We start from the raw sequence: 144,179 nt of genomic DNA, 5'->3' as shown, positions 1-144,179 counted from the left end.
TTAACTTATGCATCCACGCCTAACTAAAATTTCGATGCCATTGATTTGCAAACTGTTTTTTTTTTTTAGTTTTTTCACAATAAAATCTTTACTTTTAATATATTAAATTAAAAATTTTAATTTGAAAATAATGTAACTATGAATTTAAAAATAGATCCCAGCTGATCTTTTGGAGAAATTAAATTTTCTTTTGACTTCTGTCCTTTGATTTGCAAGAGTGTCATTCCACCAGGGTACTTTACTGTTGAAATTCCTCACTATCTCCGGAAATGAAATTGTGCATGTCTAGGCCCTGATCTGTTTCATATATGCTTCCTGGTTTGTTTTACAAGGATTACGATGTTTCGTTGATAGGCTCATTGCTGTTATTTCAAACCAGATATGTCGATGATCTGAACAAGACACCTCATCTCAGACATGCCATTTTTTAACAATTCTAGCCACGTGAGTTGTGGCCATTGCCTCCTTTTGTTGTAAAGTTACAAAAGTTGGTTTGTTTCTCACGTTTAGTATGTCTAAATCATGTAGTACTGACTCACCAGTTTCATTGATGTTTGTACTGCGCCAGGTCAGATGGTAGGCATTCGCATTACAGGCAATGATTAATTTCAGTCCATGTTTTCTGCAATCAGTAGTCGTTCCAACTCCCTTGATGGTAGTTGTTCAGGATCATCATATGGCAAGTATGCTGATCCGAGAATTATTTCCGTCATACTTCTTTACGTCAATGATTTTCATCTTTAGCGTCGTTAAATCTCTGAAACAGAAATTCACCAACAAAAGTATTTTAATATATCGTTTAACTATCGTGCAGGTCCTTGGGACTTCGGCAGATCGGCACTATATAAGCTCTCCACCAATATCCGATACCATAGCTCTTGTATCAAGGCTACATTGAACCTTCTCATGGCAACAGTAAGAGTTCTGCCAAAGCTGCCTTACTATACTGGAAATTCGTTTGTAGAATGTCTCAAAAGATATCTTTCCAAGTGTTGTAATATGTCTTAAAATGAGCAGCTCTCAATGCTTTATACGAGAATTCGTCAATCGTATACACTAAAGTTTGTGGGTCCTCCCCGATCTTTCGATTTTTCAACAACCAGTCTTCTGCCTTGATTTTGCCTCATTTAGACAGGTCCTGATGGTTTATTCATTAGCCTCTTTCTCGGGGACACGGGGAGGACCATGGGGCGCTTGGTCATATTATTGGAATCAACTATATTTAAGTTTACTCCCTCCCACAGTCCTCACCACTTCAGTAGTCCGTTTTTTTGTATCCTCGTTAGCACAGTTCGCCCACAGGGTCACTTCGCTAAACGATGTTTTATGGAACCGTAAAAGTTCATTTTGACCTCCGATAGGAGCTTCATCAACTGCTTGTTCTAGTTTGTTAATGATCAGATCTGCTTGAGCCCGATCTAGTTGAGTATCTGGATGGTGTTTGTACTACCGCCATTCTGAATACTTTTGTCACGTTGCTTTATGACCTAGTCTGCTCGTTAGAGCCCCTTGATTTTTTAGCAACTTTGTTGCGAGGGAGTGATGGTATTCTCCCAAAGTCCCTTTTTATCCTCGGGTGTTGCCGATTTGGTTTTCTTGGGATTTGCTACGGTCCATGTCCCAGAAGCCATTTTTGCCTTTTTCTTATCTTCCTTTGTTGAGCTCCAGAGATGCGTTTAAAAATCCGAAATTATACTTTATAACTTCGAATTTTAAAATTGCAACAAAGAATTCTTTGGTGTATGTGCTAAAAAGCAATTCTAGCGTACTAACGAGATCAGGAATTGTTTTTTGATCGAAACACCTTATAATTTTTTTGGATTTTCTCTCCCAGTGATTGACTTTTAATTAATTTTATTTATATTTAATAAGAAAAGAGTTTTAATTATATTTGTAGATTTGTACACATTTAAATTCAAAATTTGAATCACGATATTTTTTCTAAAAAGATTCAATAAAATTAAAAGTAAATATTTTATTTTCTAAAAAAAATGTGGTGCGTGAGTAGAATTTGATCTCTAATTTTATAAAACGCAAAAATTTAATGCTAAGCATTTTATGCACACGACCAAGGGACATCTGCATAAGAAAATATCTAAAGTTGCATTTGTTGCCCAACTCTTTTATATTTTAGAAGCAGTGCGCATCTGTGACGACTTTATTAGGGGATAGTTTATTTGATTACATAAAATTAACTTTAACTTGAGAATACCTGTCAGAAAAAAATATACCATGTAATTGGTTTTAAAAAATAACCACATTCTATTGCCAGAGTAAAATTCTATTATTAAATTATAAAATGTATATAATTAAAAAAAAAATTTTGCTGACAGCTTATAATGGGATTACTAACGAGAGGATTTTACTATTATTGGGGGTAGTTGTCCTTTTAAAGACAAATTAAATGCCATCATTTTTTCTGACAGGTATTCTCAAGTTAAAGTTAATTTCATGTAATCAAATGAACTATCCTCCAATAAAGTCGTCCCACGAACGCACCTCAAAAATATTGAAAATATCATTTTAAAGTCCCCTACTAAAATGTTTAATATTTGTGTGAATTATCATTATGAATGAGCCAGACAAAATTAAATTATTAAAGATTTTTTTTGTATTACCAAGTCATCATCATAATTAGCTCGACAATCCTGTGTGGATCTTGTAAAATCGCAGAGGAGTCGCCACTCCCGTCGATTCCTAGCCCCTTACATTCTGACCCTTATAATCTTAAGGCCTTCTTCCTCATCATCAATCCATTTTTTATACGGCCGTCTTCGACGCCATAGACCATTTTCATTAACGGCCCCAAAAATCTTTCGAAATATTTTTATCTCAAAGATACCAAGTAGTCTCTCGTTGTTTTGGGATAAAGTCGATGTTTCAGCCCATATATCAAAACCGCTGTTATCAAGGTATTTTAAATGTTAAGCTTTACTGCACGTTTTAGGTTTTTTACTTCTCAGATGTTTTTGAAGACCATGGAGTTTTGACCTGTTTGCTACTGCTGTACGTCTTTTTACTTCGCCGCTTGTCGTGCTTGTTTTATTTACTAGCGATCTAAGATACGTGAATTGTTTGACTTGCTCAAAGGTATTATTGTTAATTTGTGTTCTCTGTTGAATATTTTGAGGGAGGATATCATCAGCGAATGAGAGAATTTGTGTGGATCTATTAAAGATGGTTCCGTCCAATATAATTCTTATATATCTGACTGTCTTTTCCAAATCAATATTAAAGAGGAGGCACGCTAGCGCATCTCCCTGTCTTAGGCCGTTATTACTATTAAAAAACGTAGAGTTTTCTCCTTGACTTCTAACGCACGATCAATGCACGTTTTGCATTGTTAGTTTTGTTAATTTAACTAACTTAGGTGGGATCCCAAACTCTACCATTGCATTATACAGTGCAGTTCTTTTATTACTATCATAGGCCGCTTTGAGATCGACGAAGATATGGTGTGTATCTATATTATATTCGAGTGACTTTTCTAAAATTTGACTATGTGCTTGTATTTACCTTGTATTGTATGTGCCAATAATATTCTTTGTAAAGAATTTAAGTATTTCCATTGTATTGCCAAGTAAAAAAACAAATGTGTTTAATTTGTATTTTGAAGTGGAAATCGAAATGTCAAAATGAGCGTATTTTCAAATAAAATTGTAGGTAATTCGCATAAAAGAAAGATAGTAAATAACATGCCCGAGTGTAATCAGAATCGTAGTATTTTTCTAATAACCCATAATATAGTGTTTCAGTAGTTTTGATTAAAATTTGTAAAAACATAATATATTAAATGTAGCTGCCTTACGAGTGATAGGTAGGACAAAGTAAAAATATTTAACTATTTATATACTACATGACAATGAAAATGAATCCCAATAAAGCATAAGAAATCCTACTTAAATTTTGGCAAACAATGTGATGTACTGAAAGTAAAATACTGATAAAAATTCGGTTCCCCTTCGATGGCAAAAATTTCACCTGTATAGAATAAAAACAGGAATTATAAAAATTATTTTTTGCTTCAAAAACATTGGTTACCATGGTCTCAGTGATAAAACACTCTAATTTTAAATAAATAAGTAAATTTAGGTAAAATAAGTAAAGTAAATTCTGTGAAGTTGAAAATAATTATTAGAAATTGGCAATATTGTGAGCAGAAATCTATCCACGATAGTTCTGAGTTTGGAATGACTGGACTACACAGTAATAAAGGTACTGGGTCTGACGAACTAAAGTTCGTGGAGAATGCCTCTTACACGTTGACTGCCAACTATGAGATAACTCGTAAATTGTGTTCTTTTCTAGGACTCGGAATCATATACTTTAGCATGCCATTGACTCAAATGGTATTGCAATGGTATCAAGAACAAGTGCAGTATCACAGGTGTTCTTACTCGAAAATGCACATACATCATCTCTGTAAAATGGTGACAGTGAAAAGACCAAATTGCAGAGGAAACGACGGAGCATATTGTCTGCAACTTCAGAACAATTGTCTGCCATAAATACTGGAACAGGTCATTTTTGAAACTGATCAGGTAATAAAAGTAGCTCCGAAATGCGTTATACGCTTTATGACACGTTTAGATCTTTAAATTAGAACCTATATGTAGGGTATACACATATCACATAATATAAGATACATATCAAGATTATTCTGGTCACATTATAAAGGTCTACGAAGCCAAACGGGATCTTTGAAATCTATAATTCCAAATATTAAGAATGTAACAGAATAGTTGACTATAAATCAATCAGAAACTAACATGATTGGATGCAAAATTCATATTGGTCAACTAAGCAACTGTATTTTTAATATATAGGAGTAAAGTGAAACGGTAGAATACTTGTTGATTTTCTAAAATTTCCAACTAAATCGTTAGTTAATCTAATTGGTCTAATAACCGATATCTAGTCATAAATCGTGTTAGTTACACCATTTATAACTCAAAAACGACTGTACCGTTTTTATATAATAAATATTAAAATATCATAAAAGTTCAAGACTAAAAAAACTTGATCCTAGGAGCATTTTTTAGGGTTGGTAACACTGCAGTAACTGTCAAGTGGGTCAACTACGAACCAAAGAATATAGACGCTTAAGCTTAAGCGTCTATATTCTTTGTACGAACTAAAAGATTTTTTTGTTTTTACTAATTTAATAACTGAGTTTCACAACGATATTAAAACCATTTTAATAAATTGAAAATTCAACTATAATAAATTCGAGCTAAGCCCAGCTCGAGTTGACACGTTACTACGGTGTCTTTTTTTAAGTTATCTGAGATTTTTTGTGAAAAAACATTAATTTTTATAGGTCTAAGGAAACATTGTATACAACCTTAGCATAAAGTTCAGTACATATTCAGAAAAGTGTAAACAACAAGTTAGGTTATTTATATATTTTTGGACCAATTTAATACTATTATTAGTATATATAAATTAAACAAATTTAATTAAGTAATAATACAAAATCAATATCCGCCCTTTTAGTCTTGCAAACCAGAAACGTGTTTTCATTCTTGTCACACCACGTATCTCTTAAAAATAGTCGTTTGCTAATATACTTGTCTCTTACTATGAGTTGCTTGGCGCCATATCTCTTTTGAAACACCATTATAAGAAATTTGTTCCCATGGTCATATACGACTAAAATAAAACTACTAAAAAGTATAAAAAATAAAATATAAAAAATATAAGTTACAATTTTGTATTGCACATACCTTCTAGGCAACGAAATAAACGTTAAAAAAGAGCTTGTATTGCTTTGAGATTTATGGAAAAGACTGCAATAAATAAAGTTTGTTTTACGGTGATGGCTAAATTACAACAAAAAACAGGCAAAAGAAGTTATTAGAAGAACTAAATTATATTAAGATTATATTAATTAATACTAAGAATAGGAAAATATTAAAGTTCATCTCAAGTTCCACTACTTCAAATTTTTCCCTATTTTGATATTTTCTTATTGGCGCTGGGGGGGGGGGGGGAAGGGGGGATATAATTTTAAGAAAATCATGGAAAATCGACTACATCATTTTTAGAGCTGGTGTCAATAAAGCCATGATAGCGAATGGGGTAGTAAAAATGGCACAAGATCGATAACGACCATGGAACTAGAAGATATAATTTTGACCACTCTTTGATGTTACCTAGCTAGGTCGTTTGTCGTCTCATTTCTATATTCCCTTCCATTATCAGCTGCAGGAAGTTACATCTGTCATGTGTAAATATATGTCCGAGGTAAAATTTTTGCATTTTTTGATAATTTTATTGAGTTCATGATCTCTATTCCTGCATCTTAAAACTTCTTCATTTCTAAAATGTGTAGCATCGTATTTAACTGACTGTTAACCAAGTTTCCATGGCGTGCTGTAGGTCAACATATACATATCATTTTAACACGCGGCATCGTAGATTCAAGTCAAGATTACGGTTGGTTAGAAGTTGTATCAGTTTTAAGAAGATATTTTTGGCTTAATCTATTCTACATGTTTTCTTGTTCTGGGCTTAACGTCTGGTGTATCCAAGAAATTGTTCAATTAGTTCGTTGTTTTATTGGCATTTACAGTAAGACCATATTGTTTAACTTCTCACACTAATTTATTTAACAGCGTTTTTAGTTATTGTTCACGTCCAGCAATAGTACGACAAGAAATTGGAGAGGATGACGCATACATGTAATTGGAAAATTGTAATAAGAAAGTCAAAATAATATCGCTTCACAAGATTTTAATAGTTATGCGGTCATTTACAGTGAACCAGCTGTAACAACAATGCATTGTAGCAAGAAAATTTGGTCAGCACAAATCAGAATTCTTAATTCTTTAGATTTATTAGTGGCGTTTTATGACGGCAAAGAAGTATTGTCTACATCGAAAATTGAAATTGTTTAAAAAATTTATTTAAAAAAAAATAAAAATAAAAAAGATAGGCGGATAACAAAGATATTTTAAATAATTTAATTAGATAATTAATGTTCAAATAACAAATATACCGATTGTTAGTAAAAACTATCTTTATTCTACGCAAAAATAGAATCCTCTAGTCATCTTTGTATTTTACAAAGTTTAATAAATAGTTGAATAAATAATCCAAAAATGAAATTGTGATTTAAATTATTTTAATCTATTAAATTATTACTTTTCTCTACTTTTAATACACGGGCAACAGCGTTCTCCCACTTCTTCCATCCCATATATCCACTCATTTGAGCCCAATTTACTTCAATCGAATCAACAGTATACTGACGATATCTTCCACTATGCTCCTTGATTATTGTTATTAATTCTGCTTTGGTCATATCCTCTGTAAATGAAATGCATTTCTCTCGTAGTCAGTTCTGCTTGACGAATTTTCGATTAGTCATCGCTGGAATACGTTTAACAAAGCAGCTGTGATAAAATGTATTATCTATCACTACTTTCTTTAATTTTTCTGTCATGTTGTTTTTCTAATCTTTCCATTTCTGCACATTATTCTGATAGTCACAATTCCTTTGCTTCTTTGATTTTTTGTTAGATTGTTTTATTTACGTTTTTTTTTTGTTGTACGTTTTTACACTTGTATTTTTTCCTTTCCAACATCAACGACTTTATTTCTTGTGTTATCCATTGTTTAGTTTTAGCATTTGTTACTGTTTATATTGCCAAACTTTGCCAAGTGTCGTCCAGGTAATAAATCTGTCTTTTTGCCGTGCGACACTCCCGAATTTATTGTAAATAATTACGTTGTCATGATGTTTTTTACTCCTTATCTGTTAAAATGGAATTCTGACAGCGTTTTATATATCGAAAGTTAAGATCATGCAATATTTTTTTTAATGATTCACGGCTCATTTTAGGAAAATTATTGATTTCGCCTATTTTACTTAATACATATTACAGTCTTGGAGTCCCATTTTTAAAGACAAACGAATGTACAGTTCTACGGAGGATATTTTTTGAGTTTCATCTAACATAATAGGTTTTCTGATTTGTATTTAGAAGTTTTTAAACATCAGGTTAGGTTTCTTTTGCGCACAATACGTTAAACTGTAACCACTAACAATCTTGTTACATAAGAAAAGCGACTAACAGCCTCCGTCGAAAATATTTTTTTTAATCTATCATATATTTTGCAGATAATTTGTTTTTTATGTTGTGAGACGGGTCTATGACGTGGATATCGTATACTTGTACCATTTTGTTATATTCATTCTTAATCTGCGAATATTGCAAATCATCTTACTTCAACATAATATTTTGTCTTATCTCGCAATCAAATACAAATTTTGGTTCTCCTTGTGTTTATCTATCGGCTTGTTTCCAGCTTCTATTGATTTTTTGATCGAGTCCCATTCTGATAATATATCTCCTGCTTTATATTTTTGTCTTATTTGCACTGTTATTTCCTTTTCGTGTTTCTTTCTAATATCTGCATTGTGTAATTTTTTGACATTCTACTTTTTATGTTCTGTGACCACATATCGATGTGAGTCTGCAAACGCACCTCTAAATGTTCTCAGATCCTTTATTGATGGCTGTTTTCTTTTGTTAATTAGTAGGTCATCAATTTGGCTGTACGTTTTCTGATTTATTAACCTTCACGTTAGTTTATGTATTTTAGGGTGTTAAAATTTTGTTGAGCTTATTATTATGTTGGTTTTTCTTGCTAGGTTACATAGTCTTAGGCAATTGTCATTCGTGTTTTTGTGTACTCTACCAACACTCAATCGATAGGCATTATCCCTTGTTAAATTGTAGTAAATTATTTTGGACAAACACCAGTTATAATAAGATGTAGCCAGTTGCGCGAGTGACGTATTTTCGCCACAAGTAATCAGATTTCTCCCACCAACGAAACGATTAAAAGCAGTATCTGCGAAGTGATACTGTTATCTGGAATTGAGACAGACCTGCCCCCATCACTATTTGATTACCACGATTTACTAAACTAATGGTGCTAAAATGAGTGCGTATGTCGAATTTCGAAACTCGCCTGCGTGATGTCATTGGATATAAAATATTTTTATAACGAGAATCTAAATGTATAATTTGCAATTTACAGGAGTACATTTTAAGGAGTACACGCCTGCTCAGAAGAAATCTAAATTAATTATGCAAAATAATATGAACAAGAAAATAATTTCTAAAAAAAAATAGTAAAAAGATACAGTCTGTAACCATATATCTCAAAATTAGATTCACGGCTAAAATTTTAAAATGCGCACAATATTGTACTAGTATTTCTATGTATAATATTAAAACTTCCTTAAAGTACCATCAATTTATAAGGACATATATCCTTTTATACGTGAGATTCTCTAATTACCACCCGTGTGGTATACTCTCAATAGTTTACAATTCCATTTATAAAATTTTAAATAAAATACTGATAGAAATAAACTCTAGTTCGTTAACAATTAAAATATTTTATCACACAACAAATATGTTTTTAACACCAACCTGAGCTCATTTGATGCTCGATTCAAAAGACAGATTTATTTTCAGAAAACATCGTCATGTTTATTAATACTATTATAAATATAGTTTATAGTCTAATCAAATAAAATTACTACAGTATACTCCCTCTATAACAAACACGGTTATTACGAGGTTTTGCTTATAACGAGGTACATTAGATGTGTAACCCTCTATAGCGAGGCAAATTTTGTTATAACGAGAAAAAATAAGATCCAGAAACGTGTTTTTTAAATTTTTTGCTCGGCCATTGCTATAAATAAATACCCTTTTTAACTGCCGCCCGCAATAAACTTAACTGTTCCCCGCAATAAACTTCATTACAATAAATACAACTATTTCACATCTTTAGAAAATATGATAGATATAATAATACTGGACAATTTAAAGCAGTCAAAAATGACAGACTTCTTCCAATTGCAGAAGCAATAGTTTATGTTATCCTTGAAAATACGCTTTATACATTATGTAGTTGGAAAAAAATGTAAGTACAGAATTTTTGTTTTAACGTATATCATTGACAATAAAAGTAAACAACTCTTTTTTGTTTTAATGTATTTCATTGACAATAAAAGTAATAACTTTTTTTCAAAAACGCCATTCAAACAATATTTAGCATCTTATATCGCTCTGAATGGCTTCACTATAGGAAGTTAATGTTTTAGAAAACTACATATTCATATGTATGCACAGTACTATTGTAACGAGATCGGCTTATAACGAGGTAATTAGTTTGCCATTTCAGTTCTCGTTATAGAGGGAGTCTACTGTATAGATTATTATTAATTTAAAATTATTATTATATAAAAAAATACACGCAAATCAAAATGGAATTCAGTACAGGTTGGAACAAATTTTATATCAAAGTTTAGGTGAAAACAAAAGATACTTTCAAGAAAGTATATGATTCATATAACAGGATCATTGTTTTAATAATAAAAAATGGGTCATTTTTGCACACAATTAACTTTTTTAACTGCTGCGGTAATTCATGATATGAAGGTTTTTACGACTTTTTTCTGCAAAATTGAAGGAAAATCTTTCATTTAATACAAATTAAATTTGACCCTTAATTTATTTAAAGAATTATAAATAAAGCTTTTGCAGGTACAGTTGCGTTATATTACCAATAAAAGAAAAAAATTGGTTAAAAATATTCAATAGTTAATGAGATATTTAATTTGTTTATTAAATGTTATAATTTTTACAATTGGAAAAACGAGGTAATTGCCGTTAGAATACCCATACAATTTTATAAGATCTGTATCTTTTCGACAAATGCATTCAGAAATCAAAACTTTAATTAAACTCCCCTCCAAAATTCATATATTTTGGTTTAGAAATGATACAGATTTATTAGTTATTATGCATCAATTACAGACCCGTCATTCATCTTACAAAAACTTATTTAAAAAAAAACATCGAAGGGAAAATCCAAATTGTGGGAACAATAATGGTTTAGCTATTTAAAAAAAGAACATCGAAGGGAAAATCCAAGGGGTGGGAAAATAATGGTTTAGCTATAATAGTTTTAATAGGCTTTATATACATTTTTACGGGTTGCGACACAACTTCTCGTTTTTTCGACAAGGGAAAGGTCCAATTATTCTATTTAGACCGACAAAAACTAAAAGACATAGCAAATGCATTTTATAAATCACCTGCTAGAAATGACGACTTATTTGAAAACAGGGAACATCTTATAATTATATAATCTTAAAAGCTGATAGAAATCGATCTTCGAGAAGTTTGAGAAACAATTTACACTGCACGAGTTAAGGTATGAGCACTATGAGTGCTGTACCATTACCAAAACTTTTGCGCCCAAAAGCTTGCCACCCAGATGTCGCAAAACAACATAGGTATTTTGCGTGTATATATTAGTTGCAAATTTGGTTAGGGAATGAAAAGCTAAATCCAATTAATTATGAATGGAATAGAAGTGACAAAAGGGTTGCAACCAGTACACTCTTTAAAACCTGTTACCTTTTACCTTAAGAAATAATTACAAAAACATCGTGATCTTGTACAGGTAACTTCAAAAAAATATGTGGGTCTCACAAGCACGGCTTTAAGATTTAAATTATAATGACAATAATGATGATATAGTATGTACCGATGAAAATAATGACAACAATGACTCAATTGTAATTGAAAATTATAATTCGTGAATTAGTGATATGAGTGGACCGCCAGCAAAAAAATTTAAATTTGTATTAAATATATTTCTTCGTACTTCAAGTTTCTATGTATAAATCTTATAAAATTACATGTAAAATATATTCTATTATTGTACCATAAAAAAGATTTCATGTTGCTTTAACAAATTTTTAATGTCAATTTAGTACTATTTTGTAAATTTTTTTAATATAAAAATGTGTTTCGGATACTCTTTTGCGGTTATCTTTTGTAGTAATTTTTTTATCACATTAGAAAAAATTTTTAAATAAAAATTGTTTATATCAAATTAATGAATATTTATTGCAAAAAGGGTCATGCATATGTTATTACTTTCCTATGGCCCCCCGAATTAAAAAAAAACATTAAAATTGGTCCATTATTAACGGATATACGACGCCGATTTGAAGTCTGCGTTCAATTTTTGAAGGCTTGGATATACTTCGCCACGAAAAGTCGCTACAAAAATCATTATTTTTCAAAATATTCTGCAATTTTTATTATATGTTTAAATGGCATCTTTGCGAAGCTCTCAGAGCAGCTGAAGATAGCTGAATGACCAATGAAGAAAAATTGTTAGGAATATTGGAAGAAGAAATCACGATCCTCAGTAATGAGGAAACAGCAAGAGAGAGAGAGAGAGAGAGAGAGAGAGAGAGAGAGAGAGAGAGAGAGAGAGAGAAATGGCATTGTTAGGTAGTAGGAATATAGATGTACTCACGCAGTTTAAATGTTAATATTAATAAATAAACAAATTTTAAATTGTTAACGCGTGTAAAAAAAATTTCTGGAACACGAATATCGAAAGGGCATTTTAAAATGTTAAATCCCCGCGATGTTATTAAAAAACAAATTTTAAAAAGTTTAGGAAGTTTAACTGTAATTTTAAATGCTCAATGGATTTGTCGAAAATATACATTAAAAAAATGAGACCTTATAAAATTGTATACTCTATCGACAATAACCTCGTTTTTGCAATTGTAAAAATAGTAACATTTAATAAACAAATTAAGGGGGTATGTTCACGCCGCAGTTAAAATGAGTGGCATTCAAATAAACTAACTTTTAATTTTTTGAATAGGTGGCAGCACGTGCATCATATTTTAATATTTTGATTTTCTCGAAATTTAATTCTCTGAACAGCGACATTGCTGATTGCTGCCAACGAGGGAACTGGAACTTAAAATATAATATACGATCGGTAGAATCGGTATAGTTCGCTCTCAGTCTTCACAGTTTCACAAATTCTAATTTTTGGATTGGATCATTCGATATAATTTTAGTATCGTGTTGTGTTGTTGTTCATTTACCTTTGAAGTTAAATTGCTATTTTGATTTTGTTGTGTTGTTTTTTTTAGTTTTATAAACATTTTAAATAGTATCAGTCTTGTTTCTTAATTAAATTAAAAAATTAAATTTCAAGTACAAAAAAATTACTTATAATAAAAATATACACCTGTAAACCTCATAATTTATTAACCTAGCAGCGGACCCTAAGGGCTGATCAGTTCTTTGTAATGTTACATTTTTCTTGGCAACAAGGCTATTGAATTTATATTTTTGTTTCAGCTGGTAAACGAAAACCTTCCGTTGCTAAATAAATTTTTTGTTAATTTTGAACTTCACTCTGTAAAAAGCTCATTAGCCCACTCAATCTTGTTTCTAAAGTTGTAACTTCTGCAGTTTTTCCGATATTTTCGATGGACACGAAAACATAAGATGCCATCGTCGAATCATATCTTCTGGCAAACATGACTCAATAAGAGGATACAATATCGCCGCAAATTTGTCAGCAGTTTTGTCTAAGGTATCAGGTGAACGAATTTGACTCTCAATCATATTATAAAGAGCAGAAATATTTCAAGGACTACTAGAAACTCTTCTTAAAATTAACTTTAAGAGCTCTCTAATGTAAACTGCAATCTGGAGATCCTCCCTGCCAAACCTAGACTGCAATATCTGAATAATTTTTGAACTCGATTGGGGGTAATTTAAATGTGCGCTTATCTTTACACTTGATGACTTTGAACTTACTGAATCTGTTCTGTCATCATATTTCTACTTAAGTTTAAAATACCTTGTACTGTATTTATCCTTTGCCTCCATCTCACTGATTAACTCTTCTACGGAAGCTTCTTCGAATATACTTTTAAGTACCGCTCTCTTTTATTAATCATATTTTAGGCGGCAATTCTGAATTATTTACCTGCCCAAAAATATTTATTCCAAATTGATAAAGAAATTTTCAATTGCTTGAAAAACAGGTAAATCATGAACAAAAAAGGGATTATGGTAATTGGACTATTTATGTATAAAAACAGTATTTATATGAAATCTAAAATATGTTAGTCGGTTGAAAAACAGCGTCACTACAATAACAATTTTTTTTCATATCGAATGTAAATAGGGGAAGTGTTTTCCTCAGAAAATTTCAGATTTTCATCTTTCTAATTATGACTCAAATATCAATAATCTTTTTCACTTATGGAAATAATTAATCGACAAAATTTAATCGATCATTACGTAATATTGTTTTGTCTATAAAAATTAAATTTGTTAAAAATTGAATAAAACTGGAATTGTTTTTATGTTTATGTATAATGTAAAAACCAGTATAATCCCGCAGTAAACTTTACTGACCATAGTTTGACTTTCAACCACGATTATATAACGTCAGGGTACCAAGGAAAAAAATGGTATACTTGTATATTTAAGACATTGTAACGTTATACAATCATGATTGAAAATTGAAAGTCGAACGAAATGAAACGAAGCCAAAATATTAACTGGAAGCGGCGCTTTGCTGAACAAAACCACGTGATTCGTATTACCATGGTTACTACATAAGGCATAGACAATTGGCATAACCACAAAACTAGTTTCCAATGTTTTGCAGATTTTTCTTAAATTCGGCAAACGCGCATCTGTCGCCATTTAATACATCACTGCTGCCTTCTACTAAATGACACGTGAACTTATTTTCTCATCTATTAAGTGATAGCCGAACAAATTTCTCACTATCAAAATGCCAACTTATTACGGTAACATCAACAAAATCCCCAGTTTGCAGCTTTTAATTGTAATGTTATCTTTAGGTACAGTTAATTTAAAAATTACGGCACTATGTATAACGAAAATTTGCTTAAAATAGAAATTTTTAGATAGTTAATATTTAACGCAGTTATTTTGTACCTAAGTTCAAAAATTATTTCACAATACCAATTTTTAGGCAGGATACCACGTAAGTTATGACATGGATTAATTTAAGTACAGTTATGAAAAAATTACTGCTTTCTTTGTAAATTTTAACAAGATATAATTAAAATAGAAAGTTTACAGTTTACGTACATAACCAAAAGTTAAAGATTTGTTTTGAAATAGTGACGATAACTGTACCTAAAAGTATATCAATTTTAAGATTGTGACATACCACCTTAAATATCTCATAAACCATTGAATATTTTTTAACCAATTTTTTTGCTTTATATTAGTAACATAACGCAAATATTCCTGCAAAATAAAATATTTAGAGTGCTTAGTTATAATGCAAAAAATAATTTTTTGCAAATTTGTTTTTCAAGGTTTATTTATAATTATTTAAATAAATTAAGGGTCAAATTTAGTTCTTCTTCCCTTCAAATTTCCAAAAAAAAAAACAAATCGTAAAAACCTTCATAATATTTTCATGTTATTATGCACCGCAGCAGATAAAAAAGTAAATTGTGTGTAAAAATGATTTTTCAATATTTAAACAATGATCCCGTTATATAAACCATATACTTTCTTAAAAATATCTTTTGTTTTCACCTAAACTTTGATATAAAATGTGTTCTAAACTATACGAATTACATTTTGATTTTATTTGATCAGGCTATGATAGGAATATACTTGTTTTGCCTCCTCTAACATTAAAAAGATTTACAATGTTAAACATTGCTTCATACAAAAGGGTATGTAAGCAATTCAACACACTCATAAGCTGATCTTCAACATACTTCAACAAACATTATCTCTTGCTTGTCTTGAAGATTCTCGACCATTAAGATGTCAAGATACATATTTATAATGCCGAACCTGTATGCATCTGCTTTATTGGTGTTTACATATAAATGCCATTTATACATATTCGACAATAGCCGAAACCACCAACGTCATTTGTGCAGTAAATCGAAGAGGGAGAGAGTTCGATGCTGTTCTTGGTCGTTTTGTAATATTGCCAGTTAATCTCTCGTACCTGGCACAAAAGTTATGGCTGGCTTTGACAATGTAATTTTGACATTGTCAAAGCTCAAAAATTCCAGTATAATTCCCTTCATCACATTTACGGCTTAATTTGATGTATTATATTATGGATGGAAAAGTATATTTTATTTGCATGGTTCTGTGAGAGAAAAAGAGACGTAATATAAAAAATAAATCTCGAATAATGTCATCCACGTGAAAAGAACCAGCGGACAAACCTTACGTAAGATTTTCTTTTCATTTGGCTCTAGTTAATGTTACTTTTTTTCCAACATCGATATCTTGCATATAACGTCCTCGACAAGCATTTAGTTTTAATGATCCTCTAAATCACTTCCAGATGTCAAATCACTACATCTAAAAGAGTTAAAATATGAATCTCGTGAGAACCCTTATGCATCAGAAGTGGGAAATTTTCCCACTATTTCCTTCCATAATTTTTATGACCGTCAATTGTGTAGTACGTTATTCCACATTTCTTATAATTAAAGCTGTATTTCAAAATTATAGTACGATGATATTATTAAGTATTGTTTATGGCACTGATGTAAATAATTAGTTTTACATATTAAATCTGTCTTCTGTCACCAAAATAAACTCAGGTTAAAGAGCCTAATAAGTCAGAACGTTCGTATTCGCAGTTGGCACTACCGAATGGGCATTTGAAGGGTGCATTTGCAAATGCGACGTTTGAACAATGTTGCCACTAGACGTCTGTTGCAGCTGTGGCGGTTGACTTACGTGTACTTGGGGAATCTGAATATTTGGTGTGTTGCTAGTCGGTTGAGTATTCTGCGGTGCTGCCGTTCCTAGAAAGTTTATATTTTCATTAACAAATATTCTAGTTAGACAAATGTGTAAGACATGATAGCAATTAAAAATTTCCATCACTTTTATCAAATAATGAACATCACTATCGTGGTTTTCCAGCGGATGCCAACTGGCAAATATAGCGAAAGTTCAATATATTTTGACCAAAATAGTTAGATGTAAGGTATAACAAACACTAAAAATCACCGTAAGGAACACAATTAAGGTATGCATATAAACTACAAACATGTCTTACCTTGTGGCTGTATTTGGCTATTGGGCTGCGTCTGAGCATTATCTGCAGCATGCTTCTTGAGATGCCTTAACAAGTTACCTTTTTCGACAAATGCCTTACCGCAATCTGGACATACATGAGGGCGATCACTCATGTGTGACCTTCGGTGGGATACTAAGTGACCTTTACACATGAAGTCTTTCTCACAAAGATCACACCTTAAAAACAAGAAATAATATTACTATCGACTAGAAACAGAAAAAAAATACAGGCATCGTAAAAATATTATATATTAAAAATATTTATTGTATAAATAAACCAGATAATATATTGTATAATAAAATGTGTCATTAAATTGTAAAAATGTGTATATCGATTTCAAACAAGCGTTCGATGGAGTAGATAGGCAAAAGATGCTAAAGAAATTATCCGTGCTAGGTATACCTAAAAAGTTAGTCAATATTATTCAAAACGGGAATAAACGGAAATCTAACAGAGGCACTTGGACTGAAAATGGAGTTAGGCAGGGTGATGCTTTAACAACAGTACTTTGTTGTATAAATACAAGATCTTTTCAAATATGCCCATTGGCAGATGATATTGCCATAACAAGCCGCAATAAAAGGGAATTGATAAAAAAAACTATAGAGTAGAAACGAGATGTCGCTAAAATTGGTCCAAATATTAATAAAAGTAAAACAAAATACATGGAGGGCATAAAATCGGATGAACGTGAGAACAACCCAATGTAGCAATGGTTCGTGGAGGATTGAAATGAACAACGAACTGGACGAATTACGTCACATAATCGAGTGGTAAAAGTAATACAGAAATGGAAGCTCCAAAGAAATAGAACAAGAGGAAGGCCTCGTAAAAGACGGATGGACAATGAGAGGAGGACTTAAAACTATGAATATCATTCAGTGGATAAGGAAAGTAACTCACAGGGCAGAATGGAAGAACATTGTTAAGCCAAACCTCTCAAAGTGTTAAAGTGATAAAGTATTTTTTTTATATTATTTTAACGTATTTTAAATTAAAATTGTGGCTTATTGCCCTTAAATATAATAGATAGCATTACAAAAGTATTACCTGAACGGCCTCTCCGCATCAGCCCCTTTATTATGCGATCTTTGGTGAAATAGAAGATTTCCTTTGAGCGGGAACGACTTCCCACATTCGTTGCACGCAAAAGGCCGTTCTCCTGTATGAGATCTCATATGATTTACTAAATGCTCCTTTCTGGTAAACGGTTTGGAGCAAACATTACAGCAATGTGGGGTTTCTCCTGTATGTTGGCGAAGGTGATTGGTGAGGTGCTCTTTGCGAGTGAAAGTTTTTTGACAAAACTCGCAACGATGAGGAGATTCACCTAAAAATTAAGCCATATATTAGTGGACCAATATATTAAAACCATTTAAAAAAAATAGGGAGAGTTATGAAGTCGGGCAATATCGCTAAAACCTAGTAACAACACCTTATTTAATCTTCCGAAAAAAGTCTACATTTACAGAGGTTTTTCAATTTTCAAATGATTTTATTTGTCTTTTCAAAGTACAGGATGAGTGACGAAGGAGATTTATAACGAAACTGTAAAATTTTTATATTTTTTGTCACTTTGGTAGCTTGTATAAAAGTACATTTTAAAATTATTTTGAAATATATATGATTTTCTTTTATTTTGAAGCAAAGTTTCTATACTGGCGTTGTGTTATTTTTTTTGTCTACTATAAAATGCTGAGGCGATCGTCAAGGAACTACCGCCAAGAGGAGAAGGCGCACGGGTAGCGTCATAGAATAGCGCTTCTTGACATCGATTCACTCCTCTCGATCAATTCCTTTCTAGTCATCATATATTTACTCGGGTTTAAATAAAAACCTGCATGAAAATTAACTAACAAAATATAGACATTAAATGAGAATAAAAAATTAAAAGAATATTTGTCACTAAAAGATTCGATTCGTAACGATTGCCAAAATTTAATAAAAGCCATAAATGTCATCCGATTAATAACAACATTGAATCATCTGTTTAAATTTTTATAATTCTCGTTTTAAAATAATTTCATATAAATACAATTATTATTTTTAAACATATTATTTAGTTTATATAATAATTGAATTGACTATCAAATGATATTTATTTATATTTTACTATATATTTGGTCTGAATTTGACAGGTTTGTCATAAGTAAACAACGTATGCTTTGTTAATATGTTAATAGGTGGCGTTAGGAGCAAACATTAATATATTGAATTTGTTTAAAATATAAAAAATAACCGTCAACTGTTCCACTTTTTTTAATATAACTTTTTATTTTTAAATATCTTATTTAGTTTATATGATAATTAAATTTATTATCAAATGATATTTATTTATATTTTCATAATTTAATATAAATACAATGTTGGATTTTTGCAATTATCAGTTCGACTATTGTATTAAAGTGCGTAAAAAATGTTATGCATTAGTAAAACATTTTCATATTTATACAGTCACAGCGGAAGAGTCCATTTGTGTACCTAACGAGGGTGTGGCCGTTAGGTATCCAAAATGTCAAAACTCACCAGAATTTGTTATTTTAATTTTTAAAATGTTTCATTTTTTTTTAATTTAAAATCACAAAAACAGTATGAAGCTAATTAAAGTCGAAGCACTATGAGTTAATTGCTTCTCAACAAAGAATTTTTAATATGACTTGATTTAAAGATTTATGCTCAAACCTTTAAATCAGGATAATTGAATTTGGAACACACTATCCGCCAAACAACTTGGATATAATAACAGCTCATTACTTTAAAATAATCTTTTTTGAAAACGATTTCCGGAATGGAAATCGAAACATCAAAAAACGGTATAAAATGTAATTTTCAATAAAAACATATTTATAAATTTGTTGACATTCGCAATGGGAGCTAACAGCATACGAGGTGCGTTCAAAAAATACCCGAATTTTTGGTTTTTTGAAAAAATATTTATTTATTCGTCTACATTAATGTCTTCTTCAAAGTAATCCCCATCAGATATTATGCACTTGTGCCAACGCTTCTGCCAATCCTTGAAACACTTCTCAAACTCGATCTTTGGGAAAGCCTTTAGTTCTATCAGCGAAGCGCTTTTAATATCATCTATGTTTGTGAAACGACGGCTCTTTAAAATTTTTCTCCTGAGCAACTTCCATTCTCCGCTGTTTTTGTTCAAAATTCAACAATTTTTGGAACAAATTTTGCTGACACCTGTTTCATACACAAAACGTTTGAAAAAATGTCATGGCATGAGCCAATTGATATGCCAACTTCATCAGCGACTTCTCTGATTGTGATTCGGCGATCGTTTATAACCATTTCTGTCACTTTTTTTACGTTTTCATCGATTCTTGATGTGCTAGGGCGTACGGGGCGTTCATCATCTTCAACATCTTCACGGCCAATTGGAAACGCTTATACCACTCGTATTTTCATGCTGCCACAGACAAGATAAACAATGAATATAGCTGCAATCTTTTATAGCATGTATACCAACATAACAAAAAAAAAATTTGACGATTAAACTCTTCAAAGCCGCGAAATTTAAAAATTCCGGGCATTTTTTGAACACACCTCGTATATTTACTGTCTAACCTGACAAGAATATCACAGCCAATTCTACAAAAACATTGCATTCGTCAAGTACAAAATAACTCAAAAACTATTTTACAACATTTAGGTATAGAAAAAGCTATATAAAATTGAATATATTTTAAATGTATTTTTTAAAATTGATAAAAAAATATAAGGTAGATCATTCATTTTCTTATCGATAAGCAATTAACTCTTAAGTCATTTTAATTATACAAAGCCTGGAATTATTCAATATCATTTTCATTTAAAAGTGACCATAACTTTGAACGTGCTCCATATCATATAGTAAAACCTTAATAATAATAATTATTAACCCTATTAATATGATGTAAAACAAGAACTCAAATCCAAAATAATATACAGGGTGTTTCAACAAAAAAATCTTAAATTCTTTATAGCTCAATAGAACATCCTGTATATTTCAAAAAATAAATTTCAAAGTTATCAATACACAAAATGTTAAAGTGACAAAAATGTAAAACGTTTACCGTTTCCGTGTAAACCTCTGTTAAGTTGATAATGAATTACTCGGTATAAAAAAATAGCATCGTTTTCTTGAATATTTTTTATGGTAAGGGGTAAATGTAATAGTTATGAATTATTTACATACTTTCAATATACGGCAATATTAAGGTGTATATCAGGATATCTTTGTATGGGTTCGTGATTATAATAAAAGCGTTGTACCAATTTAGATACGAACAACTAATAAATCGTATTAAAAATATAAATAAATTCCAAATACATACAAATAATGACTAATCTATACTGAAACTAACAACTCAACTGGAAGGAGCATTGACTGAAAATGAAACAAAACCAAAGCTTTAAAACAACATTGTAACGCTATCTATAATTAATTCATACTGACAACTGTCTTAATAAAGACAATGCATCTAAATAGTGAAATTGTAAGTATAAAGATGATAATCATCATAAAAAACTCTAAATGACTTGTAGAAATAACTGAATAAGATGGCAGAACATTCGTGACAAAGAACAGTATCAATGTCAGTCTATATATTAACAGTAAATACAGTATACTCCCTCTATAACGTACACGGTTATTACGAGGTTTCGCTTATAACGAGGTACATTAGATGTCCCTTGAAATTTGTATAGAACTGTAACCCTCTATAGCGAGGTAAATTTGCTTATAACGAGAGAAAGAAAATTTTGAAAACGTGTTTTTTACGTTTTGGCCCGGCCGTAGCTATAAAAATAAATACCCTTTTTAACTGCGGGCCGCCCGCAATAAACTTCTTACAATTTATGATTCTTAGTCGGAAATGTAAAATTTATGATTCACAAGTGTCATTGTATTGGGTTGACCATTCACACCTAATAATATGGGTTCTAATAGACAAGATGTGAAAAGTGTTTTAAAGGTTGTCAGAAACTTTATCCAATGACAAAACGCAAATGAAGAAGCATAAAACTGTTTCACATCTTTAGAAAATATGATAGATAGAATACTGGACAATTTAAAGCAGTCAAAAATGACAAAATAACTTTATACGCTTTATACATATTTACAGAATACAGATTTTTTGTTTTAACGTATATCATTGACAGTAAAAGTAAACAACTCTTTTTTGTTTTAATGCATTTCATTGACAATAAAAGTAAACAACTTTGTTTTAAAAACGCCATTCAAACAATATTTATTAGCATCTTATATTGCTCCGAATGGCTTTACTATAGAAAGTTAATGTTTTAGAAAACTACCTATTCATATGTATGCACAGTATTATTGTTGTTGGATATAACGAGATCCGCTTATAACGAGGTAATTAGTCTGCCATTTCAGTTCTCGTTATAGAGGGAGTCTACTGTATATTGAAAGATTTTAACAATATAATTATACTAATACTTTTCTAAATGGGAATTAAGACTAGAAAAAAAAAACAACAAAAAGTGCTTTTATGAAGGTAAAAATAATGTTAAACTAGTGGAAAATGCAGTTAAATACTGAAAGAAGTTCAATGTTACATTTGTTTTATGCTTTGTATACTGACGAGAACCAGAGCGTGAATAGAGACTTCTACACCATAATTTGATTTATGGATAGACCCTAAAACTGTAGTGAATCGATAAAATTCGAATATTCAACAGACATATAGTTCAATAATAGGAAAGTAAAAGGAAATATTAATTGTCACTTACATCAAAAACTTCATTAAAAACATAATATGAAATACTAACTGTAGTAAACCGTACTGTAGTAAACGGAGGCACATAATGGCTAAACAGATAAACGTGTTAGTGTGGAGGTGGTAAATAAAATAGTATATAGTAATATAATTCCAGCCGGGAAATTACAAGAACTTGCATCAAAACGCGACCTCGCCGGAGAAAATGTGCGTGTATCGAGAGACATCGAAGAATTCTCTGGGTGTTTTGTATGTGGCCTATAAAAAGGTCGGTTTTAGTGTAAGAGTTAGTTTGTAACTACATTTAATAGGCTTCCCCAAATTTTAACGTTACTAATAGATTTTAAATAAGAAAAGGAAGGTATTGACATCAGCGACAATGAAAACGACATCTGTACTTACAACAGATAAGAATTTTAGTACATGGAGTTGATAAATGTTAAAATAAAAATAAATTTAAGATGAAACTGAACAAGTATAAAACAACAAGAAGAATAAGTATACCACCAAGAGAATGCAGAAGAATCAGCAGGTTTTCGGATAGGCAGATCAACCGTAGACCACATTTTTTTCTCTCTCTCTCGAGCAATAGAGAAAAATTGCTTATAACAGGATACAACTAGTAAAACTTTGGCAGGAAGTAGAAAATATAAAACATAGTTAAGGGTTAAAAATATAAAACACCAGCAAACAATAAGGATGAAAATTGATAACAATTAACCATAATACCATCGAATGACTATATACCTTATGTTTTGCAGACGACTAAATTATGGTGGTAGGTAAAAGGCTGCTTTCGCAAGTGCAATACTTATAGAACTATTTCCTTATACTCACATGCCAACAAGGTAATGCTAAATACATAAATCATCAATAAGTGGCTGAAAACTTTCCTCCAAAGAAAATGCCAGAAGAGCAGGCTGGGTTTGCCAAAGGTAGAGGCACATTTTAAACATAAAACAAATAAACGAGAAGTTAAGAGAATTTAATATCCCGTTGTACATCTGTTTCATAGATCATCACAAGGCGTTCCACAAATCAAATAGCATTTCCCTTATAACAGATATACAAGCATACCATGGGATCAGTAAAATTGCTTGATATACTTTCAAATTAATTCCATCCAGAACATGGTTTTAGGCAAGGATGTATCTCCACAACTGTTTAATACGTTTGACTAAAAGAGACTAAAAGGTTTGGCCTGGAATTAAATATAGCAAAGACAAAAAGCATGATAGTGAATAGGCAACACAACAACCATCCACATATAACCAAAATTGACCGGTTTGATGGTGTAAACTCATTCTTGTATCTGTAATCATTGATCACAAATACAGGGGAAAGACATTACCAAAATATTTTAAAACTCTAAAAAAGAGATTGGTTAACTTATTGATATTTCCAGTACTGATATATGGAAGCGAATCTTGGACATTAAAGCAATCAGAAAAGAGAAAAATAGACGCCACTGAAACGTTCCGGTAAAATCCAAGTAAAACAATTAAAATATTTTGGAAAGCCATGAGGTCAGACATAGACAATATGAAGGATTCATCACCCAAAGGAAGAAGGCAGAACACCAAGAAGAAGATCTCCAACGATGAAGGTTTGTCGTCCCAGGGAAGCCCATTTACCGATTACAAGACTGGAAGTTTTCACCTCTTCAGTACGAGGGTGTAACGTACTAAAGAAGATAATGATATGACACATCTTTGCTTTTCCTTTGGTACTTCAAATAAATGTGTTAACCAAACCATATCTTCCTCAAGTCTCAAGTCGCCCATTTACTGCTTGCCATACAGTGCTCTTTCTGTATGAGATAATAGTATGATGTAATGTTCTGCTTACTTTATGAATCAATTACATGTTTGTCGTATCTTAGATCAAGTGTATCATTTCTCTCCGTATTCAGATTTAGCCATACGGCTCATTTGAGGTCTGGTGGGACTCTTTCCGTGTTATCGAACCCTAGGTGACTTGGTATGCTGGAGTATCTCCCAAAAATGTTCGTACACATCTGAATGTCGCGAGGAGTACCGCTTTCTGCATGGTCTTATACAGATATTAATTACGACCCAGCCGTTTTTTGTTTTCTATGAGGTTTTTCCGAATAACACCAGTAGTAGATAGAATAATAGGTACTGTCTGGGTACTTTCCATTCTCCATTGTCTCCTTATTTGTACTTCTAGATCTCTATACTTGGCGATCTTTTAGTTGTGTTCTCTCGGAATTATTATTAGAATATTCTTAAAGACCTATCGAATTATCACGATACATCGTTTACCTCCTGTCTAGTGACATAATTATTTCATCTTCCATTAATGCAGTGTTTTTCTAATATTTTGTGTGTGTAAGTCTTTAACCACATATATAGGGTCTCGTCATACGGACTTCCGATGACAGTTGGTAGTGTCAATATTCTTAAATGTAGATCTGTTAAATTGACTGTCGTTTATTCCGCCTGTTTTGCTAAATCACCATGTATGAATACAGTGTACAAGACGCGCAAATGATAAAATTGTTTTGTCAAAATGGGTGTTCCGTACGAGTAACGCGCTTCTTCTATTTTACGGTCACCATAGTCGTCCTATCTAGAAGACTATTCGCAGTGTGGTAGAGTACACAAATTTAAGTCCACTGGTTCAGTAAACAATCAACCAACGCCCGTACGTCGACAACACATCGCCGATGTCCGTGAGAGTGTGCAGGAAAATCCGAGGCAGTCGATTTCACATCGCTCACAGATCACAACTTGGCGTTTTTTGCGTTGTGACTTGGGCTTATACTAGTACAGTCAAATGACCCGGGAACTGAAGGTAAACCACCATAGACAACGACGTGTGTTCACTGAATGGGCTCTGAAGCAGTTGGAAACTGACCCTAATTTCATCGAAAAATCATCGAACGATGAGACCCATTTTTGGATGAATGGGTACGTCAACAAAAAGAATTTTCGAATTTGGGACGATAACAATCCAGATAAGTTGTAAGATGTTGTAAGATCGTTCAATACATCCCGAAAAGTCACTGTTTGATGTGAATTTCGGTCCATATTTGTTTGAGAACGACATTATCGACGTCAATGGCGAGCGCTATAAAAAGTCAGTGATTACCATCTTCTTTTGACCTGAATTGGATCATATAGATACCAACCACATATGTGGTTTCAACAGGACGGCGATACATGCCACATTGGACATTTTTCACGAGCGATTTGAGGGCATGGTCATCTCACGTGAAGGTGATGTGAACTGGCCATCGAGATTAGACTCTTCTTGCTGGGTCTTCTTAAGTCGCAGGCCTATCCCAAACTACAGCGACCTTCAAAATCATTCGCATAACCCACGCCATCGATCAAACTCAGTCTGATTTATATGCCAGAGTCATGAAAAATTGAACAGTGAAGCCGCAGTTGACATTTGAACCATGTAATACTCCATACATGATAGCATCGGGAGACATTTCAAACGAATAAAAAATTTCGATGATATCTCGCACACACTATTATGTATCTTTCTGAAAACATTACTAATTTCTTGTATCAATGTAGTAGATGGCCTTGACGAGTTTCTCCTGTCTATTGGGACAAACCCGTGAAGTTTTGTTGGTATTATTTCTTGGCTTAAAAATTTGATATAACCGTATTCATGATCGTGTTTTATCTACATTAATTCGTCCCTTTCAGTTCTTCATATATATGAAATACTCAAATCGCTGATCATCTCTAGAATTCCATTTCAGTTGATTTTAGTGTATTTTTGGGTTTTTGTATCACTCATATTTGGGTCTCATATGCAAAATGATGTTTAAAATTATGTCATATATTTATGTTTTGCTTTTTATATGTTTCTCATTACATAGATTGATTGTAGTCTCTGTATCATTTGTTATTCTGTGGACAAAACTTGTGACGAATGAATTATAGCAGATTTAATGGTATTTTTACGATTGTATGCAACACTATAATAACTGCAGTCCTCGAAATTAAGATTTCATGCTGGAAAGTGTAAAAAAACGTTAAAAATTCAATGTTCACCTGTATGCTGATGTAGGTGATTGGTCAGGTGTGCTTTGCGGGTGAAAGTTTTTTGGCAGAACTGACATCGGTGCGGTGATTCACCTGCAATCATAACAATAAAAGTCGTTAAACATTTTCCGATTGTATGGGTAAAATCATGAAGTCTGCAGAGAGAAGTTCAAATGTAAATGAAAATATTTAAACAGAAAAAATGTATTAACTTTTTACAAAAATTATATTAATTTCAAAAACTAAGTATTGACTTTTTTATATTATTATAATTATAATGTTAGCCAAAATTCAATTTAAAACGATAGCATCTATAAAAGTACATGAATATGGCTACAACTATTTGCAGAATAGTGGTACTCGATTCATAGTGCATTCTGAAATTTCTCTATTGTAACTCTAAAAATATATTCACTCTCTGTCTTTTTATTCGTATTAGTTACTTGAACAGAATAAATCTGATTTTTGATCCGGTCCACACCGTTTTCATCCGTTTCTTTTATTTGCCATAAGTGTTTCAAACAGAATATATTAACTAGACTTTGCTATTATGTGTATATAGTATTGCATAAAACATATTTGAAAAAAGGTTAAAAACCTTTTTGCTACATTCTCCTTTCTTTTTTGATCCCACCGCACCAGTAGAACTGGACAATAGTTATTCTTAAATACATAATTGTACGCATTCTTCTTTCAATGAATCGAATACACTTTCGCATGCGAGTAAGCCGTAAAAAACATTTTTTCCAGTTATAAGATTGTATGAGCAAAATGTCGTTTTTAACTGTTTCCAGGGCTTCGGTTGATGTCTAAACTATTTGCAACGCAATTGATTTTTAACTTTTGGAAAAGTAAAGATCTCATCAGGACCTAAGACATGATTGTATGGAAGTTGGGACATTAATTCCACGTTTGCTGTATAGTAGTTTGATGTAGAATGATTCGATATTTTTGTTTTTTTCGTGTTTCCGAGAAAACTTCGTGTAAACAAATGTATATCACTCTGCATGTACAGTTGTACGATTTTTTAATGAAATTGTAGGAATATGTTTAGTTTTCTACACAATACAGGCAACCGTTTCATGGAAACATTTCGACATCGCGTGACTTTTGTTGGTTCTACTTCGTCTTAGAATACCCAAACCATTGATTGCTGTTTGGTTTTGTTGTTGCATGCATAATCTCAACTTTCACCGCTAGTAACAATGACGTATCCCAAATTCTGATAAATCGTTTAAAGGTTCTTTGCACTATGTGATACAAGCTTGTTTTTTTTATTTTCAGTTAATATGTGTGGAATTCAACACGAATACAATGTTTTCACACCTAAGTGATCATCTAAAATTGTATGTACTTGTTACATGTCGATATCCAAATATAATTGAATTTCTCTATATGTTACACATCTATCTGCCATTATCATTTATTATATATTGTTATATGTATCAATTTTTGCTGCTATTTTGACGTTATCGGTCGACCTTCATGAAATTCCATGTTCTTGAATACTTCATGAATACCATCGAAACATAGTTGTACTTGACGGTGTATCATCGACGTACTCCTTTTCACTTTTTTCAATCTAAAGTAAAACCAAATAATCATAGCTCGAAGATATTCACCGCTAAAATTCATGGTTTTCAATTATTGGTTACTTTAATTTAAACTATACTTAAACAGCTCGATATTATTTTATTTTTGTCACTTTTCATTAAAAGTACAAACGTGAAACTTTGTGAATGAATGTTTATGTTCAATTCATGTGATAACCACAATTTCGAAATTAAATCAGCAATTGTCGTATATCGACCTCATGCTATCAGTTTTGTGCTTGTACTATTTCTTGTACTTCTTATTTTTACCATTTTAACTTACTTAAGTAATTCTAACATTTCTACTAAAAATAAAACACAACATCGACTACAACAAAGAAATGGGTACTTACCCGATAAATATTACAAATATATCTCAAAATGACAACAATTTTGGGACATTTAGAAGGTAGACTTGTCCCAAAAACAATAAAACAAAGAAATTTACTTTAACTCAGTTGTATATTCCATCAAAATCTTGTTTCTTTACTCTCGAGGTTCCTTCCTTTTGTTTCCGTGGTGCCCTACCAATTTTAAACGTAGACTAATCCTCTGTATATATCTATGTCGTGTATCCTTACTCAGATATACGGGACCTGCAGTTTAACGTCGATTCGGAACGAATCAGGGTAGAGGAGTTGTACTAGGAAAATTAGTCTCAATGGTTTGCCAATTGCCTTCCGAGAGACCATCTAAAAGTACTTCGGAAATCGTTCTCAAAATAGGAATACTTTTTATTTTGTTGTTTGTAGTCGAAATCTAACCCGCATGTCTTGCCATCATACGCAGATATATTCTCATATTAGCTACCTATACCATTTCTTTCCCCTCAGTATATTAATATTGTAAATCGTCATAGCTGTTTTGACTCTCTTAACCACGTTTCTATAAAGCCATGCTGAAGTGTAATAAAAAAATTCCCTCACATGTCCGGCTCAGGTATGTGGCGTTTTATTTTACTTTTATTCTTGTTTTTCAAAATTATCTTACTAATGTATATTTATTTACATTTTTATAATTTTACCTTCTTTATTTGATCTTTATAATATCTAAACTTTCGTAATTCTTTTTTTTACCAAATTTCGTAAATTCTCTTTACCACCAAATCCTAAAAGATTTTATTTCGTATATTGTGGACTGTTGTAGTGTCTAAGTTTGTATGGCACACAGTAGTGTGGCATTCCAATCCATCATCATAATCATAATTGGATCGACAGTTCTCTGTGGATCTTGGCCTGGTCAATTCCTAGCAACTTCCCTCCATCTTCTGACCCTTATAATTTTAAGATCTATCATCAATCCATCTTATACGACGTTGTCCTCCACTTCTTCTACCCTCTGAGCTTGAGAATGTCAATCTCTTCATGTACTCATTATCTGAAATCCTATTAACGTGTTCAGCCCATATTAGCCTCTGCACTTTAATAAATTTCACAATATCTGGATCTGTGAACAGCTGATATAATTCAGTTATACCTTCTATTCCAATCCATATTTCACACAAAATTGTGCAATAACGTTAAAATTGAAGTAACATCAACAATGACACCTGTCACTCAATTTGACAAGGCTTCCTGAATTTTGATGTAGTTCTTCAAATCGTGTCAGTTGTCTTTCTGCCGTGCGATAACTCTTGAGCTAAAGCTTGAAAATTGGTATGTTAATTGGTATAGCTCCTCTTAACCCCAAGAATTCTATTGAATTTGGGCTCAATATCTCAAATGTAACAAAAGATACAGATAACTCCGGATATAGAGCATGTAGTCTTGACCCTTGGTATACAATTTCTTTAAACTATACACCACAGTGTGTCAAATTTGGGGCCTAAATGTGTAATGTTACGAAATATCGAGCACGTCTTGCGTAGTAACATTGAGTTTCAAGTTTGGCGGGATAGCTGTTATGTTGCATACATTAACTTGTAGTTATGTATTTATTATATTCAAGAATTCTGTAGTGACTTTCAATATTCTGTTGTATTGGTTTATTTCAGTGGCTCGTATTATCTAAACGTATTTACATCATCTCTAAAGAGGATCAATTTAAATCTGCAAAATAGATTTTCACCCTATCTTGTATGTAGGTAACTATGGGTGGATTTATCTGAACTCATATCACATCTCTAGTTGATGCTATAAAACATTAAAGTGATATTTGTCTCATTTCAATATTTTATAGTCTGTAATGTAACTCTAATCATGATGTTACACTACAGTTTTTACTGTAGTAACTTTAAGTAAGTATAAGTAATAGATACTTTAAGTAAATATCTATTATTTATGTTAATAGTCTAAAATCAGATATAAGAAAGACCTTCACCGATCTGTTTAATGGATAAAAATTATTTGATATGTAATTTATTTTGTTAAAAATTATAAAAAACAAGAGGTGCCCGATATAAGTTTGTCTAGACTATATGTAATTAATTAATAAATAAATAATGACTTTTGCTTTCGCTAGATTCGCCATCATCTTCCGTCATTTCGAGAATGTCTTGCACATTCAAAGGCGTTTGGTCCCCAATAATCATCTAAATGCCAACCACAGTTTTCAGGCTGGAGTTTTGTATATCCCGACTCAGTTGCATTAAGTCACATGAACAAAAATAGTTCTTAAAATTTTTTGTTGTAAAGATTTTCATCATGGTGGTATAGTGTTGGAGCCAAAAGTTTTAATTTTTTTCAAAAACTGTTGGTTGTCTTCTTTCGCAGCATAGGTTATCATAAAAATACGATTTCTTGCATAATTTACTCTATTACAGTTATTCATGGCATGAGTTTTCGCGGTAAACTCTTGAACAATATTCATTTGTTCATTAATCAATATGTCGGCATCATCAATTAACGTTGCAAAAACGGTTTGATACTTTTCATTCTGAGAAAATATTTTGAACGGTCTAATTTGTTCTTTATTATAAAATGCTGCTGTGAAATAGCAATCTGTATATGCGTGGAAAGCAGGTAAACTTACGACATAATTTTGAACCCAAATTCAGAGCCAAATCGATGCAGTTGATGTAATCAAGGTGTTGGTTATGTAACTTTTTAGTTGCTGAAGAGAATAGGAAAATTGCGGATTGAGAAATTTTGTGCATATTCCCCAGCAAAATCACCAACACATCAGTATGCGAAGTTAGTAATTAAAATCCTTGATCTAGGAATTTTATGAGCTTGGAAAATCATCCGCGTATCTGCTTCTTCGTGGTAACATGTAAAATCAGCTTCTTTAGTTTTTAAATGTAATTATTTTGAGCTTAATACGAGTAGATTTGAATTAAAAATATTTTTTTGTTTTGTATAATTTGTAAGCAAATTTTTACTATTCCAATAATTAGCCAAAAAGCGTACCAGTGCCCATTTAAAACGATAGTTTTTAAGGCTTTGCAAAAAATCTTTAGGCCTAACTTGTTGAGGTCCTGAAACTTTATATGGATTATTGAATTCCTTTCAAGCTTGAAGATCAGAATCTTTGATTGAGGGTGTAAATATTAAATGGATTTCTACAGCATTTGTAGAACAATTTTTTATTAGTATCGATTCTGCAATTTTTTCAAATGTTTGTGCCATAGAGTTACCAATGAGGTGTAAGTAATAAAAGTCATCTATTATTTCTACGTTAATAAAAGTGGGCCCAACCATTTCGATATTTGGTTTCAAAGTTTTCGCAAACGTTGCTTTAGGAGTTTTCAACATTTCACCAGTACATGAAAAAAGTGCAGGCGGCATGGGTGCGTGTGGAAAAGTCAAGTAATGTTCTAGATTAATTTTCTTTTGTATAATAACTGCCAGAACTCGTCCAAAGGTGTCTCGTTCCATTTTCATTAATATCTTATTTTTATCTTTAGTCATGAGAACTTTTGTGATGTTTTGAGAATCAAAATTGATGATTTTGTTACGTTTTATAGGTTTCTCAAATCTTCCAGGAGCTGAAGAGCAATTTGAAATAACCTCTAATTTTTGTTGGCTGTCAGTTTCTTTGACGTTCATCAGGAAATCAGCAACTTCTTTAGATGTAGAAATGTCGAAATATTAAACAACTGTTGGTGATCAATTGCACCATCAAATGGATTCATCGTTTCTTTTATTTCCTTTATGATACTCTGCAAGTTTTTTGTGTCCTTTTAAATTTTGCTTTTTTGCAAAAAGTGTGAAGTATCATCTTTATTAGTTAATCCAATATTTTCTTTCACAGTTGATAATATTTTTGTCCTCATCCTGTGGCTGAGTACTCATGGTTTGTACTTAACGTTAGTGTTATTTTTTTTAACTCACTAGCAGAATTTATAAAAAAATCATTTTTTATAAATTAATTATAGTCTGGACAAAATTACATCGGACATCTCTTGTTTTTTTTATAATTTTCAACATACTAAATTGCGTATCAAATAATTTTTATCCATTAAACAGATTGGTGAAGGTCTTTGTTATATCGGATCCTTTACTATAAGTTTTATATGGTTGTTGTTGTTTTCCATCAGAAATTACTAGCACTTTTAAACATTTGATCATTACCAGATATGCTAAATTTTAGATTTTGTTTTGAAGTATTTTTTTTATTTAAATTTTCATTTATTGCTTTAAGGTATACAATAGCTTTACAGTGAAAATTTCGCTCACCTCAGGATTTTACCTCATAGACAAGATAGTTATTTTTGGATAACTTCAATACCCCGTACCTCAATAATAACCCGTTATAATACATATAATTTAACAATGAAAATGAAAATAATGATAGAGAAATTTCAAACCAAAGAAAAGTTGCCTTCTAAGTTTCATACCATACTAGGACACATACAAATGTCATATAGCTTAGTTTAGAGCTGAATCGTCACTAAAAAGTTAGGGCAATAACTTTTAACTTTATTAATAAGAAAGAACATATAAGAATAAAAAGCAATATAAAACCAAGAACCTGAGATAAATTGTTCAACTGCATAACTCAATTAGTCTTGATTTGATGTTAATTGGTAATATATTCCTGATCCTAACTTTTCCAATTAAAATAATTACTGATATTACGTTAAAAAGATAATAAAGAGGAGAAGGAAAAAGTGTAAAAGAAAACAAAATTGGGACCAACGTTTTGCAAGTTATGAGAGCTTTGTTTAATTTTTACTTATCACATATATTTACTAAATACTTTATTTAATATAATTAATAAGTTAAACATCACATGTAGACATCATTTTAGGCTAATCTCAGAAAATAATCGGGGTTTAAATCTGAGCACATAAATGTGCCTGATTACATACATAAAATATTGACAGTTCGTTACCAGTTCTGGTATTACCGGAAGTCGCCATCAACTTTGTTATTTTTTAATGGATTACGCTTTATATTATTGCGTTTTAGATTCTAATGTCTGTCGTAGTTGCAGACGAATGTATAAACATAGAATACAACATATCATTGTACAAACCATCCATTTATTTTCGCAGTGATTTTAGGACAGGATTCTTCTAAGGAAGAAGTGGTACGGTGTTTGTGTGGTAGAGTGAGAGTTTTCGTTTGACCAATAATGAGTATGATATTTTTCCAAAACTATTAAATTTAACAAAAACTATTTAACCGATCTGACCCATCTTTTGCACACAATTCAAACAACGATATAATCCTTAAGTTAATGGCTAACCATTTTTAAACACACTGTATTAAAAAAGCTGATTTCGATGTAAAACTGTCAAAAAACATTACTTACTCGCTGTTTTTACAAATTTTCAAGAGATCTGTCTTGCGACAGATGTCTAAAATTTCACGCAGAATCTAAAAATGTTTCATTAAAAATAACAAAGTTTGTTGCAACTTCCAGTCCGAATGTAACGGCGAGTTGTCAATATTTTAAAAGGGCAAAATTTCAGATTTTAAAATCTGGTTATAGTCAGGGATAATACGGGCTATGTATCGAACTTATGGGCTGTGATGTCAAAGGTAGGGTCATGGTATGCAGCTTGGAACATGATTAATGTCTGAAATATCTGAAATATTCGATCACGACACAGCAGCTCGGAAGATAGATGTCTAAAATAACTGAAATATTCAACGTACTCAGTAGTGAATAATGTATTGGTGAAGTGAATAATGCACTCTTCACTCTCGATTATGTAATAAATTAATGCTGTTTCTCTTCGATAGTGACAGGCAGTTGGGGAGGAAATGAACAAACTTCAATTACATGTATAGTTTATCCAATCAAAAGGTTTCTTCAGCAGAATGAGAGGAAATACTAATTTAATGACCTTTACTCAAGAATTCGTTGTTTTAATAAGCGGCAGTGAAGTTTTAGTTTAGCAGTGAACTAGGGACATAATGTAAACCATTATCTTCATAGTATTGAGGTGATAATATAAGGACAGAAGAGATGGCACAAAAGGAAAATATACTGACGAAAATATAGAATACTTACGAAAAGAGATAACATATGGAGTGAAGGTAAAGAAATATCGAAAAATAAGAAGATGGAAAAAATTATAAAACAATAACTGAATATTCTCTAACTATTGATTGTACTTCGCGTTCAATTATTTAATATTACGATTATGTATACACACAAAGTTGCCAAAAAGTTTTAACGACCATTACCTTACCCAACATCTCCAACAAAAAATTCAAAGGGAAAACACATTAATACACTCACCTGTGTGGATGCGAACATGGTTGGTTAAATGTTCTTTTCTCGTAAAAGATTTCGAACAGAAATGGCACCTATGCGGCGATTCTCCTGTATGCTGCCTGACATGGTTGTTCAAATGTTCTTTCCTCGTAAAGGACTTCGTACAATAGGTACATTTGTGCGGAGATTCTCCAGTATGTTGACGAACGTGGTTGACGAGATGATCTTTTCGGGTGAACGCTTTCGGACAGAAGTTACATCGGAACGGTGTTTCTCCTAATAAAAGAAAGAAACCACAATCATAAAATCAGAACAGATATTAATCTCTCACCTAATACCGATAGACTAATGATTCAGATAAAAAAAATAAAAAATAGATCATTACCTGTGTGCTGTCTAACGTGATTGATTAAATGCTCTTTCCTAGTAAAGGATTTAGCGCAGAATCCACATCGATGAGGTGATTCTCCTGTATGCTGCCTGACGTGGTTCAATAGATGTTCTTTTCTAGTAAATGTTTTGGAACAGAAGTCGCAACGATGGGGAGTTTCGCCGGTATGCCACATTATGTGATTCGTAAAATGTTCTTTTCTTGTAAAAGATTTGCCGCAAATTTCACACCTGGAAATACACCAGTATTAGTATGAGCGTTCTATCTTTAAAAGCTTGAATTATAGCACATTAAAATACGCTACTGAACACGACCGAGTTGATTGTTCCTAAGCTATTAGCGGGCAAATATATGAGTGTATACATTTTGAGGTGAGGTGGCATACAGCTCAGGTAAGATTTAATAACTTAGGACTAATAAGTGAGGTAGATAGTAGCCTAGAATCATAATACATCGTATACAGCAGCTTCTGTACACCACCTCCTATTGAGCATTTTTGTGTGTAATACTTCTGTTGAAGAAAAAACTTTTCTTTGCAGTCTTGAGAAAAATATAGTTTTTTAGATGGGAAAACAATTTCAACTTAAAATCAGTAAAAAATCGGTTATGCTGCGTCATTATATGCAATATAGTATATGCACTATAAGTTGCATACATTTGGCACAACTCACTGATATTCAATACAAGTCAGCCAAGATATAAATACCTAAATATATATTTTAAATAGTGTCTGTGTGTAAATTTGGTTATGAACAACATATATAAAAAACGTAAAACTAGGTGAGTATTATAATGTGATTCGTATAAATGTAGTAATAAGTAAATTATTCTCTCTCTCTCTCTCTCTCTCTCTCTCTCTCTCTCTCTCTCTCTCTCTTCAATCCTGACCCCTGTGAGGGAGTGTAGTGGTCATCGGGATGTCGTGTATTCTTCGTCTCCAAAGATCTGTCTCTGGCCATTACTTTTAATCCATGCATAGGTCCTTTGCATATGCCTGTAATTTAATCGATCCATCTTGTTGTAGATCTTCCTCGTGATCTTCGGCCTTCTACCTTTCCTTGGATAATAAGTCTTTCCATGTTTTCTGTGAGAAATATTTGTCCTGTGGTCAGTCCACTGAATTCGTAACATTCTTTTCCAACAGAACATTTCAGTGGCGTCTATTTTTCTTCTTTCCGTATCTTGTAGGGTCCCAGATTCACATTCATATGTCAATATTGGGATATTAATCAGTTGCAGCAAATTATTATATAAAAATAAAATATAAATAAATTGAAGTAAATTTTCAGTTTGAAAATGGTGTAAATTAACCTTAATTTTTGTTGTTAACGACTGTTCCCACGCATGCCAATTTAGAATTTTGATCTAAAATGTTTTCTCAATATGATATGATTATATTCAAAACTCCATTGATATTGTCCAAGAAGATTTTTTTGTTATGTTTAAACGTTATGTCTTAAAATTCTTTGCTAGTTTTTTAACTATAAGTGTAACCATAGAAGTTAATGCTTCAAATAATAAAAAAATATTTAATATTTTAAAGTTACAGTTCTGTGAACAAATATATTCTTTGCAGATGGAACGAAAAACGTCATTATAATGTAGAATATCCGAATGACGTTGCTTATCTAATGGATATAGTCCACGATATGGAATATAATTCGGATGCTGAGACACTATTCCATTGGGAACCTGTCAAGCAATAGAGACTCCGATGGATCAGTTTTGGACGAAAGTATTTTGGCAGGAACGACTCCTTTGTAGGATGATACTGTCGAACCAAGAAAACAAATCGATAATAATTCAGAATTATCGGAAAGTGAAGAGGAACCTGCTATAACAGAATTTACTTGAGGACGATTATCCAGACCTCCTTCCTCAGTAATACGAAGATTTTCATTTTGAAAGAACTTTTGGCATAATCATGTTTGCTAAATTTGACATATATAGTAGATCAGTCTAACTTGTAAGCTGGTCATTGTGAACAGACTCTTAATCTTACTGTTGAAGAGTTTAAATCATATATATATATATATATATATATATATATATATATATATATATATATATATATATATATATATATATATATATATATATATATATATATATATATATATTGGATCAACTGCTACCTACTTAGAGCATTTCTTGGAAAAGCAGAAGGTGATGAATGAGAATTTTTTATTATTGTCTGGAACTATCAATAGTCAATTCATATGTATTATATCAGATAACATGTTAAGACAATCCTGTTCAAGAGAAAAACCATTCTTCTTCTTCTTCAGTGCCTTATCCGGTCCGGATGTTGGCGATCATCAAGGCTATCATGGTTTTGTTGACTGCTCTGCGAAACAGCTCCGCTGAGGTCATCCCAAACCATTGTCGGAGATTTTTCAACCACGAGATACGACGGCGTCCCGGTCCTCTTCTGCCAAATACTTTACCCTGCATAACAAGTTGAAGAATTCGATATTTTTCTTCGTTCCGCATCACGTGGCCGAGGTACTCAAGCTTACGTTGTTTAATTAAATTAAGCACTTCTTTTTCTTTTGTCATGCGCTGTAGGACCTCAACGTTGGTGACATGGTCCACATAAGATATTTTTAGTATCCTTCTGTATATCCACATCTCGAAGGCTTCGATTCGTTTTTCAGTGGCTTGCGTCAGTGTCCAGAAAAACCATTGCCACATTTAAAATTTAGGTCTTAATTAGCATCAGAATTAATTGATTTCTGTTCAGGACGCTCTAAACCTGGTTCATTAATTCGACTTGATAATGAATAATTCTTTCTTTCTTTGACAGCCAAAGAAGGAACTAAACAATAGCGAACACAGCTCCAGCGGGTGGATGCGGTGGATTTCGTGGAGGCGGTAGGGGTGGTCCCAGAGGCCGAGGTACCAGTACCCAAGCTAGGACGTTTATTCAAAGATGGAAAGGTCTGTTCTCTTGAAGAAATCTACCTGTTGTATTTGCCAATCAAAGAATTCGAAATCATCGACCACTTCATTGAAATCAGACTTGAACGATGAGGTATTAAAAATCATGCCTGTTCAGAAACAAACTCGTGCTGGTCAACGTACGCGTTTTAAGACATTCGTTGCCATTGTAGACAGCAAAGGACACATTGGATTGGGTGTAAAATGCAACAAGGATTTACAAATAATATAGCGCCATGATATTCACACTGCTGTTTACAATATTTATGCAGCACACAGTCGTTCGTATTCATGTATAATTATTACATTAATAGGAATATTGTATGTAAATTATATTAATAGAATTGTAATTATAAACATGAATAGCTTTATAATGTAAAATTTACTTACCTGAAAGGTGTATCATTCGTATGACTTCTCATATGATTCGCTAAATGTTCTTTCCTAGTATATTTCTTTCCGCAAACTGTACAATGATGAGGAGTTTCACCGGTGTGCCACATTACGTGATTCATAAAGTGTTCTTTTCTCGTAAACGACTTTTTACATAATTCGCACCTATGAGGCGTTTCACCTGTATGTTTCCGAACGTGATTTACCATGTGTTCCTTCCTAGTGAATGTTTTCGTACAATATTGACATCTGAAATTGATCAATTTAAATTTTAGATACATTTACTAACATAATCGAGTATAACATACAATATTTGTATTTAAATGGTCATCTTAGATTAAAGTCGACTTTACACTACATGATTTATCATGTGATTTGTCATATGATTTGGTCACGGAGTGAAATACTCATGTATACACTGTGTGATTTGGCATATGATTTTGTCATAAGCATTGTCACGCGGCTCGTCACAGGAGAAGCATGATAAAACAATGTGATTTTCGGTAATAATACCGGTAACACCAAAATATTTAAATATCGCGCTTTATTCTTATGTCAATTCAGTGAAATTTCCTTCCAGAGAGACAACATCCTTTATTTATTTATTTTTTGTCTGTTGCTTTGATATCAAGCCTATTGTCAAATCTGTGCTAATGTGTCGTATTTTTCATTTATGATTTATTTATTTTATTCTTAGTTTAATGTTTTAGTCTTCTTAGGGCCGATTGTTCGAACGCTAATCAAAACTTGATTGTAATAAAATATTTAATTAAAATCAAATACGTCATATTTTGAGGTTATGTTGACTGATTTCTTTTATTAAATTTTATTATTTTGCGTTTTAAATTAAAATAAACCATAATTAAACTCTTTCTGAAGCAAGTTTTAATTTTCTGCATAATTGAAAATTCTTTTCCACTTACCTATAAGGAGTCTCTCCTGTATGACACCTTGTATGGTTATCCAGATGTTCCTTTCTTGCGAACGTCTTAGAACAGATACCACAAGCATAAGGCTTATCAGTCGAGTGTCTCTTCATATGCCTTTCCAAGGAAGCGTCATTGGCAAAAACGTGAAAACAAACGGCACAAGTAAACATGCTTCCCCCTAAATGGCACTTGCCGTGACGCGTTAGCTCCTGTGCATTTGTAAAGGCCTTACCGCAAACCTGACAGGTAAACGGCTTACGTTCTGTGTGGTAACGCCTGTGCACAATTAACTGATATCGAAACTGAAACATTTTGCCGCATAAGTCGCATGAATGGTTAGCTACTACCGTTGAAAGATTTTCGTTGGTGATGTTACTCGTGGACGGCTCTTGTTCATCTTTAGCAGCGATGATGATATTTGAATTAGCGATGTTCAAGTGGTTAGAGTTTTGAGTAAGATTTTGAGTGTTGTTTGACAAATCTGTACCTGAAAAAAAAATACATGAAAATATTTTATTACACAGACAATGTATATATATATGCTTTCTGTGGTTTTCCGGGTTTGACTCCGCGTTGAATAATTATGGTTTTGAAAAAACCACTGTTTTGACGACGATTCGGCAAGGTCGCACTTGCCATTGTCAGTAAGTAAACTGTTCCAGCACTAGCAGTGCAGTAGAAGTAGATGGCGGAACCTGTCCGAAAGGAGCTCGCAAATATGGCATACGATTTTATTATTATTTTATATCTACTATAAAAATAGGACAACAGATCATAGATCACACAACCGAAATAAAAAAGAACAAGTCTTGCTTGAATGGCGCCAGCAAAATTTATATCCTTAAAATAAAAAAATATCCATAATACTTAAAAACAAAAGTTTTTAACCGATGATTAATTACAAAATCATCGAAGTATCCAAATCTACCACTTTTATGAAGGCAACTGTTGATCGAATAAAGACAGCACAAAGAGGTATAGAAAGGAAAACGCCAAATATAAAACTAGAATATTAAAAGAGAATTGGGTGGATTATGGAGAACACTTAAGAGATATCAGAAGAGCAATAGCAAATCTAAAATGACAATTTTCAAGATCCAACACCAAATATAAAAATGAAAGGTGCAGCAATCTAATCATAGATTGGAGGCTTTGGAAGAACAAGAGCGCAAAAGACCTCCTCAAAAAATTCGCAGTCCCGAGACTGAAATCGAGAAATAGAGAAGAAAAAATTAAAAGAGTCTTATGTCCACAATTGGAATGAATATAGTTCTTATCTGCTTTTTTCAGTTGGGACGTGTTTTGGCATTTCTCGAAAATTATTGCAAGCAATTACAGACAAATCTGACAGTTGCCAGGATTGTATATTGTGTAATTATAATGGTATTTTAATTCAATTTGGATTAAAAGACAAAACTTTTGTTTTGTCTTTTTTGTATAAATTATTTTAAAATGGTTTGTTTGAAAATGCCAAATGCCAAAAGTCATTCAAATTGTTATTACACACACAAAATCAGCACTAATGTTGCAGATACCTCATTGCTTCACATTTTCTATTCCAAGCTTTAGCGTCTGTGTAGCATCTTTACTCTTACTGTACCACCTCTATACATATTTTTCACTGCTGTTATCAACTGTTGGTATATCTAGTGCTTCTACTACTTGGCTCTTGGTACTATGTTATACTACACTATTCGTTATTAACGAGGTGATTCTTACTGTATACACATTTCTACATATAAAATGTTATAAATTTTGTGAAAGCATAATGCAAGTACTTACCTTGAGTGCCTTGTAACTTTCCAAATATCTCGTGATACGCCAACAATTGATTAAGATCATCTACATTCACTTTATACATATTGTTAACGATATCTAGTCCCAACGTCTTTACCAGTTCTTGTTCTTGCATATTAGTCTGTATCTTCACTATACTTCCATCGGCCGTTCTCACATCCATTAAGTTGCTTTTCAGTTCTTGCAAACCGAATTGAGAACTTGATACTAATTTACAATTGGGGAAGGTTTTTTCATCTTTGACTATTTGTATAGTTTCAGTAAGGGAATCTTGGTGATCATTATTTGATTGGTTTTGGTTGTTATCTACAGAATTCTCCAGTCGTACCTAAAACAAATTAATTTTTGTATACTGATATCTTAATTTGATATATTGTAGAAGTCTCTTAATGCACATTGAGAAAAAATTAAAGGAAACGCCTGAGTATATAAGAATTTTTGGATGAATTAGCAGTACTTCTAAGCTTCTGTATGTATCAGCTAAATCAAAATTATAACACAACATTACATACGGAGCGTTACAACCAAGTGCCAAGGTATATATTATGTTATTTTACTGATAATCCATCATTAAATTGATAAGTTTCAAATATTATCTTAATTAATTTCTATTAGAATTTTATATATTATTCTCTAACATTTACATAAATGACAATGACATTTGCAGGTGGGGTCAAATGTTGATAACGAGTCTCGGGGTCTGTCTGTAGAGGTTGTCAAAGTCTTCACAGTACCAAAACTCCGAGATATGCTCACTGGTGTCCCTGAAGACCATCTTTTGCGTCGCATTACGTAATGTAACGTATGTAAATGTATGTAATGGACGTATGTTTTGTAGCAGATAGGAGAGGCATAAAATGAGTTTCTGGTGGGTGGAACAATTTGGTTAGGTAAATAAACCCTGATAGAATCTTTTCGGTCTTCCTGTTTGGTTATATACTCAGTCAGAATCTTGTATAAAAATTGAAAACAGAGACAAATTTACATAACCATTCCATAGCCAGCAAGGTCTCCTGAATTAAGTCCAATTAAAATGATATGGGATCCTTGACAATTGAAGCAGGAAGTGCAGCATCTCAAATAAAACCGTGTTCAATATCGCCCCTTTTTTTAAGACTAACTTGTTACTGAAACCTATACGTGTTTAATTGTGAACATTATTTATCAACATTGATAAATTTTCAAATATATCTTCTTGAACTACTATTTGTATTTTTCTTCTTCTTTAAGTGCCATCTCCGCGACAAAGGTTGGCAATCATCATGGCTATTCTGACCTTCGAGGCAGCTGCTCTGATCAATTGCCTTGAGCTGCAACCAAACCACTCTCTCAGGTTCTTCAACCAGGAAACGCGTCTTCTTCCTACGCTTCTCCTAACCTCTACTTTTCCTTGAATTATGAGTCTCAAGATGTTGTATCTTTCGCCTCTCATCACCTGTCCGAGATATTGCAATTTCCTTTCTTTTATTGTATTTTCCATTTCCCTCTCTCTGCCTATTCTCCGTAACACTTCTGTATTCGTGACTCTATCTACCCATGGAATCCTTAACAATCTTCTAAATGTCCACATTTCAAACGCGATAAGTCGATTTACTGTACTATATTATAATTAGTATATTACTATATTATAATTAAAACGCTTATGGACAAAAATGAAGTGGTAAAACCTTTGGACCAAACACATACTAATCCCACCAAAATACTTCTTAAAATAGAATATAAACGAAATAAAATATTTACCGCATTTTCTAAAACTTGCTGAACCTGTAAATGCTGTAGCTGTTGAACAGTCAAGGGTTGCTGCGCTAAGTGGTTTTCTGATAACTGAAGCTGAGCTGCTTGTAATTGAGCAGATAAGAGGTCTTTCTGATCTTTAGTGTCTTCTATTACCGAAACTAAGTTATCCTGAACCTGTACTTGAACCAAATTTTGAGCATTTTGTTGGTGTTGCTGTTGTTGTTGCTGCTGTTGTTGTTGCTGCTGTTGTTGCTGCTGCTGCTGTTGTTGCTGCTGCTGTTGTTGTTGTTGGTGATGTTGCTGTTGTGATTGTTGGCTTTGATGTTGTGAATGAGAAATCTGAAAATTAAAAGAATACAAATATATTAGAAAAATAAACTAATGGAATATGTTGTTGTACTTTTGAATGTCCATAAGCAATAAAAAACCGATATACAAATTTTATTACTTAAATAAAAATTAAAATTATTGATATTTCATAAAGACACGGGCATATAAATTTTCAAACATCCTGTATAAGACAAAATATGTATTTTAAGTTGTTCGAAGAATTGTTCATTAGGCCTCAGAGACAAGACTTTCAAATATTATCGATAAGAAATTTAAATAAGTCGGTTATTGTGGAATGGATTTACCCGGAATAAAAGTGTATATAGAAAGTGTTTAAACAATAGACCGGGATTTGCGGTGGTTTTTTCTCCCCGAAAGATTATATCGGTAAAAGTTTATTAACAAAAGACATTGAATTGAGAAACAGGTATCGTTTGTAGCTATTAGTAAGAAATATTTGTAAAGCAGATAGATTTAGTTAGAATAATTAAAGAATGTTGTTTTCTGGAATTACCCGAATGACGTTTTATAGAGAGAGTTGGTTGGTAACGATATACGTCACAGAGGTGGATGATTTTTATTGGTCAATTTTTGAATACAAGGAGGTGGTGGTTTTGGCTATGAGATAGGAGAGAGAAAAAAAGTGGGTTAGTCAGTTTTCGTCGTCCAAGAAGGAAGGAGCTTTGTGATTTGTGTTTGTTTGAAGTCCCGAAGACGTAATTTACCGGGTGTGTTTATTTGCTGTGTAAAAGCCATCGAGCAAAAAGACAAAAGAGGGAATGTAAAGGTAGTGGGGGCAAAAATATTGTTAGACAGGAAGTGCTATCTTGAGAGGCCACATTAAACAAAGAAAGAGAGTCTTTCCTTGTTTAAGAAATCAAATTTAGTTGGGTTATGTTATTATTTGTCCCAACTGTCACATGAAATCTTATTTATATTGAAGTTTTTTAACAATTGATTCACATTTTAGACTGTTATCGTTAATATTTAATTAAAATTTTCTCGTCTAAGACACATTTTGAAAACTATTTTATAGCTACTGTTAATAAGTGTCGGAAAATTTAAATTTGGCGCATTCGCATTTCCGGATATGTCCGCCATCAGAGGCCACTTTTTTGGTCGCCTTTTTATAACGATTAGATTCCCTCTTTTGTCTTTTTGCTCGATGGTAAAAGCTGACCAGTGTGAGGAACGGGGTACAGAGAGATAGAAAAACCAAAGGGTATAAGAATATTAATATCAGGAAGCCGGAAACATTTGGAGTTATAAACAGGCGCGGAGATTGGCTCAAAAGGAGGCTGCATAGACTAACACGAGTTGTTGGGTTGCAGATACAAGGACAGATAGGAGAAAGGTGTACGTCATCTGGACCACAATAGGAGCAGAAGCAGAGAAAGGATTTTTTTTGTGGCGTGGCCATAGAATTGCAACGGCAGAGAAAGAAAGGTCAGTCAATTTTCATTAGAGCAGGAGTGTGGTTTTCATTTATTAATTAAATAAATTGAATAAATAATAGAGACAGTTAAATTTGCGATCATTTAAAAAAAAAAAGAATTATAAAAAGAGCTTAGTTATAACACATATTAAAAATCAATGTAAAATAACATTTGGGTCCATGATAGAAAACAACTTCTCATATATTTAAAGTTAGTATATTGCAAATATTACAGGATTGATTGTTATATAAAATTTCATTAAAATAAAGGACATCTCACATATAGTTCAGTTGAAATTCTATGTATTTTATTCAGGTCATATTACCTATCCCAATTAGGATGCCAATTGGAAAATATTTTGAATCCACGATCAAAGGTAAATAGTACAAGTTAAATAGCCTGAGATTGTAATTAATTAATGCTGATTTATTGTGATTAATTGGAGATTAGATCATTTAATAAATATAGACAGGAATTTTTCTAAATAAGCAATATAATACAATTTAAATAGCTTAACAATATATATATATATATATATATATATATATATATATATATATATATATATATATATATATATATATATATATATATATATATATATATATATATATATATATATCAACATTTTGGTACGTTTTTTAGGCGCATAAAAAATAAAAACTTTAGTGTATACCATAAATTAACATATGGATGTTGTCTGTTTCCCATGAGACGCGGCCCCAGCTGGAAAATAAAATACCAACCGCGAACCAAAACAGGCTAAAGTATGACAACCCTAACAGATGAGTTTCTAGCCCTCCAGTATGGGGGAGTTAAGCAAGAGGCTAACACTTTCATTCCGTAAAAAATATTGATACGAAATCCAAAGAAAATATACCGGACGGAACTTACGGAAATGACCCAAGCTACGAAACAAAGAAAATGAGCTAAAAATCTTCACTTGGAATGTACGAACATTGTTTCAAAACAGAGAGTTTGTGAAAAGTTGACCAAATACAGGAAGCGTTCATGAGCAAGGGATGAGGTGTATAAGAAGTAAAAATTAAGTGACCATGATGTAGATCTCAGCCAGGTTAAGATGAACAGGTCATAAAATATGGTAAAAATTCCACAAATGTTGACAATTAAGAAACTACCAAAAAACCACAGGTGGTAGAAGATTTGGTAAAGTCTTCTGCCTTGGGGAAAGAAAAAGATTTGGTAAAGCTGCTCAGTGGCAGATTGTTAGTATTAGTTTGTACTAATAGTAGTATGTATATTCATTTTGTACTATTTGGATTCCAGTGGAGTTATTGTCTATATATATTAAGTGCTAAATAAAATATTCAAATAAAGTATAACATCAGTAATAATTATTATTATTCATATAAATCCTCACCCTTATATCTCTAGATAATTGGTTAGCAGTTTGTGATGACAAGTTTTCACTGGTATGATGACTAGATACATTGTGAGCATTCTCAAGATGAACTGAACTTGCAGATAATCCGAGGTTACCCTGATGTGAGGTGGCAATGCTAACTGGAATCTGAGTATGTTGTTGTATGAGTAACGGGTCTGCTTGAAGAAAACTGTGTTGGCTGAGTACAGCATCCTAAAATAATACAATTGTTGATTATTAAACATGCCTCTATCGTAACTAATGATGGTGTAATCAATTATTGTATATAAATATCTTCTTTTAGTTTACTTCCATGGTTGGAGGTTAGAAATTTTGGAACAATGTTTTTAATCTCAGAAACAATAATCTCGATTGCTCTATTCTGTCTCTAAATTCACTTTTTGATGAAATTTTTGTGAGGATCTTTTCAAACCATATATTATTAAATATAGAGCAGTCGAAAAAATCGTAATTTAAGACGGCCATGTAATCGCTTATTTCTACAAATTGGTAGTAACATAGTTATTATCCTGAATGAGGTGCCATTTATGGCTTTGACATTGTGAATGTAAAGTTTGGTTTGGAATATATTCTGCAACAAACAAAACAATAAATCGTCGTTTTGTTTGTTTGAATTCGTCAAACTATCTGTGAACAGTTGATGATCTACTGCTTTATCACAAAAATCAAGACGAAGTCGATCGACACATTGTTGTTTAGTTAGGCTAATATTAAAATCTTATAAAATGATCGCTCGACAATTTTCTCGAGAGATTTCTATTTTTTTACGAAATTGATTGTTTTGGAAAAATTGTAAATCTGCTCATGTTATTTACCATAAGAAATGTCAAAATTTGCGAAAATCGTTGCCTTAACGATGGTTTACTGGAGTTTCAGTCGACATCAACCAAAGACTACCATGACGAGATGAATGCAGATGTTTTTGAAAAATATTTTACACAAATGATCGGGTGGATTTCAGAAAATGCTGTAATCGTAATGAACATGTCATTTATCATTCGAGATTAACAGAAAAACATTCATCAACCTCTTGAAACAAAGCTGAAATTATAAGCTGCTTAATCGATAAAAATATAGGCACCATTTGAAGATGACATATTGAAAAGGAACTTTTAACGGTAGCTTTAGATGGTAAGTTACATATTAAAAAAAATGGCATCAATGAAATAGCTACAAGTTGTATTCCTTACGTGCAACTACGGCACTCCCTATGTGCAACGCGCCGTTATTTACTATTAACATGTAAATTTTCTTACATGTGATAAATAAACAACTGAAAAACTAACTAAAACTTACATTTACGTACATATTTTGAAACGTCTCCTTAGAAATTAAAAAAAAAATTAAGTTTTAATTATTTACACTCTAATCTCCGCCACTGTCAAAATATTTATCTTTTAGTACCTACATATTTTAAATAGTCTCTAAACTTTACAGCAAAGTACATCAGAAAATACTGTCATCTCTTTGCTTTGTCATTAGGATTTTTAGTAACCATTTGTAAATTTATGAGAATTATTCTGTATTAAATAATTATCTTTTTGAATAAAATAATGAAAGTACTGTGCTATCAACCATTAAGACCTACACTACAACTACTTTACCACTCTAGATAGTAAAAGTTATTTGTTCCGACACTTATATAACAGGTTTGAGTAAAATACAGTGTTTTAATAAAATTTATCTAATACAATGTCAGGATCTCATTATGTTGACATTTTGATGAATTACAGGACAAGTGTGCTTTATTAAATCGTTCTTTTAGGTCCAATTATCAAAAGAAAATAATTAGAGAATGGAGCCAAAAGTTATGATGTTCTAGAAGTATTATAAACAGTGATGAGGACTACTTAGGAATATTTTATATACAAAATTTCTGTTATTTGAAATAAGTATTGCAAATAAAAGAAAAACATATAAACTTTGAATTATAAAAATTAATTTATTTTTTTATTTTATGGCTTGGACCGTTAGTCACACAGTCAGTCACATATCGATATATAAGGGTAGTGTGTAGTGTGCGGTGCTGTATTATATAATGTATCCAATTAAGTCGGCACCATAACTTTTTTTATTTATTTATTTTTACGCACAACAGGCTGTTAAGGTTTAGGGCATTTTTTTAAAACATAATCCTAATATTAACTAATTACAATTATTTTAATTCAAAACTTTAACTTAAATATGTATATACAACATTCTTAACTGCTCTGAAGGACCTGGTGGACAATATTTCTCCATTCGCTTCTATTGTGTGCTTTTCTTTTCCAGTCCCTCACCTTCACATGTTTAAGGTCTTCCTCCACTTTATTAATCCACCTCGTTCTGGGTCTACCTCTTCTTTTGAGGCCGATTAGTTTCCTGGTTATTACTAGTTTAGGCATTCTGTTTGCTGCCATTCTTTCCACATGTCCCAACCATCTGATTCTTTGTGACTTGACGAACTTAGTAATGATAGGTTCTTTGTATACAGCCATTAATTCATTGTTGGTTCTTCTCATCCCATCTTCTGTCTTCCGTCCTCCGAATATGCATCTCAATATTTTCCTTTCCCATCTTTCCAGAGTATCCTTTTCCTTCTTATTTAATGTCCATGTCTCACCGGCATATGTTACTCTAGGTCGAATTACTGTTTTATATATTCTGAGTTTACCTTGTCTAGAAACGTATTTTGAGTTCAGTAGGGCTCTTAAACTACCTAATTTTTTATTCTCTTTTGCTATTCTGGCTTCCAGCTCTCATTTCTCTTTTCCATTTTCATCGAAAACTACACCCAGGTATTCAAATTTGTCCACCCTTTTAAAACTATAGCTTTTACCACGTACAGACCTCACACTAAAGTCTTCTTTTTTCCTTTCTGTCCTTCCCATGATCATATATTCGGTTTTGTCTTCATTTAGTTCCAATCCGAATTTCTGTGCTTCTTCAATGATTTCTGTGCTTCTTCAACTCTTCTTAATTCTTTCTCGGTTTTTGCTAGGATCGTTAGATCATCAGCAAATGCCAAGAACTGGTGCTAATTTTTCATGATCGTTTCTTCCACCTTCATGCTGCATTTTCTAATTACAGTTTCTAACACTAAGTTGAATAATGTAGTGGATAAAGGATCTCCCTGTCTCAAGTCTTTTGCAACCGTAAATTGATCTGATATGTGACCCTGCCAAGCAATTTCACACGTAGAGTTATTTAGTGTCATTTTAACTAGCCGGATCTGTTTCTTTTGTATATGCAAATGTTCCATTGCTCGATACATTTTGACTCTATCGACTCTATCATATGCTTGTCTAAAATCCACAAACAAAACATGCAGGGGAACTTTACCTTCATAAGTCGTTTGTATCTCCTTTAATGAGAAGATTTGGTCTATAGTAGATCTGTCCTTTCCAAAGCCGGCCTGATACTCTTGTAGGATTGTTTTCGTATAGCAATTTAGTTTATTTCTCAATATTCTTGCCAAGATTTTGTATATGGTGTCTAGTAAGGCTAGCACAAGCACGGATTCTTAGCGGTAATAAGTGCTTTTATGCATACAAAGACTTAATGAAAAGTAAGTTACTGAATCGTGAGTCTAAGCTGAGAATCTACAAAACAGTAATTAGACCAGTGGTCACATATGGATGTGAAACGTGGACCCTCTCAACCACTGATGAAAATCAACTGAGAATATTTGAGCGCAAAATACTAAGGAAGATATTTGGACCAACCCAATGCAGCGATGGTTCGTGGAGAATTAAAATGAATCACGAGCTGGATGAACTAATGCAGAGCGCAGATATTGTCAGATTTGTAAAGTCACAAAGACTAAACTGGCTTGGTCACCTAGAAAGTATGTCAGATAATCGAGCTGTAAAAGTAGTCCAGAGATGGAAGCCCCAAGGAAACAGAACAAGAGGAAGGCCCCGTAAAAGATGGATAGACGACGTAGAGAGGGATCTTAAAACCATGAACATCAGGCAGTGGCGAAGGAAAGTATCCGACAGGGCAGAATGGAAGAACATTGTTAAGCAGGCCAAGACTCACAAAGGGTTGTAGCGCCATTAGAAGAAGAAGAAGAAGTCTAGTAAGGCTATACCTCTATAGTTGTCACACTTCAGTTTGTCTCCTTTTTTTTGCAGAGGGATATGCGGGCCTCATACCACTCCGATGGCATTATTTCCTTTGAAGTTGTTCTCCACCAAACTTGATCATTACTATGCATATGTCATTTTTACCAGGACTTCTGTTATTTTTCATTTCTTGTATTGCTGTCACCACCTCCTCCTCTGTAGGCTGCCTTTCAACTATCGCATCTTCTCCAACCGTCCAGTTGTCTACTGCTTTGTGCTCCACCTTACCATTTAATAGTTCTTCAAAATGTTTTTTCCATTCTGTCATTATTTCTGCTGGATCGCTAATTAAATTTCTGTCTTTACCTTTCATATAACTACAGTGGCTTTGATAACCTTTTCCCATCTTTTTAACGTCTTGATAGAATGACCTCATCTCTTTGTTTTTAAACTTTTCTTATATCTCTTTTAATTTCAACTTGTTGTGGTATCTCTTTTTCCTTCTACACAGAGCTTTCAATCTTCCTCGAATTATTCTATATTCTTGTTTTTTACACTCTCTATTATCTGTTAATATTTGTTGTCTGATCTTCTTCTTTTCCTTTGCTATCGCCTGACACTCTTTGTTTGTACTTCTCTTGGAGTCGCACTTAACTATTTTCTCGCTAGCTTCTCCTAAGGCAAATTTAATTTGTTCCCAGGCTTGACGTGTCTGTAAATTTTGGTCACATTGTTGTAGAATTTTATTTATTTCTTCTTCATATTTATGTTTTATTTCTATTCATTAAGTTTTTCAATATTGTACTTTCTCTTTGTTTTATTGTTCGATTTCTCTTTTTCTTCCAGCCTCCTTCCACATGTGACTTTAACGAGGTAATGGTCCGAGTCATTTTCAGCTCCTCTCATACTTCTTACCTTCTGAACGATATTCATATATTTACTTTCAATCATAACATGATCTATTTGATTCACCGTCCTTCCATTTGGGGAGACCCACATACGTACCTTTGTATATCTCTTTTCGTTTTAGTTGTGTGCTTCTCACCACCATGTTTTTCTCCATGGCAAATGCAATAAGTCTTTGACCATTATCGTTTGTTACTTCGTGTTTACTGTAGTTACCAGTTACTGCAGTGTACAGAGGTTCTTTTCCCACTTTAGCATTACAATCACCCATTATTATTTTTACATCACGTTTAGGTAGGTGCTCATATTCGTGATTTAGCTGTTCATAGTAAAGATCTTTTATTTCGTCGTCATCTTAAAGTAATTACTATTATAGTGAGAATAAGCCACAATTGAAGATAAGTTTATTGACGTTTCAATTTCCACTTCAGAAATCGTTCTCAAAATACAAACATTATTAAATTGATAATTAAATAATTTATTAATGTTTGTATTTTGAGAACAATTACTGAAGTGGATATTGAAACGTCAATAAACTTATTTTAAACTTCAATTGTGGCATATTCCCCCTAAAATAGTAATTAAAAAATTATTCTTTATAAAAAGTTCTGCATATTCTAAAATCTAAAATAAAATCGTCAGATAGGTATTACTTAAAATTTTTCAGCTGTATACACAGTTTGTCAAAAAATATGAACTGTGGATATTGATAACTAACTAATTGGTTAACAATATTAACATAAAAATATTAACAATTTAGTTATATAAGTAGACAAAAAATTTCGTTAAACGCCACTCTTTCGTTTTTGAAATCCCTCGAGAACCCATGAGAAATTGTAAGAAAAATAGTATAACAACAATTATTGTTATCGAATACATTATTAGTATTCCCATACAAAAGTGCACATAAATATTAAGCAGGGAAGAATCATTTACCATTTTTTGTAGTGTGATTAGTGAAATAGTTTAGTAGTTAGATGCTCCGTGGGGGATGGGAAAAACATACCTAATTTCATTGTTATTAAATGAAATTGTGTTTTCTAAGCAGTTGTTAGACATTGGAAATAGTAAAGTCAATGGTGATACCTCAACAGGATTCATCACATTACCAGCATATTTCTGTTACTTTACAGGCTCGAAATAGGAGCTTATTCAGTCTGTTTTCAGGACATAGCGCAACAGTTCAATAACCATAACTGATTCCTGATTCAACAGTAATATTGGAGGCAAAAAATATAGATATCGACGATCTTAATGCGACCATTCAGAGTTTTCTTCCCAGAAATTGTTTTTGTTCAAATCAGTTGACATCAGTTGAATCAGTTGTGGAATCAACTTGAAGTTTCCATGTTTCATGCATGGACAATTAAATTTTGCATATTTTAAGATATTGAACTTTGATACATTATTGTCATTGTTCTCTCTGCTCTCTGCTATGTCATTGATCCACTCTTTTATTGGTCTCCCTCTTCTGTGTTTCCCTATTGGTTTAGCTTCCACCACTTCACTTGTCTGTTATTGTTCATTCGTGTTAAATGACAGAACCATATGCTAATTTTTTTTCCTTTATTGTGTCAAGAAACAGTAAGTCTGTTTCTTATTTCTTCATTTTTGAGTCTGTCTGTCCTTCTTGTCCATATAGTTCTTCTGAGGTATTTCATCTCTGCTGCTTGTATCCTACTCTGGTGTTTAAGATGTTATAAATTAAGTTATAACTGATTATTTTTGCTTTGCATAGAATTTAAAGGGCTAACATATATTATATATTGTGGTTGTCATAGAAAGCCTGGCAAATGTGAAAATTAGGTGTTCTAATAACATTATTTTAAAAGAAAGCATTCATACAAAAAATGTATCATATGCCAATATTACATACTTGAGATATCTTTCCTTGACTTTCTCTAGTTGCTCCTGGTAGTCCATAGACAGAGACCTGTGGAATTGGTCCTGGCAGAAGATTAGTCAATACCCAGTACTTGGCTACATTACTTAGAGCAACTGCATTTAGAGCTGTTGTGTTGACTCTTAAGTCTGTAGGTACTGAAGTGGTGGCCGGACTTCTGTGAGAAATTGCCTACAAAAAAAAACAAAACCATAATTCTTGCTTATTGCTTGCAATTTATTTCTACTGCCCAAGTAATTTTGTCATGGTGTGCCCTCACCAATAGTTTTCCTTACATATTCCAAAACATAACTACAGTAAATATATTAACATCTTCATTCACAAAACTGTAATTTTTTATGTTTAGTATTTACATTAATCATATAAATAGAAAATATGTGTTTCTACTAAATATGACCACATAAAGGAGAAAATTGTTAGATTAAAAACCAAGTTAACTGCCTCAATATTCTAGATTTATGAAGGTATTTTAATAATTGATTTAAAAAGACAAATGTAACTTCCAATGGTTTATAACACACAATTTATTATCATACACACAATATTTTTGCAAAATGCCCAAATAAAAAAATGTTCAAAACCTATTTAATCACATTAGGTTTTAATGGGTTTTAAACATATAGCATATAATTCTGATGAGATTTCAAGTAATTATTTTACTGTCAATAATGAGTTTTAAGAGATTTAAGACAAAATTTTGAGGCCAAATCTTGATTGTAATAGTAAATATACAGTTTACTCCAGTAGTCAGAGGCAAAAAAAGATCACTGACCTCTAAAAATCATATTAACAAGCTGAATTTTGCTGAGAATGTCAATCTTGGGATCCCAAAAAATATGCAAAAAAGTTTACCACTCCTACCTCCCAGCTTCCCCCTAAAACCCTAAATGATTCATTTACGAGTAAAATTGCTTCCTACAATTATTGTGTTTTATCAGTGATAATTTTATGCCTTCTACTCTGTCAATGATATCCTATTACATGTGATTTTATCACTTTTTTATGTTTATTTGAGTGTTTAAATGCATTGGATGATGGTAAGTATACCAAGTGTAATTTAATCTATTTCAACAAAAATTTATGAAAGAACAACAAAATGTAATATATTTTTGACATAGTAGGTTCAATGTTTCAATACAGGAAACGACCTAAGAAGGGCTGTCTGCACCCATCCAGCTGGTCACATCTGGGTCCATACTGAAAGGATGAATGCGCAGTAAGAAATCTTTTTGAAGATCCCTTAATGTCCCTTGAACCATAAACTGTTGTATCAACGATCACAAAAAAAATAATCCTTAGTACATTCTAGGAATGTACTGCCCTCCCTGTAGTTCTGGATCAGTGTATGTGTACATTGGAACCATGGACGTTCTTTATTTGTACATCCATGATTGGAACAATAAAACTTTTTGTAAATACTCATATGATTGAAAAAGTATCAAGTTACAAATATGTGGGTACTTCAATAAACGAAACTGGAGACCAAAACAATGAAAAAAAAAAAGATGTATTGAAATTGCCAGGGCCACTTTTATAAAGATGAGGAAATTCTTCTGCAACAGAGATATAAGCATCCTTCTCTGATTAAGAATGCTAAGGGGCTACATATTTAACACACTATTATACGATGTAGAGGCTTGGACTTCAAGCAGAACAATATAAAAAATATTGAAAGTTTCGAGATGTGGTGCTACCGTTGAATGCTGAAGATAAGTTGGGTTGAAAGAGTTACAAACTTTGAAGTAATGCGAAGGATAGGAAAAGACCCAGAAATTGTGTCAACGATCAAACGAAGAAAACTCAAATATTTGGGTCACCTGATGAGAGGACATAAATACGCGTTACTTCAAAATATATTGCAAGGAAAAATAGAAGGAAAACGGAATCCAGGCTGTAGAAGAATGTCATGGTTGGGTAATTTGAGAGAGTGGTTTGACTGTACCACTAATGAACTCTTTAGGTCAGCTGTAAACAAGGTCAGGATAGCCTTGATGATTTCCAATCTCCGATAGGAGTGGCACAAGAAGAAGAAATGATTGAACAGAAGAGAAACTGCCATGTTCAATATTTTGAAAAACCAGCTGTAGCAAGTACAAATCTGATACCTTTCACATAAGACGACCACCAAATTGTATAGACACAAACACAAGTGCTTGTCTGAATTCAAATACACCAGATTAACTTGAATTGTACAGAAGAGGGTGTTAAATCTAAACAGGATATGAAACCTCACTCAAATGCACCAAAAATTTCTAGCTACAAATACAAAAAAACAGCTACAAATAGTGCAGACATAAAGCACCAAGAAAAAAGAATTCCAGATCATGGGTTAAAAACCCATAATCTACTGATGTACTATTACAAACACAAGAGTTGAAGGCCATGATCTACTGATGTACTATTACAAAACACAAGAGTTGAAGGATTACACTTCTTGATAAGACATTTTTAGAGGAAGGAGATTTCAAGACCAATTACTCTTCAATTTCTCAATAATCTCTGCAGATTTTTTCACTTTTTAATTAATTGAAGTGAATTTTTTGTTTTCTCAATACTCGTTTTCTGTTGTTTTTTCTGTTTTGTCTCCGGTGGTATTCCTGTTACATTTTATTAGCATAGTTTCAAACAATTTACCCCTTTCATTGTTTCTAACATACACGTTTTCTTAACTAGTTTTTTTTTTCCTTTTTCTTTTTTCTAAATCGTTTCATCTCCAGCATAAATTTTATAACGGAAATCAAAGCACACATACATAATTTTTTTTTTTACCCACCCGGTATAGTAGGGTCCGTCGGACTTTCATAATTTTTATAGCAAATAAACCAGACTACGAAAAAAATAAGATTTTATTAAACAGCATTTTTTATTTCATCAGAGAACTCGATGAATCACTGTTGATGTTAGTATAGTATCTATCGATTGATTATTAGAACATAAATAAACAAATTCATTCAAACCCCAACTATCTTAATTTTTATTGTTTTATCTAATTAATTAAAAACTTTACCTCAGTGTTTGGAGCACTATGCACAGTTGGTAGAACATTCTGATTATCAGAATTCATAATTATCCAAATTAAATATTCGTTTTATATTTATTTACAATAAAATCAACATTGTTTATTGTCAAATAACTTTTAAAAATCACGTGAACATTTTCACTGTCAATTTATAGTTGTTCGGGGGGACGCGGAGGTAGCCATTGTAGAGGTTTTCATCTGATTTTTTTATAAATTTAACGAATTATTTCGCACGTTAGGCTAAACATATAACACAAAACACTCTTTAATTTATACATATCAATTTTCTAAGGGTTATTATATCTGGAATTGTCGTAAGTTTGAAATATTATCGTTTAAGCTAGAACAACGGGAGCGGGGCGCCGCAAACAATAAACAGTCGAATCAACATGGCGTACTTGAAGCTACGGCGAATGCGTAATAATTGTAACAAAGAAGATATTTTACATTCTAGCAGAATTTAATCTAATTATTATTTATTATAAAGTTTAGAAATTTACGAATAGTTAGGAGTACTTAAATTAATATTTCCTTAACTCTTGATTTGTTAAAAAAATTATTGAAAATTTGAATTTTAACTTCCCTCCATTTTATTGCTCCGCCTGCGTACTTCCGTCAATGAAAAATATGTGCTGTCAAATTGTCATACCGTTCTCTAATTTGTAAACATATTACAGGGCCGGGCTTCATAGAAAGAAATTTAATTATAACACAATCAAATAAAGAAATGATGTTGCACTTTACAGATGTCGGCAAAACTGAAAATTTTATAGACACGCGTGAAAAATATCTTTTATATTGAGAAAAATATTTCATTTCTTTGAATCTTAAAATGTGGTTAAAGGAGCTATATTTATGGAATTTCTCATTTTCATATTTTGTTCAATTTTTTTTATTTATTTTTTTTCCATTTTTTTTAACATAATCGAAAAATTTTAATTTAACTATTTCTTCTGAATTATTAATAGTTTAATTACTCCAAGTTTATGTTCCTAATCCAATATAAGAGAGTATCACAAAGGATCCGGAACTCCAGTCTGACACCTGAAAATACATAAAATTATGAGAAAGGGAAGAAGAGTTATTCAAATTTTAACAGAACTTTTCGGGACTAATAAGAGCCTATGAGGCAAATTTCAAGACTCTATGACTTTCCCCTTCAAGAAAAAGAAAAGAAATAGGGATATAAGAAAAATAAGCAGGCCTATTGCTTCAAATTCAATAAGGTTTATCTTGTTTCTTCGCTTTAAGTAGTCTGTTCTACAAAAGTTGTATTTGCTACAACCAACTGCAATCACTTGGCTTGTAGTATATCTTCCATTACCTATTATACAAGTTCTCGGGATCTGCTAGATACAATCAGCTTTTAAATATAAATGTGTGCTTTTAAAACATAAATTTAAATGTACAGGTACATTTAACACACCGGCAAGTCTAGCATAGTCCATTATCTTTATTTTTAATGGACCATCCTGTATATTTTTATATTTTTAAAAGCTCCCTAACAATTCAACATCAACGAACTATATTATGTATGGTCGGTCTATTGCATGGACGTTCTTTATTTATACGTCCATGGTCTATTGTGAATAATACAGAGTGAAATTTTTGAAATTATACAGTGTGGAAACCACTTATGGAATAACATTTTTGTGTACTTATTTCTTATATATATATATATATATATATATATATATATATATATATATATATATATATATGTATATATATATACATATATATATATACATATATATATATACATATATATATGTTTATATATATATATATATATATATATATATATATATATATATATATATATATATATATATATATATATATATATATATATATATATATATATATATATATATATTAAAGATTAGAATCTTCGAATCTTCATAGCTAAAAACTGAATAAGTAACACACTATACAATTTTGTATAAAATCAGTTGTCCTCTTCATTGGACCCGACCTCGTCATCTAAATTGTTTGCTAGTATCCCTAAGTCGGTCTCAACTCCATCTAACCACCTAATTCGCGGTCGGCCTCTGCTTCTTCTTCCTATAGGTGTTCCTGTCAGCTTTTTAGCAATCATGTTGTCAGGCATTCGTATTATATGTCCGGCCTATCTTAGTCGCTGTGTTTTAATGAACATTACGACATCTGGTTCATTACAAAGAGTTGGTATAATTCGAAATTAAATCTTTTGCGCCACTACCCTTGATCGTTTATAGCTCCACATATTTTACGGAGTATCTTACGCTCGAATATTCCCAGAAGTCTTTCATTCTTCTGCGTTAAAGTCCATGTTTTCGTCCCGTATGTGAGGACCGACCTCAGTAGTGTTTTGTATATAATAATTTTAGTTTTTCTTTGGATATTTCTTGAGTAGAATTGTTTTTGGAATCCATAGTATGTATGCCCTATTTGTAAGGTTTATTCGCCTTTTAATTTCTTCGCTTGCTTTATTGGTAGTAGTACTAGCGAGCAAAGCATTATGAAGCTGTTAACTCGTTCGAAGATATGACTTCCAAATGCTGTTTCCCGCTCCTAATTTGCTATAGGATCCTTATTTACCAACCTGTACTTGGTTTTGTCTTCGTTGATGACTAGACCGACCTGTTTCGCAGCTGTTTCCAATTCTAGGAAAATCAATGACGTATATTATATATTATACGTCATACGTCACTTTATTGTTATTTGTATTCCTAATAATATATAACCTAATATGTTTGTTTCCAAAAAACTGTACGAAAAAAGTGGCTCATACTATTTTGTGATGAAAAGTCCTATTAACAAAGCATATGTTGTTTACTTCTGATAGACCTGTCAAAATCGAACGAAATATTAAATTAATAATAAATACAAATAAATATCATTTTTATGACTTTATTTATTATATAAATTAAATAAGATGTTTAAAATAATAATTATATGTATATCTATGAAATTATTTTAAAACCAGAAGTGTCATAAAAATGTAAACAGGGCCCTGATTCTAATTGAGATTTCGACTCAAAACATGTCGAAATTAATATGGCGACGTCGAAATGCGACTTTGCGAACCTTGTGGATTTCAGCTGAACTAACCAAACGACGTCACTAATTTTCGACTTATCGAAATTAATTTCAACTTCAAGAAAGTGGTTGAAATTTCATTTCGAGTCGAAATTAATCTGACATGACTGACTGGACTGGGAGAAGTGAACTTAGGTTCAGTTTAGGTAGGGGTGTTTTGATCCTTGCAAGGAAAACCGAGGCAAAAAGTATTAATATGGCTGTGTTTTACGGACATTTGTTAGTTTTGGAGGAATTAGAGAGGATAGATATCCGACGCTCATAACGGAGGATAAGAAGAATGTTACGGGATACTCAAAATTCTTTTTCACTAAGTGATGCTCAATTTAGACAGCAATTCCGGCTAAATAAACAAGCTGCAAATTATTTAATAAGGGTATTAGAACCATATTTGGAAGAAAGTGTTTATGCCTCTAGGATACCCAAAATGTTTAGGGTTAGTATTACTAAGCTGCAGTAAATTTAAAAATATATTAGAATATAACCACTAAGTCAAATCTTAGTGGTTATAACTTAAGGATCTCCCACATCGCCTTTTTTTTTCTTGCCATCTTTTCTTTCAATTCAAAATATAATTGAGAATGGCCAATATTTATGATTTAACAACTCAAACAAGAAAAAAAAAACGTTCACGTAACGTAAACAAAACACACATTCAACAAGCGTAGTGCAGCCAATAAACAACAGGGCCAACCCAAATTTTCAGCAGTGTCAAAATGATAAAGTAAATATCCCCAGTTTTAACTACAATCGAAATGAATGAGAATCGCTAGCGATTGCGACTGTCATGGCGTAGTCGCTTTTAAATTTCGACATCGAAATGAAATAGAATCAGGGCCCAGATGATTCTATAGATACTGTTATTAATTGGATGACTTTTAAATTTTGACAATCGTTACGAATCGAATCTTTTATTGACAGATGTTCTTTTAATTTTTTACTTCTCATTTGATGTATGTATTTTGTTAGTTATTTTTCATGAAGTTCTTAATTTAAACCTCCTTAGAATAAATATATGATGACTAGAAACGAATTGATCGAGAGTAGTGAATCCACGTGAAGAAGAGCTATCAGTGACGCCATTTCGTAGAGCTAGGTCCGTGACGGTCTATAGAGAAAAAGTAATAGCCAGTATAGAAGCTTCGCTTTAATAATTGTTCATATAGTGCCTCAAAAGTATAACTGTTTAGAAACCATATTTAGCTTTTCGTAAAGGGCACTCCTACTATTTTCAACCTTATATGAAAATCCAGTGTTTTAAAAGTCGCCACAAACTTTTATTTGAAGTGTTTTACAATCGCATATTTCTCACAACTATATTAAGTAGGTAATAGAATTATCACGTGTTACCCTCTTACTTTCATAGCATATACAACGGTTCTAATTGCTCCTTTAACATCATCACTGACGTCTTGAGTTTTTATTTTTGGTACAATATGTGATAGTCTGGGCGTTGTTATATTATTGGTTAAAGATTGCTCCTTATTTTTAATTTTTATTCGTGCCACACTACGAACACTGATTTTTAAAGTGTTCGCAACTCGCTAATGCACTTGTGATAACGATAGTGTTTTGTATAAAACTTAAGATGTCGCTGGTTAAATGATATTAGATAAATAATAATGAAAAAAAAAAAAATGCAATATTTTGTTTGTAAATAAATTAGCGAAAAATAGTAAATACAACTGTGAATAAATTACGAAATTAACTAGCCATACTCATTATTGTTGTTTGTACAAAGAACATAAACTTACTCTTTGAAATATTGAAGTCGTATTCTTAGCCAGTGCAATCTCGTTGGTACCACGTCGGGACGCCCGCCGAGGCTCGATAGGACGAGAACCGATCACACTAGGTCCGTTTGGTTCGCTGTCTTGGGATGAAGTGATTTGAGACTTAAGACGGTCAGAAAAGAACCTTTTAACCGTTACGTGTGGTCTGTATAACAAGAGGGTACACCAATAAATCACTCTATTGTATTGCGATTTTGAGTGGCGATAATTTAAGTTAATTGTCACGGTAATACGAAACCGTACACTTGTTTCTATATTTGTGACCCAAAATACAAAAGAGAAGCCAAATTCTCCGTACTTAAAACATAATAAATGAGATAGCCAGTAAAACAATTTTACGAAATAACAGGAAGCAATATATTTTAACAAAGTCGTTAGAATACAGCATTGAATTAGATCACATTATAGTACACTAAAAGAAAAATATTAAATGTAAAAATATGAAAAGAAATAGTACATACTTTCCCAAACAGATAGTAAAGGTCCATCCTTTTTCTTCCCCTTCTTAAAATACTCTCCAGAAATACTATTTCCAGGCATTTTTGTTATTGCACTCAAAAGTCAAAAAGTTCCTATAACTGTCACTGTGATTTGTAATCTAAAAAAAATACTTCATAATGTTAATTGACCCCACTCGTACCGATAGACAGATTGAACGATAATATTACACAACTTAAAATACCGCTATTACATTAAACTAATTTCCATTAAAAATGAGCCGTACATGACGGCTACTAAGAATGTGAATTAACTAAAGACTTTCGCAAATCCACACGTCTACGTTTAAAATTCTAACTTGCCTGTATCTGACAGATATGTTACTCTTAATGTGCCTTTACTCATCGGACAAAATCCATGAAATCAACTAAGTATATAACACAAATCCCGAAATTCCCAGTATAAATCACCGTCCTTCGTCATATTGTTCGTATTCTTATATGTATTTTATTAAAAAATTATACTTTATTAAAATCATACATATGAAAATGTCTGAATGTGTAGGACATCAACTTCAAATCGAGATTGATAAGGCAACAAATAGCAATAAAAATACTCGTTTAATTGACTATTCTATTTTGTGATAGAAATGTTAATAGAAGAATTACTCTTCCAAACTAACAGCACTTGTTATCTGAAATAATTTTCTAAATGAAGCAAATATAGAGGAGTATACCAACAGCTTCTACGAAGACCCTACTGGACCTTCCTCATCTGCACATCGTTCTAAAGGGGAGCTGAGAATGGGATATTATATACTGCGGGAGAACCTATGTAACAAGTACAGATACAGGCCTAAAGTATCAAGAATATGCAGTTTCTCCTGCTTGTCGTAGAAGGCGACTAAACGGAGAACCAATCCCGCTCTTGTCTGGTCGCGGCCGCTAATTCTTGTACTTGTAACTACCCTTTTCCATGGCAGTCATTCCCAACTGTCACGTACAAATCTCCCTCCCCCATAAACCTCCATACCTTCTTCATAACTACTGGAGACAACTTGTCGCCAAATAAAAACCGATGGAGAAATGCAGCGGAAAAAACCCGAAATCTAAAGTGGGAGACACCGTGATGAAGGATGCGGGACCACACGATACGTGGTCTCGATTTACAAGACCGTGGTACAAGCATTTGTAAAATAAAGATCTCCACAGTGTGCCTGGATACAGAGGGGCTCTGGGTTTCAATGAAATCCTGACCTGAATATTATACTAACAACGGTGGTAACCATAGTAAATTGTATAAAAAGAGATCCATAAAATAATTTGTTTCTACACATTTTAAAGAAATGTGGCGGTAGATTCAGCGTTACCATTTTATTGCGATAAGAAATGTGCGTTGTTATCACGTGAGGGGATTTTACAAGTTTTTGTAAAATGGAAATGTAGAGATAAAATCGCATCTTTTACAGGTGAGAAAATCGAAATAATATAGAACAAAACTAATTAATAATATAAAAATGCTTATTTTGGTGGCAACTAAATATTGGGACATAGAACGAATATTTATTCTCAAAACGGTGTAGTATCGCCCTTAGACTTTATGACTGCTGGAATTCGGTTGGTCGTTGACTCAACTAAGAATCAGCGCTGTTCAGGAAAAAATTAATTCCACATCTGCTTTATTTTGGCTTTTAGTACTTATAATGTCTGTAAGTAAATTTTTAAATTGTTACCTGTAATTCAACTTTATCGAATTCACATTTATGTATCCACTTGCGACAGCATCCTCTTTACAAATTTAATTCAGTTTCATGATTCCATTCAGCTGTAACTTGCCTTAGAGCGTTTCTTCGGCCTTATTTGAAAACTTTTACTAATATTATAATATTAGTAAAATATTAATAATAATAAAATAAAATATAATAATATTATATTATAATATAGGGTATGTTTTTTTAAATACTATTAAAAAATAACGTAATTAATTTTAGGCACCATTTTTAAATTTTAGGTTTTCCTGTATACTTTTTAAGCGTTTAGTAAAAAGGCAGCTTAAAAAAATACAAAAGAAAATAGGCAGTATTTAAAAAAAGGTTTTCTACCCCATATTAGAGGCAAAGGGTATCCCAATATAGGGTACCATTTGCAATGTAAAATTTTAAAATAAATTCAATTATCTTGATACTCTACTGCACGGGACCGAATCTAAAGATGAAGAACTGCTGGATCCTCTTTTACATTTATTTGGTTTTTCTTTGGCCACTGGCAATTTATTTTTTTGTTAAGCAGGTTTAGTTTTATTTTTGTTTATTATAAGTGGCACCTTTGTCACTTCTTGTACTCTTTTTTAGGATATTTTTAGAAGTTGTTCGAAGAGGCATCAAATCTGCAGGAGTAACCTATTTGGATTTGTTTCTTCTGGTATATTCTTCTAGCATTGAAATTGCAAGACAAGCATTTATAAAAATGAAAACAATGTTTGTCAATCGAGACCTTCCTCTAGATCTGAGGATAAGAGCCTTAAGATGCTACGTGTTCTCGACTTTGTTGTATGGAATGGAAAACTGGACACTAAAAGAGGATAATATAAAGAAGTTGGAATCATTTGAGATGTGGTGCTATAGAAGGATTTTGAAAATACCATGAACCCAACGAGTTACAAACGCAGAAGTGTTAAGAAGGCTACAAAAGGATTGCGAGGTCATAAAGCACATCAAAACAAGAAAGCTGGAATATTTAGGCCACATTACCAGAGGTGCGAAATATGAGATATAAGGGCTCATAATGCAAGGTAAAATCAAGATCCATAGGAAGACGAAGAATATCCTGGCTGAGAAACCTAAGAGACTGGTATAGTTGCAGCTCAGTAGATCTTTTTAGAGCAGCCGCCAATAACGTACGGATAGCTGTGATGATAGCCAACCTCCGATAGGAGAAGGAACTACAAGAAGAAGGTATATTCTTATAAAATTGCTTTTCCTCTACTGCTTCTCATTATATTATTTATTCATTGACTGTTTCCTCTTCCACTGCTTCTTTATTAACTGTTTGTTCTTCTACTCTTTCTTCAACTGTTACTTGCATTTCTGCGACAAAATCACATGCTTTGAACACGTTTCTGTTGGGGGGAAACATACCAGTTAATTTACTTAAACCCATTAATTTCTGTATTTATGGTCGCTGCTTTTATACAATCGTTTAAAAAAAGTTCCCCTACTTGATAGCCTGTTACAACACGTTTTGAATTAAGCCTAAGCCAGTTTGTAAGCACCTGCGTGTAATAAGTTTTGAACGGTGACATAAATGACACGTCTAACGGCTGCATTTTATGTGTCGAATGCGGTGGAACACAAATTATGTGTACACGGTTTTTTCGCGCTACATTTACCTCCAAATTTTTTGTATGGGAGTAATAACCATTAAGGATTAAAACCCCTGGATCGTCAGCGCTAGCCTTTATATGTTAATAAAATAGCGGAGTCAATCAACAAAAATTTCTTGTTGAATCCAGCCAGATACATAACTCGCATACTTATATCCAGGCGGAGTGCCATTAATTAGTTCCATTTTCACATTCTTCGGGGGAAAAATTAAAAAGGGCGCTATATATCGGCCTGTTGCTAAAAGAATTAACTGTGGTTAACAACTATCTGCATTAGACTGAGATGATTGCGCCTATTTGTTTTTTCCCCAGAATTCTCAGATGTTTATGTTGCACAATGGTGAGACCAATTTTACCACAATTGAAAATCCTTGCTGGATTGTAATTTATTTTTTCTAAAAGTGGCTCATATGAATCAAAAAACACCGCCACGTATTCTTAGTCATAATTCCTTGTACCTTGCAAGAAATCCCGCAAACCATTTCTTCCCAGCACTTTTTTGACCACGCTGAAAGGATTTTTTATATTATTTGCTTTGCGTAAGCTATAAGCCAATTTACGCACGTCTTTTTGTGTAATTCCAAAAAATCTTCTTTCCATTTCTAATTGATTCTAATTCTATTCAATTTTTTCCGAAAATACTATTTTTCGTCGTAAACGTACCTTTCTAAGGTTGTTTGAGGTATATTATGGGTAGGCGCACTGTTAATGTAGCTCATTACTCCTTGTGCCGAACAGCTAAAATTGCGTCCAATCATTTGTTCCTTATTACACTTTTTCCGTTCTTTAGGCACCTGAAAAAAAAAAAGATTTTATTACACAGAATTTTTTATGTACTTTTATTACGATATGTACTTTTCGAGAAAACTGGAAAGCCAAAAATGGCGTTGACATCTGTCAGCCCACCCGCTTGCTGGTAAATGCAGCTAAAAGTAAATAATCCTAGCGGTACCCTGCCTATTATAGGGTACCCTTAAGATACCTTTAAGTCCTCTTAAATACCCAAAATGAAGCACTACCAAAAAACTTTAGTTGCCACACAAATTATTCTAACCTCAAACGTAGAATAAGAGAACAAGTTTGGTCAAAAGAGAGAATGGTTACCTCCTGGTAAGATACGATAGATGTCGGAATCAGTACTTGCGCGAAAACGACCTACCCCATATTAGGCACTATCCCCATATTAGGTGACTTTGCTCTACTATTAAAAACTAGTTTTGGATGACCCGGGCTTTACCTTTTTTCATCTAAGATACTTCTGCTTTCCCCATAATACTGACCTAATAATATTCCACCCTGTAGTTTTAGGAATATTAAGTTAATCCGCCACTTAACGGATTATTTTATTGCGTCAATAATTTTTAATGACAAACTTACCAATTTTTGAATTTGTGGCGATACCACCTATCATTTTAATAAAATAATATTGCGATTCACTTGATTTGACAAGAACTTAACTGTGTAATATAATAGTGACGTTTGTTATCTCATTATTTAGTTGTCACTAATTTTTATATACTTTGATTATTCTTAGGTCACAGTAACAATCAATGCCCACTCTCAGATGCTGCCTTTGAAGTGTGTCAGCACGTGATCGCCATATTTTAAACGGAAATATAGACTCGAATTAAGAAATTTGTGACAAGCTATGACAGAACTGTAAATTTAAATTTTTAGAGATTAATAATTTAGTAAATTTTAAATAATTTAATATATTTTTCAACTAAAAGTACGAATAAAATAGTGCATATTATGTCTATGGTTGCCGTAAATAAATTAAACCGGGTTAATTTTCTATGCACAACAGATAAAATTTCACGGAACAGCCTGGTTCCGTTTAAAACATGGCTGATTCTGTCTGCGCGTACTTATCTTGACAAGCAGAGTGGGCATTCTATTTGTTTATTATTCTGTGCTTTTGACTGTGCTTTTAATATGAATCAGTTTTGGATTTTTACTTTGTGATGTCCCTTTCAGATTTTTACACCTTTGTAGAAGAACTTTGGACTTCAAATAGCAACTAAATTGTACTTTCACTTAATAAATTAAGGCATTTAAAAGGTAATTTTTACTTTTATTGCCGCTCAATTGGCAATTTATTTTTGAACATCATTTTGATTTTCACCAATAATCGATAAAATTCGTATACCGACATAAATCGATTTATGTTTCAATCGAAAAATAACAAATGAAGTTACCTTAAATTTTTAATTAATTATTTAAAGTTAGGGTTAACAATATATATTCTTTATCTATGGGGTTAACTTTAACAAATCTAAAAGTAAAGATGTTTTAAAACTTCAATGGTTATCTTATTCTTATTGTCATAAATTTAAAAAAATATCATCAATATTGAAATCGATTAACATCTGAAGAAAGAATACCAATACACAATTATTATCGATGTCAAGACATAATTGGAATGTAAATTAATTTCTCAAAATTATAAAAAATGAATAAAAGATAACTATATTAAAAAAATGTTAATATGTAATTGTTTTTGATAATTATAATAGGGTAATTTGAGTCATATTTTACAATATTACCTAAAATTAAATAAAATAATAAAATTGACGTGTACGAGCATGCGCACGAATAAATTTTAATTTTTTTAGTATAGGTGTATTTTATTGAATTTTTAAATGTTAAACCATGAAAAGCTGTTTCCTTATTGTACTTCTATGCCCTTTTATAATTTTCAACACGAAATATATAAAAAATTGCGTACATTCCATACTATATACAATAATTATTCATCTCAAGCCCTCATTCACCAGAGTGCTTGCACGACGCAAAGGAGCGCCATTTTCTTAACCTAAGGCGGGGATATGTGAATTTGTTATTAAATATGTGTCCCTTCATTAATGTTGGATATTTTAGTCCAGAACGTCAACGGTTGTCGTAAAGGTACGTGAAAAGTGTTATTATCATATAGTTTACAATAGGAACTATTTTTAAAATAAGCCAACTCTTTGCTTTGATGTCCTTGCTTTGTGGCAGATATATTATGAAACGGTAAATATCGTTTAGAAATATTACTTTCTGTTGTAAAATTTGAGGGCTGTTTAATTTGACAGTTCAGTTTTTAGAAATGCTTACACAATTTTTTGTTTGCAGATAACAAGAATCAAAGTAAATTCGTTATGGAAAATGGTCCAAAGGACCCTTTTTTAGAAGCATGGGTGTCAGAGCACACAAAAAATGGAGTAGTGGCCCCTGTAATAACAAAATTCCCTGGCGGGAATGATGCTACTAATCAACTAGAGAAGTTAGATTATGAAGTTCCAAAAATTAATGGGGATAGCACCAGAATTAGTAATATAGAAGAGAATTCTTATAGTTCAGAAAGCGACGCTTTAGTAATTAATGAAAGTGATAACAGGCAAGAAAATAGTAAAACTGAGTTATACAAAAATTTGACATTAAATAATAGTGAAAAAGACATTTTAAACAATGTTAGTGAAACCACCAGTGAAACAGTGACTCATTCTAATCCATACTTTAATGAATCTCTGTTTGAATTATCACAACTGCACCAAAGCAGCCAGGAGGAGGAGTTAGTGGTTAATACTAAAGACAACAAATTTGAAAAAAGTGTTAAAAAGTTAAAAAAGAAACTTAAACCAAAACAAAGAATAACAGAGTATGCTCAATATTTAGGTTTACAACCGTCTGTTCAGTTTAAGTGCTTTAAGTGTAATAGGGCAGGTTTTGAATCATTACCAAGTTTACAGGAACATTTAGTTCAGTGTGATGAAGAAAATGTTCAAGAAGTGTCACAGGATAATAATTATTCTGGTTTTAAGTTAACAAGGAAAGTGTTTTTGTGTTCTGCATGTGGTACATACTATGAAAACTGGAATTTGTACATACATATGCTGGAGTTCCACAAAAGATTTATATGTTTATACTGTTTAGGAATGTTTTCAATTTTAGAAGATCTGTGTCAACATATTCAGTCTAGACATAATCTCGAACCTGGTTACAAAAATACACTTGATGAATTTTTTAATGTTTATAATGAACCTTGCTATTTAGCTTGTTGTGAATGTGACAAACTCTTTAGTGAACAAGACAATTTTTTCTATCATAATTGTACTGGTAAGAATAAATTTAAAAAGCAACCAGTCAAACAGTTGATAACCCCTGAAAACCACGTAACAGGAGAATCTGAGACAATTATTGAGAATATAGAAGAAGAAACTGAAAATCCAGAAAATACACAAGTTATGGAAAACTGTAATATGCAAGGTAAGCATTAAAAATTATATGGCAATAATATAGAAAGACTTCCAAAATGACTTAAAAGACTTTTTACTTTTTGTCCTGAGTCATGTGTTTCTGTTATAAGTAATAAATACTTTAAATAAAAATTGTAGTACTGTTTCTGTAGGATATGTGTAAATTTCAATAATATGCTAGATATTTAGACTTCTTAAAAATGAACCAAATTCACTGGCCTAATATAAAACGAAGATTAATTCTGCTTACAATATAGAAAAAACTTTTTGACAAAATAACAATAATTTTAGGTATAGTTTCTCTAACATTTTCAATTTTTAAGCTCCTAGTCAGTGCAACACAGTTCTACAAGTAACAACTTTTGTTATTATTTTGCTCTGACTTCAACAATTAATGACAAAATTTTTATCAATGAATGTAGGCTTTCATGACCAGTGTTTTTGTATCAATGTATCAAGGGCAATGTGGGTGCAAGCATACATGTAACCTCCTATTACTGCTCTAGTTGATCACTATTGATCTTTTAGAGCATCTGAATTAATAAAGAAGTTTTGTATGTCATAATGCTGAGTTTTCCATAACTGTTCAAATGCAGCAAATGCTTATTAACCCCAATTATGACCAACAATTAGAACCAAAAGGTTTCTTATCACATATTAAAAATGCGTATAAATCAAATTGCCAAAATCTTAGCATACCACATCAAGTTCATATCCTTTTTTCTTTTTGTATGATAGTTTCATACCCTTTATCAGCTGGACTACTGCAGTCCATCAGAGAGGTACTCAAATACGAAGTCAAACTAAAAAGAAGGCTGGGCACCTAATTTTTGTAAAGCTGACATTTCAATTTCATATGGCCAAACTAGACAATCTAACAATCTATTGCTAAGTTAGAAGGACAAATGTATTTACATACTTTATTTCTTTTTAACTGTTCTCTAATTGTTTATCTACAAATCTCTAAAAAAAAACAGGGAATCCTTCTTGACTAGTGGGATAAAGTATACAGATCTTTGTTTTTTATTATTTATAATTTCAAAATTTTATTATGAATAATAAAAACCAAAAAACAAATTCCTTAACAAAATAGTTTAATGATTTAAGTATTATTTTATGACTGACAATGAAAAGGGCATAAGTCACACTTTTTTAATATCACTTTTTGGGCCATTTTATTTCTTAAAGCATTTTACATGTTTTCTGTAAAAAAGCACATCTTCATATACCACAAGTCAACATAACAAGCAAACAAAAATTCAAATCTGTTTGAAAATGGCATGATTCCTGCACTTATGCCCCTTTATTTTTGAACTTCCCCTTTCTAATAAAATGAAACATAAGTTTTGATTAGTGGACTATGTCCTTTATAAAATGATATGTTGAATTTAATATTAATGTTATTTTTTATATACATTGTAATGACAACCACTACTTTTCGTAATTGAAGTTTATTTATTTATTTATCAATGGGCAATCGCCCAATTAAAATACAATGTAAACATTATTGATAAATTACAGAAGATTCTTAACGTAACCTACTTAAATTTAAACATTTTAATTATACAAAAAATAAAAGTATGAACAGTAAATAACAAACATTAACAAAGAATGTACAAAACACAAGAACATCAAGCTATCACACACAGTTCCTAGAGTGGAGTTAGAGAAGCTATCTGGAGTTCTAGATGTGAATGAGTTGAGTCTGTAGTTTGTGCCATGGGGTCTAACATAAAAGGGTTGATTTAGCCTTGTTTGTCTACTGGGAACATGGAGATTAAGTTTTTCCAATAGTTGAGGACCAAACATAACGAGTGCAGTATACTATAAAACATAGTGAGATCTTTGTGCATGCGTTGGATTTGGAGAGAAGTTATCTTGAGGAACTTTCCATATTTGAATAGTTAATTTCTTCAATCCTCTGGTTTTGTTTAAATGCAACAAATCTTAAGAATTTGTGTTGAACTCTCTCAATAGCTTGAATATGGGTGTTACAGTGAGAAGACCAAACACATGAACAGTAATCTAGGTGGGGTCTCACAAGTGAACAATACAAAATTTTTATGGATGGGATATTTAGAAAGTCTTCAGCACAACGTTTGATAAACCCTAAAAGTTGAAGTGATTTTGAGACAACAGATGATATATGGGGGATATAGGATAAGCTGGAATTGAGCACAACACCTAGGTCTTTTATCTGAGATACAGAGTCTAAAGGGCAACCATTAATAGTATAGATATGATTTGTAGGAGTTTTATTCTGACCAAAAACTATTAAATGACACTTTTTAACATTAAGTTCCATTCCACTGCTGTCACACCAATAGCTCAACCGATCCAAATCAGACTGTAGTTTTTGATCTTCACCATCATACTCAATTTTCAAATATAATCTTAAATCGTCAGCAAACATTAGGAAAGAAGCAAAGACGAAACAGGAGGCAATGTCATTAACATAGTTATTGATTAGAAGAGGTTCTAGGTGTGATCCTTATGGTACTCCTGAAAGTACCTTAATCTGAAACGATTGAAAACCCTGAATACATACTATTTGTATTCTTTCAGTTAGGTAGGATAACAACCATTCTAAAAGTTCACCTTGAATACCCAGACTTCTCAACTTATTGACTAAAATCTTGTGATTTACCTGGTCAAAAGCCTTTGTAAAGTCTGTGTATACAGCATGAACCTGGAAGCCATCTTCAAGAGATTCTATAAGGAAATCAGTAAATGTCAATAAATTAAGTTCAGCCTAGTGGTAGCCTCAGGTAGATAAAACAGCCTTTTAAAGTTGCTGACAAATAGTCACAGACAAGGCTCCCAAAAACTTTGGGAATACAACTTAGAATGCTAATAGGCAGATAATTGTTCACTTGAGAATTATCTCCAGATTTTAGTATTGGGGTAATAAAGCTAGTTTTCCAGTAGACCGGGATAATCCCTGTCTTTAATGACATGTTAAAAATGTGAAAAAGAGGTCTAGAAAGTAAAAAGCTAAATTGTTTAACACGTTAATCGCCACGACACCCGACATTTGGGTTTCAGATCCTGTGGTCGTACACGCCCCGACACCCATAGGGCAACCTTCACTACTAGCGTTAACATAAAAGCCTGTAACCCAACCGCCGTGCTTCGAAACACATTTATCTATATGAAAGTTTTTACAGATCGGCCTGGCAGGTAATACTAGTGATTGAGCTCGGCACTTTTTATGTATTTAATATCATTAAAGATTTTTCAAAAAAATTATAAGGATTTATGAAAAAACATTTTTATTTTAATTAAATAATACAAACAGTTTTTATTAATTATACAGAATAATCGTGAACTTCAAAAAAATATGACAAACAATAAAACTTATTACAAGCATCACATGAAAATTTTGATTTTGGTCCCTCTTCTGAGCGGTTTTTCGGCCTTCTTCAGCGCTTCTTTTCGCATGACATACTACATATTTTCGACGATCTTTTGAAGCTTTATGTAAAATATGCTTTATGTTGTGATTTTCCGGCACCTTCGCGACATCCACTTCATGAATTTGTAACATATTTAGAGCAATGCTCTGTCTAAAATCCGTAATTGATATTTTGGCCTTTGTCACCATTTTATATATTATAAAAGCGTTTACTACTGCTGAGCCAAGTAATATTTCAAACGCAAGTTTTCTATACCACTTGATCCCTTTACGCAAAGGGGAAGAATATGATTTCAACAGATCGGATAGATCTATGAATGTTAGTGGTTGTGTCAGTATGAATAGTGCTCAGACAAAGAATATCACGTTTATCCTGCCATTTTAAAACAACTACCACTGTAATACTTTCTGTTGCGTAAATTTCTCCTTTATTTAATTTTTAGGTTTCTACATCCTTTGGATTGTTTTTTCTACTTTTCCTTAAAGTACCGACAAGATGCGTTTTGCGCTTTTGTAGTTCATCTAATGTGACACTAGTATAGTAATTATCTATATATAAAATGCATCCGTGATCTAAAAGTGGTAACATAAGTGATAAAACAGTCGAAACTGTAGCAGGTTTATCTGAATTCTTATTTTGTCCACAGTATATTTTGATATCGTATACATAGCCGTCGTTACTACAGAAGTTATACAGTTTTATTGCGTATTTGAACCTCTTATTTTTGATATATTGTCTGAATGACAATCTCCCTCTGAAGGGTACCAGTGTTTCATCTATGCAGACAGATTTCGCCGGAATATAGACCTCTTTGAATTTATTGGTCAAGTTTTCTAATAAAGGGCTTAGTTTTCCCAAACGGTTATTTTTATCTACCGTTTCATTATCGTTGAAATGTAGCATTCTGAGAATTAATTCGAATCGGTTTCTTGACATTTTACACGATACATGATTGCTATATAATGGATTCTTAGATCAGTAATCCGTCATTTTTGGAAACCTTACTAGACCCATATACATTACAATTCCAAAGAATGTGGTAATTTCGTCCCTGTTAGTATCTTTCCATCTGTGTAATCGCGAGAAAACTGCCATAGGTTTGTTTTTGGTTTGTTAAGCATATCTCTTGGTCTCTACTACAATCAAATCCAGAAGTTCATCACTGAGATATATCTTGAAAAAATCATATGGTGCCTTTGTAATAACACTCTCAGCTATCTGTGTTGTAATACCGACATGATCTACATCAAAATTGAAATTTTTTAAATGGAAACCATTCGGAGGAAACCAGTGTAGTTCATCTTGTAAAAGCTCTTCATCATTTTCATTTTCAATTTGCATGGGAAAATTGCTATATTTACCTTTTAGTTTTTTTTAACTCGGATTTATTTCTTCTAAAAAATCATCAGAATCACTACTTGAAGATATATTGGAATGTAATACATTAGACCTTGCAGTGTTTATAGCTGTTTCACAGTTAGTAGTGGAAACTGAAGGTATTGAAGTGTTAGGCGGAAGCTCATCAATAGAAATCTTTGCTTTTATAGGGAACCTAAAAGTGATTATGTTTTAGTTCAAAAAATCATGAAGGTTGAACTATAGTTGTAGAAACATTGAAACGTTTTATTTAGATTTAAAAATGGTAAACTAGAACTGAACTACATACAAATATTTAATCCTTAAGCCGTAAACAACACAACAAAAAGGAAAATAAGTTAATAAGATTTTTGGTGATATGTTTCACATAATAATTACCTTTTTAATTTTTTCTTCTTTGCTTCTAAATTCAATGCACTTTCATCAGACTCAATATCTGATGATGAATTACTGGGCAAGTAATCATCTGAAGTATTATCTATGAAGTCTAAAGTCTCTTGTTTTTCGTCTAATAATAACTCATTCCACAATTTCAAAAGTCTCTCTTGCTCCTTTTCGTAACTTTTTTCCATTTTATTACGACAAAAAACACAATACAATTTTCTATAATTCACAATCAACCCTATTACGCGCCGTAATTTCAACAAATGGATTGTAGATTAAACAAAACAACTGCAATTTTAGAACACACAGACTTATTAGAACTCGAAAAAAATGACAACCGATATTCGGGTTTCGCGGCGCTCGGTCGTCAGAGGATCTGAAACCCATAAGTGGGGTGTCATTTTCAAAATACATTTTTAGAGAACTTTTTTAACCTAGCGCTTTATAACAGCCAGTATATCATATCCGAGGTAAAAACCAAATGATTTACTAGAAAAACTAAGTTGGGCCTGGGGGTGGGATATTTTTCGCTTCATTTGGGCGATTAACGTGTTAAAAGAAGGTGGAAGACCATCTGGACCTGGCCCCTTGTTGCTTTCCAAAATGGAAAGTTTTTTATATATAGACAAAATAGAAATGCTAAATTGTGATAGGTTGATGTCTCATGTTAAAAAGGTTTCATCCTGCAAATCAAAATCTTTATCACTATAAGTTTTGGAAAAGTATTCAGCAAATAAATTGATAATCTCCATGTCAGAAGAGTCAGAAATAATATTATAGTGCATAACAGAAGGAATATAATTCCTGTTTTTTTTTACTGTTAATTCTAGAAATTTTTAACATTATCTTTCATAGAGCAACAGTTAGAGCAACATAATCAAGATAGCATTGTTCTTTCAGTTGTTTACAGTTAGCTCGTAATAAAGAAAACTCATTTCAGTCAGCAAGTAATTGAGATTTTAGATATTTTTTATGCCTTTTTTTTTTGGTTTTCTAGAGAAAACCAGACAGGAAACTTTTTTGCTGAATGCTTCTTCAGGGGAACAAAAATATCAATTGCAAGGTAAATAACATCAAACATGTTGATCATATCACGACTTTTCTTTAAACAAATCATCCCAGTTAAATTGTGAAAGAAAGTTTGTTACTTCCCATACACTCATTGAGCGAAAGTCTCTATAAAAACCATCTCCAATCAATCCTAGCTCATTGAAATATTAAGATTCACATTTAAACCCAAATGAGAGTGGAGGATGATGCCTATCCTCTGGGAGTAGGGCACTCTCAGCTCTAGATACCTCAACCTCTTCATCTTGGACTATGACTAGATCTAATAAGGAGTTGTTTTCATTTTTAACAGTGTTTACTTGATACAGATTATGAAAGGAACATAAAAATGAGAGGAATTGAATGGAATCAACTTCATTTGGTGAGGTTCCTGGTAATAGAGTAGCCACAGACGACAATCCATCAATGGATCACTGACAATTGGGAACATTAAAATCTCCCAGGATACATAACTTATATTCTGGATACTTTTCAGCTAGATTATCTACATTTTCTGCAAATTCGACATACTTCTCAATGATAATATGTGGTGGAAAGTAGGCAGTTGCAAAGATAAACTTGTTGATGTGGCCAATCTCAATCTTGACAAACAGATGTTCGATATTTTGAGTCGCTGACAAATGAACACTGGTTATGGTTTTCCAGACAACTATAAGCACTCCTCCACCTCTTTTGAAGGTACTTGTTTCTGAGGATCTATCTCTTTTATATATGTTGTAGTCAAACATTTGCAGTTTGGCGCTCTTTATGTCGTCTATTAACCATGTTTCATTAAAAACTAAAATATATTGTGAGTACTCTTGAAATTCTTTTTTGCTTCCATAGGTTACACAAAAGAATGCCTCTATCTACTCTAAATGTATTAACTTTAGCTTTTTTTTTTACCTCTAGTGTTTTTCCTTTAATCACTTAATGCACAAATTAATTTTGAGTTCACTGTAAATAAATGGTTATTTTTTTTTATTTCATATTTCGATTAAGCATGTAAAATAATTAAAGAAAAAATATTTTAATTGGCATAATAGGTGTATTTTTCATGACAGGAGCGTATTAAAAATATATATAATCTTTTTTAGTATTTTTAATTTAGTAAATTAAATATATTTTTTTAAGTGTTTTTACTTTAGAAAATTTAATATGTATGTATAATTAAAAGCAAAAACATATCAGGGACGTAGTAAGAGTATAAATAAAAAAAAATTTAAAAATTTCCAAAAACGGGCCAGAAAAGGTCATAAAATATTTGAATAATGACAGAAACGAAAATAGACTTAAGTACAGCAACATCTAAAACTCAATTTAAACTGTGATAAGGACAAAAAAATAGTAATTATAATTTTTAGAAAAAAATTAAATAAATAATAAAATAAGTAATAAATTCGTCATGAATGGGTCAGAAACAGCCATAAAATGTTTGAATAAGCTGTATGGGTCAACATGTGAGACACAGGCAAGTCACGAATTTAGCAGCAAACTGCTCAGTGTCAGACACAGGATTAATGCATTAAGTGGTTCATCAATCAGAAAATCCCGTCCACTGCTGGACATAGGCCTCCCTCAGTTCTTTCCAGTGTTCTCTACACTGGGCCGCTTGTAGCCAGTTTCCCGCTACTCTTTTTATGTCGTCGGTCCATCTAGTCGGTGGTCGTCCTCGGCTTCTTTTATAATTTCTGGGCCTCCATTCCATAATTCGTCTTGTCCATCGTCCATCTTGTGTTCTGGCTAAGTGTCCTGTCCAGTTCCACTTAAGTCTCGTGGTTCTTTCGATTAAGTGGTTAAAAGACCCATTTTATAAAAAAAAATCGGTTGCCTGTAAAGTCGGTTTTACGGGCGAAGATTTTACGTGACAACGTCTTTTTCTCGGTAGAATATTTATTGATATGAATATTATTAAATTGCACAATAGTTGTTTGCAGTTGAAACGCGCTGTTTCTTCTCAATCGACTGAATTACGATTGATTGCAGAGTGATGTAAACTAATAATTTACTACACTATCAACATTTGTCAATAGTATGACATAACCTATAAACTCAGTTTCTCAACTTTTGTGTCAATCTAACAATTAATCAATCAATCATAGTTTACGATAATGAAATATTAGTGTACAATTATTTACCTTTATTGTTGTAGTTGTTGTAAATGACGAATCTAAGCACTCCACATTTTCACTACAGACACAGCTGACGATACTTTAACCACACGTGTGAACTTGTATTATGACGCTTTCTCGGTTTTCCAACACCAAGAACGCTCGAGAAAGACAGAGACACAAGCACGCACCGATTCAACGCGCCTAATTCTCTAGTGCTGCGCGCGCAGCGGACCGATCATGTTTGAGTGGGAGAGAGACGCAAGGCATTCGCCGGTCCAGCGGGCCTCTCTCTCGTTCGGTGACTCATCGTAACAGACGTGAGCGGGCGTTACACTTTTTCATGAGTGACTCCGAGCCACAACCTAATTTAAGACGTTGTCACGTCAAAAAATACTCAACTTATCATAATGGATGTAAAATTTCTCATACTACTGTGCAGGCAAAAATACAAGGAGAATGCTGAAAACTAGAACAATTTTTTTGAAAAATTACTCCAAAAACATTTCAATTGTTTTGCTCAAAATTTTAGGAAATTCAATTAAAAGTACTTTAAAGAGGTAAATAATTTAACTCCTGATTGCTAACTGTAATTGTATCTAGTTACCTATGTTTTTGTGAGTAAGTTCAATATTGGGTATTAGCAATAAAATATGCAGCCGTGAGAGTTTTTGTAGTTCTTTTCATTCTGGAAATGCTGCTATGGCTATGCTAAGTTTATTGTAAAGTTAGGATAGCCATTTTTTGTAATATTTGAGATTTTTTGGGGGTAGATTCAGTGCTTGGGTTTGAGGATGAGCTTCTTGAGGATTCTGGCTGATGTATCATTTAAGGGCAATTAATGGGCAACAAAATATGGTGTCAAGGTGGGTTTGGTAACTCTTTCTGTTCTGGAGATCCTGCTATGCCTATTCCATATATTCCATAAACTTAACATAGCCATTGTTTTTCAGAAATAATAACAATCATTTTCGTTTACTTAGAATGTCAGCAATATTCTTGTTAAAAATAATTTTGTTTTATGAAGTATTCATGTAAAAATAACAGTCCCATATCCAACATTCTCCTGCTGTTTCATAGCACAGGGGACTGGACTTATTTTTACATGAATACTTAATAAAATAAAATTATTTAAACATATCAGATTAAAGAAACAACTGTGGCTTCATACTAGTCTGTGGCTACCAATCTTCAATTAAGTATTTTAAACAAATTTCGTTAGAGTTCACTGGCAGACACAGTAATAGCACTAAACAAAACAGCTGTTGCCCAGTTAACTCCACAACAGATTTGTAATGTCAGTTTTGACTCAATATTGCAAAAGATACCAGATCCAGATTTATGTCTAAAAGGAATATTTTTTTCCTACATCTGTACCAGTTTTTGGAGAAATATGTTAATGTAAAGCTTTTTCCTGAAGTGAAATGTAACAGATTTTTTGTAAATCATTGTATAATTAATATTAATTTCTTGAGTTATTTCAAAAGTACCAATTTTTCAAAGTATTATGTCAACCTAAAATATTGGTTGTGTTAATTAATTAGAAGAAGTAATGTTTTTTATATTGTATTATGACTGACTAGTGTCATAAAATTACAGTCTTAAAAATATTGTCAAATTAAACTACAAAAATAATTGTTTTTGTCAATAAAATCATTCCCCTGGATAGCTACAACAGTCCCCTGTCACAGGTTTGCATAGTATTGCCCATAACTAAAAAACCAAGAGGGAAATGTATGGGTTTTTTAATGATGTAGGTTTATCCTATTGCCCTTCATTTTATTAACAAACTTTCTCAACATTCAATAAAATTTTCTCAGGAGAGTCTTGTATAGAAATATATAGATGAAACACTATGGGTCACCCAAAACAAGACACAGTCCAAATCTGGAAAACAAATAATTGAGAATGCTGACTCTGAAAACCTCTAATTTTATTTAAAAAGATCATTTTGGTAAAATTCTCAATAAGAAAGGAGCTCACAGTGAGTATGTGAAGATTGTGGGAGACATGTATAAGGGAGTAACAACTAGTGTTAGGACAGGTGTAGGAGAGACTGATAAATTTCATGAGCAAATAGGATTGCACCAGGTACTTAGTCCTTATTTATTTTTATTAGTGTTTGATCAGATAACAGTGAAACTACAGTGTAAAATTCCCTATTGCTTAATGTATGCTCATGTGTTAGTAGGAAATACTGAGGGGGATTTAAAACAAAAACTTGAACAGTGGAGGAAAATGGTTTAAAACTTATTAGGAAAAAACAGAGAATTTGGAATGTTCATTTAAAGATGGAGTTACTACAAATAAAATGATATCTTTGGAGGGTGAAATGTAATAGTTTTAAGTACCTAGGATGGGTATTACAGAATAATGGGGAAATAGATGGAGATGTATGCAGTAGAATTAGGATGTGATTGATAACTTGAAAGTAAGCCAATGGTGTGTTCTGTGACAGAAAGATTCCAACAAAACTGAGGTTAAAATTCTATAAAACTACCGTAAGACCAGTTATGATGTATGGAACATAATGTTGAGCAGTTACAAAGAAAGAAGAACAATAAATGCATGTGGCAGAAATGAAAATGCTTAGATGGATGAGTGGAGTGACAAATAAATTAAGGATTAGTATACTAGGGGAAGTTCTGATGTTAAGATGGTTCATGCATGTTCAACATCAAGACATTAATCACCCAATACAAAGAATTCAAAGAAGGTCAAAGAAGACCTGGGAGAGCTGCTTACTCAGGTTTGTACTGCATTCTTCTTTATAGTTCCTGCGTTTATCAGCTTTTTTATTATCTTGTCTAGTGATAGAATAAATAGTATTGTCGAGAATGCATCTTCTTGTCTTACTCCATTTTTTATTTTTATTATTTCTGTTCTTTCTCTTCTGGTGTCTGTTGTTGCTTGGAAATCTCGTCAATAAAGTGTTGTTGCGCCGGTCTATTTGATCTGGTTTGTATGAGTAGTCTTGTTTTATTTGTATTTGTTGCTAGCCCTACTGCTTCTGCACTCTGTTTCAACTCAACGTAGGTTTCTTCCGCTGCATTCACTGTTCTGCTCATTATGTTAATGTCATATGCGTATGCTGCTAATTGGGTAGATTTGTTTGTAAGTATGTTATTTCCGCTCACTGTCACCTGTCTAATTACATATTCAAGAACAAGATTAAAGAGCATTGGGGCCAGTCCGTCACCTTGTTTCAGTCCTTGTGTTATCATAAACGCATCAGTGATCTGTCCCTGAATACATAATGTGCTTCTGTTTCTGTCATTGTCATTTGCACTAGTCGTATTAATTTTGATGGTATGCCAAATTCTTTCAATATATTAGGTAGAATTGTTGTATCTATTGAATCATAGGCTTGTTTAAAATCTACAAAGAGATTGTAAATGTCAATGTCATATTCCCATGCTTTGGCTAGTATTTTAACTGTAAATAGTTGGTCAATGGTAGATCTATTTTGCCTAAACCCTGCTTGATATTCAGTGATGATTTTTTCCGTGAGAGGTTGGAGTCTTCAATTAATGATGTTTGTAGTATTTTGTATCCCGAACAAAGTAAAGAGATGCCTCTATAATTCTTACAGAATAGTGTGTCTCCTTTTTTATGAATAGAGCAGATTATACTTTTTTCCATTTCTGGGGGATTTTTCTCAGTTGTCCCCTCTTACCTCCTAAAAACTGACCAATTACAAAGTCTCCATCCTTAATTCTACTCTGGCTGACTAATTCAGCATTTTCATCCGCACTACTTTCTGAAGCAAACGAAGACATCCCAACTCTTCATACATGATTGATGCAGAAGAAGAACTAAAGTATTTAGTTATCTGATTGGTAAAGTAAGCACAATTTTTTTGATGTTTACTTTTTCTCCTAAAACAGTGGTCATGGATTCTTGTGTATATTGTTGCCTTTATTTTCTGAGCATTTTATTGTATTTTGTTTTCAATATATATTGTCACTACTTCCCAGGAACAGTGTCTAAATTAGTTTTAAGGTTACTAGAGCTTCTTAGATTTCCTTAAAAATTTCCAGGCTTCCTTGATTCTTCTTCTTCCAATGTATCCATCTAGTGATCTGCATTTTTTCCATCTTTTAATTTTTTTTGTAGTTTTTTGCATAAATCTGCTTCTTGTTATTTTGTACTTCTCTAATAAGTTTTTGTAGTAAGCCATTTTGGATTTTAAGAACCATTTAGTTGGAGGTTCAATCAGAACGCAGATCACTGTTAACAGGTGTTTGATCATCGTAAAACCAATCCAACCATTCTTTTATTTTGTGTTTTGGTCACATTCATTTCCAAATTTGCTTCATTTGATAGTTTCCGCTAGTTGATAGAAACTAGATACTTTCGTTGGTAACAGCGGTATAGGGCAAATTCTTAAAGACCTACTGATTGCATTTGTACCCAACCGACTTGAATGGAACGTTTTGGCGCGTAGTTCTGAATGAAGGTGGGATACTCTTGGGACAGATCTCGTAGTATGTAAACAGAGTGGGTAAAAGCTACACAAGAGTGATGGATACGGAGTGAGTGAAATGAGCAAGAGTCATATTGCCAAGGAGAGAACTAAGTCTAGAAAATTTAAACTATTAAACTGATTTGTATTGATATTTAGGATAACTGCAATAAAGTATATGACTCTTTCAATCTAATAAGAAAAATGTATAAATGTAAATTAGTGTATCGCATCACATCTTAAGTTTCGATATAATTCTTTTAAAGAATCAAAATGAAGCTTATTGTCAAACGGGAACTTGCCTGCATGTTGTAATTGGAGTTTATGGGACCGGACCTAAGAGGCTGTTCCACATCACCATTTCCTAGTATTCCATTTCTGGATGTATGTTTCCTTTTTATGTTATACTCTCTTCTCGTTAAGTGTGATCTTCCCCTTTTTTAAGGTAAGTATGTGTGCGATTTCTTCTACCTAAACTCTTTCTTATTGCGAATCCAAGTCTTTGTTTTCTTCTCTCTCAGCCTTTTTCCCAACATATACCTGTCCACTTTTTTGGTTATTTTCAGTTTTCCTGTAAGTTTTTTAAGAAACCAGGTTCGAGAAGCGAAATAAATGAAGATACACATGCAATCACGAATTAGGGAGTTAGCACGGATAACATGAGCTCTCTTAGACATAAGTTTCTTTTAAACTACTCAGCTATATCTAGAAATACAAAGGTGAAACTACAAAACAATAATACACCCAGTCCTAACATGTGGCTCAGAGACAAGGAATCTAACATAAAGCAATGAAAATATATTCGCATATTTTAAAACGAAAGCACTGAGGAGAATTTACGGAGTGATGCATGACGATAGTATATGGAGAAGACAATACAACTTAGAAATTATAATGTTGGACAATGTAGTGCAAGAGGATCAATAATACAGTCCTAATTTAAATGCAAAGAAAATAAAACCATGCTAATTTCGAACAAGATTGCACAAATTATGATTATCTTCTTTAGCAACCTCTTCTGCTCCACTCTTAGATATAGACCTCCCCTTATGTTTTCTATGTTCGCCTGTCAAGCTATTTCGTGCCAGTTTATTGCTGTCTTTAATGTCGTCGACCCATTTTTTATGGTCTTCTTATGCCTAGTTTATGTTCGTTTGGTCGTCATTTTATTAGTCTCTTTGTCCATTTCTCTTCGCTCTCTCTTGCCTTATGCCTTGCCCATTTCCACTTAGATTTTGCGATAGCTTCGATAGTATCTACTTTGGTTTTTCTTCTTAGATCTTCGTTCCTCATACGATCTCTTCATCTTATATTTACCATGTTTCTCTCAATAGGTCTTTGAGTTATTATAAGTCATAACAGAAAGGCTACATGTGTCTAAAACCTTTCGTTTTAAATTAATTGGGAATTTTGGATCTTCTAATAAATAATAGTTTATCTATTGCTACCCAGGTCAATCTTACCCTTCTTGTAATTTTTAGTTTGATTTTTTTCCCTTGCTTTATTGTATGCCCCACATACACATATTCTTCTACATTGTCAATCCTTCTATCATCAAGAGTGATATCCACTTCTTCAACATTAGCTTAGTTTTCTCAATATTCATTTTTAGTCCTTCATTCAGTCTATTCATTCATTTTTAATTCTGTTAATATTTCTTGCAACTCCTTTATACAAGTGCCTCCACTACTCATCCATTATGAATATATTAGTAAACAGTACCCTAATATATGTTTTTAAATACCTAGGCTATTGGATTTGATGCTTAACCAGTTAATTTGGAGTTTCCCAAGTCTAATTTCTGTCTTCTTTCTTGTAGAAGAAAGTGTTTATTACTGATAATTCGTGTTTTCCATAAAGTCTAAAACAATCTGACCTCTGCTGTTTCTTATTCATATTCCATGTGTACGTATTGATCTTTTTTGTTCTATTTTTTCCCAATGTGGCATTGAAGTCTACTATGATAAGGGTGTAGAAGGTTTTTTCTTGTTCTATTGCTACTTTTAATTCTAGTTCATTATAAAATTTATCTGTCCCTTCTTATAGATGAATTTTGCAATAGATGCCTCTATTACTTCCCAAACATTTATTATTAATAAACATCATCATCATCCACCCTTCAAAGTTGAACGTAGGCCTCCCCTAATTTCTTCCAGTGCTGTCGGTCTTGAGGTTCCTGCAGCCAATTCCCAGCGATTTTTTTTGACTTCGTCTGTCCATCGTGTAGGTGGTTTACCTCTGCCTCTTCTGTCAGCTCGTGGTCTCCACAGTGTAAAGTTTCAGGTCCACACTGTAAATTTTTATGTTCACCACCCGTCACTCATTCTGGTAATATGGTCCGCCCAGTTCCACTTATTTTTTTGTTTCTAACTTTTGTCTCTGAGAGTCAGTCAAAGTAGCAAGCGTTTCATTAGTCTTTGGGCTGCTCTGAGTTTGGTTGCCGTAACCTGACTTAAGGAAAGTGTTTCGGCGCTGTAAGTCATGACTGGAAGCACACATTGGTCGAACATCTTTTTTCAAATAATTTGGCATGTTGCTCTTAAAGATGTCCGATAGAGCTCCGTATGCGGCCAATGCTAAAGTGATTCTTGTTTGCAGTTCAGCAGTTTGGTTGTCCCTAGCAATTTGGAGGACCAAATCCCTAGGTTGGTAAAAATCTACTTTTATTTCCAGTCTATTTGTTATTATCCTTGTAGATAACTTGTAGAGGTTGTGGGTCGGTAATTCTCGAGGTGTGTTGATGTGCACTGTGCGATCTTGTAGGTGTTTTACTTTAGTGCAGACATAAGTTGAACAGTTTCTATATATATTCTCTAAAAGTTTGTCTCCTCTAATCTTTACGGCTTCTTTAACGATATTATCTTCTCCTGGAGCTTTATTTATTTTCATTTTCTTCAGTGCGTTCCTTATTTCGTCTGTTGATATATCAAACATCAATTCCGATCCTTGGTTGACGACTAATCTTTTTCCCGAATTCTCTAACTTTTCTGTTAATTGCTCATCATGGTTTTGTTGATTTTTGTATAATTCTGTGTGGAAATCTTTATCCTTTAATGTAATAAATATCATGCACTATAAATAACTGTATACATGATGAACTATACATGATATTTGTATATAAACATTTTACCCCCGTGTTTAACATATTCTATAAAAATATTAGAAAAGTTACGAATCTTTAATTAATTTTAAATAACGCGTAGAAGTGAGCAAGGAATTTGGTTCATTTTTTAATATAGAGAATACAAAATAATATGGAATAAAGCTTGCTAATCTTGCTGAAGATAAAATCTATTCTAATGTGCAAATTGTCATAAAATTTTGCCCATCTATCTCAATTTCACTCACATTTAATTTTGGCGTACATCTTACGCTGATACCCCAAAACTGTACAGATCCGCTTAATGTCTGCTAGAGCCTTGCAACAATTCAACCACAGGCTATTCTTCAGTTTGTCAAAGGAAGTCGAGCTGATTGGTACTCTTCTGTTGAGGTAATCCACGTTGAAGGTCACTATCCTATGAAAATGACGTGTAAACAATACCTATAGTAGCATTACGAGAAAACAGAGTAGGTTAGTATAACATCGAACAGGTTAAACTCTGTGACGCATATTTGAAAACGGTTCATAACAATACAGTGCTGTAAATTTCGGATACTTTAATTAATAACAAATATTAATAGTACCGCTAATATCAAGTCGCGTACTACAAATAGTAATCATTCTATAAAAATTGGTCAGGTAATGTGATGACCACAATTTTGGAATTCCAAAAATAGTATTATATTCTGATAATGTATACAGGATATTCCTTTATAAAGATTTAACTGTAAACCATTGTTTTCTTATAAACTTTCTCTTTTAGTAACTTTTAGTTTCTTTTGTTTAATCTGGGTACTGTTAGAAAAGCTGAAACTGCTGGCAAATATATGTATTAAATAGTATTGTTGAGTGTTAGGTATTTTTATATATTCAGGATTCTTGTGATTATTACAAAAAATATCTACTACTGCTAGTGTTGCTATGTTCATATATTTTATCTGATTATTGATTTTGTTTTAGAAAATATAACAGACAGCATTGAAAATGAAAAATACAAAGATGACGACGTTCCTAAGATAGATACGAATATAAAAAACGAAGAAATAGATGAAAATAGTTACTCTTCAAAAGAAAATAATACATCTGATAAAATGTTTAAAGAACAGAACGATTTTTTAGAAGACTTAAATCATAATGATGATCATAATGATGAAATTCATAGTCCTGATTTGACTATAGATAATGAAAATACTAATAATTGTAATGACAATTATGATACTTCAAGCAACAAATCAAACGATCGAAATTCTTTTAATGACATTCAAGCAGACGAAGAGGATGATACTATTAAAGAAGAACCTGAAGAATATAAAGAAGATACTCGAAAAGTTCCGAAGCTATCACTTAAATTGCCAAAATTTGATGCTTATGAAGCAGAGCCCGAAGACAGCAATGATAGTGAAAAGCTTACTATGGAAGTAGATCAAATAGAAAGTGAGTATGAAAATGATATGGAAAACGGAGACGAACATAATTCTACTAAAGACCAAGACCAAGAGATTGATGAAGTTAAAGAGGAACCGAAAGAATCAGATCAAGAAGAACCTGCTAATAAACCAACACCACAATTCGTTGTTGCCGGGCCAGATACTGCAATTATAGAGTTACAATTAGAACAGCCATTAGATAAGTTTGATCCTCGAGTTTTGTTGCAGAAGTGCTTGAAAATGACTGCACCTACTTGTATATATTGTAATCACGCACGAAAGATCTCTGTTAATGGGAAGCAGTTGGGATTGCATTGTATAGCAGAGCATAGGTTTTCAGCTATAGTCAATAGCATTACTGCCGAAGAACTGATACCCCAAAATTTTGTAAATAGGTAAGTATTTATAAAATTACAAATTATGATGATTTTTTTCTATATGAAGCAATGAAATAAAAAAAATTAGCTGAAAACTCGTTACTAGAGGTTAATTTAAAACTTATTATCTACTCCCTAGAACCAATTATACTTGTTCAATTATATTATTGACTGATGCCTCCATAGAAGGTTATCAATTTTCATCTCTTGCGTGGGCGGCCAATACTTCTACCGTTTGGTAAATTGTTCGTTGCTATCTTCCTGGCTATTATTTATCATATATCTGCAAAGCTACATAAGACACCAGAATCAAATTGCTTCACTTACTCTGCAATGAAATATGGCATTCCAGACAATGGAATGCACACAATCTACAATAACGATAATACATAAAAAAGGCAGCTTCCATAAATGCGACAATTACATTCTTATCTCACATACCAGCAAAGTAATGTTACACATAATCAATGAGAACAGAATAATAACCTAGTTAGGCAAGGAACAGAGCAGAATGGCGCAGAAAGCATGTGCAGATCGGGCCCTTTAAGATCTGTAGCACCGTGATGATGATGAAGACCTTCGTGTTCTGGTATTTCCGAAGGTATATTTGTATTGTTCATTGTGAGTGTGTAAAGTATTCCTACCTATTTTATTTGTGCTGCACAGGTCCCTTAGAAGATCTGCATTTTCATTTCAGATGTTTTCATTATAAAACAACAAAATAGAAGTCAGAATAGATGGACAACTTACAGAACCTATAGGAATAGGCAGCGGAATAGACAAGGTGATTCATTGAGCCCCATGCTCTTTAATTTGATCATGGATGAAATCATCAAAACCGTTAACAAAGGAAGAGGATACAGAATGGGAAACAAAGAAATCAAAATACTCTGTTACGCAGACGACGTAATATTGATAGCCCAAGATGAAGATAGTCTGCAAAGACTGGTCTACAAGTAATGGAAATAAAATACCTGGGAATTACACTGTCCAGGAGACCTGGACAAAGAAGTGAGAGATCAAGTACAAAAAGCAAATAGACTGGCAGGATGCCTTAATAACACTATATGGGGAAACAGACACATTAACACTGAGATGAAGTCAAGAATTTATAAAACCAGTGTAAGACCAATAATGACATATGCCTCGGAAACAAGACCCGACACAGCCACATTGCAAAGGCTACTGGAAACGGCAGAGATGAGAGTACTGAGAGGAATTACAGGAAATACGCTGATAGATCGAAAGAGACATTAGACATTAGAAGAAAATGTAACGTAAATTGTATAAATGAATGGACACAAAATAGAAAAAAACAATGGAATAACCACACAAGCAGAATGGAGGAGACCCGTGTCGCCAAAATAGCAACAGATAAGTCACCAATCGACAGAAGTATCGGACGACCGCACAAAAGATGGAGTGACAACCTTTCATAGAGGTATTAATCCACCAATGAACAAGCAGAATTGCTTTTAAAGAGGAAGAAGAAGATGTTTTCGTTATATCGTTGTTTTATCCTAGTATGGTACTATGAATACAGGAATAAAACAAGAACAGACACAAGAATCATATGGACTACGGGTCCAAAAATTGGATAATAAATGAGAACATCAAATACGAAATAAGGACAACAGAGATGGGATTTTTAAGGAAAAGTTGTAGAATTAAATGAACAAATAATGCAGAGATTAACGTATGGATAGCAACTCAGACATAATCGATTATATAGAGGAAATAACCTAGCCTGGTACAGACGTGTCAGAAGAGCACTCAGGCCGCCGGATAAACAATATTACAGAATGGAGTCCTTTAGGAAGGAAAAGCGGAAGATGAAGATTGGCAGGACAGAAAACGGTTGAGAGAGGAATACAATGAAAACTGATCAAATCCTTAGTAGTAGTAGAAAAAAAGATCACTATCAAGATTATGAATCTGATAAAAAAATACAATAAACCACGAAGTATTTTCTATATTGATAAGTATTGTTATTTGCTGGCATTCTATGTTTGAAATTATTATTTTTTTTTAGGATAACGGAGAGTTTAGAAGAGCTATCTTCCTCATTCTTCAGCTTAGAATCCAGTTTTAGTGATGAAGCAATAACATTCTCCCATGGCTTTGAATGTTTCCAATGCCATTTCAGCACGACAGTTCACAAAGAACATTATCTTCACAATCGAAGATTCCATTCAAAAAGTCTGTTACTTTGTATAATGTGTAAATCAAACTTCTATACTTACAGTGAACTAGTGTGCCACTTGTGTCCTGGCGTGTACATTTTAGACTATGAATTAAAATTTAAGTGTTGTATGTGTGTGCATGATGATCTGCCTAGTTCTTTTCGATTGATGGTACATCTTAGGAAGAAACATAATGTTTGTGATGTGTGTTTGGACAGCTGTCATACTCAACATCGACTGTCAAATCATGTGTGGAAGCATAAGTTACATCATTTCTGTTACAGGTATGACGATTATTTTATTTAATAATGCATTACATAATTATTTTTTTTTATAATTAAGTATCACATTTCCTCTTTTACTTCGAAAATGAATGAAAATGGCAAAATATTATAAAGACACAACTGAGTCATAAATAATGTTTTTTATTAAACAACCACTTAGAAGGCCATTGACTAAAGTCTTCAGCCCAAATTGTCATATTAGCTTCTAATTTAAAAAATAATATTTAAAGTGAAAACTATTTTAAACCTGAGAAACATTTAACAATTTTGTATAGATATAGGCAAGCAGTGTATTTTAGACAGATGTTTGTAAATAAATGGGTTAGCTTTCTCTTCATCTTAATGTATTAAATACATTTGGTTTTTTACGTAATTTACCACTTGGAAGAAGGGAAAATTGTTACAGACAGTGGTAAGAACTTGGAATATGTAGAGGAAATAGTGATACTATTTTTATGTATACAGTGAGAGGATGAAGTTTTGCCCTCTCGTGTCAACTAGTTTATTTTAAAGATAAAACAAAATCGCTTGACAAAGTCGATTTTTAAACTTGTTCTATTTAATGGTAATAGCCACACCCTCAATTTTTTTAAATAGCAAAGTGGGTCACGTTACACATCCTTTGAACAGTTGTAAAAATCTGATTCCAAAAATATATTACTAATAATATATATATAATAATAACTGATATAAGGGAATTTGTCACAAAAGTTGATCACCTTGTATATATATATATATATATATATATATATATATATATATATATATATATATATATATAGTGAAAAAGCGATAAACGCTTGTCATCAACGCTGATCAAATAGAATACAAAACTCAAATATTTGGGTGTGCAGCGGAAGATAGGACAAAGAAGTACTCTTTTTGCTCAATACCTACCAAATGTAAAAATTGCTTATAAAAGCACTCTAGTTGTGGGATCCTTGTACAAGTCATTGAAAGATAAAGTACCAAACTTAGATAAAAGTGATGTTATCTACAAACTTAATTGTTTGGGCTGTAAAGGTTCTTATATAGGTTACACCTCCCAAAAAGTTTTTAGCCGCTTGACTCTTCACAAGAGTGACATTAGGTTACACCCTGATAGATGTTCTCTAGCCACACATGCTAACACAACAGGGCACTCTTTCGATTTTCCAAATGTAAAAATCCTATCCACGGAGAGCAATTATTTAAAAAGATTGTTTCTCGAGATGGCTTTCATTTTTCAAGAAAAAGAAACTATTAACAAAAAGACAGATACCAATAATTTAAGCAACCTATATTCATTATTGTTAACTTTGGATAAACACGAATCTACTAATACAGACAATTCATCATCAACAATATAAGTTTCATTATATATGAGATATACAATACCTCTCCTACTTCTTCTAAAATAAGTCTTTTTACCTTTTCTGTTTCAAGAAGTTCAGCGTCTATCAGGTATACTATTACCTTTACATTGTTATCATTAAGATCTAACGTTCTATCGTTTTAAGTTGACAGTAACGAATTCACAACCAATTCTTTTGTTTCTGATAAGAATGTTTATAACCTAAATTTTATATTATGACATGTTCTGTAATTATTTTAACATAATTTTATTTAAGTGTTCATGTATATGTGTTTTAAAGTGTTTTAAATATGTATTTGTTAAAGAACGTTTTTCTTTAAAAACAATTTTGGATAGTTTTCGCCATCATTTGTAGGGGTCAAATGAGTTGCTCATTTCATTTAATAAACATCACGACAACTAACCTCAATTAGTGTAAGATGCAAACAATTCTTTTCTGTATTTTGTACTAATTTTGTTTATTGTAGCACCCTGATGATGCAAATAAAGATTTGCGAAAGCTTGGTTTACTAAAAAGAGTACTTCTTTGTCCTATCTTCCGCTGCACACCCAAATATTTGAGTTTTGTATATATATATATATATATATATATATATATATATATATATATATATATATATATATAAGGTGATCAACTTTTGTGACAAATTCCCTTATATCAGTTATTAGGAGATACCAAAAAAAGTTATAGCTTCCCGTTTTAAAATTAGTTACAAATATATTATATATATATATATATATATATATATATATATATATATATATATATATATATATATAAGGTGGGCAACTTTTGTGACAAATTCTCTTATATCAGTTATTAGGAGATACCAAAAAAAATTATAGCTTCACGTTTTAAAATTAGTTACAAATATACTGGGTCTTCCATAATACTGTAGCGCTCTAAAGATATGTATTTTTTTTTAATGAAACTGTTATTTAATGAATCCCTGTTAGTCCAATCAATGGGAGCAAAGATAGGGTATTATCTCCGATTTCTATTCTAATGCATCGTTTTGATGATTTGATTGAAAATATAAAATGATGGAAAAATATAAAAGTAGAGAAAATAATGATCTCTGCAGAAAAAAAAAGATAAAAAAATTTATACAAAAGATATAGAAAAATATGTAAAAAAAATTTAGACATTTAAAGAAAAATAGGTTGAGTTTACCGAAAGTACCAGCTGATTATAGCCGCAAATGTCAAACATGGAATAAAAAATTTCGGTTTAGCAGTGTTGGCATGTTTTTATAATGTATATGCTGTATGCTTCAAATATAAAGAGATAATGGTATAGAAAAGTTCATTTTGATTATATTATGTTATGAATTCTGCAATTTTTGATTTATATAAAACAATAATGAGTAAATATTTGTTTGTTTGGAGATTAATTGCAATTAATTATTAGAAATTTTTGTGGCAATTGCCATTTGATAGATTAGGGGATAGATTTGGCAATCGTCAAATAAGCAGTTACCAGATTGCAAAAGATGTTTGCAATTAATCTCGAAAGTGACAAATATTTACTCGTTATTGTTTCATATAAATTAAAAATTGCAGAATTCATAAAATAGTAGGTATATTCAAAATGTACTTAAAGCTTTCTTTTTGTATATTTGAAGCGTACAACATTATGCATTATGAAAATATCCCAACACTGCCAAACAGAAATATTTTATTTCATGGTTGATATTTGCGAATATATTCACCTTGTACTTTCCGTAAACTCAACCTAAAAATAGTCATGTCACTAACTTATTCTAATCTACACCAATGTCGCCACTGTCATTCGTTCCTTCTTCATCTTTGTTAGAGATTGGAGCACTGTTTTAGCAGTGAACACCAGCACATCCCCCACATGTAGCGTTACAAACAAGACCGATCTTTCTGCAGGTGCATGACGCGCTGCATCCTTTTTTGCAGTTGCAAAAAATTATTTCTAGTATTTCCTGCGGCACAACTGATTGCATTTTTGTGGGTTGCAAATATCCATTAGCATTATTCCATCCCCAATTGGATTGAGAGCTTTATCACCTAGTCAAATTTGAATTTGGTAATAAACTCTCTGAATATGCTCATCCAAAGTACCTAATGTAGGTACAAGCGATGCTAATTTTACAGCAGTGTTTTTTGTTGTAGCTTTAATAAATTAATCATACCGCATTGTTTCGAGTAACTCTTGTAAGTCTTGCTCCATAGAAAATTATTGCACAGTATCTCCCAGTTTCTAGAATTTCTTCTAGTTTGCTTTGAAGTTTGAATGCACAGTTTTTCTTTTTTTAAACAGGAATTGTACACATGGAACACCTCTCCCCCCACACTAGTGTATAAATTCCCACGTTCACCAGCAGCTGTAAAAAATGGGTAGTCAGTATACCAAGATCCCATTCACATCTGTTCCAAAATTGAAAAAGAAAGTTGTTTGGGTTTTTTACAATAACTCCGTTCATTTTAAAGATACCGTTTTCATTCAAAATCTATTTTAAAGGAAATTTGAAGGACTGTAAAAAACCACATTGATCACATCAATTCAAAATCTTTAGTTTTTAAAACGCAAAGGGTTAACAGCGTAGGCGCAAAATTTCGGGCCAATGATTTTTAAATGCATTCATTTTTTTCGAATCCTGAGAAAACTAATAAGTATTTTTGAAAAATTTAAACACAGAATGAAAGATTACATTATTACCGAGGGCCGGTATAGATCCTAGAGCCTAGATCAAGATATAATTCTTGTTTAACGAGATTTTTCATATGTTAAGGAAAACATATTCAACGTTTTATTGCAAATATTTTCCACTTTTACAGTTATATATTTGTTGTTATTAAAATTGTTTCCGGTTTCTTACCGGTAGCTCTATTATAAGCCGGAACATATTATTTTTTCGTGTTGTGTCAAAACTGTACATTGAAAAATTTTCAAAAAATTCATAAGTATTTCTTAGGATTGTATCTTTATGCTGTAAGAAAATTAACAAAATTGTATGTCTGGTTTTTCTGCTTTATACTTGGAAAAAAGTAGTTTTTTTTTTAGTTTTTTTCGAATACGAAAACATGAATTTTGTCAAAATTTGTCGAAATACTTCTAGTTATCACATGTACTTTCTCAAATTTTTTAAATGTGTAGTTTGTCATTTTTCGGGGGGGGGGGGGGGCTGCAGATCAACCTTAACTAACTTTTTCGGTATTCCTAATATGGATAGTTGTTTTAACATTTTTGTCTATCTACTCCATCAAACGCCTCTTTAAAATCAACATACAAGTTGTAAATTGGTATGTTATATTCAACACATTTTTCATGTTTTTTCATCTTAACATAATATGTATTTGGTACCACATTGGTATTCACCAAATATTTCTTCCGAAAATAATTGGCAAGATGGCTGTATATAATTCCCGATAATATCTTTTAGATGCCATTTAACACTGTTATGTCATGTATCCTTGAGCTTATCGCTTGGTTTCCTTGTAAAATTTCCTAGTCTCTCATCTGTTATAGTGTTTTTTGTTGCATTTTTCTATTTAACATTTTTTTTTTCCTTCTACATATTCTTAGTTTTTCATATGTTCTTCTATTCAATCGGCAATTCCTTTGTAGACATTTCTGCCTAGCTGTATTTTTGTTATTTAATATTTGTTGGCAATCCTGGTCAAACCATTCCTTGTTTCTTTTGCTTAAGGATTCATCTAATGTTTCTCTTGCTGTATTGGTAATTGTCATTTGGATGATATTCCATTCGTCTTTACTGTTATTTTCTTCTCCTCTGTTATTTTCTTCTCCTCTTTCATTTAATATTTTCTGCTGGTACTGATTCATAATACACTCCAATTATTCATGATTGTACTTTTTTTTTTTCAATAAAAGAAGTCTGTAAATTAAGTTTATTTGAGCTATTGATAGTGACAAGTAGGACTTTTTGTGATATATGTTCCTGACAATGGATCTGTCAAAATATTCCCCAGCTGAGCGAAAGGACTATATCAGTTAAAACAGTAATAAATAGACTCAAAGAGTTTTAATTTGTTTGATTTCTAATAATGTAAAACACTATAGTAACCAATATTTATCAATATAAATAAAAATGTTTTTAAAAAGAAAAATATTGACTGAAAATAAAATATGTGATATTTTTATCTATTAGTTATATTTTGATATTTTTATCTTTTAACCTGGGTATCACGTAAATGTATAAAGAGATAGTTATAATTTATAGTGCAGTAATTAAACAAAATATGGAAAACAAGGTTTTGCAGAAGTAAAAAAAGTAAAAAACTCAAATACTAAGATAGAATACATAGTAGTAAGGCAAATTTGGTACTTACGATACTTGAAATTATTACATAATAATTAGTTAATTTCACTAATAGTAAATATGTAAACAGTAATTATCTGGAATCAATCTTAAATTTTTAAACTTACAGGTGTGCAATTGCATATAGAAATAAATCAGATATTCAAAGGCATCTCTTCTGGAAACACGGCACAGAGAGCGTCCAGTGCAAAAAATGTCTACAGAGGAAATGGCGTCATGTCTACCACTTCTGTGTTCCCCCTGCTAGTTTCAGTTGTGATGAATGTGCATTGTCACTTCGAAGTGCAGTTGCGCTTAAAGTGCACAAACGGTTGCATACCGATGAAAAGAAACATTCTTGTACATTTGAAGGCTGTGAAGAAAAGTTTATATCGAAAAAATTATTAGAGAAGCACGTGAAGAGGCATTTAGAGCCACCAGAAGAGCCTAAAGTTGAACAGGAGCCAATAGCTGAAGAAATAAAGGAAGAGGTAAATGAAATGAATTTTTGTTAACAGATTATTACAGGTACATTGACTGTTTAAAATAACTTCTCCACTTCCACGGTTTAGAGCCTGTTCCGCCTTAAAGTTTATGTTTCTTTCCAAAATTCGTTTGTCTTCCTATATTTCTCTACCATTTTCCCCAAATGTTGTTTCCATTTTTTTCTATAGCTTCTTATATCTTCTCAATACTTTCGACATTGAGTTTTTGTGCAACTGTTAACCCTCCTTAAGAATCCTATTAAATTTGGGATCAAATTCTTCGAATATTTTTATGCCCATTTTTTCTTGAAAAGAAAGTCATAGATTCTTAAAACTCAGGCTACAGAGGTAGATTCCTCTTATTGCAAGAAAGAACCCTATCGAACTTTTTGTTTTTTTTTTTCATATCCCTATGCTTCTAGTACCTTGGTATATATGTTCCCCTTGGTATTATGTTAACGAATTCTGTCAGATACTTCAATACCATGCCTTTATTTATTTGTTTCAATTATGTATGTGCTTCCAAAATGTGTTTTTTAAATTTTAGGTCGATAACAATGAGGCGGAGCCCAAAAAAGAAGAAGAAAAAGTGGAAGAAAAACCCAAACAGAAAATCGACGTATTAGAAGATCTCCCTGCTCTTAATCTTTCAGAAAGTGACAGTAGCAGTGATTCTGAAGCGGAACCAGAACCTCAGATTAAACCAGAAACAAAACCAGATTCTGTGACCGAACTTGAGCCTCCCGGAGATTTACCTCCTTTAGACATATTACAACAAGACAAAACAAGTTCTGACTTTCCTGTGGAAGAAATTTCAAATATAGTTATGCAGAACATTTGGGATAACTTCAAGAATTACCAGCAGCAACAGCATAAGTTGGACACCATGTTTGGCGATCAAGAGAAAATGGAAGATATTGTAGATAGTTATGTTGAAAAGTCTGATAATTTTATTATAGATATTATAATGAGAGATCACAATTATTGTGCTAAACTTGAGGACGTCCCTAAGGATACAACAATAGTTGAAGTTAAACCTGCTCTTAATGAAAGTGTAGACCATGACTACTGCTTTGTAAAACCAGAAATAGGTAAGTTTTTTAATGTAGATTGTTATAGAAATGTATTTATGTAAAAAGCTTTTATATACCTTATTTTTAGATCATTTTTTGGCTTACTGCCCCTTCTGTAATATATTAAATTTATTTTCTTTTTTCTCTTTCTTCTTGTATGAATTAATTGTTTAAATTAAGGCCCGTCCTCGAAAATCCTAACGGTGAATTTCAGTGGGTAATCTTTATTTCAAAAATTTCTTTCTTTACGAAAACAAAATCTGTTCAAGAAGTAATATTCTAAGCGTCGTTCAGATATTTCTCAAGTCCACGTCAAAAATGCTTTCATCTTTTACTCGAGCCGATTATACAACCGGGACACTCCCTGAAGTGAAGTGTTTGGGGCTACACAATAAAATCATATACTTCTCTTTAGTGGTGTTATGGCAATTAGAATAACAGACCAGATTAATATTTATTAATAAATTTACAACGTAAGAAGGGTACATATATAATTTTTTGTCATTTTTTTTACGGAAAAATGGGCTGTCTGAAGTATCACGATCATAAAATCGATAAAATGAAACTACATAAATATAGAATTATGTGTACTGTTGCTTTAGAAGGTGTTTTAAAATAAAAATTATAATAAAAATCTTGCCATTTTGGTAAAATATTTTCCCACAGTTCGATATCTTTATCAATCTTTTCAAATAAAGTACCTTTTGGGGTCCATACCGCAAACTAACAGTATTCTCTATTCGATATAAATAACTGCTATTGCACTGGATAGTAATAGGAATCAGTTCTTTTTAAATGCAATTTACCGTTCATTAGTTGGCAATTTTTTTTTGTTCAATAGCTTCTTTAGACGTAAGTTCTCTTGTTTTATATGGACATTTTATGAACTATGCCTGGGTCACCTATTAAACCATTAGGACTAGCTGCAAGAAAGGGATATTCATCATGTATGAAAAGTATATAGAAGTATATAGAACAAAAAAGACTAAAGTGGTATGGACATGTAAGAAGAACTAGCGACAGCAGATGGATAAAGAAAATAACCGAATGGAGCCCCATAGGAAGGAGGAAAAGAGGACGACCCCGAAAATCCTGGAGGAACGAAGTAGACGACGCCATGAGTAAGAGAGGACTGAACGATGGAGAATGGAACAACAGAGAGAGATGGAAACGGTTGAGCGAGGGAAGGCAGTGAATACTGTAGAATCCCTAAATATATATATATGAAAAGTCCTGATAGTTCAATATTAATATTTAAAATTGTTTCTAACATTTTTTTTTGCTTTGGGTTCGTTCGCAATTCCATATTTTGTAAATCTATTTCCACAAAACGTTGAATCTAATATTGATTCCACAGTTTTAGTTTGGTCAGTTTTTTTTCGTAATTTAGATATTTTACCAAAATTACTGGACGTTAACCATTACTGACATTCAATATTTATACCAAGCCGCACTGTTATTTTGAGCCGTTGTATCATTCAAAATCTGTTCTTTGTGAGATTTTTTTTGTAGGTTTTTTAAAAATTCCTGCTTTTTTTTGCTTCGAAGTCTTCATCCGACAACTGAACTAACTCTTCTGGATTTAGGGCATAGTCTTTATCAGGTTTATTATTACTTGTTTGTTTTTTGTTTCATGTACTCATTTTTTATATTATTTTGAGCAAATAATTTTGGTAATAACCAGTTGCACTTTTGCTATATTTTGTAATATATTATTTAAATAATTTCCCCGTGAATTATATGATCCTGCAGCCCCCAAACACTTTAACTGATATCCACCTCTCTTGGTGTGATTTACTTGTTTATCTCCAACAAATTTTGCAATTTTGCAGAAATATAATTAATTTTCTGGTCTAAATTTTGTTTTTTACAAAAATAAGCGGCAGAATTTTTGTGATCGCCGAATACGTGATATGCAGTGTTTTCAATATCTTGTTTTAAACCAATTATTTTTAAATTATCACTGGAATTGTTTTCGCGATGATATTTGACAGCACAGTCAATTGCCATTCGTAAGCGTTGTACATTACTTTTTAGTACAGATCTTAATTGCAAAGGAGTAGGTTTTCCCGCAGAACTGTATTTTTTTGAGGATTGTAACAGCTTATCGTACTGTTTCCGTTCCTATCTATAATTGGCTTTGCATCGCTCAACAAATCCATAAAAAAATTCTCTTGTAAGTGATAGCTTATCGCTTTGTTTCCGTTTCCATCTATCATCAAGATCGTCAAAGCGAAGCGCTCGCAACAATAATTGAAATCGATTAACTCCCATTGTAAGACGAAAAATCTCTACGCCGCGCCGGTTCCGTCCTGTGCCCACAAATCTCTCAAATGTAGGTGTGATGACCGCAATACTTCAACAAAATATAGAAGACCAATAAGTGCTTTTTTCTTCCATATTTGTACTGGTGGCATGTCTTACCAAAGCTTTAGAATATATTTGTTTGTGTGTTCAACTATTTCACTGATGACGGAGTCTGGAAAAAACAATTTCCAAGTTAATAATGGTTTTTGCTTCTCTGGCTTTTTCAATTACTCCAGAAGATTGAGTCACTATGTTTCTGCTCGGGTCTTTTTTTTTTTGATACAGCTACGGGAAATTTATTCCACAACGTCTTTTTGTCCCTTCCCACAAAACACAGACGAGTATTTAGATCTTGCTGAGTTTCGTTAAAATCTGGTAGCTCTTTCCCTTCTGATTGCTCTGAATTAGAGTTGTGATCATTGTTCTCCAAAACGTCATCTTGGTCTTCAGGAGGTCCATCTATCTCATCATCGCTCTCAATTTCAGCCCATATGGCTAAAATACGCTTTATTTCTTTCTCGTAGGAACACATAACCTGCAAATAAAAAAATACTATTACAAATCACCATACAGTGACTATATTTTCCACTAAAATACTAGACTTAAGAAATATTATAAAAAGAACCACACACAGGGTTCACTAACCGTATTATTAACTGTAAAAAGTACACCAATATCTAAAACTGTGAAACTGCAACACAAATATCTTTGATACTTACACGCGCACGGTCAAAAGCACCGGACTACTAAAATAAAGGCCAAATAAAAACTGAAATAATGTAACGCCAGCCGGTAAGGGGAAAACAGCTTGTAGCATTCCAGGAAGGTCAGTACCACCACCACTATACAAGCGGTGTCATTTTAAAATTTATCACGGCTCGGTCCTTTCGACCGACACGCGTGTAGTCACGGGTTAAATGCTAACACAATTTTTATGAGAACGGTACAATCATTATTCTTAACACCTAATTAGAATTTTTTTAAACCATTTACTTATATATTATTATAAATCAACAATATAAATCCTGTTTTTACGTTGTGTAGTAATTTCCATAATTTTTAATAAAATTTTTGTCAACATTGCACCATTTCCATTAGTTCTGTTTTGTTTATACTATATCTTACCCAATATTACATACATTTTGTGTTCTAATGCCATATTCTGTATTTCATTTCAGAAGAAGAAAAAGTGGAACCAATACCTGAACAACCGGTGGAACCCCCAAAGGTAGAAGTAAAAGAAGATAAAAAACCTGGCAGCTCCTCGAGTAGTAGTAGCAGTGATTCGGACTCATCTAGTTGTTCGTGTGGTTCGAATTGTAGCTGTAGTTCAAGTTCAGGTAGCTCCAGTTCATCGTCAGATAGCTCTAGTTCTGAAAGTTCTTCTGAAGAAGGTAAAAAAAGGCAGTTAACGAAGAAGCAGAAGAGGAAAGAGAGAGCGAAGAAACTGAAAGAACAACAAGAAAAAGGTATGTTTGTATATTTACTAATTACTATTTACCTCAAAATATTAACAATGACTGTATTGGAAGAGATCTTTTGATAATCGTTATAACTTTTTTAATAGATCAAGGACTATCAAAAAAAGCTTTAATGTGCATTATTGGACAGAGTTCTTTACATAATTGAAAGAGTACTTGGACTTCCTCGCACTAATGCAGCACCCTGTATATTGAAAGTGTAATTTTATTTTGTCATTTAATTCTCTACACATGAAATACATTACGTAAATCTAATTATGTACTTTATTTTCTAATTTAGCTACCAAAGTTGATGTTGTAACGGATTCTGCTCCCGTAATTATTGAAACCCCTATCCGAGAATCAGACTTGGAAACGACAGAAAGTGATACGGATGAAGAATTCTATGACATCGCTCCACACTTGCTGGCCAAAAAGATTCTCGAAGAGAAACGCCAACAACTTCTCGAATTAATGGGTCCAAATAATGTTCCAAATGGCTCGTTTATAGAAAGCACAAGCAGGCCACCCACGCCACCTCCAGAAGTCGTAGAACAGGAACAGGAAGAAAAAAGGAAGAAGAAATCAAAATCGAAAAAGAAAAAAAAGAGGAAGGCCGAGAAGAAACCCATAGAAGTTAGTGAGGAAATTACAAATAATATTATCTCACCAGATATACCCATTCCACCATATTACCAACAATTCCATCAGCAGATCCAACAGCAACAGGAGCTGCAACAACAGCAAGAACAACAACAGCAAATCCAACCGCAGCCGCTGACTGTAGCCCCAATTACCTTGACAATTCCTAAAACTCCGATATCTAGTCCATCAGCTTCAGTGTCTACCCCAGTTCAAACAGCACCTTACTCTAAAGTACAAACTGAGTCTCTGTATAGCAGGAGAGATTCTTCGTCTGAGTCTAGTTTGAGGGCGTCAAAACGTCGCAGGGTACCCAATAAATTCTATGGATATTCTAGCGACGAAGAACAAGATAAGCCGGCACCAAAATGGCGAAAAACTGATGTAAGTAGGATTTATAATATACAAATTTACAAATGGTTTAAGGTCATGGCTAAATTTTTAGATTTTGTATTATTTCTTTTTAATTACGGCATTATAAACGACCTTGTTTTAAAATAGTTATGCATATTTCGTTTGTAATCATATACGTCTTTTATGGCATCAAAATTATTTGCGTAAAAAATTGCTGCTTTAATCCACGTTCCCCATCTTATAATTACGGGCTCTGGAGGCAAGCTTACACCTAGGAATTTTTCTTTATAGATTTGTAGACGAAAAGGTGCTTTCAAAAATTCGTTTTTAATAATCAGAAATATACATTTTTCTGATAAAAATATGAAAAACTTTTTACTTTTTATTTCTTGAGCAAAAAGAAAACAGAGCGTGTTTGCTGAATTAAACGGCTTACAGTCATATTGGTTTTTTTCCAGTGGTTTTTGCAGCTATTAATAATAAGGTTTTCCTGGTTTATCACATTTTAAGGTGCTGATTATAAGTACAGTACTTTGATTCTGTACTTTGATCGACAACTACGTAAAAGTTTTTATCGCTTAAAAAAACTTAAATTTCCCCAATTACTCCTTCATTACAATATTTTTGCAAAAATTGCCTCAAATGTGTATTTTGCATTTTTTACGGAATGTTTGCTGCTACCAGAGGTTACACAGTTCTTGTTTAAACATTTTTCTTTTTTTATTTAGCTTGATCTTGAACATTTTGAAGAGATGTATGAATCGAGTGCTGAAATATGCGCGTGTCCTAATGCAATCTTTTTTAGCTTCAACTCTAACTAATAGAGAACGTGTAGAACAAAAATGTTCAAGCACCAAAAAGAAATAAATTATCATATGGGTAGCTAAAGAACAAAAGAGGAATTGTCTACAATTTAATTAATTTTTGTATTTTGATGCTTCTCTCTATGTCCGGCTTTATATAAGTAGATTTTATTTGTCAGTTCCTCATTTAGGAATGAAATTTAAAAATGAACGTAACTTACGATTTTGGAACATCCCTTGCAAAAAACTTTGTCTCCACTTAGCTTTAGCCAAGCACTTTTTCGAATGGTATACATATTTAAATTTAATACATGCCTAACCCTTCAAAAACACCAAACACGATACAACGTTAACTTTAAACAAATGTTTGCCGAAAAATGACAAAATAATTAAACCCATAAAATCAGGTAGGTACCTACGACTTGCTACGCTAATAATATACATAACATTTTTCTTGTAAAACCCATAACTATTAAATTCAGGTATTAATGGGAAAGTCCAGATAGATATTGAGCGGTAGATAATGAGCTCGTTCATGTCCAAGTTATAAAATTCCAACTAATAAATGGAAATTTTATATAATTTGTTTTTAAAATATGCAAAATAAATCATTTGCATTTGAAATGATCAAAAATATGCAACATATGCATCTATATTCACTTTGCTATATTCCACTCTGTATTCATTACATATATGAGGGACAGGGATTCCAGATTTCAACGGTAGTCCCTTGGTCTCATAGACCTTTTCACACTGCGATCTGGGGAGCTGACGAAGAAGGATTGTTTGCAGTTTACAGATACATTATTCGCTCCAAAATGGACTATGGTAGTTTTTTTTCTATATGTTTCCTACAAGTCACATCTGAAAGCTCTTGACTCCTTCTACAATAGTCTTAGGATCTGCTTAGGTGCCTTCAGGCCTCTCCCAGCCCAAAGCATGTACTGTGAAGCTAACAAACCGCCGGTAAGGAGACAATGTCTTTTGTCATATTCATCTAGCTTATCAGCTAATTCACAAAACCCAGCCTACCAACTACTTATTCAACCAAATAATCCCATCCAACATCCTCAGACCACTAGAGCTGTTCAACGTCTCTCTCGTATACTAAATTCTCTCCTCGATGGTTTTTATCTTTCTGCAACTTCACCCTTTCATATCTCTGCACATCCTCCATGGCACAAGCAACTTCCGAATGTCAATACCTTCCTTTGCTCTTTCAATAAACATGATACTCCTAAAGCTGTAATTAAACAATCGTTCCTAGGCATATTTAATGGAAATCAGTTTCATAAAATTCTTTATACAGATTGCTCTAAGAATGATACGTGGGTAGTGCTTTTGTACCTCCTTCAGCACTACAAAACTAATCAGACTTCCTGCCGTTTGTAATGTATACACTGGAGATCCATATGATATCACCGAGGCTTTTCGTATGCGTTTTTTTTGTGAGGGTTGGGGGGGGGGGGGTGGACCAAAAGTTCGCATACCTCGGTCCTAGAAGGTGGGCAGAGCCTCCTTACAGCCTCGGTTATGCAGGACTCCTCCAGCGTGGCCACGATGATATCCGAGGCCGCGCGCTAGGGTTGTTCGGACACCATCGCCGTCAGTGAAAGAGACCTACCTGCTAAAAGACAACCTCCTCAGCTGGTGAATTACCGGCCGGATCGCCCTGATTGGGATGCAACATCGGCACGGCATTCACCAGATCTCTCATTTACGCAGCCGGGGATTCTATGCATATCCATTTGTTCTCAGTGGTTATTTCAACTGGTTTTTGTATTAGTGGAACTTTTCTCCTCGGGTATAGGTTTGGGTATCAGGACGTATATGATGGGTAGGGGTAGGTGTCGTATGACAGTTGGGAGTTTTTGTTATCACACAGGGACAGGTTAGGAATTTGGGTAGTGGATAGCGGACAGCCGCTCCATTTAGTCGCCTTTTAACAACATGAAGGTATTCTACTTGATCGGCCCGCCTTCACACGGAGAACTTTTCGTATGTTGGAACCAACTGACCGCAATGTAGCGATTTGCACAGACTCTCTATCATCAATACAAACAATAAAAAAAAAACTTCTCAGATCATCCTCTGATGACCATGAAGTAATTGTCACTATTGTCTGGGTTCCTTTACGTGTAGAACTTTTAGGAAATGAGGCTGTAGATGTAGGAAATTCGCAAAGGAAGCTTCTACTTTGGATATACCTCTATCAAATATCCATCTGCAAAATGGTAATAAAAAAATCACAATGGGCAAGCTCTTTGGAACACACAACTGCGAGTCAGTTACATGATGTATAGGCAGTTATACGTTCCTTGGAGCTACCACCTATGTCCAGAAGAACAAAGTTATTCCAAGAACATTAAGTGTGCGCTCATAACGAGGCGCCGATCCTCGCTCGGATCATAGGATCGTATCATATCATCGCCAGGTAAAATAAATGCATTATTTTAAAAATGCCAGCGTTCACTGTCAAAGCGCAGCGCCCAGCCTCGAGCCAGGTATCGGACCATAGACTTGGACCATAGTATTCAAGCTTAGTATTTTTTCGACCCTCTACCCTAGTACTCTACGATTGACACTACGAGGCGCCGACCACCGACCCTCGCTCCGACCATCGTATCGATCGCCAGGTAAAATAAATACATTTTATTTTAAATGCGAGCATTCACTGTCAGTGCTATGATCTAGGCGAGGATACGATGCGCCCCTTAACCGTCAAATATTTCCTTAAAAGAACGTAAATATCTTTCTACTAAAATAAAACACCAACACTAGTTGAAAAATAATATACAAGAAATACGTATGAAAAAGAAATACACAAGTCTGTTTAAATAATTAAGAGACGTTCAAGCGCTTTATAAACTCCTGAAGTGTAATGATGTATAATATTCAAATTTGTAAAAATTAAATAATGTGTATTATGTCAAATGTTAAACTGTATTTGTAATATTCTTATATTATATTGTACTACAGTGTTACCGTTTCAATGACCTCGTCGTCCAGACACGTGAATTTGGATAAAAAATATATAAGATATTGGCATAATACAAACCTACATGCCAACCATGTAGGTTTCTATGAACTCTTTGAATTTTTTAATTGTATCTTGTAGTTAGCAAAGTTATTATTCTAACGAATGACCTCAGAGTAAGTCATTACATTTCTTTGCATCAACCCAACTAATAAATATTATTATTTCAGACACCTCAGACTCCACGATCACCTTTAGTAGTTCCTCCAATAACGATAAGGGCTCAGCCAACCCCTCCTCCTCCCCAACCGACTATAGAACCTATTTCGATTCGGACGGGAACTCACCTCAGCGATTTTAGGGTGCAACGACCAAGGCCAAAGCCGAGTATACCGCCAATTCGACTGCTGGGTACCCGGCATCTTGGAGGAGATGGAGACAGTGAGAGCGATTCTAACGATTCTAGTTCCGAAGAGCCTAGTGTGACGCCCAAACCTGCGCAGCCACAACTCTACTGTTACTGCCAATGTCCATACGATGAGGTACGTAACTTTGGGACAAGTTCTATGCATATCACGGTGTATATTAATGTATAGATATTAAAAAGTAATGGTGCAAGGACAGATCCTTGAGGAAAACCTAAAGTAATAGATTGGTATTTTACTGGATAGCTGTTATATCTTCCGCATTCTACTTGTCTGTTTATATATAGACTCCATAGGTTTGTTCCGAAACGTCACTTTTGTACTGTTTTAAAACGGTCACGAAACTGTTTGGCATCGATTTTATACGCATGCTTCGACTTGCACGACATGCATTGTTTGCTTATGATGCGAAGAGGAGACGTGTTGGAACGGATTTTGATAAAAAAAATTTTGAATAAAATCCTTTATAAAAGGTATATAAAAAACCCAGTTGGGCTATGTTAAATTGACAAAACGTTTTCGGAATAAGTATTCCATCATCAGTGTCTAGTTAATACATGGATGTAGCCACTAAATATGTGGGTAAAAACCCTTTAAAAATTATTAAATGAAATTTAGTTTACATTATGTCTAATTTACAATTAAGATGGTAAAGTTACCGTTGCATTGGTAACATGGCGACATATGACTCTACATTAAGTTGCAAGTTGCAAGTCCTGAGACGGTATGTCTACGAGTTTCGTAGACATACCGTCTCAGGACTTGCAACTTAATGTAGAGTCATATGTCGCCATGTTACCAATCCAACGGTAACTTTACGATCTTAATTGTAAATTAGACATAATGTAAACTAAATTTCATTTAATAATTTTTAAAGGGTTTTTACCCACATATTTAGTGGCTACATCCATGTATTAACTAGACACTGATGATGGAATACTTATTCCGAAAACGTTTTGTCAATTTAACATAGCCCAACTGGGTTTTTTATATACCTTTTATAAAGGATTTTATTCAAAAAATTTTTTAATATATGGTATACAGCCAAATACAGGAACTCAGTTTCCTTGTGGGTTTTGATACTGACCTAAGGACTGGTCTTTCTTTCTTTATTTTAACCAGATTCTAACCTGTTTCTTTGATTTTTTCTTACTTGAATAATTTGAAAAATGGATAATAAATTACTTGATAAGTCAAATTTGGAAAACGTGTATTTGTTAGTTAAAATAATATTATATATTTGTAGATATAATATCACAAATATCAACTTTGATTATAAATGGAACGAAAACGATTTCAAATTATTATTAGATTTATATATAAATTACAAATGCAAACTTGGTACTTTAAAACACTGGAAATACCAGAGTACTGTGGCTAAAAATAGCCCAATATTTAAATGATAATGGTGTCTCAAAGTAACCCCCAATAATTGTTTAAATCGTAGGAGTGTGCTTGAAAGTAATTACAAGATTTTTGTAGATATTCAAAATAAAACGGGCGAGTTTGTTGTTGAATATGAATATTTATATTTTATTATAATGTACACAATTGTAGGTAGAGGCCGTAAATAAATTTTAATTGCGAGAAGGAAATTCATGCAATTTTTTGAAAAAAAAAAAATAATAACTGAAAGAAGAAATAATACAATTTAAGCAAAAAATAATCTAATTGACAAATAAAAAATATTTAAATTAGGCCAAAAAGTTCCATTTTCACTGCTGTAAATTTTTGTGTTTTTAATGTGTGGAATTTTAGCAATAAATACTATAATAAATAGTGTTGGAACACTTAACCTGACTTGAAAATCAAAATAAAACGACCAACTAAACTAAAATGAAAATGTTTGCTAGTACCGCTTAATGCGCAGGTCAATCCAAACGGTAATAGATTTTGACATGACATTCTTTATAAATCACCTACTTTTATTAACACATTTTTGTAATTAGCATTTCACTTTTGTTCTCAAGGATCTCTTGTTCATTTTCAGTGTTTTAAACATTTTTAAGTGATTATATATGTACATTTACATTTTAACGTGTTTATTTTAAAGGTATCGGAGATGATCGGCTGTGATGCTACCGATTGTGAGATCGAATGGTTCCATTTCGAATGCGTCGGAATCATGGTTCCGCCCAAAGGACAATGGTTTTGTCCTGATTGCAGAAAGAAGAAAGCGAGAAGGGAGTTAATGGCTAACATGAAAAATAATTAAATTAATAAAAACAAACTTGGTGTTTAGTGACTAAAAGTGCGAAAAGATATGTGACGTGCTTCGCGGTTTTGGACACTTATTGAATTTTGACTATTATAGGTATTAATATTCTCTCATTGATTTGTTTAGATGAACGGTATTGGCAGTTCAAATGCTGAAAGTATTCATAAAAAAGATAATTTATGTCCACAAGTACAAAAAATACTAATAATGCCAATAATATTTATTGTATGTCATTTAAATTTGTCTCAAGCTGGAATATTTTTGTTAATATAATATAGATCTGGATCATTTATATTGTTCTTTTAATTCAGTATTTACATTTAATATTAGTGGCTGTAATATGAAGCAATGGTGATATATATTTGTAAATATATGATAAATGGTAAAATCTATGCGTTTGGGAATTAATTAAAAAACTGACTGCATTGAAAATTTGATCTATTACATATTAATTTCAACAAACCCTATGATTTTTTTTAACATGAGAAATTGCTGTTGTTTGGCATGGTATAATTTTTTTCCCACAAGTGGTTTGAATATTAACAAAATCGTTTGTAACTTAAGTGCATAATTTAGATAATCCTACCACTTTGGTCTTCTGTACATACCATCAACCTTTTGATACCAAACAAAATGGTACCATGGAATTATACTATCTATTCGATGCAAACTTCCATTTTTTTGTAGTCATTTGTATATTCTTAGCATATGGTTTTGATATTAATGTTATGTTCGATATTAAATCTAAAAGTAAACTGGACTATTTTTTCATTGTTTTTAAATATTAAAGCATATGATTTATTTTAATGGAACTACTTATCGAATTAGGATAAAATATGAGATAAAAGCTTCATTAACTCACGGTAGGCCAGGCAATAAAACAGTAAAAAGCCTAAAACCTACCAAATTTTTGCAGTGGAATGGATCTCAATTAAACTTATATTCAATTTGTAAGAGTGTCAAGAAATTTTGTGAACAAAAATGATGATGCGGAAATGAAAATTGCATTATTGACCAAGGAAAATGCATTTTCCAAAGTGCATTTCGAAGTGATTAAAAATAATAAATTTGTAATTCGGAAGTAATTGGCGGAAATGAGTTTAATATTACTACTCGGGGGGGTTTTTGGGGTCACTGAACACGAATATCATGACGGCGATGGTCTCCGAGATACCTAGTGCATCTGGAACCGTCTCCTGGTGTTTTGTGGAAATTCGATACAAAATAAGTGCATATTCGTTATTAGTGAAGGTGATATTCTCCGATACCCCTGGTGCCCAGAACGTGCATCGTCTACTTGAGTTTTGTGAAAATTCGATACAAAATCAGTGCAACTCGTTATTCGGGTGTTTTGGGATCGCTGTTCGCCTCAGACACCATCGCCGACATAATATTGAGGCCCGACCTCAAAAATCCCTGAGTAATGAGTTTGTACTGATTTTGTATCGAATTTTAAAAAAATCGGTTGCCTGTAAAGTCGGTTTTACGGGCGAAGATTTTACGTGACAACGTCTTTTTCTCGGTAGAATATTTATTGATATGAATATTATTAAATTGCACAATAGGAACAAGGAATTGAATGAAAATAAGAATTGCACACATTTTAACTATAGAAATATATTTTGTTTACTAAAACATTGTACATGTAAACTTAAACTTAACTAATTTCCAACGCGCCTAATTCTCTAGTGCTGCGCGCGCAGCGGACCGATCATGTTTGAGTGGGAGAGAGACGCAAGGCATTCGCCGGTCCGGCGGGCCTCTCTCTCGTTCGGTGACTCATCGTAACAGACGTGAGCGGGCGTTACACTTTTTCATGAGTGACTCCGAGCCACAACCTAATTTAAGACGTTGTCACGTCAAAAACTCCAGATGAGGCCCATCGGAGAACATCGCCGTTCTAATATTAATGCTCAGTGACCCAAAAAATCCCCGAGTAGTTATATTGAACTCATTTCCGTCAATTATTGCCGATTTAAAAATTTATCATTTTTTATCACCTCGAAATGCACTTTGGAAAATGCATTTTCCTTGTTCAATAATGCAATTTTTATTTCCACATCATCATTTTTCTTCACAAAATTTCCTAACACTCGTACGAATCGAATGCAAAAATTTTTATTGAGATCCATCCTTCTGCAAAAATTTGCTAGGTTTATTGCTTCATTGCTTCCCTTATAGGTAGAGATTCTATCTAATAATATCTACCATACGTTGATATTGACATACACGACGGTGTAAAAAATAGGCTCTATATTTCCCGGTAACTGATCAACGTTCTGAAACCATTTTCCTGTTGCATGTTTTACATTTAATATGTTATCGTATAGACTCACTCTCATTGCTGAAAAAAATGGAGTGCAAATGGAAGGATGGTTCTCGGGAAAACTAAACAAATAGTAATAATTGTCAAGTAAGCATTCAAGCCAAAATTAAGGGCGAACCTATTATCTTAAATATTTTATTAAATTCAGGCAATATTCAAAATAATTGTTACATTATTTTTAAAATATCTTAAGCCATTTAGGCCAGCGTCCTATTTATAGATTACTGAAAATGTTAATTTTTTTTAATACTTCAAATTTGTTTAAATTTAAAGAAAAAATTTCCATAGATTAGGCTGTAGTAACCTTAATTACAATTTTTGTTGTATTATATTTCCAGTATCCTTTCAATAAAAAACTATAAACATGGGACAAATTTGCTGACTTCATTTAGATTTACACATTTAATAATAAAAGTTACATATGGGTCCTTTTTTATCGTTTACTGGATTATTCTTGTTAAGTAATGTTTATCGCTTTATTAGCTTTCCAACCGGTCTCTTTTCCTGCATTCTAGCATTCAATGCTCTTTTTGGTAGCCTATCATTCTTATCACATGTCCGGCCCATTGCAATCTTTGTATTCTAATGAAGTCTGACAGTTGTGCTTCCTTATTAAGTTGATAAAGCTCGTTGTTGTATCGACTTCTGAAGATTCTGTTTTCCCTCACAGGTCCTAGTATTCTTCTCAGTACTTTCCTTTTGAATGTGTCGAGTTTGCTTTTGGATGTTTTTTTTTTCAGGGCCCATGCTTCACTGCCATAGCATGCTATTGGTCGAATTTAGGTTTTATAGATTCTCATCTTTTTGTTTCGGTGGACATTTTTAGACCGAAATATATGGGAGAGGGCAAAATAAGCTCTGTTTGCCAGCGTTATTCTCTTCCGTATTTCTCCATCTTCTGATCCGTCGGCATATATTTCTACTCCCAGGTATGTAAACTTTCCAACCGTTTCAATGTCATCTTCATGTATAATGTTTTGTGGGACTATATTTCTTCTCGTCTGTATCATTATTTTTGTTTTTTCTGTGTTAATTTCCAGCCCTAGCCTTTTTGTTTGCGTTTTGAACTCTGCGTATGTTTCCTGTGCTCCTGTTGATGTTCTACTCATAATATTAATAATAACTGTTCGATTGGTTAGTAGGTTTCCTCGTCCAGTTTGCATTTGCCTAACCGGATACTCCAGTGCCAGGTTAAACAAAGTTGGAGCCAGTCCATCTCCCTGCTTTAGTCTCTACGAAATTTTGAAAAAGTCTGTCCGGTGGTTTTGTATTCGTACACATGCCTGAGTTTCATCCATTGTGGCTTTAATGAGTCCAATTAGCTTGTGTGGTATTGCCAATTCAGCCAATATAGTGTAGAGTTTGTTCCTTTTAACTGAGTCGTATGCCTGTTTGAAGTTTAAACTTGAACTTGAAATTATAAACTACATTCATGAAAAAATCTCTCCACTCGACACTATTACTTAGCATTATCAAAATGTGCAGCATTTCAGTATTCAGTTGAATGTGAATCTGTACACAGTCGTATTCTTTTTAATTTTAAATTTATTTATTCTAATTTGCATAAAAAGGAATATATTTTATCATATTTGGGAGAAATTATTTCGAGGTAACTAATATTTTAACGACTATTATTTTAGATAATAAATACAATACACTGAACAATTTGTACGTAGAAAGCTTATTCAATGGGTTACAAATTTTGGGTTCTTTGTGGAAGTAGCGGATACTATTATAATTTTGACGTTTATACTGGCAAAACGATCGCTAAATATGATCGCGACCTTAGGATAAAGAGTAGTACGTAATATGATTGCATTTCTGAACTTGCAAGCCACTGGGTATTTTTAAAAAATTTATTTACCAACATCGATTTATTATTTCATTTACAAAAATGTGGATATCGAGCAACAGGAACCTATCGGGAAAGTAGATTAGTGAAGTATTCTATACAAGACACAAAAATTCTTGGTAAAGATGTTCGTGTATTATATGATTTTGCGATTTGATGTCTCTTCTTGTTCGTCGACTTCTTGGAGATCTTTCGATCTGTTTAATTCTGAAGCTGCCTCTGGTTAATTTCTTGGGAGGTAGATTGCCAACTATCCCTCCATCTTTTAGGTGGTCTTCCGGAAGGTCTTGAACCGGGCGAGTTGTTTTCTAGGGCAATTTTGATGTAAATGGAGAAATACTTTTTGTAAAATGGAACTACAATGAGTGTGTTACTATAGCATCTAATTTTGATAATACAGAACCTCTCGCATAAGCTAGTAGATGGAATTACAAACTCAAAGGGAAACATTTATTTCTTAACCGTAAGTGAATAATACAGTTATAGGAGGCATGATTCAACAAATGGGTTGTTGGAAAATATGTCATTAAAATCAGAGCTAAGAAGTAATCTTGCCCAATATTCACGACTGATTGATGTGGCATTAGTAAATTCATGGCTTCTCTAAAAACGAGTCAATAACTCAAATGTTACCTTATTAGATTTTCGTCGATCTGCAACAGTTCCGGACTGATCCAGTTGTATAAAAGGACATAAAATTCGATCGGAAAGAATATTTCGTCGAGAAATTTAAAGAGCACATATGATGTCAAGGAGAAAAGTCAATCAAACTACTAACATATTGTGGAAAATATACTGTAAAATTGTGTGAAAATTGTTTCACACAATACCATAAAACGAACTTATTTTTATTAGATGCAAATAATGTTAATTCTGATAACTGTTCTTAACATAATATATAACAATTTCATGAATATGTTCCATATTTAGAACAATATTACTAATAATTATTTATAAATAAAATTTTGAAATTTAAAAAAAAAAAGATGGTGCAGTAGGCAGTACAGTAGACTAGCGCGAAACTTCATACTATGTTTTCTATATTTTTAAAATTTAAAAAATATTTTTAAAATTAAAGAAAGTAATTTTATTATTTATTTATTATTTTTGTTTTAAACAAATTATATTAAAATAATTCAGACAGACGTGTGAAATTCAGACGGAATTTAAATTAACAATCAGATATAAATAATTATCATATGATAGTAACTTTAATTATATAAACTAAATATGATGTTTAAAAATATTAATTGTATTTATATGAAATTATTTTAAAACGAGAAGTGTCGTAAAAATTTAAACAGATGATTCAATATTGTTATTAATTAAATGACATTTATGACTTTTAAATTTTGTCAATCTTTACGAATGGAATCTTTTATTGACAGATATTCTTTTAATTTTTTACTTCTCATTTAATGTCTATACTTTGTTAGTTATTTTTCATGTAGTTTTTAATTTCAACATGCTTAGAATAAATATATGATGACTAGAATCGAATTGATCGGGAGTAGTGAATCGATGTGAAAAACCGCTATTTCGTGACGCTACAAGTGACGCCTTCTCGTGGCGCTAGTTTCGTGACGCTCGCCTCGGCATTTTACAATACCTCAGTAATAAAACGCCAGTATAAAAGCTTCGCTTCAAAAATTTGGGTGTTAATGAGTTAAGGTACTAAAAATAAACACACATATCCCCGATAGCACATGCTACCAAACAACATTGCTATTTACATGGGTTAAGCCTAATTTTAATATTAACGCACTAACATAATCTTGTTATAATAAATATATCATTAAGCACCACACTTAAATATACTGTTTATTTAACTCGTAGTATTACCTGTGGTACGTATTTTATTTAGATTGAGTTAACGTTAGGGCTTTTTTTAAATCGTCCAAGTTTTTACCTGAATGGGGAATCTAAATAAAGGCTTTTTATTACTGTTTGGGCGCCCCTCAATATATTTTTTTGTGAACTATAAAGCTTATATTAATACATTTTTGGGAATCAGGACTAAGGTGTCTGTTCATTGTTCTTATATGTCAGTGACAGAGTCATTAAAATGACGGACATACACCTAGTTTTCTCAATTGAATATTGATCTGGAAGGATGTTCCCATACACATTGTTAGTTTGGTGAGTAGTTCATTTTTTGGGTACTTCCTTGGGCTAGCATATTTTCCACTCTTTGCGCTTAATGTGATCTGGGATTATAATTTTTTCAATTTCGTTCCGCAATGGCTGAACGATAAAATTATGTGAATAAATCATACCAGTCATTCTTCGCTTAATTAAAATCAGAGTTGTAGTACGATGACAGTGCGGTATACCATCCAAAACATCACTAATATTCCTTAACAGGGAACAACTTCTCTGACAATAGAGGATAGTAGTTCTGCTTTACTTGGACCTCTGTATATTTTATCCATCGACTATCACTCCCATTAACTCCTGGTTTGTAGGAAAAACCTTCCCCTGTAGGAAAAAAATTTATCAAATTATCTCTACGAGTCTGTTAATGAAGTTAGGCGTATATCTTACACCACTGATGTCAATCTGGTTCGACCAGATACCGGCGTTGGCGCTAGTTTTCCAGTTTTCTGGAAAAGGTGAATTATGCGTCTTGAAGTCCTTGCCATGTTGAGATAATGTACGAATTTTTTTTATGACCGAATTTTTTTTTGCTGTATATTGCTGTTATTTTTTAAAGATAATAGAAATTTAAATTATTACCTAAAATAAATATATTATTTACCAAAAATGATGACCTTAAATTGAGCTAGGTACAAATTAAAAAGCGGAACTGAGACTTTTTGAGGTATTTATAGTATTTAAATAACAATAATCTTGTCCTCGGTTTTAATTTGATTAGATATAAGAATATCATGAAGAGTTCGTTCTCATGTGTCTACATATTTCTAGATCTGTTGTAGTTCTTACATATTTTAAGATAGGTTGTAATGATGTGATCCGTTGAAAACTCTAAAGAAATGTAGAAAAATATTTAATAAGTGGTTCAAGTTAACGCCCCATTAGTTTACCTTAGAATGTACGATGAGATGGTTTGTGAAATCGGCCATAAACCTTTTGAAATTAGAAATATTTTTTGTATTTTTGGACTACTTATCTTGTATGTGCTGGTTTGAATTGCCAAGATTAACGATTTTTGTGATAGATTGTTTACGCTTCCATTACTTTTGATAATTATTAATAATGTATTCTCTATTGTCCATTTTTATGGATGATGTTTTATTCTACACATTGATTAACCATAAAAACGCGTATTTTTATTCATATTATTTAAAATCATCGGGTATGTAATTTCTGGATGAATTTCTTTACATTGTTAATTTATTTAAATCTTCATTATGTTAGACCACTGTTATTTCAGTATTATAAAAGTGAAAATCAAATAATACCAATATTCAAGCATCAGTTCACACTTACATTGAGAAGTAAATATGTCAAAAAAGACTTAACTGAAGAATTAAAAATGTTTTATAGAGGTATTAATGTTTTTATAATAAAGATAATGAATAGACTTCTTTATTTATATAATATAGACTTTGGAAAATTGTTCTCTTACCTGTGCTGTCCTAATTTGTGACTATGACCATGCCAATCTGCTCTTTTAAGTTCTTTAGGTGAGTAAGTTTTCTGATTTTACCTCAATTGTTTCCTTTTACGTTTAGTTTATCCTGCGTTTTCGTTAATAGGTCCAAATATCTTCCTTAGGACTTTTCTTTCGAAGATTTTCAGCTTTTTCTGTCGTTTGAATATTTTTTTCTAGTCTGGTATCTTTTGCCTCTGTTTTTAATTGTGAATATATTTCTGCAGCCCCTTCTGTTCTGTGAGACATAATGCTGATGTCATCGACATAGGAGGTAAGCTATATTGTTTTATTTTTAGTCTTATTACATATTCGAGAGTCAGGTGGAATAGTATCGATGCCAGCCTGCCTTCTTGCTTTAATCCTTTGACTATTGAAAAGTTCTCAGTGAGCTCATTTTGTACTGACAGTTGCTGTTGACGGGTTCATTGTTGCTTTTACTAGTCTGATGTATTTTTTTTTTGATGTTCTTCTTTTTAGCATTCTATCGTCCATTTTTCGACATAGGTCTCTCCCAACTCCTTCCATTGATCTCTATCCAGGGCAACATACTTCCAATTTGTTTCGGTTATTCTTTTTATGTCGTCTTCCTCATCTGTGGTCTTTTGGTCGTCTACCTTTGTAAGGTCTCCAATGTTGTATTATGGCGTTCCAACGTTGGTCTTTTGTCTAGCAGTATGACCTGCGAAGCTCCATTTTAGTGGAGGATTTGGGGAATGTTAAAGCTATCTTTGATATAACTTGTGTCTATTAATTGAGTCGTAGGCCTGTTTGAAATCTATGTATATGTTGTGGACGTCAATGTATTCCCATTATACATGGGAATGTTTTCCATTCCCCCAATGTAAAAACTTTGTACGTTATGCACAAGAGGTTTTGCCGCGATAATTTTCGCATTTCAATTTATCCCCTTTTTTTATAGATTGGGCATATAATCCCGGTTTTACAGTCGGTAGGGATCTTTTCATCATTCTAAATCTTATTCATGTGCGTATCCATTTCTTTTACTAGGTGTTCGCTACATAATTTACATAGCTTAGAGGGGACGTTGTCAATACCTGGAACTTTATTATTGTTTTGTGTTCGTATTGCTTTTTTTACCTCTTCCATCGTCTTAGGTTCTATATTTTCGGTATCTCCCTCAATGTGATGCGTGTCCATATGCTCTTGATTTTCTTGCGTCCCTAAAAGAGTTTTCTAAACGTTTTCTACAGAGAACATTGGTTTTCTAAATTGATTTTATTTCTTTTGGATCACTGGTTATTTGCCCTTCTTGGTTTCCCCGTAGATTTGTTCTGGGTTTGTATCCTTTTTTTGAATTGCGTAGATATGTATACGCCTTTCTTATATTACTGCTTTAAAGATTTTCTTCCATTTTCTTTATATTACTGTTTTCGTATTTTCTTTTCTCTATTCGGCATATTTTATTGATCCTCTGTCTTGCATCTTTGTAGCTTGCTTTTCTTTCTCTGGTTCTTCTTTCCATTTATTTCTTGTGTTTTTTGTTTCTTTTCTGTGTGATCTTTTTACACTCGTCATTGAACCATTTTTTTGTTTTTTTTTGCCCATGAGATCTTTCTTGCTGCGTCAGTTACTTTTGTTTTAGTCTGACTGACGTCAGTTACGATTTCTTCTCAATGTTCTTCGATGCCTAGGCTGCCTGTATTTGTCAGTGTTTGTGTTGTTTCTGTCTCATAGTTCTGTTTGATACCTTGTTGTCACAATTTTTTGATATCTAGTTGTTCTGTTTTTTGTCCCTGTAGTCCATCCTGTTTCTCTGAATTCTGCATCTGCTTTTTATTTGTACTAGGAGATGGTCAGATCCGCAGCACGCTCTTCTTCGGCTCTTCGCATCTTGTATGCTTGTTGCGGCCCTTTTGTGTATCAAGACATGATCAATTTGGTTGGCGGTTCCACCAGCCATAATCCATGTCGCGGTGTGGGAAAGAAGTTGAGCCTACAGCAACATATAATAGTCTATATGTTGTTTATTACAATAACAAGTCAACAATTACACAAATCAAAACTGATAAGTATTACTATTGTGTACGAAATTTTGCTTAAAACTAGATACGTACGTCATAATAAAATATTAATACAGATTTTAAACTTAAAATTATGAGACTGTTAAACCAAATCATGCGAAATACAAATATGTAGAACTTTTTGCCTGATTAAACTAAAATAGTAATTGATAATTATTTAAAAACAAATACTACTTTCTCGCAATTAATCAACTGATCTTTGTTTATAAAATCCCTTTTGTTTCAAGTCGAAATCGTTAAAATAAAAGTAATACAGCAATAGGTAAGTGTAGCCTTTTGCGAGCGGCATTCTGTACTGGTACATTGTTTTTGGCGTTTGTATATCGTAGTCTTTAGAATGCATGTAGAATTTTTTATTTCTAACGTTTTGTTTGCAACTGCGGGTATGTGATAACGGTAATAACTAACTGTCTTTCGCTAACTGAGCTCTAGCCCTTGTCGGTTGATGCGAACTGGTATTGGAATTTTATGTGCCTATGCTATGTGGTTATATTCTTCGAATATAATTTGTTGGTTCTCTTGGATAATGGTTGATCTTTTGCAGTGACCAAGGTAGTATTTACACTTCGTTTTGTTGTTCCAATGTAAAACTGAACCCAAATCCTAGTGGGCATTTGATAGCCATGGACCTTTGACCGATCTTAGATTTTATTTTATCGTCTTCGTTGGTTTGAAGATTGACGACGAAATATTCTGCCAAGATTTTGCCCATTTCATCCTTCACATGTTAAATATATCGTAAGGAAGCCTTGGTCATGATATCACGGTTAACTCTTTTGAACGTATTAAATTCTGGTTGCATGATTCGTGAATATATTTATGACTCCAATATTTTATTCAGTATGATTATTCGAGTTGTTATTCCAGTAATGATCCGTTATACTTTAGTAATCTGTATAAATTTTTTCCGTTGGTTTTTCATTCGACTAAAACGTCAAATTCAACCATAATTAATTCTTATACTTTACTGGCGTGATCTGGAAAATAATTCTAGACCACGTCTATAAACCCCGAAAACATCGTACCATTGCATTGTGGACATTTTCTATAATCAATGGCCGTCTGCTCAGTTCAATGGCCAGCAGGTAGAAAAATATGAAGGAGGTGTTCCTCATGTCACTTTTTCAATCATTGAAACTTTTCAACCATTGTCACTTCATATGACTTGTCTGCACTGCATTCAGTATATTATCATTCAACCAGAAATTTTTTCGCATCATTGCAAGTTTTCTGGATGGCTATTGAACACTACTATGAGCAAGAAAAGCTTGAAAACACTTGTAGATTGTAGATTTCAAAGGGGTTTCTTGGGCTCGTACATCTTTCCGTACAACGGCCTGTTGATTTTTTATGTATTTTACAGAAATGATATCTGACCTATGTCAGCGAGAACATCCATGATCGAATTCAATTTTCTGAACCTGCAAGAGTATGCAAGAGTATAACCCTTCTGCTTGCCTTTGGTCTGAAATATTTTCCTAGTGGGCTACATATACTTAGTTCCTTTCTCATTTTGGGACGTCTTCATTTATGTGGTTTTTTGATATACTGCAGAATGGTTGTGCTCAAATAAAAGGATTGTTGTTTCCAACTTTAGCACGAACATCAACAATCTTGTTACCTGCAATACCTTTATTCCCTGACATCCATAACAAAGTTAATATGTTTTGCTTCGCCAGTTGCTTAAGAGACTGTTTTTTTGTTCAGATCTGTTCAGACTCAAAAATGATATTCTTATCCCATTCATAGTTGGGGATTGGGAACTCTTTGTCATGCTAAGAGGTTATATAATTTATGTCGTTTGTTTGTTTATTTGTGCATTGATGAACACCACTTCACTAGGTTTAAGCAGCTTAAATACTCGATAATAATGCCCACTGAGGTCCTAAAGCAAAGTGAAGAAATGTTTCGTGAAATTTAAATTATTACCAAAGTTTATCTGCAACTTGACAAAATATTGTAATAAGACAAAACCGTGTAACACGACAAAATTAGGGCCAATATTAATTCCAGGAAGCAAATTCATCTAAGAAGTTGTTACCATAACTTTGAGTCTCATCAATGTTATCCTGGATGATACGGTGCTTGTTAGATTTTTTTAATTGATTCTGGCACGAAACATCACAAATCCAAGAAAATCTGTCGACTTCCAGAACTGCAACAGGTATATAAGTTCATGCCGACGTTCATAAAGCCAAAGACGACCATCACAATAGTTTAGACGGAACATAGACTCATCTGTGAAACGTCCAGGTCTCCATTGCTGAAATTACTAATTAAAATGAGTTTTTGCACACTGCGATCGCCATCATGTTTTGTGTGTCAAAAGACGCTTTCGTACAGGTTTTGTGGTTTTTAAATGGGACGTCATTAATCTTCTCCTTCAGATCATTGACGCTTGACACATAGACACTTCTAGAGGTAACACTAGTTGCAAAAGTATATGTATATATGTATATATATATATATATATATATATATATATATATATATACATACATAAATATTATGTATTGGAGGTTTTACCTTCACTAATTACCAGTCGCACAAAACTCAAGGATCGATCTTTTGTTCCATTTAGATTTCTTTAAATTAAAAATCTGTGAAATATACATTATAAGTAGTCTTAACAAAACCATGCAATTATCTTTTATACTATTCTCCTAGTATATACAAGTATATTTACAATAAAAGCGTACACCGGAAAAGGAAATACTCTATCAATAAAATTTACCCCATGAGAATATATGAATGGACGCTATTAGAAATATGTCGTTTCGAGTAAATGGCCAAATAGTATGACTTTTTTTATTAAGGATTTAGCTTAAAATGTATATAGTTTGAAAAATTGTACCTGTATATAGTAAATTAAAGTTAAGAGGTATTTTTTAATTCCAAACAGTTGGATATATCAATATTTTGAAATATTTCACTGATTTCACATTAAAAATACTTTGTTTATACAAAACTACTTAAGTTATGTGATTATAATTTGATTATTGTGAAATAGTGCTTAGATTTAAGTAGTTTTTCTGTTTTGTAAGACTGTCAATTATTTAATCCCGGATCACTTTAATCTACTTGTCTTGTCTATTATTTCTGTATACCAAAATAATAAATTATACAGGTTGTAACAAAAGATAGATCAGAAATTAAACCTCATTCTGCGGTGAAACATAGATTGATTGAATCTAACTTACCTTACTATAAATTTGCACAAAAACCAAGTTACAACTATTTGAAGTTATGAAATAAAAATCTTTTTTTGTAATACCCAAAATGGACACAGCATTATGGTAAAAGCATCTTTCAAAAATCTACATATATATATATATATATATATATATATATATATATATATATATATATATATATATATATATATATATATATATATATATATATATATATATATATATACAGGGTGGTCCTTAAGTAATTGTACAAACAGAAACCGTAGATTCTGCACTTTAAAATATTACGATTTAAGCCAACTTGCTTTAATAAAATGTTGATATTAAGAAAGATACAGGGTGTTAAAATGGAAATTTAAAATTTTATTTTTCGCTATAACTTTTACGTTTGTAAATATTTTTGGACAAAAATTTACAGTTGGATGCTTTTGAGTAGGATAAATTATAATTTTATACTTACTTTAATGTAACTAATAGAGGGCGCCACCTATGCTACATGTGTGGCATAAATTTACGCTTAACTTTTTTGTTCTTTAAGTTAGCTCTATTTGTGTTAAAAAACATTAAAGAGACATTATTTTTACAAAGAAAAGGTATACTTGTTAGTAACCTGAAAATTTAACCGTTTTCGAGATAAATGCATTTTATAAGTCAGCTGCACAATAATTCTTAATTTGATATTTGTGCGGTAAAGCACTAAATACCTGTAGATAAGCATAATTCATAGTTTATTCTTATTAAAACAACTCAAAGATGATAATGTAACATCACAAAATGCTTTGTTATATGTGCTAAATGTCTTATTGGAGAAAAGATATTTCATCTTCTTCTTTAGGTGCCGTGTCCATACTCAGACGTTGGCCGTCATCATGTTTACAATTTCCCTTTGCTATCGCTTCCTAAGTTTCTATAATGGCGTTGTATTACTTATTCTCTATTCTAAAATGCTAAAAACCCAAAATATGTGGTTTATGCAAGATGGTACACAACCACATTCTAGAGAGAAGGCTGTTAGAACATACTTAAAAACAACTTTTCTGAACGTTGGATTGGTCGTGGTAGTCATATTCCTTGGCAATGTGGTGAGATATTGATATAATTATTTAATTCATAAAAAATCCAAAAAGAATACTTATTGTTCATTACGTAAATTTTTTACTCATTTTTATTAGGACAAATAGAAACTATAGCACAGGTATTGAATAACACATATGTGTCCTGTTTCATAATACTTTTGCAACAAATCTAACCTGAAAGACTCAGCATTTTTACAAAAACATGATTGTTGTCCTAATAAAAGATATTGTTATAAATATAGTAAACACACAGGCAATTTAGTTCAGCATAACATTAGTTCTTTAGTAAATCATAATAGTCCATTTGTTCGAGATGTAATTATAGTTACTCGTAAGCTGTAACGTAATCATATAAATAAGTAATCTCATCGATATATTCATCCATTATACATTATAGCCACCACGTAGCCCCGAATTTAATCCGCTTGATTTTGGTGTATGGGTCGCGTTAAAACAACGTGTCTATAAGAATCCCATAAACATTCGCAACCAACTATGGGAAGAAATAAATACTGCAGCAGTTTCTTTAGAACCAATGATGCTATTTAATATGAGACGATCTTTTATGGAATATATTGACAAATGAATTAAAGAAAATGGTGAACATATCGAACACTTACTTTGATAAAAAGTTATGTTATTTAGTTTAACTATTTCTTAATTTGGTTTGTAAACAAAATGTTTAGATTATGACTTTATTTTACATAAAACGTAAAATGTTTGATGTAAAATCCTATTATTCTGTTATTTTGTCAAATCCTATTATTAATTATTCTGCTGATATATTTATTTTATTTAATATTTCGTGAACTATTAACTTTAGTTAAAGGTATTTTATACCAAAATTCAGAAGTATTAATGTTTTTGTCTATTTTTTCTTCGTTGCCTGTAGTAATTGCCTTAGATCAGAATTATGCAGCTGATTTTTAAAATGCGATTATCTCGAAAACTGTTGAGTTTTAAAGTTATTAACAGGTATACCTTTTTTTTGTTAAAATAATGTATCTTTAATATTTTTTATCCCAAATATAGGTAACTTAAAGAGCAAAAAAGTTAAGTGCAAATTTATACCACATATGTGGCATAAGTGGCGCCCTCTATAAGATACATCAAAGTGTGCATCAAATTATAATTTCTCATATTTAAAAGTACCCAGTTGTAAATTTTTATACATAAATGTTTACAAACATGAAAGTTATAGCGAAAAATAAAATTTAAATTTTGCATTTTAACACCCTGTATCTTTCTTAATGTCAACATTTTATTAAAGCAATTTGGCTTTAATCGTAATATTTTAAAGTGTAGAATCTACTGTTTCTTTTTGTACAATTACTTAAGGACCACCCTGTATATATATATATATATATATATATATATATATATTGTAGGCCCCTGGCTTCTAAAAACCTAAAAACTTGGTTATTTCCCTCCATCCAAGTCTTGCTTTATTGCTTCCAACCACTTCTTCTTTGGACGTCCTCTTTTTTCCCATTTCTCCCTCCTTGAGTATTGCTTTAACATTTCGATTCGCTGGCATTCGTATAATGTGACCAAGTCATCTAGCTCTTTTTGTTCGTATTTTTACCGTAATTGCTGGTTTTCCATATATCCTCATTATTTCTTTATTCGTTCGTCTTCTCCAAATATTCTCTCCCCTCTTTATTCCTCCGAAGATTTTTCTGAGCACCTTTCTTTCCCACATCTCTACTCTCTTTTCTTCCTGCTGGTTCATAATCCACGTTTCACTGGCATACATCACTGTGATGTATGTGCCACATTTTTTGCTTTCAGTAATTAATTTAGTGACCCTATCGCTCTGCTTCCCTTCATTAATCTGTTGTCGTCTATCTCTTTTTTTTCTTTCCCGTGTTCGTTATGGTTACTTCTAAGTATTCTGACACTTTTTCAAAACTATAGATAGTCTCTGCTTCTTTCATTTTAATATATTTGTTATTATTTGTTATGTCTCCTCTCATTTCCATATATTGCGTTTTTGTTTGGTTTATTATTATCCGTATCTCTTCCGCACCATCCGCATACGCTATGCACTGTTCCCTGCTATTGAAAATAGTCCTGTTTGTGCTTATATTTGATCTTATAATTTGTTCTATTACTAGGTTAAATAAATTCGTTGATAGCGGATCCCCTTGTTTTAAACCTCTATTCACTGTGAACTGTCTTGAAAAACTTCCTTCCATTGTTACCCTATTCATCGTGTTCCTAAGCGTCATTCTTACTAGCCTTATAATCTTTTCTGGTATTTCTATGTCATATGCTTGTTTAAAATCGATAACTGGGATATGTAATCCTAAGTTTTGTTCCTAGCTATTATTTTGTATTAATTTTAACATACTTATTAGATCACTAGTTATTCTTCCTGATCTAAAACTTCCCTGGTATTCTCCAATCACTTTGTTATCATATTTTATTAATCTTTTCCTAATAATTTTTGTAAGTATTTTATAGACTACTTCTAGTAGTGCTATACCTCTATAGTTTTCGCACTACGTTTTATCTCCTTTTTTATAGATAGGACCACAAATAAGAGCACTATTCCATTGTTTCGGCATTTCTTCCTTTTGTCAAATTATTAGTGTCAAGTGAAATATCCTTTCCTTCAATCTTTCGCCAACTTCCTTAAAAATCTCAACTGGGATACCACTTTCTCCTGCAGTTTTTTTTTATTTTTTAAGTCTCTTATTATTTCTTTGACTTCATTCAGAGTTGGTTCCTCGCACATCCCTTCTTCATCTTCTTGCCAATTCTCATTTCCCTCAAGTTCCTCTTGTTGGTCTGTATTTAATAGATCTTCGAAATATTCCGCCCATCTGTTTAATTTTTCTGTTGTTTCACCTAGAAGTAAGCCTTTTTTGTTTCTGCAATACTCTGGATTATTCTTTGTAGTTTCTCTGGATTTCTTAACTTCTCGGTAGAAATTATTTACCTCTTTGTTTATGTAGGCTTTTTCTATGTTTTCAGTTGCTTTTCTAGCTGTTCTCTTTTCTTTTTTTCTGAAAATTCTTTTCACTTCCCTTCTTGCCACATATTTTTCGATCGCATTTCGGGTATTTTCTTTATAGTTTTGCCCTTTTTCTTCTTGCCAAAACATTCCTACATTCTTCATCGAACCAGTCTTGTCGTCTTTTTATATGCTCTCTTCCTATACACTTTTCCGCTGCTTCCGACATAGCTGTCTGTATGGTTTGTCTATGTATGTATAATTTAATCTATCTCTAACAGGTTTTGGTATTATTGGTAGTTCTTGTTTTAGTTTTGCTATTATTAGTGTATGGTCACTGTTGGTATCGGCCCCTCTGTAACTCCTGCAATCGATTAAAAGGAGGATACATATTGCAAAAAAATATATAATGGACTGATTAAACATCTAAAATCTGATAATATACGACTAGAATGTCGAATGTCCACAAAGTACCGGGACTTTATTCAAGAACTTTTGTGAGCACATTGTTTTTGTATTTTGTATTTTTTCCGCACATCGCCCGAGATCCGTCAGTACATTATAAGACACACTGTCTTCCACTGTAAACCTTTATCTTTTATACAAGAATCGATTGCGTTAATAATTTCCGCTGCCTTCCCATCACTAACTGGTTTTCAGAACCAGATATCTTTATGCGCATTATCTTGCTATATGTATATAATGCACAAAAACAAATACTATAGCTGAGATAGGCTTTGTACGTCGATAGGCTCATCTAGTTTATACCACGTTAGTTAATAATTTAGTTTAGAAAAATTATACCACGCATCACATGACGCAATCATGAATATTACAATGGCACCGGACGTTCGGCCTCAATAATTGTGTTCGGCTGCTCGAACATATTGCGTTCGCATACACCGAAGACGAACGATTGTGTATAGAGGGCGCCGCTATCTCTTAGGTCAGTGACCGACCGATTTTTAGAGCAGTCATTCAACGTACTGATCTATTTTTAGGGTCTATTCTATATTCGCTCGCGAGTCATCGCTTATGTTTTACAAATGTTCAAAATGTCCTCAATATTTTTGAGTACATATTTGGCACCGTTTGAAAAACGAATATTTTGTCCTTGGCTTTTGACAAACCAATTTGCAATTTTATTGTTTCTATTCCTTAGTCGTTGGTTTCTAATTTCTATCATATACAACATCCTCTTTAATTAAACACAAAAAGCAAAAGCCAATAGAGTAACCCTTGGGTGTACAAGAAATATATGCATCAGGACTTTTTCTAATTCAACGTTCTAAATACAGCTGCAGTTTGTTAATAATATTCATATCTTCTTTATTATACACCGGTCTCTGCTGTCTAGACCAAGTGTCACGTGTCACCTGCCAATTTTTATTACAAAATGTCACACGAAATATTGGAAAAATCATCGACTTTCATTTTGTTGCTTTAAAGGGCTCTAACTTTTTTTGTGACCATTTGCACTAAGGTAAGATGGGTCCAATCGAGCTATTTTTACATCAAGAATATGTGTTTTAATCCAAGACTTACCTTTTTACTATACCGTGTATATATGCAATTTTTGAAATAATATATCTATGTATAATTCTTTCTTTTTTTTTTATTTTGGATAGATTTACATTTATTTCTATTCTCGTTGTTCAATTATTTGCATCCACAGTTCAAATTGTACATATTAATTCATGTACCCGTACCATAAACAAATCGAAGAGAATATTTATAATTTGAATTTTAATTCAGTTTTGTCGTTCGTTTTATGATTTTAAGCTATCAAGATGTCTTCTATTTATGTAAACATTTTTTTGTAATGTCTTAGAGATCAGTTAATACTCATGTATCACAAAAATCGGTTTAATGACGGTCCATAGCAGGAAAACTTATTAACGATTAGGTTATTCCTTTTTTCATAAAGAATGCTAATCTAATCCACTTTAGACAACCCACACAATATTTAACAATGAGTCACAAATATAAATGATAAAAATAATTTTTATTTGCTCTTCTTTCCGTTTTTATTTATCGCATTGGTACCTACATTCTGAAATTTTATTTTGTTCTTATATTATTTTTTAATAGAAATATGTGATAGATTAAAAATAATTTCAGTCATTAATTATTATGTAAATCTAGTGGCTGAAGGATGAATGAACATTTGACAGTTTCTCCTTTTTGTATTATAAGTAAAATTAGAGTTTGCCAAATTAGTTTTGTATATGTGTAAATAAACTTTTTTTGGCTCCCTGGGGGAGAGAATTTCCATATAATAGGTTGTTAGTGTTAGATCTGACAGCTGTTTTCATTTTCAAAATTTAAAGTTTATCCATGTACATTTCCAATATCTCAATAAAGTAAATAACATGGATTTTTTTTTATTTATTTTTACCCTTATAAATGATGATTTAACAACCAAAGAAAGAGAAATGAGAAAAGACAAAACTGAAAAATGTAAAGAATTCTGGGAAAATGGTAAAAGGGCAAAAGTAGGTTTTAACATGATTATAGGAGACGGAGAGGAATGGAGATGGGAAAATAAAGTGATTTATAAAAATATTGGATGCAACAAAACGGGTAGTAGCGGAGAAGGAACAAAAGTCGGAAAAACAGTTTGTGACAAAAAACAAGAAATATTATAAAAGCAAACTAATAAAGCCCTGGCTATGACAACGGATACGAATAAACTAAACAAAAGAATGAAAAACAACACACGGACACATCAAATAAGAAAAAAATTTATAATTTGGAAAATTAGAGACTGGTGCATTAAGAACATAACTGGTAAATAAATAGAACTAATAGAGGAGTTTGAGGTAACACAATTAAATTTACTAGCAATATTAGAGTCCAAAAAACGACAAGAAATAGTAAAAATTGAAAAAATTATACCTTAATATATAGTGGTGTATAAGAAGACAAAAGTACTGCTGCAGATGTAGGTTGTATAATTCATAAAAGACTGGAAAAACAGATATACTTCTGGAAAGCATGGTCAAAGAGAGTATTACTAATAGAGATGAATGATAAGTGTAGCCGTAATAAAACTATTATAGTAGTATATGGACCAAACGAAGATGATAACACACAAAGCAAAGATGAATTTTGGAAAGAGTTAACGTTTGCAACAGAAGCCGCAAGATAAGAAATTAACATTACAGGGAATTTCAACATATCGTTCATTCAGAAGCGCCGCAAACAAGATCAGAATTGCCATGTTAATAGCCAACGTTCGCAACGGACAGGGCACTTGAAGAAGAAGAATCGTTCAACAGGTCGGAATAAGAGACGAAATCTACAATAGCCATATAGAACCGTTTGGAGAAATGACCAGAAATATAGAAGAAATCGTAGAAGAAAAGTCATGGATCAAAAAGGTACACAGAGGACCCGAAATAGGCAGCGACGATTACATGGTAGTAACTAAGATACGAGAAGAAATAAAAAAGAAGGAAAACCTAGTACAGAAAAGGAAAAACAATTAAAATAGAGACTATAAAAACATATAAACTAAGAACCAAAGAAATGACAAACATATTTGAGAAAAAAGTAAACGAAAAACGTAGAACTATAAAAGAAATAGAAGATAATAATAATATAAATAACCTATATGAAAACTATAAGAATTTACTATTGGATAGAGTTAAAGAAGTATGTGGAACAAGTAAAAAAGACTCCACAAGATAAGACAAACGAGAATTACAATAACTATAAAATTAGAGGTAAAGAAAAAAGTTAAAAATATTAGTAACATCAGCAAAGAGAGATAATTGGAAAAGTTCGTGTAGATAAAATGGAAGAAGATAGAAACAGTAACCAAAAGTTATGACTTCAAGGACCAGCAGGTATCCGGATACAGAATTTCGATTCGTAGAAAAAAGTGGTGGTGGTCAATTATTACTTGGCAACTAAATGCTGCTATAGTCAATGATTGGTATTCAAGAAAGTGTAAACATCAAACACAGCTTATCCAACTAGAATTCAGATTCAGATATGTTCAGCCAATCTTAAGATAGGACAAAACAGACCGTTTTTTGACAAACATTCCCAATAATAAGAGGCGTCGATGTGGCGAAGGTTGTAGTTCAAGTATTCGCACTATGTGTGTCAAATGTGATGTAGGATTATGACTAAAGTGTAACATAATGTTTCACAGCTGACAGTTATAATTTCCTTGTCCAATAATTTTTTGTATACTATAGCCAGCTAGTGTTATGTAACTGCATTTTTTGAAAAAAGTATATATATTTAAAAAAAATGTTTATAGTAATATGTTTAATAAAGTGTTTAGACCAATATCTCTGATGTTTCGTCGTGTCATCATCTCCGATAATGACCATAGACGCTCACTAGATATCAACAGCGACCGATTGCTCGAAATGCATATTCGATCTATTTAGTTCCATGTTTTGAGCAAGATAGAATCCATTTATTCTTGTTAAAATATTCTTACTTGTACTTGAAAGTTTAAAGATTATAAAGCTTTTTATAGAATTGCAACTAATTTGGTAGTCTTTTAGAAAAAAAAAATCCCTAATTAAGGCATTTTTTCACAAAAAAATTAAAAATAATTCAAAATGTCTGATCTTGAAATCTCGAATCTCGAATGGACAATAAAATATGTTGTTTTATTCTGGATTGGAGTCCCTTATATTTACCAGAGATATTAAATGCATTATTACAACTCATACAAAACGTGATGTGTAAATATAAATTATTTAAAAATTCTAAAATAACTTTCTTTAAGTTTTCACCCGTATGAGAAAATATAGGTAGAAATTCCAAAAATCATTCTTTGCACCACTTGAACATAGCGAATAATGACGGTTAGTTGATATACGTGAAATATATCAGGTGTTGAATCAATAATATAATTATTAGAGGGTGAAATTTGGCTTTCTTTATTTCGTTTACTATTTTGAGTTGTAAATCTTTCGATATAATAGAAATAACGATCACAAGCATTTCTTGGAGTAATAAAATTATTGTTTTAAGTTTGCGAGAATTCATTTTTCTAAACGTACAACCTTTGAGAGAATAAACGTGAAACTAATTTCTAAACTTATTTTGTCGAGCGCGACAGAATATAAATGTATGCGAACTACTCTAACAAACCGACTCACCCAAAACTGCCAAAACTGCCGTGAGTCGAGTACAACAGATTCTGCTGTACGTGTATGCCGTGCGCTGCGCACTGTTCTAACAAAAGTAGCTTTTCGACTGACTGTGAGTTATACGTCGCTCACTGTTCTAACAAACCATAGATAGCTTAAGCCTTACTCGGCCCCTGACTAGAGCAGTTTTTTTTAAACCAATCAATGCTATTTAATATGGAACGATATTTTATGGAACGTAATTTGGTTTATAAATAACATGTATTTTATTTTGATTTTAATTTAATATGCAACGTAAAATATTTGATGTTAAATCCTATAACACTTTATTAAATACATTGGTATTTAGTTAATGGTCTTTTGATAGTTTAGATAGAAAAAGTCGATTAGCGAAAGATGGTTTCTGATAAATGTGAACGCTATCTTAAATAGTATAAATTTCGATTTTGTTTGGAAAACCAATGATTAATAAAATGGTTAATGGCCTTTAAATAGCCATTCATTAATATCAGAAAATTTTTGTTCAGTTGATTATAAGCGAGTGAAGAGATCTGACACAGTTGTTTTTTTGCAAGAGTGAATAGTGAGTTTATAGAATATGGAATTAACGTGTGATTATACACCAGTTAAAAAATTAAAGTTAAATAATTTATCATTTAACGAAAAGAGTGTTATCCTTAATGTCTACAATTATTTTAAGCAACACAATCCTTCCAATACTGTTGATAGTAAAGTTGAAATTTCGTCTAAAGTAATGGGATATTCAAAATGAACTATATATAACATTTTAAAAGAGGAAAAATCAGCTGGTATAATGCCGCCCAAACCGAGACCAGGAAGACCAAAATTGTTGAAAGTGAATGTGGATGAATTTTTCGAAAAATGCAATTCGTAGAATGGTCCACTAATTTTTTTTTAACAAGCAAATACCAACTTGATAAAGTTTTTTGGCAGAAATTTGCCATATTGATCGCCAACCTCAACAGAGAAGGCACTTAGAAGGAGGAGATAAAGTTTTACAAGCCATTACCGACGATCTCGATTTACCCACAATAAGTAGAGACAAACTTTGGAAAGTTTTGCATGAGTTAAACTTTAAGTATGAAAAAGTGGGCAGACAGTCAATGCTTATCGATTGTTAACATTTATTATTTAGATGAAACGTGGGTTAATGAAGGGCATACTGTAGGAAGATTTTGGAAAGACAAAACTATAAAAACATGTCGACAAGCATTTTTGGAAGGATATTCAACTGGTTTCAAGGAACCAACAGATAAAGGTCGACGATTAATTGTTACCCATATAGGTAGTATGAATGGATTTCTTAAGGAGGGTTTACTTTTGTTTGAATCAAAAAGACCTGTGATTATCACGAAGAGATGAACGGAGACGTATTTGAAGAATATTTCGAACAGATAATTGAATTCATACCTAAAAATTCAGTTATTGTGATGGACACAAGTTACCACTCTAGATTAGTTGAACGTTTACCAACTACTCAATGGAGGAAAGATGAAATTGCAATGGGGTTAACTTCTAAGAATTTAATCTTTGACGGTAAAATGACAAAAGCAGAATTATTAGAGCTTGCTAAAATTAATAAACAAAATTATAAAAAATATGTCATTGAGAAGATAGCCAAAAAACGAGGAATTGAAATATTTCGCCTACCACCGTATCATTGCGAGCTAAATCCGATTGAATTAGTATGGGCTGAAGTTAAAGGTAACGTTGCTCGAAATAATACAATTTTTAAATTGTCAGATGTTACTAATCTTCTTCATAAATCAGTATCCGAAGTAACGACTGAACATTGACAAAAATGTATTAATCACGTTATGGATATTGAGAAAAATATGTGGGAGATTTATCATATAATAGATAGCAGTATAGAACCTATATTAATTCATCCCGGATCGGATAACACTTCGTCTGAAACAGAATATGAGGAAGCTTAACTTTAAACTGTAGCTCAGAAGTTTATTTTACATTTGAACTAATTACCGTCAACTTCATTGTTTATTTTTTATTTATTTTTCATTGCTAATATAATTTTCATTCTAATTTCCAATATTATTAGTATTATTAAGGATATTATTGTTTATTAATAGAAATATATAAGAACTTACAGTTTTTGTGTATGTATTTTACGTTTCAGTATAATTTATTGTATTTTATTATTTTATATTAACTGTATGTTTCACAAATAATAGAATTTTTATTCTTTTTATGTGTATCTTTTTATTTTAAACCAGTATTGAATTGGATTAATTTCTTTGTTCTAAATATCAAATTAAATTTAATGCAAACTTTTCTTTTAAGATTACGTTTTAGTTAAAAGATGTGCACGCCTATGTATTTCGAGGTTCGAAGATGAGTATTCTGAGAATTTACTCCAGCTTATTCTTCAAATATACTATATCTCGAAAACTGTTGAGTTTTGAAGTTATTAACACGTATATCTTTTTTTGTGTTACAAATAATGTATCTTTAATATTTTTCGACACAAATACCGCTAACTTAAAGAGCAAAAAAGTTAAGCGCAAATTTATACCACATATGTGGCATATGCAACGCTCTCTACCAGCTTTGTCAAAGTATGCATTAAATTATAGTTTCTCATACTAAAAAGCATCCAGTTATCCTCCTCGGACCCAAACATGAATTGCAGTGATTTTTTTGTTGCCAATCAAAAGAATGTTACAATTTGGGATTACTAATCATAAAAAATAAAAAAAACCCTTTTGGTTTTTTACAAAAATTGTAGTATCACTAGTGATATTTTGGGTCTGGACTGACAACAAAAAATTAATATTCAGTTATCATTTTTATTGATGAAATTTAGTTAAACAATTTCTATTGACACTACAACATAAAAAAACCTTGCACCGGGCACATTTGACAAACATCAGGTTGTGGCATCCAGGATACCTGCATTTTGATCTTGATTTTTGGCTTTCATTAACGAATTCTGGGAGGTGTTTAGCTTCCTTTGACCGTAAGCGTTTATCAGGGATTGGTGCAGTCCTTCTTCTTTTTTTGGTTACATTTTCATGTTCTTCGTCAATTTCGTCGGATGTGGGTTCACTTCTGTTCTTGGAGTACAAGAGCGACCTAGCAAGCGAAAACTTAAATGACAGGTAATCTTGAATATGTTTTTTGGAAGTTTCTGCAGCTAAACAATCTTTCTTGTATTGTAGCCAACTAACTGCAGCACAAAAATCAATCAAGGCGTAAATACATCGTATTATCCATTTATCTGTTTTACTGCTCATAGGGTACTTTGACACAATCCTATCCAGCAAAGATACTCCACCCATGCTTTCATTGTAATGCTTAATCACTGCTAGACGATTTATTTCTATGTATTTTTTATCTTTTACCGACCAGCGCCTACACAATCCCAAGGGTTCAGCTCCAAATGCTGATGAAGCCATATAGATTGGTTTGGAATCAAACCATTTTCAACATCTATTTTGTTGTCTTTGTCAACGAGCATATCGTGGGAGGCTCTTCCTGATTTTCTTAGATCTTTATCTGCTTTAAATGTCACATCAGTTTTTGGTATTCTATTTTTCATTAGTGTTCCTGTTACATAAAGCTTCCGTGAATGTAATGCATCATCAATATTTTTGACGTAAAATATCTGTCAACAAAAATAGATACTTCTACTGGCAGAGTATCTGTAAGTTTTAAAACAACCCTTCCCCTGATATCCAGCCGTTCTGGTGTAAGTACCAAGTTGGATTCAATAAATCTGCCTTTACCTTCATATATGTAAAAATCAAGTGGAATCCCCCCCGTAGTCGTCATGACAAAATTCTTCAATCCTACAGGGTTAGGTTTTCCTCGCACAAACTGTCTCATTAATACTTTTCCATGAAAGGAAATCATTTGCTCATCGATTGACACTTTTTCAGTTCTTTCATTATTCAGACAATCCCTTTGAATTTGATCCAACAATGGTCTTACTTTCAAGAATCTATCATTTTCTTTAGTCTCCTTGGTTACAGAATCATCGTCAATAATTTTGAGTCGTGTTCGAATGGCAAAAAAACGATTTCTTGACATGTTGTCTAAAACTATTGGTACCCTGGTATCCACTTGCCAAAACATTCGGATTCGTGATAAATTATAAATACCAATATGCAAGCAGCATGCAATAAACGTTTTTAATTCTTCTGCAGAAGTCTTCAAAGATTTTCCAGTTTTTTTTACTTCCTTCATATTTGTGTACAACGCCATGGATTCAAAAAAAATTGTTGTCGATGTATTTATTGAAGTAGTCAATATGTCTTGGAATATTTTCGTAATTGAAGGGATCTTGCACAGAGGGTTGATATTGGGTAAATTGCGGTGTAAAATGTGTTCTCTTCCATTCTTTATTGTCTTTTTTAGGAATAGAATTTGCCGTGTTACTCTCCTTTAAACGCCGGGTTGCCAAGAGCATGTCATCATTCGAATCGTCGTCCGATATGTCACTGATTTCAGCGTGATCGTCACTCCTTTCTTCTTCACTTTAAATAATTATTTCATTCTCATCCACATTTCTAAGTTCATCCCATTCATCCCCATCATCATCACTGTCAGGAAAAAGAGAAAGATCCAAATCAGAGTCATCTAAATTCACATTATCTGCGATTTCCTGAAGTTCAGTCGCAGTCAGCGGCCCTAAAAAAAAAAAAATTAAAATACACTACCGTTTAGGTATCATCAATGATACCTTGTGTTTAGAGTCAAAGAACTATTGTACCTATCATCAATTTATCACAATTTCAATTTACCTAGTACCTTTTTTAACACTAAAATGCACTGATCATACACAGAAACATGCTAAATATTATGTACTTACTTTTATTATTGATGATTTTTTTAGCGTCTGTCATGACGTATTTACTACTCACAACAAAAGTCTGACTAACTCATTTTAATCGAGAAGTATGCCACGGCGCAATTCTTCACGCATAGTAGATACTTAACACGGGCGATACTTACGGGCAGAATAACTGAGTATTAATCTTGATAATGGCTCCAAAATGGGCGCCGAAACGTGGAGTAATAAATTCTCAACGCGGTTCTTCCCGTGAACTAAGTAATTTTCATATATATATATATATATATATATATATATATATATATATATATATATATATATATATATATATATATATATACATATATATGAATTAAAAGCCTAAATACATGGCCTAAGAGGACAAATTCATTTTAGCGTTCCTGCTTTACCAGACACTCGGGCTGATACTTATTTAAACTCGGAAAGCTTAACGAATGTCTCCTAAATCTTTAGCGGGGTTAGCGTAAAGAGGTGCCATTTACTTTGGTGGCCAAGAACGAAAAGGATTTAATAATACCGTTTTTTGTCTAAAATAAATCTTTTAGCAAAACTGACATCGATTTGTTAAATTAAATGGCCAAATATATGGTCTAGAAGGACAAATTTAAGCCATAAATTAGGACAGAAAACGATATTATTAAATCGTTTATATTATTAAATCATTTTCGTTCATGATCATCGAAGTAAATGGCACCTCTGTACGCTAACCGATGCAGTGGTAAATATTTATTAGACATTCTTTGTATTTTCCGAGTTTGAATTTGTATCAGCCCGATCGTCTGATGAAGCAGGGATTTTGAAATGAATCATAACACTCTATTGATACCGATTAGAGCACGGAAAGTTTAACGAATATGTATATCGCTAGACGTTCATTAATAACGAAGATGCTATGTAGTGCTCTTTTGGTAGTCGCCTTGTTTGTTTTTTCCCTAATATATTTATTACACCCTCCCCTTTCATTTACTATGTCACATGCTAGGATTCGATTATTTGTTTATTTTGTGCTCAGCCAGAGTCAGCCAGAGAAGTCAATAAATTAAAATTTGTCTTATAGTAAATCTATTTTTATCCATAGTGCCTTATGATATCTCGTATGTCGCTATACGTTCATTAATAATAAAGATACTGTTTAGTGCCCTTTCGGTAGACGTCTATCTTAATATATTCGCTATATCCTTCCGTTCCATTTCATTCAGATCAATAACAAGAGAGATATGATGTGTTGTCCTTTTGGCAATGACGCCACATATTCGCTACCCCTCTCCTTTCCAATGATGAACTATACGTCACGATCCGACGAACAAGGATATACACCCACCACAAGACACTAAAAAAATATTTGATTCATCAATAGAGCTTTTCATCACAAATGAGTGATTTTTTTCGTACAGTTTTTTGAAAACAAACATGTTTGCTTAGTTTAGTCATGTAAATAATAATAAACTGCATGTAAACACATAATTAGCATAAAAAATACCAAAGAAAGTCTTGTTATAAAAAAATAGGTACCTACTAAAATAGAAAAAAGTGCCTCATTTATTTCTTTATTAAATAAATATATTTATTTCTTTATAAAATATAAATATATTTCAGAATGACGGTATTAGATTTTTGTTTCGATACAGTGCAGCGACAACCGCTGATACGTATTTCGACCTCCTTAGGTCTCGTCAGAACGGTATAGTCACTGCTCCGTCATTCTGTTTTATTATTTACTTCGTTTGAAGTACCAGAAACTGAATTCACTACGAATTTTGACCAGGATGAACGGCATGTGGAATGCAATTTTAGATTCCCTTGCCGAGTAATTTATCCAGCTGTTTGTTTCGCAAATTTTAGGAAACACAGTGGTAAAAATTTGAATTCGGTTTCGCTAGGTAGAAATCGTTTGATTTCTCTTTTTGTTTATAAATATATTTCTATATAAAAATATTTCTTTATAAATTAATAGGTAGAATATATATTATACGTCATAAATCAAAATTATTAGCAATAAATCAACCGTATCATTTCAAGAATAAACAATTATTGAACTGTCAGATGTTGGTGGTTCAGATTTCTTTTCTAGGTGGCGTAGTTACCCTACTGGACAAACAGTGTGACTTGACGTCCCAGCCTTTTATATAGATAGATAATTTTATATAATTTACTCCCTACAATTTCACATCGTTTAGCTTCTACTGCCGTAGATGCTGTATATCGACATCCAATTCCGTTGGGCTAAATTTCTTTCAACACACACACACACACACACACACACACACACACACACACACACGCACGCACACACACACGCACACACGCACGCACGCACGCACACACACGCACACACACTTACATACACACACATATCAATTTATTTATGTTTTTGTCAATTTCCACACATCCTTTCACAACTAATCAATTCTTTCTTGCTTTTCGCTAGTATATAGCCATATTCTCTGTGAAAGCTAGACATTGCTATTCGTCGTTAAAGATATATTCTTCACTTTCTGTTCACCCTTTACCTATAATTTTATTTTCTGTTTTACTATGTGCATTTTTCACACTGTAGATAAACATTAAAATAATCTAGTAACGATTACATTTTTTATGAAATACAAATTAAAAAAGTTTCTTATGGTTAAAAGGAAACCCACAATCTGTGCCATCCAGATTAAAATACGTGACACCGAGCTGTTCTGTAACAACGTGATTTATATTTTTTAGGTGGCAAAAAGTCTGGAATCCCGGTTTGTATAAGATAAAGATATAAATGAGGGGCAAGCCATAGGTCGTAGAAAATAGACTTACTTCAAATTCAAGTCACATCCGCATTTTCTTCAATTCCGTTCAGTATAAAAGGAAAATCAGAAATATTATTTTACGTAGATTACATATAATTAATTAATTGTGTTTAACATTTGCGTAATAATTTTATTTTACTTGTGGCAACTTTTTTATAACGATAAGAAGATCTCATATATATATATATATATATATATATATATATATATATATATATATATATATATATATATATATATATATATATATATATATATATATATATATATATTATTGAGATATTTAAAGTCTTGGTGCGCCAAGCAATAATTAGCTAATTAATTTTTTTGATTAATTAAAATTATTTAAATGATATGATTATTACTCTATCACAATTTTAATTCTTTTATCTCAGGGTTAAATTCGTGCTTCAATATCTATGCTATTACATGTGAAAGGTAAGGTCCAGAGAATACCGGAATAATAAAAAAACATATGATCTAACACTATATATTGAAATAAAAATAATGAAATAATTCACACTCAAAAGTTTTCAATAAACAAATCTCATATAAGGATTCTCAAAATTTTGTTCTCCGTACGTGAACAATCAAAATTAATGGTACAAACAATATTAATTGAAATCTCAAAATCCCAAACTATTCTAACTCTCCTAATCAAAATATTTATATCCTTTCCAAATTACGTGTAAAAATTGTGTTATCAATAAAAGAAAAAAAACTGCAGAAATAAAATATCTCTCTCTGATGATGAGTGGTCCAAATCCTTGTTCCTTGTAGACTATATTATCTCCTCTCAACCGCTCCCTATGTAATCAGCAATCGTACAACAGATTGTTGCAAGTATATCGTCCTTAATGATCTCCTTTTATGATAACTTCTTTTCTCTCTACCCCTCTTAGTTCAATTTCTGCCATTTGTTTTTCATTTTGCTTTAATCTTCTTTCTACTTCCTTCCTGTCTTCTTGTAGCGCATTTTCAAATTTTATTTCTAATCCCTCCAAATTATCTTTAATTCTCATTTCTTGTTCTTTCATATTATTTTTAATTTCATTAATCTCTTCTATTTGTTGTATCAGTTCTTTCTTTATCCCCTCAACACATCCTTTAATTTCCTGTTCATAGTTTTCCAGACGCTGCTCTATATTTCTCATTGTTTGTTTTGTTTCCCGTTGGTTTTCTTGTTGTTTTCTATCCATTTTATCCATTTTCTTTGATGTTTCATTTTGGTTTTTCTCTATTGTTTGTGTCTGTATTTGCATTAGTTGTAATATTTTCTCTATTCCTGATAATTCTTTTTTCTCCTCAACTATTGTAACATTTCCTTCATTATCCGATCCTTCTTCAACAATTGTTTCCTCTTCTCTGTTATCCTCCTTCCTTTCTTGCATTTTGCTTTGACTCCTTGTGGTCGACATGTTGTTTCTTTTTGTTAATGTTTTTGTCCCCGCCAAATGTGAAATTTTACAACACTCTATATGTTTCAGAACACGACAATATTTCTCCCCAAATGTATTAAATTTTCACGACAAATATCAAATATGCAATCAGTAAAATTCAAATAATTCAAAATAAATATCAAATGTACGATTGGTAAAGAAAATAAAATCAAATAATTCAATAGCAGTAAATATCCACTAACTACGATCAATCAATAAATCAAATTTATATTCCCTGGAAAAATTGTCAAAATACTTTCAAATTCAAATTCCCTCAATGTTATATGTTTTTATCTCTGGATCACCTGTACTTATTCCAGATCTCTTTCCCTTCCTTCAAATGTAAAGCTGCGATATTTTTAAGCCCCACGTTGGGCGCCAGTTATTGAGATATTTAAAGTCTTGGTGCGCCAAGCAATAATTAGCTAATTAATTTTTTTGATTAATTAAAATTATTTAAATGATATGATTATTACTCTATCACAATTTTAATTCTTTTATCTCAGGGTTAAATTCGTGCTTCAATATCTATGCTATTACATGTGAAAGGTAAGGTCCAGAGAATACCGGAATAATAAAAAAACATATGATCTAACACTATATATTGAAATAAAAATAATGAAATAATTCACACTCAAAAGTTTTCAATAAACAAATCTCATATAAGGATTCTCAAAATTTTGTTCTCCGTACGTGAACAATCAAAATTAATGGTACAAACAATATTAATTGAAATCTCAAAATCCCAAACTATTCTAACTCTCCTAATCAAAATATTTATATCCTTTCCAAATTACGTGTAAAAATTGTGTTATCAATAAAAGAAAAAAAACTGCAGAAACAAAATATCTCTCTCTGATGATGAGTGGTCCAAATCCTTGTTCCTTGTAGACTATATTATCTCCTCTCAACCGCTCCCTATGTAATCAGCAATCGTACAACAGATTGTTGCAAGTATATCGTCCTTAATGATCTCCTTCAAAAGCACAAATCATTCAAATTATGATAGCCTTTCTCCTCTCGATAAACTGAATCTCTCGTTGGCCCGAGTGAAAAATGACTCTTGGAATATCTTCTCTTTACGATAAACTGAATCTCTCGTTGGCCTGAACAGTGACTCTTGGAATATAAGTAGGAAAATATGACTTACAATATTTTGCTGCTCCAGCTTCTGTCAGATACACTAACTCCACAAAAACTCACTAACATTCAACACTACTGCTTGCTACTTCTCAGGAACCGCCAGAGAACAATCCTTGTTCCTCTTACAGATTTGGAAAACCAACTGACTCTCTCTTCTCTCTGCTCAATCTCGCTAAACTTTTTTCTACATACTTATCCCACCTTTTTCAATCTCCGCCAATCAAAACTCGTCACAATTCCCCCATTTTTTCATTTCGATAACAAACAAATTTTTACCTATAATTATAAATTTCCTAAAACTTATTTACAAATAATATTTTTCTATAAATCTTAAAAACTAACAAAAACCTCTTTCTATAATCCCTTCTATTGTCTTTAATCACTGCATTAATGGATTTTGAAAAACCCCGTTCAATTCTTTGGCTTTCACTTAAACTTATGCGGGTCACTCAAGTATAACAAAGAAATGATTTATGTAAAGATTACATTTTGTTTAGTACAGGTAATTCAAGAAATTAATAACTCTCCTTCTTCGAAATGTTTGTTGGATATTATCCTACTTATCTGAATTATTTTGATGTTATTGAATTTTGAAATATTTTTAAACAAACCAATATTTTTCTCGATTTTACATATCATAACAATATATATATATATATATATATATATATATATATATATATATATATATTGTATATATATAAATATAAATATATATACACTCAGGTGCAAAAAATCGATCCATGGGTATTATTTGCTGAAACTAGAAAACGTTTGAAGATATTAGTTTTAAATCAGGTATATATGTAAAAGTATATGTTAGATTAAAATAATTTTTACAGATTATCCAAAAAAATCATTTATTTATAGAGACATACGCCAAAACTCAAAAATACAAGAATATTCAAAACTTTCTGAAATTAAGAAAAACATTGATAATAAATCAATATCTAGTGTTTCCCCCTCGGGCCCTTATAACAGTCTGTACACGTCTAGGCATTGAGGTAATTAACCTCTGGATATCAAATTGATTAAATTGGTCCCATATTTCTTGAAGAGCCGCTGTAAGTTCAGCCAAGTTGTTTGGACGGGGTACTCGTGCTCGAAGACGTCTTCCCATCATATCCCATAGATGTTCTATGGGATTGAGATCGGGACTGCAAGCTGGCCAGTTCATACGGACAATTCCCACCTCCTCTATATCTTGGTTGACGATTCTAGCACGGTGAGGACGCGCGTTGTCGTCCATAAAAATAAAATTAGGTCCAATGAAAGGAGCAAAAGGTACCACATGCTGATCTAAAATACTTGTTACAGTCATAGAACCTCTATCTACAATAACTAAATCAGTATGGGCTTCTGAACTGATACCAGCCCAAACCATAACGGAGCACCCCCGATAACTTATTCTTTCCACAATATTACATTGAAAATATCGCTCTCCGTGTCTTCTCCAAACCCTTTCTCGGCCGTCTGGTGACCTTAGACAAAATCTGGACTCATCTGAGAACAATACATTGCTCCAATCTGCATCACTCCAGTTTTCATGTTCTCTTGAAAAAGCAAGGCGAGCTCTGCGATGTTCTATGGATAGTATTGGAGATAGGGCTGGCCTTCTGCATAACAAATTACCTTCTACAAGTCGTCGACGAACTGTCCATCTGCTTACATCCACATTTCTCACTTCGCTCAGACGATTTGCCAGTTGAACTAAAGTTAGATGCCGATTTCTCAAACATTTTGAGACCAGAAATCGATCATCTCTTTCGGATGTTACCCTTCTATGACCTGATCCTGGTCTTCTTGTGAAGTTACCGGTGTCGCTAAAACGCCGAACTGCTCTCTGAACCGAAGATCGACTAACACCCAACATTTCAGCTGCATAATATTGGCTACGACCATCTTGAACTAAAGTCACCGCCCTTGCAGCATCTGTTGGAGTTAGAGACATTTAGGAAGGATAATTAAATAAAAATATAACACGTTTTGAAAATAAAATCACTACACTAGTATGGTTGTTGAATTAAAAACAACATTCAATAAATATCTGCTTGCTTCAGACCCTTTTTGACAAAAACCTGAAATACCAATTTGTTTTAAGAAATATAAAAAGCAATATTAAAAATATTATTTTATTTCTCGTATACGAGGGTACACCTAAATTTACATACGTAATTTAATGTCTCTAAAATTCATCATCATCATCATCATTTAACCCGGATCTATCCACTGCTGGATATAGGTCTCCCTCAGTCTTTTCCATGTATTTCTGTTTTGTGCTGTTTGCATCCAATTTTTGTCGATCCGTTTTATGTCATCAGACCATCTTGTTGGTGGACGACCTCTACTTCGATGTGCTTCTTGTCTCGGTCTCCACTGTATTATATGCTCTAATAATGTTCTAATAATGTTGTAAACAATTTTGGCGAAATTGTGTCTCCCTGTCGCACTCCCCGTTTTATTTTAAATACGTTGGTCTTTTTATCTGCCAGTTTCACACTTGCTGTCCCATTTTGATAGATGTATTTTATCATGTTTATATAGCGATGATCTATACGGCACTCTGTTAAGGCTTTTAACATCTTTTGATGACTTATTGTGTCGAAAGCTTTTTCGTAGTCAACAAATATCATGACTAATGGCTTGTTATATTCAACACTCTTTTCTATTAAGTTCTTAATTACTTGTAAATGATCATTCGTGCCATATCCTGCTCTAAAACCTGCTTGCTCTCTTGGCTGATAGAAATCCATCTTACTTCCTAGCCTGTTGGTAATAACTCTTGTAAATAGCTTATATACTTGTGACAACAAGCTAATGGGGTGGTAGTTTCTAAGGTCGCTGATATCTCCCTTCTTATGAAGTAAGATGATTTCCGCGTTGTTCCACTGCGTCGGTTTTATCGCTTCGCACAGACATTTATTGAACAGTCTAGCAAGTGTCAGTAAGAGCTTATTTCCTCCTAGTTTTAGGCTTTCGGTCATTACCCTGTCTTCATTTGGGAATTTATTATTCTTCATCACCCGAAGTGCATTTTTAATTTCGTCAACAGTTATGTTCGGCATTAATTCTGAGCCTTGATTCTCTATCTTTGGTAAGGGGCGTCTTTCATCGGATTCACTTGTTTTATAGAGTTGTCTGTAGAAGTCTTCCACTGTTTTCACTATTTCTTCCTTATCAGTCACAATGTCGTCTTGTTTATTTCTTAACTTATGTATGTTCTTTTTTCCTGTGGACATGTTGTTCTTAGAACTTTCAGACTTCTATTTTTCTCTATCACCCTTGTCACCTCTCTCATGTTATGTTGCCGTATGTCTTTTCAGATTTCTTTATTTATTGTTTTACTTAGTTGACTAAATTCTGCGTAGTTTGTGTTATACCTGTCCTTTAGCCTCTTTCTTTCTTCGATCAGATTTTTATTGTTGAGACTTATTTTCTCATGTTTTTTCTTCATTTTAGGACAGCACTTTCTGTGTGATCACAGAATCAATCTGTGATCGCTTCCAATTGTAAATCTGTTTAAAACAGATACATCTTGTACAATTTCTTTTTTATTAGCAATGATAAAATCTATTTCGTTCTTTGTGAAACCGTCTGGACTTTTCCACGTCCACTTTCGTTGGGGCTTTTTTTGAAAGAATGAGTTCATAGAAAAAAGATTTTCTTGGTGTAAAAAATCTACAAGCATGGTCCCTCTTTCATTTCTTTCTCCATAGCCGTAGTTTCCTAGTGCGGTTTCACTTTGGTCTTCTTTATTTCCCAGCTTAGCATTAAAATCTCCTGTTATCAGAGTATAAAACGTCTTAGTACTTTTCAGGGCTGTTCTAATATCTTCAAAGAACATTTCAATCTCTTCATCTGTGTGGCTTGTCGTTGGTGAATACACTTGTATCAATTTTAATTTATATCTCGAATTCAACTTTAAGATTAGAGTGATAACTCTCGAGCTTACACTTTCTATTTTTAATATGTTTGGTACATGTCGTTTGTGTACGATAAATCCAACCCCACCATTTGATGAATTGTCTTCTCCCTTGAAATGGAATAAGTGGCCAGATTTGAGAGTATATTGTTCTTCTCCTCTTCTTCTGACTTCGCTGAGA

General features: G+C 32.5%; 3 protein-coding genes across 6 annotated transcripts in view; 1 reads left to right on the top strand and 2 right to left on the bottom strand.

Moving 5' to 3' along the window:
- The window catches only part of LOC140437264 (uncharacterized), a 59,513-nt gene extending 2,933 nt beyond the window's left edge, over positions 1-56,580 (bottom strand). Inside the window, exons 1-14 of one of the 3 annotated variants that reach the window (XM_072526687.1) lie at positions 56,153-56,580; positions 53,119-53,316; positions 46,267-46,482; positions 43,123-43,458; positions 41,368-41,710; positions 39,580-40,072; positions 38,654-38,905; positions 35,318-35,553; positions 34,957-35,208; positions 26,741-26,824; positions 18,022-18,301; positions 16,951-17,147; positions 16,626-16,693; positions 1-5,652 (exon numbers count right to left, since the gene is read on the bottom strand). The exon at positions 1-5,652 is cut by the window's left edge and continues 2,933 nt beyond it. In XM_072526687.1, coding sequence (XP_072382788.1) covers positions 5,620-5,652; positions 16,626-16,693; positions 16,951-17,147; positions 18,022-18,301; positions 26,741-26,824; positions 34,957-35,208; positions 35,318-35,553; positions 38,654-38,905; positions 39,580-40,072; positions 41,368-41,710; positions 43,123-43,458; positions 46,267-46,482; positions 53,119-53,316; positions 56,153-56,209 — 3,045 coding nt within the window. In that variant the 5' untranslated portion in view covers positions 56,210-56,580 and the 3' untranslated portion in view covers positions 1-5,619. Of the gene's footprint in view, positions 5,653-16,275; positions 16,694-16,950; positions 17,148-18,021; positions 18,302-26,740; positions 26,825-34,956; positions 35,209-35,317; positions 35,554-38,653; positions 38,906-39,579; positions 40,073-41,367; positions 41,711-43,122; positions 43,459-46,266; positions 46,483-53,118; positions 53,317-56,152 lie in introns of those variants that run through there. The other 2 variants (XM_072526685.1, XM_072526686.1) reach the window with 2 other exon arrangements.
- Positions 56,581-67,453: 10,873 nt separating this feature from the next.
- MESR4 (misexpression suppressor of ras 4) lies at positions 67,454-115,387 on the top strand. 2 transcript variants are annotated; one of them, XM_072526683.1, is made up of 11 exons: positions 67,454-67,767; positions 67,978-69,111; positions 75,276-75,341; positions 85,965-86,826; positions 88,841-89,275; positions 95,052-95,412; positions 95,954-96,497; positions 99,965-100,255; positions 100,548-101,272; positions 105,253-105,564; positions 107,501-115,387. In XM_072526683.1, the coding sequence occupies exons 1-11, from the start codon at positions 67,725-67,727 to the stop codon at positions 107,660-107,662; spliced, it is 4,935 nt and encodes a 1,644-aa protein (XP_072382784.1). In that variant the 5' UTR covers positions 67,454-67,724; the 3' UTR covers positions 107,663-115,387. The 2 variants fall into 2 exon arrangements, with proteins under 2 accessions (XP_072382784.1, XP_072382785.1); XM_072526684.1 differs by lacking the exon at positions 75,276-75,341 and having other exon boundaries at positions 67,456-67,767.
- A 17,291-nt stretch (positions 115,388-132,678) lies between these two features.
- On the bottom strand, positions 132,679-133,287 carry LOC140436028 (uncharacterized). The gene has a single exon (XM_072524740.1). It carries the CDS (start codon positions 133,285-133,287, stop codon positions 132,679-132,681), a length of 609 nt encoding a protein of 202 aa, XP_072380841.1.
- Between the last annotated feature and the right edge of the window lie 10,892 nt (positions 133,288-144,179).

This window comes from Diabrotica undecimpunctata, chromosome 3 (assembly GCF_040954645.1).
Source record: "Diabrotica undecimpunctata isolate CICGRU chromosome 3, icDiaUnde3, whole genome shotgun sequence".
NCBI classification, from domain to species: domain Eukaryota; kingdom Metazoa; phylum Arthropoda; class Insecta; order Coleoptera; family Chrysomelidae; genus Diabrotica; species Diabrotica undecimpunctata.
The sequence above is the reverse complement of the archived record's forward strand: the minus strand, read 5'-3'. Positions and strand labels throughout refer to the sequence as shown.

Coding starts and splice junctions, on each gene's coding strand:
- MESR4 (XM_072526683.1), top strand. CDS start 67,725: ATGTTGGATATTTTAGTCCAGAACGTCAACGGTTGTCGTAAAG. Junction 75,342..85,964: donor ACAAAAATATCAATTGCAAG/GTAAATAACATC, acceptor ATTTTGTTTTAG/AAAATATAACAGACAGCATT. Junction 101,273..105,252: donor CAAAATGGCGAAAAACTGAT/GTAAGTAGGATT, acceptor TTATTATTTCAG/ACACCTCAGACTCCACGATC.
- LOC140436028 (XM_072524740.1), bottom strand. CDS start 133,287: ATGGCTTCATCAGCATTTGGAGCTGAACCCTTGGGATTGTGTAGGCGC.